The 141,929-nt window shown below is 47.0% G+C and overlaps 4 protein-coding genes and 2 long non-coding RNA genes across 20 annotated transcripts in view; 2 read left to right on the top strand and 4 right to left on the bottom strand.

The window, feature by feature from the left end:
- Positions 1-42,517, bottom strand: part of ADGRE3 (adhesion G protein-coupled receptor E3) — a 49,826-nt gene extending 7,309 nt beyond the window's left edge. For 3 of the 7 annotated variants that reach the window (XM_058727718.1, XM_058727716.1, XM_058727713.1), the window contains exons 1-15: positions 42,373-42,517; positions 36,692-36,742; positions 34,682-34,807; positions 30,245-30,400; positions 25,583-25,620; positions 18,679-18,862; positions 15,080-15,199; positions 9,066-9,250; positions 6,961-7,128; positions 4,934-5,131; positions 4,408-4,643; positions 3,815-3,881; positions 3,310-3,401; positions 2,297-2,465; positions 932-1,027 (exon numbers count right to left, since the gene is read on the bottom strand). In XM_058727718.1, coding sequence (XP_058583701.1) covers positions 932-1,027; positions 2,297-2,465; positions 3,310-3,401; positions 3,815-3,881; positions 4,408-4,643; positions 4,934-5,131; positions 6,961-7,128; positions 9,066-9,250; positions 15,080-15,199; positions 18,679-18,862; positions 25,583-25,620; positions 30,245-30,400; positions 34,682-34,807; positions 36,692-36,742; positions 42,373-42,397 — 1,911 coding nt within the window. In that variant the 5' untranslated portion in view covers positions 42,398-42,517. The other 4 variants (XM_058727717.1, XM_058727714.1, XM_058727715.1 and 1 more) reach the window with 3 other exon arrangements.
- LOC131510526 (uncharacterized) lies at positions 30,428-33,126 on the bottom strand. Its single transcript, XR_009261081.1, has 2 exons — positions 32,877-33,126; positions 30,428-30,645 (listed from the first exon to the last, which is right to left on the bottom strand). It is a non-coding gene; the product is annotated as an uncharacterized LOC131510526 (long non-coding RNA).
- Positions 42,518-49,938: 7,421 nt separating the features above from the next.
- LOC131510528 (uncharacterized) lies at positions 49,939-50,415 on the bottom strand. The gene is made up of 2 exons (XR_009261083.1): positions 50,314-50,415; positions 49,939-50,003 (listed from the first exon to the last, which is right to left on the bottom strand). It is a non-coding gene; the product is annotated as an uncharacterized LOC131510528 (long non-coding RNA).
- On the top strand, positions 50,079-74,147 carry ZNF333 (zinc finger protein 333). 9 transcript variants are annotated; one of them, XM_058727720.1, is made up of 10 exons: positions 50,082-50,538; positions 53,352-53,395; positions 54,673-54,796; positions 57,164-57,246; positions 61,113-61,200; positions 67,856-67,944; positions 68,559-68,685; positions 69,122-69,217; positions 69,705-69,778; positions 70,955-74,147. In XM_058727720.1, exons 2-10 carry the CDS (start codon positions 53,393-53,395, stop codon positions 72,050-72,052), a joined length of 1,782 nt encoding a protein of 593 aa, XP_058583703.1. In that variant the 5' UTR covers positions 50,082-50,538; positions 53,352-53,392; the 3' UTR covers positions 72,053-74,147. The 9 variants fall into 9 exon arrangements, with proteins under 9 accessions (XP_058583705.1, XP_058583703.1, XP_058583709.1 ...); XM_058727726.1 differs by lacking the exons at positions 53,352-53,395; positions 54,673-54,796 and adding exons at positions 58,455-58,964; positions 59,803-59,919 and having other exon boundaries at positions 50,083-50,538; XM_058727725.1 differs by lacking the exons at positions 53,352-53,395; positions 54,673-54,796 and adding exons at positions 57,436-58,025; positions 58,455-59,919 and having other exon boundaries at positions 50,083-50,538.
- Positions 74,148-86,359: 12,212 nt separating this feature from the next.
- Positions 86,360-115,013, top strand: ADGRE2 (adhesion G protein-coupled receptor E2). The gene is given in 20 exon segments (XM_058723592.1): positions 86,360-86,439; positions 90,013-90,066; positions 90,380-90,499; positions 92,900-93,055; positions 93,972-94,118; positions 94,575-94,721; positions 94,812-94,858; positions 95,004-95,081; positions 95,475-95,652; positions 98,832-98,939; positions 99,104-99,324; positions 99,516-99,695; positions 100,255-100,452; positions 100,734-100,969; positions 109,223-109,289; positions 109,567-109,658; positions 110,919-111,087; positions 111,173-111,283; positions 113,347-113,454; positions 114,966-115,013. Coding segments are annotated over 20 exon segments (2,496 nt in total). The 5' UTR covers positions 86,360-86,408.
- Positions 115,014-134,766: 19,753 nt separating this feature from the next.
- Positions 134,767-141,929, bottom strand: part of LOC131510505 (adhesion G protein-coupled receptor E2-like) — a 26,208-nt gene continuing 19,045 nt past the window's right edge. The window contains 10 exon segments of the mRNA XM_058727697.1: positions 134,767-136,803; positions 136,805-136,921; positions 137,007-137,175; positions 138,020-138,111; positions 138,524-138,590; positions 138,883-139,118; positions 139,407-139,604; positions 140,163-140,342; positions 140,534-140,754; positions 140,919-141,026. Coding sequence (XP_058583680.1) covers positions 136,630-136,803; positions 136,805-136,921; positions 137,007-137,175; positions 138,020-138,111; positions 138,524-138,590; positions 138,883-139,118; positions 139,407-139,604; positions 140,163-140,342; positions 140,534-140,754; positions 140,919-141,026 — 1,562 coding nt within the window. The 3' untranslated portion in view covers positions 134,767-136,629.

The following is a 141,929-nucleotide window of genomic DNA, read 5'->3' as shown; positions in this document are numbered from 1 at the left end:
TTTTCCTTTTAGCCCTTTTGGAGAGATTTTGAATGAATTTGCCTCCAGTTAGGGATAGATGCTTCTTTACTGACTCAATATTTCCGGTGCTGAGAGTATCACATATTAGCTCAAAGAATGTGGAAAACTATGTGTCTCAATTCTGTTTATTCTAAAAACAACACACTCGAAGGCTCCTTGGCTAGCAGATGTGGTGGGTGTATGGGAGCATACAAATGAGACTGGGAAAAATTTTTTGGATTACGAGTTTTGGAGCCCTTCTTGCCTATCTAGGGGCGTGCCTTCTTGGAGAAGTATGTTCTCTCATTTCTCCAAAGAGGCAAATAAGGGACAGCTACAGAGAGGTCCAAGGTAGTGCTGGAAACTCATTCCTTGGTGCATCGAGTCTGAGTTAAGTCAATGAAGGATCAGTTGAATACCAGCTATCAAGTTCCACGGAGGTCCTCTTTCTAACAAGACCATTTCCTCTCCCTGGAAGGTCCCATTATTCCATATGCTCCTCTCCTATAATTATGTAGAGCAGCTGGGGTGGGGTGCCTCTCCTGGAGCCCTTTCTGCCAACACCACTGGGCTTACGTCCGCCTCTCCAAGGGATAGCGGGATTTCAGAGGATGATGACCACTGCTCTATGTCTGTGATTCTAAGCCTCCCCCCAAGGATTCTACGTTAGATGACAGTTATGCTGGTGACACGTTTGACCCTTACTCATTTGTATGACCAGAATATATACACAAGCCAGCTTAAGCACTGTCAGTGATCAGGGAAGGGTCAACTGAGGAACGATACGGTAAGAATGAGAAATGCAAACCAGGTCATCAGGAAAAGAGATCTCCGTCATACCCCCCAGGGAAGGGACCTCATACTAAGACACGGAGAGGGGGCTTTGGGTGTCAAGGGAGGAAACATTAGAATAAATCACAAGTCCTCTTACCTCACTGGGTCTTGAGTTTGCGCCAAACCTGGTGGAAAGTGTGTAAGTCTCAGACTCAGGTTTAGATTTCATGATCTCTCTGAACCATTTTCGGACCTGGAATATCAAAGACAAGACTGGAATGGTTTCTGTTAACATTGGTGGGTGAAGAGAGAAACCAGTGAGTCAGGAATAGAACAAGTTTTAAAAAACTTCAACAACACGTGACATATGTGGACAATGAAATATTATTCATTGAGCCTTAAAAAGGAATGGTATTCTGGTACAGGCTGCAACATGGATGGACCTTGAAGGCATTACGCTCAGTGAAATAAGCCTGGAACAAAGGACAAATATCATCTGGTTCCACATACCTGAGATCCTTATAATAGTCTAAGTAATTGAGCCGCAAAGTAGAATAGGGGTTACCAGGGACTTAGTGGTGGAGAATGGGTAAAAGAATGGATATGTGGACAATGTGGCAAAACAAATATAGCACAAAGATAATTGAAGTGATTGGTATATATGTGTCCATTGCATAATTGTTTTAACCTTTTTGTGTGTTTGAAAATGTTCATAATAACATGTTGGAAAGATTAACTTATTATTTAATGCCGTCATAGAACTATTAAAACGTATTAGTATGGAAACTATCCCATCACATGGAAATGTGATTAAGAATTCATGTGTTTAAGTGGTGTGGTGGATTGCATTAGAGATTTCAATTATTCACTCCTCTGTCACAGTATTACACCCTGTCTTAGCCTCCTGGTGGCTAGAGGGTTCTTTCCCCTTGACTTTGGGCTTGGACATATGACTTTCTTTGGCCAAGGCAATATCAGTGGAAGTGATTCAAGCAGGACCACAAGGCTTGAAATGGCCCCTGTCCAACAGGACTTGTCTTCTTGTGATTTTGCCATTGTCATCAGAAGAACAGATCCTAGGGAGCTTCTCGGTTTCTGCTAAGCCTCAGGAGGAGTCTCAAGGAGAAGACCTGAACGTAATCTACATTCTAGAACCAAGCCAAGCTGAGCCCAGACAAGATTGGCTGAACCTCAATCAGACTTGAGAATGAGAAAAGCAAACGTTTGTGTTTCGGCTCTGGAGATTTTTGAGGTCGTTTGTTACACAGCAATAGCTGACTATTACAAATGGGAAAACTGAAGAAAAACATATTTCCTTGATGTAGCAACTATTTACTTTCTGAAAGCTGTTAATAAATTCATGTATCTTATAATCAAGAATATCTTGAAGTAGAGAGAACATAGTGTTTACACATGGCTCACAGCTTATATGAAAATTCAGAGAACATAGATTGAAACGATTCAAGGGTTCATTACACTATGTCCTAACTTTATGACAATAAAAAAAGGGGTTGGTGTTTACCTGCTGGCTGAGGAGGCAGTACACCAGGAAGATGAACGCTCCCTGCAGGCTGTTGATGATGGTGAAGAGGTAAGCCATGATGCGGGCAGCTGGCCCCACCTGCAGGATGCCCAGACACCACGTGCAGCCCAGGATGAGGAGCTGAGCCGTCGCTTTGAATGTCAGCATCCTGGGTAGGAGGAGAGAGGAGGCTCGTGATGCACCGGGAGCAACAGCCCCCTCCCCACCCCACCTGTTTTCAAGTCCACTCCACGGATGCTTCCTACTGAGTAGCGATCAACTTGGATCTTTATCGTCAATGATTCCATAAAAAGAAATGGTGTTTGGGTCAGGGATGGCAGTTTGACTAGGACTAGGGATGGTAGTGACACTCCAGAATGTGAGTTTCAAAAAGGTCACGATGTTTCAGGAAGACCCCTAATTTTGTTCAGCTGACATCGTCGAGAACATTCTGTGCCCCTGGCCCTAGGCTGGGGCTTGGGCATTCAGAACAACCAAGACAAGACTTCTGTTTCCACAGCCCTTAGAGTCTGGTGGCAAGACAAAAACAAATGATCACTTGTAACATTTGCAAAGTGAGGTACTTCTGCCCAGATCCCATCCAGGGCTGTTCCTGTCCCCACCTTCTCCATGACCTGACCCAGAATGTGTTTTGCCCAGAATAGAGGCCACTGATTCTGTGCAAAGTTGAGGAAAGGAAAGGGCATCCCCAAACTCCTAAGTGATGTGACATGTGGTTGATGAACCTGCGTTCACGTGGGGCAAGAGAAGGGGAAGGCAGGGGGCCTAAAACACATGAAGGCATGACCATGAAAGGGTGCGTTGGGTTCTGGGAACTGTTATGTGATGTTTTGAGTGTGTTGTAAGGATAGAAATGTTCTCAGGACCTACTAGGTAAGGCATGGAAGCAATCCCTGTGTATCAGGGCAAAGTCCATTCTCTCTGGACATCAGATCCTTGGAGCTCTGAGGATAATGCTCTGGATGGGGGACATTCCTCTGACTCCTCCTCACCTGGTGTTCTGGAGGGTGGACACATCTCTGTTGAGGGAGGAGAGCTTGTTTTTCACAATCCAGAAGGTCATCAGAAAGAAGGCCAGATTAATCTGCAGAAAGCCCACAGGTGTATTAAATTCACTCCACATCTGGTAAGCATCCTCCTAGCTCATCCAACACCTAACCCGGCAGGTAAGAAGCTTTTGCCTTTTGTAGAAGTCCTAGAAGACTAGACCAACCACCCTGTAACTCAGGCATGTGTTTGTCCTGTAACTTTGGCGAGCACTTCGATGCAGTTCGCATGGAAACTCCCAATTTTAGCACTGAAAGTCCCAGGTCTCAGGAAACATGTTAGTCCTGTTGTTGCAACGGAAATTCCTGCATCCTGGGGGGGGGGGTCTCTCATCAGTCCTGGGCCAACTGGAACGATTGCTCCCGCTGCCTGTAACCCTCCTGGTACACCTGGTCTTTGAATGACCATCACTTTGGCAGGCAGGATGCTCTGATGTCACGTGTTACTCACGGAGAAGATGGTGCAGACGGGGCCCAGGAAGGTCCATACAAATCCTTTGTCTGTGTGGAGCCAGCATCTAAGAGAGAGATGAGAAGTGAGTCAAGAGAACATTGGCCTTTGTGGATAGAGAATCACTAGAATGTGTAATATATAATGATTAAATACTTCATAATGAACATTTAAAATAATTAAATCTTTTTTTTTTAATTTTTTTTTATTTTTATTTTTGGGACAGAGAGAGACAGAGCATGAACGGGGGAGGGGCAGAGAGAGAGGGAGACACAGAATCGGAAACAGGCTCCAGGCTCCGAGCCGTCGGCCCAGAGCCTGACGCGGGGCTCGAACTCACGGACTGCGAGATCGTGACCTGGCTGAAGTCGGACGCTTAACCGACTGCGCCACCCAGGTGCCCCTTAAAATAATTAAATCTTAAGGACTTAAAAACAGTTCAAGGAACACAAAATTCCACCAGAGAGATGTCTTCGGAGTGGGCACTGACCTTTCCTCTGCCTATCACGTTCGGGGGAAATTAAATCGCTATTGGTTCTATGATGGCCACAGTTGTGCTGGAGAAGGTAGGGGCAGTGGGAATTTGCACTCACCTGGTGGGTGTTCCATAAAGGGAAGGTCTGGATGCAGCAGAAATGGCCACGATTAGAGCCGGGACTCCATAGCCCACAGGGAACATGAGCCACTTCATGAACCTACTCACACTGGTGTAGTTGACCACCGTCAGGTTGCGTGCCGTGAGGAAGAGGTGTAGACCGTCCAAGAGCATCCAGGTGAAGGAGGCCAGGTAGAGATAGTGTAAGGCCCCCGCGATGATGGCGCACAGCAGCTGGGGGAGGAGGAAGGAGTCACCAGGAGGGACTGTCAGGGAGGAGGGTGGCCCCAGGACCCCTCCCATACCTTGCCAGTGGGGAGAACTCGTATATATATATATATATAGGGTCGAGTTGTTGAGAGAGGATTGTCTTCTGCTTCATCAGTCAACGTGAAATAGGCTATTTACCCCTCCAGCCTCCCTGTCACCCAAGGCCATTTTATTAAGGTATCAGTGCAGCAGGGCTCCACGAACTGAGCATCCCGTGGCTCAGGGCAGGGGGTCCTCTGTGACAGTGTCAGTACCTTGATCTTGGTCTGGTCGATGGCCGTGAGGAAGAGCAGGTGGGCCAGGAAGAGGCAGATCGAGAGCTGCAGGTGGAGCGAGGTGCTGGTGTTCTGGATGGCTTTGCACAGGAGGAAGGTGAGGGCTGCCAGGAGGAGGCACAGCAGAGAGAGGCCCAGCCCCACGTAGGTGATGACAACCAGCACGGGATCCTCCTCCTGGGACCCACCAAGGAGGACATCACAGTCAGTCTCCAGGATTAATTTCCCCCCCTTTGGAATGCGGCATCCCAAACATAGGCATGAAGCCAGTTGATAAGAGTTTAAGAAGCGTCTGTCAGATTAAGTCGTCTTCTTCCCGGCTTTACTGAGGTATATGTAACATACAAAATATTGCACACGTTGAATGCACACATTTTGATGAGTTTGGGCATAGGCACAGACCTATGATGCCATCACCACAGTCAAGGTAATAAACTATCCATCACCTCCACGATCCTGTGTCCCCCTTGCTTTTTTCTTTCTGTGGTAAGAAACAACACGAGATCGACGCTCTTGACAAGTTTTTAAGTGCACAATACTGTGTTAACCATAGGCTCTATGTTGTACAGCAGATTCACGTGGAAATGAAAGAATGTGCTAGGCTAAGTCTTGCACTCCAGAGATAAAGGAAGCCCTGTGTCGCAGAGGCCCCTCACGCTCTCTGCTACCTGTCCTTTGGCCGTTTTCTGTGAAATCCAGTGACCCTGCCGGAGACTATTTCTCCTGCCACAGGAGCATGCCTGGACATGCCAGAGGGGTCACAAGTACCAGGATGTTAATACCCCTAGAAGCTTCCCTCAAACAATACAAGTTATGGCATTGGTGGATAAATATCCCAGCTCCCTCACCTTTATGTGGGAAGGCTCTGAAATGCATGTTCTAGGATATCTCCCAGGAGTACCCAATGGGATTGAGTCCCAGTTGTCTACGTTGGTAACTTTCTCTCTCCCCCTCCCTCTCCCCACCTCTCTCTTTTAGAGGGAAGGGAAGGGACACAGGGAGAGGGAGAGAGAGAGAATCCTAAGTAGGCTGCCTTCCTGATGGGGAGTGCGATGTGGGACTCGATCTCACGACTCTGAGATCATGACCTGAGCAGAAATCAAACTGACTGAGCCACCCAGGTGCCCCAGTAACTTCCTCTTTGACATACCGCTTACTGGCTGCCTTCTCTTCTCTGTCTCACCTCCCTACTGTCCTACTGATGTGTCTTGGGGTCGCCTCCCAGAGAAACTACTTGCCCTCAAATTTTTTGTCTCAGGATCTGCTTACAGGAGATCCCAAACTAAGGCATCTGTCTAATTCAGCTCTTGGGGCTCATCTCCTTAAAGACAGGAGCCACAAGTCTGATGAGCCACGCAGACTCAAGCGAGACTCACCGGTGGGAAATGACAGTTGCCGTCTCTTATAATCACATGGGGATTTTCACTTATTTCAATGTCACTTTATAGAATTTCTTAATCCTTTGTGTTTTTTTTAACCTTAAAACTTGTGAAATATAATGCACATATAGAAAAGAGCACACACACACGTATCACATGATCCATAATTACTAAATGGTTGGTAAGATCATTAGTCTGTAGACATTATCCCAGAAGCTCTTTCCAATTGCAAACCACCTTCTCCCCCAGAGGTAACCGTGATCCTTTTAGGATAAGCAATTCCTGATTATCTTCATAGTTTTACCACCTAAGTATGCAACCCCTGAGAACATGGTTTAGTTGTGTCTGTTTTTAGATTTTTTAAAGTTTATTTATTTTGAGAGAGAGAGAGAGTGCAGGCAGGGGAGGAGCAGAGAGAGAGGGAGAGAGACTCCCAAGCACTGCCAGCACAGAGCCCGATGTGGGGCTCGAACCCACCAACCTTGAGATCGTGACCTGAGCCGAAGTCGGACGCTCAACCGACTGAGCCACCCAGGCACCCCTCCCATTTTTTTTAAAGAGTATTTATCATCCCCCCAGAGGGGCTGACACAGGGCTGGCTGGAGGAATTAAATGTACACGTTGTACCTGGTTGGTTAGGGCCACGAGGACAGCAAAACTGGACAGGTGGGTGGAGTTGCATATGGTGTGACTTTTGTTCGCTTGTATCAGGAAACAGCCGTCGCTGGACCACTGGCCGCCCTCGTTCATGCTTTTCCAGTAGACGCAGATGGCCTTTTCACTGCTGGGCTTCATCTGAAAGTAGAAGGGCTCGTCACGTTCTTCCTTGGGACGGACAACTCTCAGCGTGTGGGTCTACACTGGGGTGGCAAGTGAACAGACACGTGGCCGCTTAGAAGTGACTCAGGAGATTTTTATTCTAACTGAAGAGGATGCCTGCCGGGACGCCTGTTCCCACAGTCGCAGTGCTGTTGGAGTTCCATGTAACACGAAACAAAATCAAGGCTCTCTGGGGGGCCAGAATTTTACAGGACGTCATTGGTTTCAGGACTTTATCTGCCACCAGGAAGTCAAGCAAACAAACAAACAAACAAACAAAAGTAAATGAAAGAGGGGCGCCTGGATGGCTCCGTTGGTTAAGCGTTTGACTCTTGATCCCGTCTCCGGTCTTGATCTCATGGTTGGTGAGTTTGAGCCCACGTCGGGCTCTGTGTTGACATCAGAGCCGGCTTGGGATTCTCTCTGTCCCTCTCTCTCTCTCTCTCTCTCTCTCTCTCAAAATTAATACATAAACTTTAAAATAAAATAAAATCAAGTATCTATGGCTCATAGAGTTTTCTCCTAAACACTCCCGAAGGCAAATTTCCATGATGCCTTCATACCAGTTCTGTCCCTGACCCCTTATAAAACAACTGCTCATGCAATGAGACGGGGAAGTTTAGGAAAGAAATGTCGCCAGGAGAGAGAGAACAGAATCAGCCTTCCACCTCTTCTTTTTCTCCCAGGGGTTTCCAGAGCATCACTTCATGGGGCCAAGGAGACGAGGAAAATGTTCTCCTGTTGGGAGGCTGTATCTCCTTTGATAATTCGCTAGACCATCTCTAGATGCCATATATCAAAAATTCCATACTTAGATTTTAGGCCTCGGGTAGGCGAAACCGACATGTCCCCACTTTCTCCCCCTCAATTCTTATTTTCTTTAAAATTAAAAAATAAGTTTATATATCTTTGCCAGCTTTCTTGAGATATAATTGACATATAAATTACGTAAGTGTAAGGTATTCAACATAATTATTTGATCTATGCATACGCTGCACAACAAAGTTAATTAACATCCATCATGACCTGAGCCGAAGTCGGACGCTTAACTGACTGTGCCACCCAGGTGCCCCATAAGAGACTCTTAAATACAAAGAATCAACTGAGGGTGGCTGGAGGGGTTGTGGGTGGGGGGTGGGCTAAATGGGTAAGGGGCATTAGGGAAGACACTTGTTGGGATGAGCACTGGGTGTTATACATGGGGGGTGAATCACTAGACTCTACTAAAATCATTACAGCACTCTATGCTAACTAACTTGCATGTAAATTCAAAAATAAAATAAAATTCCAAGTCCTATGCTTAACCAACCGAGCCACCCAGGCACCCCCAAATTATTATTATTATTTTTTCAGATTAAAAAAACAGTAGGGGTGCCTGGGTGGCTCAGCCGGTTAAGTGTCTGACTTCGGCTCAGGTCATGATCTCACGGTTCGTGGGTTCGAGCCCCGCATCGGGCTCTGTGCTGAACGCTTGCTCAGAGCCTGGAGCCTGTTTCGGATTCTGTGTCTCCTTCTCTCTCTGCCCCTCCTCCATTCTCACTCTGTCTCTCAAAAATAAATAAATGTAAAAAAAAAAGTAATCTCTACCCTGAACGTGGGGTTCAGACCCACAACCCCGAGATCAAGAGGCGTAGGTTACACCGACTGAGCCAGCCAGCAGCCCCCGAAAAATTATTAATGAGCTGCTTTGCATGGTGGTTTTCTTAGGACTGGTTCAAACTCTTGGAATACTGAGTCTAAATCCAGAAATACTACATCTTCTGAATCTCAATTCAGACCCACCACGTTTCACGAGGCTCCTGGCTACGGTATTCGACGGCACAGTCCAGAAGCCCAGACCGGGGAGGGAGTGCACATTGTTTGGTCCACCTCCAAGACCCCCTAAGCACGCTCAAAGAGCAGCTCTGACCCACCTTCACGTGCTGAAAAGTCAGAATCACAGACTTGGGGAGAGATGTATTCCTTTCGGGTCCAATAGCGGCACTCACTACCTGAGAGTTCAGGTAAACTCGGTCTTTGCCATTTGCCTCTTCAAAGAACGTTGCGTTTATGATGTTTCCAAGAGAAGAGTATGAAATAAAGGCAATTGCGGTGGGACCTGAGGAATCGGAGAAATGAGAGTCTGAAAAAAAATGCCACCATTCCTTCCCCACGCCTATGATACATGCGCACACACACACACACGTGCATATACACAGGTATACGTGTGCACACATAGTCACATACCTGAGCGCGAGTGCAATAGAGATTCTCACTGTCTCTCCCTTTTCCACCTCTGACACAGACTTCATGTTTTTGGCCCTGAACTCTTTTTCTGGACTGAATAGGGGAAAACTTGGGGGAAGAACTGGATGGACCGAGAGAGGTTAAGCTGATTTGTGTAAGAGAGGACACTGCTGGCCTTAGGAGAAAATGATATCAAAGTTGGGGGGAGGGCCAAGAAGAGGCTGATGGGATTTTGAGGGAAGAGGAGAGGAGAAAGGTGGGTCAGCCTCGAAGAGGAGGAAACTCAGAAAGTTGGGTGGGTCTTATGTGGTGTCATTCCACTTCTTCTGCTGCCTTCTGGAGACTTCCAGAAAGACTGGCTTATTTCTCAAGACTTGGAGCATTTGCTTTGCATTCCTTTTGGATGAAGAATAATGTTGAGACTGGACTTAAGGAAACCCGTTAATAGTTGGGTTACACGTATGTCTATCTCTTTGTATGTATGAATGTAATCATCTCCTTCCGTATATTATATACGTAAACCAGATCTAGAAATAGTGTATATAGAAATCATAATATGGGGAGCCTGGGAGGCTCAGTCGGTTGAGTGTCCGACATCGGCTCAGGTCATGATCTTGTGGTTCGTGGGCTCGAGCCCCACGTCGGGCTCTGTGCTGACAGCTCAGAGCCTGGAACCTCCTTCAGATTCTGTGTCTCCCTCTCTCTCTGCTCCTCCCCTGCTTGTCTCTGTCTTTGTCTCTCTCTCAAAAATAAATAAATATTGAAAAGAAAAGAGATCATAATATACCTATACCTCTACCTATTCACATATTCAGTTTTCTTTGATGGAATGCCTACTATGTTCCAGACACTATTCTGGAGATACAGTGGGGGACAGGATAAACCACTTCTTAGGGATCTTACTTTCTGGTCCAGGAGAGAAGCAAACAAACATAAACAAACCAATAAAAGCCTATGTCACAGGATGATCAGTCCTACGGAGAAAATTAAGTGAGGTGAGGGGACAGGCAGATCTGGCGGATGCTATTTCAGACAGTTTTCAGACAGCAGAGTGATGGCAGGGAGGGCCAGGTGGGCATCGACAGAAGAGAACGTGCCCAGCTGGTTCAGGGAACAGGGAGGAGGTCAGTGTGGCTGAAGAGGGGTGTGTAGGGTGGAGAGTGTGTAGGGGGGAGGGGAGAGGGCAGGGGTGATGGGGGCAGATCCTGCAGGGCCTTATAAGCCTTGAGGAGGGCTTTTGCTTTTATTTTAAGACAGTGGTTGGGGCGGCTGGGTGGAGAAGGAAGTGGCTGACTCTTGATTTCAGCTGAGGTCATGATCTCAGGGTTCATGGGTTCGAGCCCTGTGTGGGGCTCTGCACTGGCAGTGTGGAGCCTGCTTGGGATTCTCTCTATCTCTGCCCTTCCCCCCTCCCCCCCACCTCTCTCTCCTCTCTAAAAGAAAAAAAAGATCTTTTATTTTAAGCTAGTGGAAAGGCACTAAAGGATGTTAAGCAAAAGAATGCCATAATTTAACATACTTTAATAGGCTAAAAGTAAAAATGCACATGATATATTTATATCATGTATTTATAACTATGATACAGTGGAAGGACATGCATATGGCATATATCAATAGGATGGGCCAAATTGTGTCCCCCCTACCCCCCAAATTCATTAAGTTCAAGTCCTTCAGAATGTGACTGTTTGAAGACAGGGCCTTTATAAAGATGGGGCCAGAGGAGGGAGGACCTGACTTTGGTGCCGTGATGGAAATAGGCAATCCTGGGAGGCATCATGGAGGGGGTGAGAGCTGAGCTGCATTGAAGAGTAAAGAAGAAGAACTCTGGACACGCAAAGAGAGACCGGAGACGTGCACTCACAGGGAAAAGACCGTGTGAAGACAGAGAAGGTGGCCATCTGCCAAGGAGAGAGGCCTCAGAAGAAACCCACCCTGCCTGCGCCTTGATCTCAGACTTGTAGCCTCCAGAACTGTGAGAAAATAAGTTTCTCTTGTTTATATAAAAGGAGAAAACAAATGCATTTGTAGTTAGCTTGAATATAATGGATTACGGGCTATAGTATGGGTTATACAGAGTTACAGGATGCTATGACCATATTCCCATGTCCATAAGTTTTCTTTTTTCTTTGTAGCCACAGAGAAGTCCATGCCGCAGAGGCCATCTATGTGGATGAGTGAGGATTGTAGGGACCGGAAACAGGTTAACAGGTTTCTGGATAAAAGTCCCTTACTAGGGGCGCCTGGGTGGCGCAGTTGGTTAAGCGTCCGACTTCAGCCAGGTCACGATCTCGCGGTCCGTGAGTTCGAGCCCCGCGTCAGGCTCTGGGCTGATGGCTCAGAGCCTGGAGCCTGTTTCCCATTCTGTGTCTCCCTCTCTCTCTGCCCCTCCCCCGTTCATGCTGTCTCTCTCTGTCCCAAAAATAAATTAAAAAAAAAAAAAAAAAAAAAAGTCCCTTACTAGCTCTGCAGTAAAATAAATTCCTGTTCGAATAAATTCTTCACACGCTTCTCTACTCAGGCTTCTCTGGTCTTGCCTGAGGGAACAGAAGCGATTCATTTCTGTTTCTCTGAGTTCATGACAGTTTTGCATTTGTCAGAGTGAAACAGCGGTAGGTGGACGGAAAAGACGGGCAGGTGATCTGTCCACCTGCTCTTATGCTTAGAAACAGCTTAGTTTTGAGCAGAGGTATTCTGGTTACGAGCAAAATCACAAGCAGAAAAGAGAAGGGTGGCTGTACTTTTCCAAGGTCAGCCTCTGTGGCCTGGGTTTGTTCTCTGAGATGTTTTACAGGGGACGTGGTGTCATGTGACTGTCTGTCTCGAATTACCTGGGACAGTCCCAGCTCACCTCCGGTGGGTGTCTTCGGGGCGAGTTGGTAACACCTCCCTTCGATCTTAAAGTTGTTGCTCTTTGAAGGTCATTTATAAGGTCGCTCTAGATGAGCATTTCTCAGTTGGCGGGGGCGGGGGGGGGGAGTGGCAATTCTGCCCCCTCTTGGGACATTGGGCAATGTCTGGAGGCATTTTTGGTTGTCGCACTGGGTGACGGCTACTGACGTCTAGTGAATCAAGGTGGGGGAGAGGCTGCTGCTCAACATCCCTACTGGACGCAGGATGGCTGCCATGACAAAGAATAGACACAGCCTGAGGGACAGACAAATGTCCCTCTCTGAGCTTGTCACACATCTGTCAATGGGTTCTTTTCTCTCATTGGGAATGTTGAGGCATCGCCCTAAATGTGGATTTAATTCAGCGAACATTTGTCCCTGTTCTCCAGGTGATGTGCCCCTCGTGGTGACTATAGAAAGAAATCATTCATGATTTTGGTCCTTATGGGGATTCCAGCACAGTGGGGGAGACAAAGACGTGTCAATCAAGACACAGCACAACACGTTAGATGCCAGGATGGGGTAGGCTCGAGATGCTGGGGGAACGTAGAGGAGGGAGGGTCAGGTTTTGGTGCCGTGATGGAAGTGCGCAGTCCTGGGAGGCCTCATGGAGGAGGTGCGGGGTAGGCTGTGTTGAAGAGTAACAGTTCACCCAGTGGAGTGGTGGTTGGCATTCCTGGCAGAGGAACAGATAATGCAAATGTCCAGAGATGAGACTATGGGGCATCACTGGGGGAGGGTGAATAGTCCCGTACTGGGCACCTCTAGGCCAGGGGCTCCACATTACGATGTCTGTAATTTACTTAAACAATTCAGCATAGGCAGCTGTTGTGGGCTGAGCTGTGTCGTCTCTGAATTCCTATGTGAAATCCTGACCCCCCACGACCCCAGGATGCGATTAAAGAGCAAGCGGGGCCACAGATGTGTTTTTGTCTGGCTTGCACGGGGCAGTCGTGCACACTCTCCACAAATCGTGAGTTTCCGAAGAACCTGGGGACAATGCCGGTGTGAATCACGTGGCTGGAGGTTGGCTTCTATCCTCCGCCTGGCCCGTTCTCGAACAGGGCAGATTCACGCGCTTATCTTTTTGGGGGAGGAGAGGAAGTAACAGGAACTAATTGCCTCACTTCCTCAGTTCAGCATGTGGTTAGTTGTCCACGTTTCGTTGTCTTTCCTTTGGGACTTTTGCTGACATTACAGACCAGCTGTACCCACATTTACAGGATGGGATTTTAAGACCTCATTTATCACGTCACACCAGTTATAACGCCATGGCAGCTATCGTAAGACCAAATTTGAAAACCGAAGGTATTCGTGGCACCTGGGTGGCTCAGTTGGTTAAGCATCTCACTTGGGCTCAGGTCACGATCTCACGGTTTGTGAGTTCGAGCCCTGTGTCGGGTTCTGTGCTGACGGCTCAGAGCCCGGAGCCTGCTTCGGATTCTGGGTCTCTCTCTCTCTCTCTCTGCCCCTCCCCTGCTCATGCTGTCTCTCTCTCTCTCAAAAATAAATAAACATTTAAAAAAAATTGAAGGTATTCATGCAACCCACCTGATTTTTGGTTTCTCTTGAAACACCAGAAAGTCTGGCAGCACTGGGACAGTTAATAGTTTAACAATCCATTCCTTTGTACAGAGGATTAGCAGGTGCTGTAGGTGCCTTGACTATTCCCGGGGCCCTCTTGGGTTTGACAGAGAGAGAGCGAGCGCACACGAGCAGGGGAGAGGGCAGAGAGAGGGAAGGAGAGATTCCCAAGCAGGCTCCATACTCAGCAGAGGGCCTGATACAGGGCTTGATCCCATGACCCAGGGATGGTGACCTGAGCCGAATCAAGAGTCAGATGCTTAACTGACTGAGCCCCCCAGGCGCCCCGGGTTTCTTATCTGCTGATAGATTCTATTGCGAACAATTGTAACTCTCTGCCTGGGGGCATTCCCTGTAGGGAGTGTGTTTGATTTGTACACAGGGCAGAATGGGAGAGCTCGGTAGGGCGGGTCACAGTTACCACCTGCAGCAAATCTGCTCACTGACATACTGACACCTGTAGTGGCCGTCCCCTCTTCTCTGTCTCATTTCCTCTCTCCCCTACTGGGATGGTTAATTTTGTGTCAATGTGGCTAGGCCATGCTACCCAGCTGTTGGGTCAAATGTGAGTCCGGGTGTTGCCGTAAAGGTATTTTTCAGATGAGGGTAACATTTCCATCAGGAGACTTTGAATAAAGTAGATTACCCTCCATCACCCAATCAGTTGCAGGCCTTAAGAAAAAGACTGACTTCTCCCAAACAAGAGGGTATTCTGTCTCTCGGCTGTCTTTGGTCTGCAGCTACGACATTAACTCTTCCCTGGGTCTCCGGCCTGCTGGCTAGAGTTTAGACTTGCTACTTTCCACAATCACATGAGCTAATTTCTTAAGATCTCTGTTTCTCTTTCTGCCCACACACATATCCTATCGATTCTGTTTCTCTGGGGAACGGTGACTAATACGCCTACCGATGCCTCCTGGAATCACATCCCAAATACACTCCTTATGCTTCTCTCAGGGACTGCATTTGGGTGAACCCCGTCGGAGACCTGGACAGAAAAGCCTCCAAATTGCAAAGAAGTGTCTTCCACACTGAAGAATAGAAAGCCTCCACTTTGGGGAGTTGTTTTTTTTTTTTTTTTTTTTTTTTTTTAAGGAAAAGACTCAAATGACACAGTCTTCGGGTAACAAACCAATTAGGAAAGATCTTATTGGCGACTCTCTCAATGACTCACATAATGATGCTGATCTGTGTGTCTTAGAGGTTCTGAATGCAGCCACTACATGTACCTTTCACGTTTTCCTGCACGATGTCATTGCAACGGATGTCCACTGAGTTCATGTAGGTGTTCAAGCTGAAGACCTTTCCTTCTTCAGAGCAATTGTCTGTAACAACTAGAGTTTCAATAGCTGGTGAGAAAAACAACAGGCAAGTTTAAAAATGTGAATAGCAACATGAACAGGTCAACATTTACTGAATGTCTAGAATGTTCCAGGCACTGTACATTGTCATATAACCCCATGAGGGACCATTATCCAAATGAGGAAACTGAAGTTAAGAAGTTAACTCCTTAACTCCTGAAAAACAAGTTCTTTTTTTTTTTATGTTTATTTCTGAGAGAGAGAGAGAGAGAGAGAGAGAGAGAGAGAGAGAGAGAGAGAACATGAGTGGGGGAAGGGGAAGGGCAGAAAAAGAGGGAGACACAGAATTCGAAGCAGGCTCCTAGCACAGAGACTGGGGGCTTGAACTCACAAACCGTGAGATCATGACCTGAGCTGAAGTCGGACGCTTAACTGACTGAGCCACCGAGGCCCCCCCTGAAATACAAGTCTGTAACTAACGTTCTCTAGCGATCATCTTTGAAGCAACAATTCTGTTCCTAGGAATTTTATTCTCAGAAAACGACATGGACGGGAGGGAAGATTTAGTTATGAGAAAGTTCATAGCAGCATAGGTGATAGTGTGGAAAACAGGAAGTGATCTAAATGTTCAACAAAGAGAAACTGAGTCAATAATTGATGGCTTATCTCTATAATGGGGAACCATGCTTCCGATGAAAATGAGGTCACAGGAGAATTGCCACCAAGAAAAAAGCTCATGGAAATATTTAACTTAAACATTAGCAGATGGTTAAGGCTGGCTATGGGTTAGAAATTGTTGAAGCTGGGTGATGGATACAGTTGGGTTCTTCCTGTATCTCCCCATTCATGGTATTATCCCCATTCACAGATGAGGGAAATGAAACCCACTGAGGTCAGGGCACCAGTTTCCCATCAGTTAGGACCTGGCCAGGTCAGGAAAGGTGAGAGCTACTTGTAATCTGAAAAATGGTTTAATTTTGAATGAAATGAGTGAGTGAATGAATGAACAAACAAATTAATAAATGAATCCTGATTCCAGTTTCCCAAGAAGGTTAGGTTAGGGATTGGATTTTATTTTCTATTAAAAATTATTATTATTATTTTTATAGAGCATAAACTATCTCATCATGCAAATTGGTAAAACAGAATGTTTAGGTAGGCATACACAAATCCTTTGATATCCCTGAGCTGAATAAAAACACAGCAAACAGCATTTCTGGAGGCCAATGTGGTGATATGCATCAAACTCTATAAAATGTTTCTTTTCTCCTTGACCTAATGATTCTTCATCTATGAATTTATCCCAAGAAAATATCAAACAAATGTACACAGATAAATTTTCAATGGTCTTTTTCACGGGGTTCTTTGGCAACAACCCACAATTCGCAGAATAGGGAAATAAATATAGTACAAATAAATTATATACAGTGCAATTTGATAAACCGTTGAAGATAATAATGTAGGTAATGATGACGTATACCATTTACACGGAAATGTGTTAGTGATGTAATGCGTGAAAACTGCATGCACAAAATCACACACACGGGAACTATGTTTCTTCATCAGATGTGTACCTATGTGGCTATAGGATGGGAAGACCGGGCTGTGGGCAGATTTGGCTGGCCTAAATTTAGTTTGTTTGTGTGTGTTTTTTTTCTATGTTTTAAAAAATCTAATACTGGGTTTTGCTATGGTATTTTATAAAATAGTGAAATGATTGCTAAAGTCAAGCTATTTAACAATATCATCTCCTCACCTGGTTATAGCATACATATATATGACAAGGGTGATAAAAGTGTTTTTATTAAAAAAAATATGCAGTGAGGTGTTCCTTCTGGGATGCTTGACATACTGTCACTGTGACATGTGCCAGTAACTATTGGGCAAAAAAGCGCTACTTTTCCGTTGGTGGATGAAGCATGTGTCTCGTGATCTCAGAGTCGTGAGTCAGAGTCCCACACTGGGTATGGAGAATACTTAAAAATAAAATCTTAGGGGCGCCTGGGTGGCTCAGTAGGTTAAGCGTCTGACTTGGTTCCAGCTCAGGTCATGATCTCACAGGTTCACGAGTTCGAGCTTCCGTTGGGCTCCACACTGTTAGTGGGGAGCCTGCTTGGGATCCTTTCTCTCCCCCTTTATCTCTTCCCCGCCCCTGCTCATGCCTGTGAGTGCTCTCTCAAAATAAAGAAACACACTTAAAAAAACAACAACCAAACTACTTTTAAGCCAAAATCCTAGACTCAGGATTGGAAACCATTGATCATGTTTTCTTTTCTTTTCTTTTTTCTTTTCCTTTCCTTTCCTTTCTTTTTTCTTTTCCCTTCCCTTCCTTTCCTTTCTTTTCTTTTCCTTTCCTTTCTTTTTTCTCTCTTTTCTCTTTTCTTTCTCCCTTCCCTTCCCTTCCCTTTCCTTTCCTTTCCTTTCTTTTCCCCTTCCCTTTCCCCTTCCCTTCCCTTTCCTTTCTTTTCTTTCTTCCCTTCCTTTTCTTTTCTTTTCTCTCTTTTCTCTTTTCTTTCCTCCCTTTCCTTTCCTTTCCTTTCCTTTCCTTTCCCCTTCCCTTTCCCCTTCCCTTCCCTTTCCTTTCTTTTCTTTTCTTTCTTCCCTTCCTTTTCTTTTCTCTCTTTTCTTTCTTCCCTTCCCTTCCCTTTCCTTTCCTTTCTTTTTTCTTTTCCCTTCCCTTCCTTTCCTTTCTTTTCTTTTCCTTTCCTTTCTTTTTTCTCTCTTTTCTCTTTTCCTTCCTCCCTTCCCTTCCTTTTCCTTTCCTTTCCTTTCTTTTCCCCTTCCCTTTCCCCTTCCCTTCCCTTCCCTTTCTTTTCTTTTCTTTCTTCCCTTCCTTTTCTTTTCTCTCTTTTCTCTTTTCTTCCTTTCCTTTCCTTTCCTTTCCTTTCCTTTCCTTTCCTTTCCTTTCCTTTCCTTTCCTTTCCCCTTTCCTTTCCCCTTCCCTTCCCTTTCTTTTTTTCTTTCTTCCCTTCCTTTTCTTTTTTTTCTCTCTTTTCTCTTTTCTTCCTTTCCTTTCCTTTCTTTTCCCCTTCCCTTTCCCCTTCCCTTCCCTTTCTTTTCTTTTCTTTCTTCCCTTCCTTTTCTTTTCTTTTCTTTTCTTTTCTTTTCTTTTCTTTTCTTTTCTTTTCTTTTCTTTTCTCTCTTTTCTCTTTTCTTTCCTCCCTTCCCTTCCCTTTCCCTTCGTTTCCTAACAGCTCTATGGAGGTGTGATTAATGTGCAACAAATTGCATATAAAACAGTGTACAATTTGATGAGTTTCATAGAGTGTGTATACGGTATGCACCTGTGATACTAACACCACAATCAAGGTACTGAACGTGTCTCTCATTCCCAACAGTCTCCTTAAATTGTCTCATGCTCTTTTTCTCCTCTCTCCCCCTTCTCCTGTCACTATAGATTAGACTGTACTTTCTAGAATTCTATATAAATGGACTCAGGCAGCGTGTTTATTTACTTTTCTAACTGTGTAACCCAGACTCCAGCTTGTAATAGCCCCCGTGTGTATCAGGCCAGCTCCTCTTCTTACCCACAGTACTGTTGTGAATTTTCTGGATTTTTTGCTCTGGGGATTTCAAGGCAGTTTCTAGAGCGCTCGATTCTACAGTCTGGAGAAGAGTTGTGGCCCACGATGCGACTTCTCTCTTCTCTCCCATTGCCCATGGAGTGTCATTAGTGAGAAGTGACTCGAATTTCTCAACAACACGTTGCAGCTTTGGAGACACAAAGAATAAGAAAAAAAAAATCCAATCTGATAGATCCCACACCCTGAGGGAAAGTAGAAAGCACAAGAAAGCAGGTTCTGGAGCCAGAGGACCCGGCTTGAATCTTGTCTCTGCCACTGACCAGCTGCATGAACTTGGAAAAATAACTCGATTGCTCTGTGCCTTGGTCTCCTCTTATAAGGATGGGGACAGTAAAAGGACGCCCTAGAGTTTTGGGGAAGATTAAATGAATAAGAGATGCCATCTTCGAAGAACAGTGTCTGTGTCCAGATGAGGATAGTTATTATGAATGTCTTTTACCATCAGGGGAGTGGTAAGCTTGCGAGGAATAAAACAGTGGTGCTCCAATAGGGCGATTTTGGCCTCCCAGCGACATTTGGTGATGTCTAGAGACATCTGGATTGTCACCACCGAGGGATGCTCAGTGGGTGGGGTCCAGAGAAGCCGCTGAACAGCCTAGAAGGCACAGGACAGCCCTCCCCCACACCGTGGTAAAGAATGACTCAGGCCCAGATGTCAGTGGTGCCAAAGCTGAGGAAAAGTGAAGTTGTTATAGCTCAAAAGACGTCCTAGGGGCACCTGGGTTCCCAGTTGGTTATACTTCCCACTTCTGCTCAGGTCGTGATCTCAAGGTTTGTGGGTTCAAGCCCCCGCATCAGGCTCTGCACTGGCAGTGAGGAGCCTGCTTGGGATTCTCTCTCTCGGCTCCTTCCCCCCACCTTCTCAAAATAAATAAATAAATAAATAAGCTTTTTTTTTTTTAAAAAAAAAGCCCTATGGGAATATGTCTTCTAGCAGTTTCTTTCCTTGTGCAAAAACGAACAAACAAGGGGCGCCTGGGTGGCTCAGTCGGTTGAGCGTCTGACTTCGGCTCAGGTCATGATCTCGCGGTTCGTGAGTTCGAGCCCCGCGTTGGGCTCTGTGCTGACAGCTCAGAGCCTGGAGCCTGTTTCAGATTCTGTGTCTCCCTCTCTCTGACCCTCCCCTGTTCATGCTCTGTCTCTGTCTCAAAAATAAATAAAATGTTAAAAAAAAATTAAAAAAAAATGAACAAACAAAACAAAACAAAAACCAAAAAACAAAAAGAGAGGAAAAGAAAAGACATTCATTCTAACTGGCCTTTTTAAATCAAGAAATTCATCTACGAAGTGAAGCAAAGACATGAGACAGAAGGTGAAAAGAATGAAGGGCTGCGGTGGAATTTTATAAATATAGGTGTAACAAAATCGTAATATAGGCGGACTTGAAAGGCTATTTTTATGCGAATCCCCACATCCTTGTACTTAAAGCGTGGTCCTTGGACCAGTGGCATCAGCATCACCTGGCAGCCTGTTTGGAATGCAGACTCTTGGGGCATGAGTCCAAATCTGCATTTCACCCAGTTTCCCAGGGGATTTGTGGGTACGGACGCACCTCAGAGATTGCAGGTTTGGTTCCAGACCCTGGTAGTAAAGTGAATAGCACGGTAAAGCTATTCAAATGAACTTTTTGGTTTCCCAGTACCTATAAAAGTTTTGCTTACACTATACTGTAGTCTATGAAGTGTGCAATAGCAGCATGTCTAAAAAATGTACAAGCCTCACGTCACCCAGTGCTCACCGCAAGTGCACTCCTTAATCTCCATCACCTATTTAACCCATGACCACCGGCTGATGTGTGGAATTGTCGAATCACTATCGTGTCCACCTAAAACTAATATAACACTGTATGTTAACTAACTGGCATTAAAATAAAAACTTTAAGGGCGCCCGGGTGGCTCAGTCGGTTAAGCATCTGACTTCAGCTCAGGTCATGATCTCGCGGTCCGTGGGTTCGAGCCCCGTGTTGGGCTCTGTGCTGACAGCTCAGAGCCTGGAGCCTGCTTCAGGTTCTGTGTCTCCTTCTCTCTCTGTCCCTCCCCTGCTCACACTCTGACTCTCTCTCTCTCTCTCAAAAATAAATAAACATTAAAAAAAAAAAGCCAACCAATCAATCAACATAAAAAGTGTGCAAACCTTGGGGCGACTGAGTGGCTCAGTCAGTTGAGCGTCCGACTTCAGCTCAGGTCATGATCTCACAGTCTGTGAGTTCGAGCCCCGCGTCGGGCTCTGTGCTGATGGCTCAGAGCCTGGAGCCTGCTTCTGATTCTGTGTCTCCCTCTCTCTCTGCCCCTTCCCTGCTCATGCTCTGTCTTTCTCTGTCTCCAAAATAAATAAAAACATTAAGAAAAAAAAATTTAAAAAAAAGTGTGCAAACCTTAAGTAAAAAATACTTTATTGCTAAAAAATGCTAATCGTCCCCTGAGCTTTCAGCAGCTCATGATCACTGATCACAGATCAACATAACAGATGTAATAACAATGAAAAAGTTTGACATACTGTGAAAATGATCAAAATGTGACACAAAGACACGAAGTGAGCAAATGCTGTCGGAAAAATGACGCCAACAGGCTTGTTCCGTAGCTGGGGGGGGGGGACTCCCCAAACTTTCAATTTGTTAAAAACACGATACCTGCGAAGTGCAGTAAAATGAATCCCAACAACACGAGGTAGGCCTGCGTGTTCAGTTACTAGGCAGTAAAACCCATCAGGACAGGGACTTTGTCTTCTTCACGAAACAGCATCTAGAACAGTCCCTGGCGGACGTAGGTGCTCAGAGTTCATGGGCGGCGTGGATGCTCTTAGGAGGAAAATGTAACTGTACCGAAGAGTTATAAGCAGAGTGATATACAAAAAAGGGCTGCAGGAACATTCAGAACCAGGGTTCGAGTAAATCTTTTTAAGGTTTGGCTCCTTTGGTCTGAGCTTTGTGGAAATCCTGAGCTGAGTTTGCTAGTTTACAAGCAGCCTCCATAGAAAACATACCTCTGTCCACTAAATGACAGCTGAGATGTTCGTGGTTGAAACTCATTCGTACAGGGTAGGCCCTAGAGCATCTGCCCTTCAGAATTGCTATTGTAGTGTCTGATCCAGCGAGAGGAATTTGCACCTTTTTCTGGCAGCGCATTTTGTTAACTGGGATGTACTTTGGACAACACGAAATGCACCCTCTTAAAGTATACGGTGCGGGGCAACTTAGAATATGCACGAGGTGGTGCAACCAGCACCTCTGTGTAGTTCCAAAACATTTCCAGCATCCCAAGATAAAACCCATGAAGCGATCACTCCCCACGCCCCCTCCCCCCAGCCTCTGGACACTGCTAATCTGCTTTAGTGGATTTGCCTGTCCCGGACCTTTCATAGAAATGGAACCTTACACTACGTGACCTTTTGTGTCTGGCTTCCTTCACCCAGCATGATGGTTTCAAGGTCTACCCATGTTATAACGTGAATCAGAGCTTTACTCCTTTTTATGACTCAATAAGTTTCTACCCTGGGGATCTACTTTTTAAAAATCCATTCATCTATTGATGGACACTTGGGCTGTTTCTTCCTTTTGACCACTGTGAATAGTGTGGCTATGAACATAGGCGTGCAAGTGTCTGAGTCTCTGCCTTCAGTTCCCTTGGGTATATTCCTAGGAGTGGAATTGCTGGGTCATATGGTAATTCTATGTTTACCTTTTTTTTAAATTTTATTTTAGAGAGAAAGAGAGAGAGAGAGAGAGAGAGAGAGCAAGCAGGGGAGAGAGGGAGAGGGAGACAGAGAATCTCAATCAGGGTGGAGCCCCCCACATGGGGTTCAGTCCCACAAGCCCACGATCATGACCCGAGCTGAAATCAAGAGTTGGATATTCAACTGATTGAGCCATCTAGGTGCCCCGCTATGTTTCACTGTTTGAGGAAATGGGCAAGGAAACTTCATAACGAAATGTTCCTGTTACATGATAATTACACGATTATTTGTTCACTACTTCAGTGAACACTTGTTGCACTCCCAGTGCGGGCTTGGGCTGATTCCTGCCCTCAAGAAGCTCACTGTGTAGGTGGTGACAACACATGACTGTGACGGTTGTGGGCCCACCAGAGAGAACAATGGAGAACCTGGACGGAAGAAGGTATACTATGGACCAGGCACCCTGCTAAGTACTCCACATGTATTATTTCATTTAACCTTTCCATCCTTCCAAGGAGGTAGAGGCCATTATTACCCCATCTTACAGATGACTAAATCAGTCTTGGAGAGTGTGATGGTTAATTTTATGTGTCAACTTGGCTGGGTCAGAGAGTACCCAGCTATATTTGGTCAAGCATGACCCTTGGTGTGTCTGTGAGAGTGTTTCTGGATGAAATGAACATTTGGATGGGTAGATGGACTGATTGCCCTCCCCAACGTGAGTGGGCCTCGTCCAATTGGTTGAGGTACCTGAATAGAACAAGATGTCTGAGCAAGAGGGAACTTTCTTCTGCCTGACTGCCTGCTTGACTGCCTTGAGCTGGGACAGAGGCTTTGTTTCCTTCATGCTTGCCTGAAACGTCAGCTCTTCTGGGTCTCAGGCCTCTGGGTTTGAAGTGGAACAACACCATTGGATGTCCTGAATCTCTGGCTTGTTTACTGCGTATCTTGGGACATGTGGGGCTCCATAATCGCATGAGTCAGTTCCTTATAACATATCTCTTTCTTCTGGGTCCCCTGTTGGTTCTGTTTCTCTGGAGATCCCTGGCTAATACAGAAAGGTTGTGTCATTTTGCCCATGTCACTTGCCACTGAAGTGCTGAGATTTGAACCTCTGACTGTACTTCTGACCTCCGCATCCCTCCAGCAGAAGAACCTGGGGAAGGGGGTATTAACTCATATGGGAGGGCTTATGGAGGCCATCCAGGGGGATGTGATGCTTGAATTGAGTCTTGAGCAGAGAAGAGAGGAAGGAAGCCAGCCAGGTGAGGTACTGGGAACAGAGTTTCAGGTAGAGACAGCAGCATGTACCTGGAGGCTTGGAGCTTGGAGGTCAAGGTGTGAGCAGTCCCTCTGGAGTAGAGCAGGGTGAGGGTGGGGAGTGGGGAGAGGAAGGGACCAGCCCATTCTGCTAGACTATAGATTCTCAGAGACATGGGTCCTTCCTTTGTTAACATTCAGAGTCCATTTACAGATGCTAAGTGATTGCTACCTAAAAGGCACTTTCTTGGTCTGTCTCTTGTAATTGCCTACAGTATCCATTCCCCTCCCCCTTCCTTTTATTTAAAAAAAAAATTTTTAAGTTTATTTATTTATATTGAGATTGAAAGAGAGAGAGAGAGAATGAGCAGGGGAGAGGCAGAGAGAGAGAGAGAGAGAGAGAGAAAGAGAGAGAGAGAGAGAGAGAATCCCAAGCAGACTCCGCACTGTCATCACAGAGCCCTATGTGGACTGGAACTCACGAGGCATGAGATCGTGACCTGAGCTGAAACCAAGAGCCAGATACTTAACTGACTGAGCCACCCCGGCGCCCCTCCCCCTTCTTTTTAATAATTGAATGGGTTCCTCAGATTTTATATGGATCATGTTCTCCGTCTGAAGGCCACATTGTCCCAGCCTCCCTTGCAGCTAGTTTTTGGCCGGGCTACCTTCCGCTTCTGGACTGTTGCTTTCAGACAGCTCTCCAAGGAAATGATCACAACTTCATTAGCATATTATAGAGTGAGTAGAAGTATCCCTTTTCCCAACTCTTCCCTCTTCACCCTGTGCTCCAGACAAATTGCCCTGGACTCTATCTCCCCACCACCCACCAATACAAATGCAGCTTTGGAGCAACCTGTTTTAGGTCATATCATTGAGGACAAGGTGCTGGGGGATGGAGGAGCAGCAGTATGGGAAGAACGTGGGTACCCTGAAAGGCCTCACCAGCCTGGACTTAGTTAAGTCAGAAAGTAATAAAGACCGGGGCGCCCGGGTGGCTCAGTCAGTAAAGCGTCCGACTTCGGCTCAGGTCATGATTTCGCGGTGCGTGGGCTCGAGCCCTGCATCGGGCTCTGTGCTGAGAGCTCAGAGCCCAGAGCCTGTTTCCGATTCTGTGTCTCCCTCTCTCTCTACCCCTCCCCCACTCACCTCTGTGTCTCTCTCTCAAAAATAAATAAAAACATTTAAATAAAGAAAGTAATAAAGCCCCATCTTTTTATTTTTTATTTTATTTTTTATTTTTATTTTTTAACGTTTATTTATTTTTGAGACAGAGAGAGAGAGAGCATGAACGGGGGAGGAGCAGAGAGAGAGGGAGACACAGAATCGGAAGCAGGCTCCAGGCTCTGGGCCATCAGCCCAGAGCCCGACGCGGGGCTCGAACTCACCGACTGTGAGATCGTGAAATGAGCTGAAGTCGGACACTCAACCGACTGGGCCACCCAGGCGCCCCAAGCCCCATCTTTTTAAAGCTATTGGATATTTGGGTCTGTGTACAGTTTCATTTAGTCCACCTTTCTCGGCCTGGGATAGATCCTATCTTTCGGGGGCAGCATACACACACAGACACACACACATCCATATGGACATACACACTCTATCTAACTCTGCCATGAGATACATAGGAATGTACGTATAGTGATAAACACGGCAACCTGTATGCATATTTCAGTTATACATAATATAAATTACATATAATATCGTACTATTATATCATAATTAATTTCTATTATAATTAAAAACTATATTAAAATATATTATATACCTTAACATGTAATATGATATATATATGACACATATATGTATGATATACAATGTCTAGCACACATATAGTATACGGTATCCACACCCACATGCTAATTTTGGGCTTTGTGGATACTTGTTATCTGGGTTCCAGGACTCAACTTCTACTCACCTCTTCCGTGTCTCTGGTCGTCTTTGAGGAAGTGGTTTCTGCAAAAGATATAAAGGGAAGTTACTGCTGGAACTGAGAGTGAAAGGGCAGAGAGGTGGACAGGCAGGGTGAATAACTTTGCACTTAGAAGGTCTAAACCCATGCTGTTTATTTTTTTTTATTTAAAAACATTTTTTTTGTTTATTTATTTTTCAGAGAGACAGAGCGCCAGCAGAGGAGGGGCAGAGAGGGAGGGAGACACAGAATCCGAAGCAGGCTCCAGGCTCTGAGCCATCAGCACAGAACCCGATGCGGGGCTCAAACTCACAAACTGTGAGATCATGACCTCAGCCGAAGTCGGACGCTTAACCGACTGAGCCACCCAGGCGGCCCTTCTTTATTTTTAAAAAATTTTTATTATTACCTGTTAAATTCCAGTATTGTTAACATATAGCATTACATTAGTTTCAGGTGTGCAGTATACCAACTTAACAATTGTGTACATTACTCAGTGCTCATTAGGATAAGCGTACTTTTCATCCCCATCACTTATTTTACTCATCCCCCCACCCACCTCCCCTCTGGCAACCCCTGGTTTGTTCTCTACAGTTAAGAGTCTGGTTTTTGTTCTTTTTTTTTTTTTTTTTTTCTTTTGAACTCAATTTTTTTATGTTCACGGACAAGGTTGTGCTCTTTTGAGAGATCAGAGTCAAGTTCCTTATCCTGGTGGAAAGCAGTGTTTTTTGATGGGGGGGGGGAGGTGTGATTTTGCCCCCAGGGGATGTTGGCGATGGCTGGAGACATTTTGGCCGTCACAACTTGCGATGGGGAACGCTACTGGCACCTAGCGGTGGAGGCTTGGGGGTGCTGCTTCACAGCCTACGATGCACGCGGTGGCTCCCGACCACAGAGAATTATTGGACCCCAAATATCAATATTGCCGGGGTAGAGATACTCTGGCATTGAGGAAGCAGGAAAACGTAAACTCTAGATTCTTTAATTCAGTCTTGGCTGGACAAAAATAACCGTATTGGCCGAGGGGACAGGAAATTACATACTTCTGGTTTTAAAATTCAGGCTGGCTGCGAATGACAACTGAGACAAGAGTATCAGTTTTTGGTTATCAGCCCTTAATGAGACCTTGGTGCGTAGCTTCTTGGACTTTGTGAGGACCCCCATCTCTATTTGAGGAAAATGAGGAAAGGCCAACACATGCTGACATCCCAGTTAACCATTAGACTGAGGTTAAGTCTACCTAGTAGGATCAGAGAGTTTATATATATATTATATATATATATATATTATATATAATATATATATAAAATATATATATAAAATTTTATTATAAAATTTTATTATATAAAAATATATTATATATTTATTATATAATTATATTATATATTATATAATTATATTTACATATAATTATATGTTATATTATATATATGTGTGTATATATATATATATATATATATATATAAGAACCAGATGAAATGTGAAACACATTAGCAAACCTTTGTAGGCAGTGTCCTGAGTGCTCTGTACGGTAGTATTTCATTTAAACCTTACTTAATCCTTGCAACACCCTGTGAAATCTATACCCTGTGAGGTGTATCTACTGAGTCCCATGAATTAGTGAATTTCTTTTTTTCTCGATGAGCCTGCCTACAGGTTTATCACGTGTTTATCTTTTCAAAGAACCCTCTCTTAGTTTCACTGATTTTTTCTATTGTTTTTTTGAAGTCTTTATTTATTTCTGCTCTGATTGTTTTTTTTTTTGGTAGAATATCATTTTATTTATTTTTTTAAATTAAATTTATTTGTTTAAATTCAAATTAGTCAACATATAGTGTAATATTGGTTTCAGGAGTAGAATTTAGCGATTCATCACTTACGTACAACACCCAGTGCTCATCCCAACAAGTGCCCTCCTTAACGGCCTCACCCGTTTCACCCACCCCCCACCTCCCCTCCAGCAACCCTCAGTTTGTTGTCTGTATCTAAGGGTCTCTTATGGTTTGCCTCCCTCTCTGTTTTTATCTTATTTTTCCTCCCCTTCTCCTGTGTTCATCTGCTGTGTTTCTTAAATTCTACACATGAGTGAAAGCATATATTTGTCTTTCTCTGATTGGCTTATTTCGCTTAGCATAATACCATCCAGTTCCATCTACGGTTGTCACAAATGGCAAGGTTTCATTCTTTTTCATTGCTGAATAGTATTCCATTGTATATATACACCACATCTTCTTTATCCACTCATCAGTTGATAAACATTTGGGCGCTTTCCACAATTTGGCTATTGCTGATAGTGCTGCTACAAACATTGGGGTGCAGGTGCCTCTTTGAATCCACATTTTTGTATCCTTTGGATAAATACCTGTTAGTACATCTGCTCTGATCTTTATTATTTTCGTCCTTCTACTAACTTTGAGCTCTTTTCTTTTTTTCCCTAATTCCTTTAGGTATAAGGTTTAGTGTTTGAGATCTTTTCTCTTTTTTTTTTTTTGTCTCTTGGGGTAGACCTGTATTACTATAAACTTCCTTCTTAGAACTGCTTTTGCTGTGTCCCTAAGATTTTGGGTCAGGGGCGCCTGGCTGGCTCGGTGGGTGGAGCATGTGACTCTTGATCTTGATCTTGATCTTGAAATCTGGAAGATTTCAATCTTCTTAAATGCACTGAGAACTTGCATTGTGGCCTCTAACATAGAACTATCCGGAGACTGCTCTGTGTGCACTTGGAAAGAATGTGTATTCGGATGTTTTGGGAAGAAATGTTCTGAATATATCTGTTAAGTCCACCGGGTCTCACGTGTCATTCAAAGCCACTGTTCCATTACTGATTTTTGGTCTGGATGATCTATCCAGCGATGCAAGTGGGGTGTTAAAGCCCCCTACTATCGAGTATTACTGCCAGTTTTCCCCTTTATGTCTGTTAATATTTGCTTCATATATTTAGGTGCTTCTATGTTGGGTGCATACGTATTTGCCATTGTTATATCCTCTTATTGGATTGATCCCTTCATCATTTTATAATGGCAGTCCTTATTTTAAAGTTTATCTAGTCTAAGTATCACTACCTCAGCTTTTGGTTTGCTGGTTTATTTACGTTTGCTTGAATATCTTTGTCCATCCCTTCATGTTCAATCTGCACGTGTCTTCATATTTTATTTTATTTTATTTTATTATTTTATTCCATTCTATTTTATTTTATTTTATTTTGGGGAGGGAAGAGAGAAGGGGACAGAAGATCTGAAGTGGGCTGCATGCTGACAAGTTGATAGCAGCCAGCCTGATGTGGGGCTTGAACTCACGAACCACAAGATCATGACTTGAGCCGAAGTCAGTCACTCAACCGACTGAGCCACCCAGATGCCCCTGATCTGCATGTGTCTTTAGGTCTGAAGTGAGTCTCTTACAGGGAGCAGATAGATGCGTCTTGGTTTTTAAATCCATTCAGTCACCCTATGTCTTTTGATTGGAGCATTTACGTTTAAAGGAATTATTGATAGATATGCCCTATTGATTTTCAAAGCCAGACATTCTGGGGGCTTGCCTTCCTGGCGCAGGTCCCCAGATGGGTGTTGCATGATGTGGAGCCTGAACGCCCTGCTGCTCAGGGAGAACCTTTGTACTTGTGACATCCCTCCAGCCTGTGGGTCACCGCGATGGGGGTTTTGGTTCCTGACCTGACTGTGTTTTGCTGCTGTTACCCTCCTTGATGTGGCTTTATTTCCGTGTCTTTACCTGTGGAAGAGCTGTTCGGCTAGTCTTCGGGTCGCTCTCAGAGAGAGTTGCTCTAATGTAGTTGCAGCTTTGGTGTCTTCATGGGGGGAGGTAAGTTCAGGATGTTCCTACCCTACCGTCTACCCCTCGCTTCTTCTAGCTATCATCTCCCATATTTCTTGTGCAAAGGTTTCCCTGTCTGTGTGGTTTCCGTGAGAGTGCTCATGCTTATACAAGATGGTGCCTCTTCTGGACAGAGATCCAAAGGTGGGCATATGACTCAAACTGGACTAATTGGTACATTTCCAAACAATCTGCAGTTAGATCCAAAAGAGAGTCAACTGATTGATCTTTGGGTGCTTGGATCATTAACCACGGTAAGATTTGGACTTGGCGGCCATATTTCCTATCCTGCGGACTAAGAAGGCAGAGAAAGCCAGTTTGTGGTGAAAAAGAAGAAAGGGGCAGACCCAAAGAGTATCAGAGACTGAGGTGCCCTGATCGTGTGCACTAGAGTCCCCTGTTTCAGTTCATTCCAGAAGCCCAGCTGTATTTTTGTCCTCGAGTTGCAAGACACATCCAATAATTGTGTATCCAATATCATACAATCCAATTGTGTAATCCAATATCATATCCAATTGTGTAATCCAGTATCATAAATTCATCTTTTCTGCTTAAGTTAGCCTGAGTGAGTTCCTCTTTGCAATTCAAAGAATCCTGTCTTAGCACCTCATTACCCCCATTTCCAAAGGCCACTTGTCTTATTAACCCCATTATTTCTCTATACTTCCTTCTTTCCTTTTTTTCCTCCTCTTTCCATCATTGATTTACCTCCAGAAAATGGAAACATGTCCTAGCCTCACCACACACACACACACACACACACACACACACACACTTTCTGGCATTAGATTCAATGAAAAACAAAGAAGGGAGACAGGAAGACAAGACGTTTCTTACTTTGACAAGTGTTCTCATTGGAATTCTTGAATTGTGTGTCCCCAGAGAGGAGTTTGTACCCAGGATTACAGTGGCAGTGGAAACTTCCTTCGACATTCTGGCATGCAGCGTTAAGTCCACAATATACGCTAATGGGTGGTTTACATTCATCAATGTCTGGAACACAAAAGAGGAATTTAGACATTCATTTGACAAAGATTTATGGAGCATCTAATATGTGCCAGAGGCTATACCCGTTCCACCAGGGTCTGTCCTGGCTTTCCAGGACAACTCAGTCAAGGTAATGGGTTGTCTTTGTTCTTCCCTTTCCTCATTGACTTTGGTTGGGTTCTCTGAGAAGCAGGCATTGAGAGAAGAATTCATGGGCAAGTACTTCATGTGGGAGGTGATCTCAGAAAACACTGGAAGGGAGGTGGTGAAATGAGACAGGGAAAGGAAGGCAGAAAATAAAGAGCTAAGTTTCCATTGTGGGCGATAGGGACTCAATTCCCCTGTGAACCTCTGGGAGGTGGTGTAGAGCACACACTTCAGAGGCACTTTCCAAGGGGTGGGGGGCTGGGATATTTATCGGCGAAATCTTTTTCTCTTTTAAGTTTTAATTTAAATTGTAGTTAGTTAACATATAGCGTAATATTGGTTTCAGGAGTAGAATTTGGTGATTCGTCACTTCCACACATCACCCAGTGCTCATCGCAACGTTACTCGGTGCACATCCCTCCTTAATGCCCATCACCCATCTAGCTTACCCCCTCCCACCTCCCTCCATCAACCTTCGGTTTATTCTCTATAGCTAAGAATCTCTTATGGTTTGCCTCCCTCTCGCTCTCTTTTCCCCTTCCCCTATGCTCATCTGTTTTGCTTCTTAAATTCCACATATGAACAAAATCATGGTATCTATCTCCCCCTGACTTATTTTGTTTAGCACAATACACGCCAGTTTCATCCACATCATTGCAAGTGGCAAGATTTCCTTCTTTTTTATGGCGGAGTAACAGTCCACTGTATAGATATACCACATCTTCTTTATCCCCTCATCAAGTGATGGACGCTTGGGCTCTTTCCATGCTCTGGCTATGGTTGATAATGCTTTTGTCTGCCCAATCTTACCATTTATCGGGAAAGCAGTGCTTGCAGGGATAGCTTACTCTCTGATACTCCCACCTGTCCTGAGCATGGGCTGAGTGGTCTCCAGTGGCCAGAGAGCCTTAGACTTGGCAAAAGAGTGGCCAAGGCTGAGGGCATCTAAAGTGGAATACTGACCATGTCTGCTGTTATGAATGTTTGTAGGTCTCCTCAATTCAATATGTTGAAATCCTAACTCCCGGTGTGGCTGTGTTTGGAAATGGGGTGTCTAAGGATGGAACAGGCTAAATGCGATCATGAGAATGGGGCCCCGATCTGATAGGATTAGTGTCTGTAGAAGAAGAGACACGAGGGCTTCCTTCCCTGCCCGACCACTGTGTGTGTGCAGTGAGGAAAGGCCATGTGAAGAGACAGCAAGGAGACAGACACCTTCATGCCAGGAAGAGAGGTTTTCCCCAGAAAAGAGAACTGTCAGAACCTCGACCGTGGGCTTCCCAGCCTCCAGAATGGCGAGAAAATAAACTTCTGTTGTTTACGCCGCCCGGTCCGTGGTGTTTTGTTACAGCAACCCGGGCAGAGTAATACACCTGCTAGATTAACCGACTGAGGGAGAATGTCTTGATTAAGTCAACATGTCTCCAGTCCTGAGGGTCCCCGTAGCCCCTTTCCAAATGTCACGCGGGTGGTGAGGACGTCCCCATCCGATCTGGCAAACACGAAATGGGGAATTTTCAGACTGTGACATAGCGTCGCAGATGAGCTTTGCTGCCTGCTCCATAGCCATTCTCTTTTGAGGAAGCCAGACGTGACAGTCTCGTTCCCATCTCGCAGTCACTCTGTCCCCCAGCCTCCCCGTGTCAGCTTTCAGGTCGCACCCCTAAGCCAATGGAAAGTAAGGATGTTCTCCCTGGGGAGCCGGCGAGGAACCTCAGTGAGCGTGAGACAGAAGTGGCCACAGAGGAATGAGCCTCAGATGGTGCTGCGTTCCCTCTGCAGCCCCGCAAGCTTGAAGACAGTTCTGTGATCCGTGGGAGGGTCGCTGATGGATCACGCGGATAAGAGGACGGAACACTCCCCACCTGGGCAGGATAGAACTTTCTGGCGAAAGTGAACAGTGGAGAGAGTGCCCGGCGCGAAGCAAGCACAGGAGAAAGTGCCCCAAATAAAGGACAGATGGCAAGCGTGCAACCAGGAAGAAGAGAAACCTCAGCCTGTGGGCAAAGGCAGGGCAGGGGAAGCAGGGGCGAGCAGGGAACCCTGAGAAAATGTGAACTTCACGGGATGTGGCAGGGGAGCTAAGGAGGGGGGTGAAACAACAGCGTTCTCCTGATCTCACTTCTTTCCTGGGGGAGGGGAAGCAAGGGTGAAATGAAGCAGCTTTTTCTTTTTTTTTTTTTTAAATTTCTGTATCGTTAACACACAGTGTTGTATTAGTTTCAGGTGTATAGTGCGTGACCCTACGCTTGTTGCGTGCCCATCACGGTGGGTTCGTGCCCACCGTGGGCCTACTCGGTGCCCATCACGGTGAGTTCGCTCTTCATTCCTTTACCTGAAACGAAGCGTCTTGCTGGGGAAAACAGTGCATTTTGGCGGGGGGAGTAACTGCTGAGTTTGGAAGATGATGACACAGACACTCGTGTGTGATTATGAAATTAAGAGAAGGGGAGGTCACCGTGAAGGGGATGGAAAAGTCTATCAGAACCTCCAAATAAATGAAAGAAGATGCTGATTTCGTGAATTTCTTTTCTTTTCTTTCTTTCTTTCTTTCTTTCTTTCTTTCTTTCTTTCTTTCTTTCTTTCTTTTCCTCTTTTTCTTTTTTTTTTTAATTTTTTTTTCAACGTTTTTTTATTTTTGGGACAGAGAGAGACAGAGCATGAACGGGGGAGGGGCAGAGAGAGAGGGAGACACAGAATCGGAAACAGGCTCCAGGCTCCGAGCCATCAGCCCAGAGCCTGACGCGGGGCTCGAACTCACGGACCGCGAGATCGTGACCTGGCTGAAGTCGGACGCTTAACCGACTGCGCCACCCAGGCGCCCCTCTTTTCCTCTTTTTCTTTATTTCTTCCCTTTCTCCCTTCCCTCTCTCTTTTTCTTTCTTTCCTCCCTCCCTTCCTTCCTCCCTTCCCTCTTTTTCTCTTTCCTCCCTTTCTTTCTTTCCTCCCTTCCCTCTTTCTTTTTCTTTCTCTCTTTCCTCCCTCCCTTCATTCCTCCCTTCCCTCTCTCTTTCTTTCTTTCCTCCCTCCCTTCCTCTCTCTTTCTCTTTCCTCCCTCCCTTCCTTTCTCCATTCCCTTTTTCTTTCTTTTTCTCTTTCCTCCCTCCCTTTCTTTCCTTTCTTTCTTCATTTCTCTTTCCTCCCTCCCTCCCTTCCTTCCCTCTTTTTCTTTCTTTTCTTTCTTTCTTTCTTTCTTTCTTTCTTTCTTTCTTTCTTTCTTTCTTTCTTTCCTTTTTCTCTCTTTCATCCCTCCCTTCCTCCCTTCCCTTTTCTTTCTTTCTTTCCTTCTTTCTTTTCTTCCTTCCTTCCTTTCTTTTTTTCTCTTTCCTCCCTCCCTCCCTTCCCTCTTTCTCTTTCTCTTTCCTCTCTCCCTTCCTTCCTCTCTTCTCTCTTTCTTTTTCTTTCTTCCCTCCCTTCCTTCCTCCCTTTCCTCTTTCTTTCTCTCTTTCCTCCCTCCTTTCCTTCTTCCCTTTTCTTTCTTTTTCTTTCTTTTTCTCTTTCCTCCCTCACTTTTTGTCTTTTCTTTGTTTGTTTCTTTCTTCTCTTTCCTCCCTCCCTTCCTCCCCTCTTTCTTTCTTTCCCTTTCTTTCTTTTCTTTCCCTTTCTTTTCTTTCTTTCTTTCTTTCTTTCTTTCTTTCTTTCTTTCTTTCTTTCCTTTTTCTCTCTTTCATCCCTCCCTTCCTCCCTTCCTCTTTTTCTTTCTTTCTTTCTTTCTTTTTCTTTCTTTTCTTTTCTTTCTCCTTCCTCCTTTCCTTTCTCCCTCCTTTCCCCCATTCTTAAAGACGTTACTTTTAAGTTTATTTAATTTTTGAGAGAGGGAGAGAGAGAGAGAGAAGAAAGAAAACACCCACGCCTGTGGGGGGATGGGCAGAGAGTGAGGGAGACAGAGGATCCCAAGCAGGTTCTGCGCTGACAGCAGAGAGCCCAATGCGGGGCTCAAACTCAGGAACCATGAAATCATGACCGGAGCCCAAGTCAGACGCTTAACTGACTGAGCCACCGAGGTGCCCCGGAAGCATTTCTTTCTTGATGAGTCTTGAGCCAATAGGTTTTTCCGCGTGGCAGTCTCCACCCACAGCAGTCCCCGTGCTACCTCCCTTCCACTCCCGCCACCGGGTGGTTTGAAAATTACCCCTTTACCATTGCATGTCTCAAGGGGGAATGTGAAGAATTTCTTCCCAGAGTCGGAAGCGTATCCAGAGTCGCAGGTACAGTAAGTGCCGTGGACACAGTGAGCGTGTTGGGGGCACTGTGGACAGGTAGCTGCTGCAGGGAAAAGAGGGGGCAGGTCAGATGTCACCGGGGTTGAGAGATGTCTGTTACCATTTGGCTTTGCCTCTCTGACTGGGGCCTCTCCAGGATGAGGAAGGCTACACCCTTTTCCTCCTTTGAGATCTTAAGTACATTACAAAACGAGAGCTACGAAACCCAAGTTACAGAACAAAGTGAGGATTCGTTTGCATGACAGAGGTCTGGAGCTGGCGTTAATTTTCACACAAAAATTTCAATGCAATATAATGGTGCTATTCTCAAGATCGGCACAGGATTTTTATTTTTACTTATTTAGTTATTTAAGTTTTTATTTACTTATTTTGAGAGAGAGGGAGGGAGGGGCAGAGAGAGAGAGAGAGAGAGAGAGAGAGAGAGATAATCCCAAGCAGGTTCCGCACTGTCAGTGCAGAGCCCTCTGCAGGGCTCGGTCTCACCAAGGGTGAGATCATGATGTGAGCCGAAATCAGGAGTTGCACGCTTAACCCACTGAGCCACCCAGGCACCCCCATTGCAGAATCTTTAAAAGGGGGGAATGGATTGGTTAAAACCCTGGGGTCGATCCTGGCTCCACAACTTATCAGCCGTGTGTCTTTCCATCTCTCTGTGCCTTGTACCCTCATCTGTAAAATGGATTATTGTGAAGAGTAAGTGAATTAATACATGTAAAGTGTGTTGGGCAGTGCCTGGCACACAAGATGTATCAGCTAGGATTATAAAAACTTGAAAGTGTAGGGACCCACAGGAGGTATATTCGGATACGGGTTCATATTATCTTTGCAAGTCTATGTATGACTCCAAATAGATAGAGATACGCTAATGATCTTAAGGTGGGCCCTCTTGGGAATGATTGGAGCCGAGGAAGTATCTCGAACACTCCCTATGAGGTGTTCACAGGGAGAGGGGACTGGGAACCTGATGGGGGCCACAATGCAGTCTGGCTACTCAGAATGCATCCCCCAGCAGTTGGTTAGAAATGCAGAAGCTCAGGCCCCACCCTTACACCTGCTGAATCAGAATCTAGTGAGATCTCTAGGCGATTAAAGTTAGCCTTAAATCATCTTGTTTATTTTTTTTGTTTTTGTTTTGGTGCCTCGCTTATTATCAGAATAAAATGATTACCGTCCTGCTCTGTCTCTCCCCTCTGGAGTGCTCACTTCACTTCCTTTGTGTGTTTTAGCCTCTGTTCTATTTCGACACTGGGCACATTGTGGTGACTGAAAACAAATGAACAAAGGACACTAAAGTAAAAAGATACATTAAGGGGTGCCTGGCCGACTCCGTTGGAAGAGCGTGTGGGGTCATGAGTTCGAGCTTAATCCTAATCTTAATCTTTTTTTTTTTTTTTTAAATTTTTTTTTTCAACGTTTTTTATTTATTTTTGGGACAGAGAGAGACAGAGCATGAACGGGGGAGGGGCAGAGAGAGAGAGGGAGACACAGAATCGGAAACAGGCTCCAGGCTCCGAGCCATCAGCCCAGAGCCCGACGCGGGGCTCGAACTCACGGACCGCAAGATCGTGACCTGGCTGAAGTCGGACGCTTAACCGACTGCGCCACCCAGGCGCCCCAATCCTAATCTTAATCTTAATCCTGGGGTCGTGAGTTCCAGCTCCACATTGGGTGTAGAGATTACATAAATAAATAAAACCTGGGGCGCCTTGGTGGCTCTGTCGGTTAAAGGGTCTGACTTCGGCTCAGGTCATGATCTCACGGTCCGTGGGTTCGAGCCCCGCGTCGGAGCAAGCATCCCCAAGTTCTACTCCGAGAACAAGCCTCTTTGCTCTAGCCCACTGGAGGATGTGAGTGGTCCCAGATGTACCCTTGGTCTCCACCTTTCCTGGTTCTCGGACTGTGGAGAAGTCAGGCGTTGAGCACTTACCTTTGGTCATCCGAGCCATGACTTCTGACAAACTCAGCAGGAAACAGAGTCCTGGAACAGGGAAGCAGAAGGGAGACATGTGACATGGCTGTGGAAAGATTCCAGGAAATTCCCCAAGGGCTGTGTACCCGCTATCCACTGCTATGTAAAAACCATCACAAGATGTAGTGGCTTAAAACAGCAAGGTCCATTTATCATCTCTCATGATTTCTGTGCTTTGGGAAGGGCTCAGCTGGGTGATTCTGGCTTGGGGTTTCTTACACGGTTGCAGTTAGGCAGTGGCTGGGGCTGGAGCAGCTGGGAACGGACTGTGCATTGTCACCCCTTTATGTAGCCTTAGACTTGGGGAGTTTGGCTTTCCTCCCAACATGGCAACCTTGGGCAGGCAGCTTCCATGGCAGTTCAGAACTCTAAGAAGGAGTTTCCCCGCCAACGGGCTATGTGTCCTGTTAAGATCCAGCCCTGGAAGCCATGAAACTCCACTCCTATCACATTCTCCTGGTTACAAGCAAGTCGCCAATCCACTCAGATTTACGTGGATAAGAATCAGTCTTCCTCTTGAGGGAAGGTGGGCAAGGTTCTAGAAACACTTCTTAGAAGGGAAGTATTGTTTTTGCCTTCTTGGGAAATGTGGGCTGCCTCTACTGTGGCTGATCAAGTGCTCCTTCCTCTTCCCCAAACCTTCCCAGCGTCTGCTGGTATCATCAGCATGTTCCTGCTCGGGTAAAGACCTGAAGACAATGGATAGATGGGTGGCCTTCTCTTTCCCTTTCCTGAGAAATCCGACACCACTCTGATAGCTAGTTCTCCCCTCGCCTTCTTTTCATTCTTATTACATACCAATATCTAGAATTATTTTCCATTTGCAAGGATACTACTAACAGCTGGTATGGTGCAGGAATCGGCCAATCAGAATGGACTCTGGACCCCCTTCTCTACCCCAGCAGACGTTAACGTAGATGCCCAATTATGCGGAGGTGGGTTGGGTCCCGGGGCAGGATTTGGGCGGGCAGGAGTGTCGTGGGAGCTGGTCCTGGGCAATGATTGGTGTGGGCACAAATGGTGTGGGAATCTTTCAATATGAACAACCAACCAATGGCTCCTATAGTGCCCACTTGTTGAAGTTTAGCTCTGGTGACTAGTCACTTTATTTGCAACTTTGGTTACCCCTTGAGAAAGTGGCTTCTGCAGATGAATGGATACAGAAAATGTGATATACATAATGGAATATTAGTTGGCCTTAAAAAATAAGAAAGTCCTGTCACTTGTGGCAACATGGATAAACTACAGGGCATTATTCTGAGTGAAATAAGTCAAACACAGAAGGGGGTTTCTGTATGATTTCACTTAACGTGAAATATCTAAAGGAGTCACACTCATGGTAGCAGAGAACAGATTGGTGGTTAGCAGGGGCTTGGGGGAGAAGGAAATGGGAAATTGCTTTTCAATGGATATAAAGTTTTTGTTATATAAGGTTAGTTCTGGAGACCTGCTGTAAAACCTAGTACCTGTAGTTACCAATAGAGTGTTGTGCAGTCCAAGATGCATTAAAAGAATTGATCTCATTTTATGTGTTCTTACCAAACACACACACACACACACACACACACACACACACAAACAGGGAAATTTTTGTAGGTGAAATGTTTGGTATCTTCATTGTGGTGATGGTATTATGGGCGTAAGGTGTATATATACGTACAAACTTATCAAGATGTGTATATTAAATGTGTGCAACTTTTTGGTCTATCGATTATACCTCAATAAAGCTAAAATTAAAAAAGAAAGTGGGTCCTGGCAACGAAAGGGTCTCTGTTAACCAAGTTGGGCGACGGGTGTAGGTCAGGGTGGACCAGTTAGGTAGAGCTGGGGTGAACTTCAATTCCTGTACATAGAGGACTGAGATCAGGGGATTGAGAGAGTCTGAGGCCGACAGTCTGGAGAAGATGGGGGTGTGTGGCTTCCCTGGGGAGGTCCAGAACATGTATCAGCTGGTGGCTGTGAAACAACACTTACAGGGAATTTTTGGAGTAAAAGGCAGCATGCCCTGGGATGCAACCACTCCCTCCAGCCTGCCTGTAAACACGCCAGTGAAACCCCCTTGGAGAGAGATACCATGTCTTGGAGGGAGGATTTCTTTGGTGGGGGTGGGACAAAATTCTAAGGCCAGCCTCTACAACATCTAAGGGGAATTGAGTTCTCATTACATGCCAGGCATTGTTCTAAGCACCCCAGGCACATGCCCTTAATCTAGCTTTGCAATGACTTCAGGAAGTGAGTGCTGGTAGCATGATCCCAGTTGTGCAGATGAAGAAACAGAGACACAGAGGGGCGCCTGGGTGGCTCAGTTGGCTAAGCATCTGACTTCGGCTCAGGTCATGATCTCGTGGTTTGTGGGTTCGAGCTCCGCATCAGGCTCTGTGCTGACAGCTCGGAGCCTGGAGCCTGCTTCCGATTCTGTGTCTCCTTCTCTCCCTGCCCCTCCCCTGCTCACACTCTCTCTATGTCTCTCAAAAATGAATAAATACTAAAAAAAAAAAAAGAGAGAGAGAGGCACAGAGAGGCTAAGTAACTCGCTCCACTTCCCAGAGCTAGGCAGGGACAGAGCTGAGATTCAACTCAGGCTCTGGGCTCCTGCTGATAACCTATCAACCCACATGACCTCTCTTTCAGAAATCCCACACGTGCTGCATGCATGGAGGTGCCATTGACAGCGACAGGTTTACAGTGACAACGACTGGAGGAAAGGGTAGCTTTTCTTCCAGTAGATGCTGCTCCCCAGATATGACAGTCCAGTAGAAGGGGTGATATGTTACTTGGTCATTTGGGGGGCAATCTAGACCGACTGCAGGATTTGGGAGACAAAGCCCTATGGGCTAGTGGCAACCCTTTACGAATGGGAGGGAGGACAATGCTACCTCTTTTTGGGTTTCCCTTTATGAGTTTCTGGTGGTTGTGAAATTACCATGAATTCAGTGGCTTAAAAACAGAAATGTATTCTCATATGGTTCCGTAGGCCAGACGTCCAAAGTTAGCCTCACTGGGCTAATATTAAGGTTATCAGTGGGGCTGCTTCCTTTTGGAAGTTCTAGGGGAGAATCCATGCCCTTCCACTTCCGGCTGTCAGAGGTGACCCACATTCCGCGGCTGACGGTCTACCCTCAAAACGAGCAGTCGAGTATCTTCCTTCCCTTCTGGTCTCCTGCCACCCTCTTAAAAGGACGCCCATGGTTAGAAGAGGCTCGCTTGTATAATCCAGGATAATCTCCCCATCTCAAGATCCTTAGCATAATCCGTATCTGTAAAGTCCCTTTGAGCATGTGACGTTGCTTGGGACAGGACACCTCAAAACATGCCGCTGTGGCATGTTGCTTATTTTATAGAGTGGAAGGCACTTGAGAAACAGCACTTGCAGGAAGGGCTTTCTGACCTACCTTTTCCTGCTTAGAATCAGGCGGTAACATTTCCCCCGCGAGAGAGGTGCCCTCCCTGTGCCAGGAAGCGAGGGATGTCCTTACCACCAGACTGGGAATGCACGCTGAAATGGATCTGTATAAACACACTCATTGGAACGGCCCTTGGCTTCCCCCAGTTATCCCTCCAACAGACCTCCTAGTCACTTTCGCACCATTCACCATCCCTAGCCCCAACCCCTCCGTCTTGTCCCTTGACAAAGTCGTCATTTCTTTGTCGAAAAGGCACAAAAGCTTTGTGCTCTGGTGTCACTTTCCTGGGTCTTTGTTCTCTTGCGAAGGCACCCGTGTACATGTTGCAGGGTAATGAAACTTGTCTGCTTCTCTCCTGTTAATGTCTTATGTCAGCTTAATTCTTATTCTCGGCCAGAGACCCTAAGAGGGTAGAGGTGAAGTTTTTCCTCCCCTACGCTCATATGGTAACATATTCACAGGCTGCAGGGGATTAGGACGTTGACATCTTTGGGGGGCTGTCGTTCGTCCTTCCGTGCTGCCTGCATTAAAGAGGGTGCTAGTTGTGATCAGTTACTTACACAACCGCATTCATGGACCATTTTGAATAGTTTTGTTTGTCCAATGAATATATTCTCAGCTGGGCTGTGGACTGCTTAGCGGCAGGGTCCTGGCATATTTCCTAATACATTTAAATTTCCCTTCCCCCGACTTTGGTATAATAATTACTTTGCAGAAGTGGCCTAACACTACACCTGCCCAAATGATGAATGTAACTCACAGAGCCAAGTAGTAAAACATATAGGTTGAAAAGCGTTTCCTAGTTCCTGAGACTCAGGCAGCCGGGGCACCACCACATTTTCTTTTCTTTTTTTTTCTAAATCTTTTTAACATTTATTTATTATTGAGAGACAGAGAGACACAGAGCATGAGCAGGGGAGGGGCAGACAGGGAGGGAGACACAGAATCCGAAGCAGGCTCCAGGCTCTGAGCTGTCAGCACAGAGTTCAACCCAGGGTTCGAACCCACGAACTGCGAGGCCATGACCTGAGCCAAAGTCGGATGCTCAACTGACTGAGCCACCAAGGTGCCCCGAGAGCTTACCACCTGCCTCTGTAACTAAACAGCTGTGAGACTTGAACCAAGTCCCATAACCTCTCTGTGATGGTATTTTGTATCATTCACGTGAAGAATTTGGTACGATAATGCAGGTAAAACCATTTTAGCTTTATGTGAGGCTAGAGTAAATGTAAGCTTTGGTTGATATTATGGCTATTGGTATGATTGATATGATGGCTATTGGTATTGCTATTTGATCTGGAGCCGGAAGGCTGGACGGGACTTCAGAGTTGGGAAACCGTCTACACAGAGGTGGCGACTGAAGCCACAGGATCAAGAGATTCCGGGAGCGGGAGCAGAAAGACGAGTCCTTGAGCAGAATCCTGTGGGAGGAGGATAATGGCAAAGAACTGGAGCCAGGCGGCTTGGGTTGGAGTCCTGACTGCCATTTACAAGCTGTGTGACCTTGGGCAGGTAACACAATCTCTCTGTGCTCGTTATTCTCATCCCTAAGATGAGGAAAATACCGGTACCCACCTCATCGGCCCATTGTGAGGACTGAATGGGTTAATACATACAAGGTGCATAGTGAGTGCTCGAAAATGTTGCTTGTTATTCATATTCTTGGCACAGGACAAAGAAAATGGAGGGGGGGGGTAGAGAATGGCAAGAGAGGTAGAGAAAAAGTCGGATCAGTGCCAGGTCACGAAATTATCAAGGAGGAGAGGGTGTCAAACAGAAAATCTGTGAAGATGAAAATGAACAAGTCCTTGGATTGGACCATCAGGAACATTTTAGGGATATTTGACAATGCAGTCTGAACAGGGTGGTGAGGAAAGAAACCATAAGCCAAGGGGAAGAAGAGAATTTTTTTTTTTTGAATGTTTATTTATTTTTGAGAGAGACAGAGACAGAATGCGAGCGGGTTGGGGCAAGAGAGAGAGGGAGACACAGAATCTGAAACAGGCTCCGGGCTCCGAGCTGTCAGCACAGAGCCCGACGTGGGGCTTGAATTCATGAGCTGTGAGATCATGACCTGAGCCGAAGTTGGACGCTCAACTAACGGAGCCACCCAGGCGCCCCAGAAGAGAATGTTTAAAGCAGAGCAGAAGAAAGAGAAGGAAAAAACAGCTGATTGTTGAACCGACTAGCTTGGTTCAATCCCAAGGTCACAGTCAATCCCAAGGTCACACATACCTGGAAGGAGTGATGGCCCTTGCATTCCTGCATGTAGGTAACCTTTGCCAGCCAGCTCTTGAAGCTCCTCACTGTGCTTTTAAGCTGACCACCTCTCTGACTGCAAGGAAGTATTAGGAGACTTGATACACATACCTTAGGTTAGCTGACTAAGGAAATTTCTATAAAAGGGAACTTGTTTTTATCTTTCACCACCAGACCCATGGTTCTGCTTTTTTGTTTATTTTCTGTACGTTTTCTGCACTCATTTTCATATGCTCCTTTGGTGGTAGGTTTTCATAGCTATTGTTGATTGCCCTTGGGGTGACAGAATCAACTGACCCTAGGAGAGGAATGCCTTTTAGTTACAGAGCATTATCTGAGGAGTGGGAAGTGACTTTGGCGTCAAAATCAAGCTTAAATAACGCTGTGGTTTTGAGTTGGGTAAGCCAGAATTTAGGGTATCTCTGTTGGTATCTCAAGTTATGGAAGCAGTCATTTTCACAAATCTTGGTATTTTTACCTCCTTAGCAGATGGCACTCCACAGATCTGGCTGGAGTCTCAAAAATCCAGTCCAGGGTGATAACTTATTTGGTTATCTGGAGCAATCCAAACCAATTGCAGGATTTGGGAGAAAACCTTAAGTCCTTTCCTCCTCCGGCAAATATTTATCGAGACAAATATCACTAAGTGACAGGATCTGTGCTACTTTCTAGGGATACAGCAGTGAACAAAATTAACACAATCTTTTCTATTAAGAACTACAGAGGAAGGGAACTTGGAGGAAAAGCAGGTTTTTGGGGGGAGAGACAGGGTTAAGTTTTGGATAAGTTGATTTTGAGGTACTGTGATTTCAACATTCATTATACATACAGTCAATCTGGTTCACGTACAAAAGAGAGGGCTCTCCTCCTTGCTATCTATCAGACTGCTGTCTTTGCTACTGTTGACTTCATGACAGTTTGTTCATTTTCTTATGCTGATTCCTACCCCTGACACTCGATTCGGGTTGGAAAGTTTCTCTTTGCTTCCTCCTGGTCCATCTCAGCCTAGCTGTGATGTTTAATAAAGCTCTACTGGGGTCAAGAGTAATGTGATCCTATTAAATCTAAGTCAGATCCTGCTCCTCCTCTCCTGAGAGCCTTCGGGAGTCCCAGTTCACTTAGAATAAAAGCCAGGGTCCTCACCATGGCCCATAAGTCCCTGCACGATCTGTCTCAGTCATCTCCTCGCCCTCGTCTCCTCCCAATCTCCCCCACCCTGCACTCTGCTTTCTCTGCCTCAGCCACCCTGGCTCCTTGCCTTTCCTTGGACATGCCAGGCACACTCCTGCCTCTGGGCTTTTGTACTTCTTGTTTTCTAAACGCTTTCTGCCTAATGCTGTTCTACCTAAATGCTTTCGCCCAGATTCCTGCATGCGACCACTTGGCTCGCTGGCTCGCTTCAAGTCATTGCTTACGTGTCCCCTCTTTAGTGAGGTCTCCCCTGATCTCCCTGTCTAAATCTTTCTCTGTCTCTTCTTCCCTTCTTCTGTCTCTGTCTCTCTCTCTCACACACACCCTCCATCCACTTTCCCCACTTGTTTCTATCCAGTGCGCTCACCACCTTCTTTTTTTAAAAAATTATTTATGTATTTTGAGAGAGAGAGAGATAGAGACAGAGCATGAGAAGGGGGGGGGGGGCAGACAGAAGAGACACAGAAGCCGGCTCCAGACTCTGAGGGGTCACCACAGAGCCCGATGCAGGGCTCGAACTCATGAACTGTGAGATCATGACCTGAACTGAAGTTGGCTGCTTAACTGACTGAGCCACCCGGGCACCCCATCACCACCTCCTACAATACAAAACAATTTATTTCCTTTATTCTGTTTACTATCTCTCTGCCCTACTAGAATGCCAGCTCTATAGGGCAAGTAATTTTGTTTGGTTTATTCATCGCTGTATTTCCTGCACCTCACACATGGGTCTGGGGCATAATAGGTGCTCAATCAATACTGATTTAATGACACAGAGATCTGGCTGGAGGGCAGTTATCAGTTGCTCTCAGAGGTGGCTGCCCTTGGTGACTTCAAGTTCCTGACTATCCTGACTAGCCCTTGAGAGGTCTCTTGGTGGTGGCGGGGCTGGTAGCTTGGCTCTCAACAATGGGGAAGTCCAGGTGTCTACAGACCTCAGAGTCCAGGCTTGACCTCCACCCTAACCCCAGATTGCACCGCTCTATTCTAGACACAGGGGATAAAACAGTGAACAAAACAAAAATCCCCATTCTCATAAAGTCTTTTTTCTTTGCACATGCTGTTCCCTCTACTTGGAATTCATTCCTCTCTAATGCTAGGTGCACTTCCTGAAGACCCAGAAGCATTTCCTTCCCCCAAAACCTTCACAATTATCCCAAAGCTAGCCCATACTAACTGATAGAAAATTCCTCATAGTGTGGCTACCTCGGGCCAGTTGCCTGTAAGAACCCGAGGTAGGAATTGGGATCGACATGATGTGTTGGGGGACAGTAGGGGCTGGGGTGCCCATGAGTTTTTGGAGGAGAACTCTCTCAGGAGAAGGATATTAAGGAAGCATGATAGGCAGGGGAAGGAGCTAAATGAGGTGGTCTCAGTAGGAGTCTTAGCCTTGGTTTCATTCCCTGGGGGAGCTCTGGAGGGTGCACCATGGCTCTGATCCATCGGGAGGCAAGGCCTTTTATCCCCTGGGTCCATCAGTCACTGGCTGTGGGCTGCCCCTTGGGGTGGCGTGGGGGACAGAACCTGACAGGCACAGTGATGGATGGGACCCGGGCAGAGTGCCAGAAGCAACCACCCACAGCACCCAAACCTTTCTCTGTGTATACCCATTGTCTCAAATGTTGCTACTCTGCCGTAGCCTGCTTTCCTTATTCTCTCTCCTGAGCGCAGTCCCCAGTAAATCACAAGCCTAGGGAGCCTGACCTAGTAGAATCCCTCCCTTATTTGGTTGTCACCAAAAGAAAGTAGGAAAAAATAATTCAAGGTTCCTAACTCTTTAGGATTTTACCTGAAACAAGATTTAGAAATAATATTATGCCAAGGCACAAACAAGATCCGTCAGCAATCTAATTTTATTGACGACGACGACGGTTAAATCCTATTTGGACCTAGATAGAGTACTTAGTCCTTACACCATACTGCCACCTTCTGGGAAAACTAAGGAATAAGAAATTCAAAGTAGCTTCAAATGTTTGGTTTGTTAAGCAGGACTGAGGGTGAAGATTTAAACCTTTAGAGTGTAAGGAGCCGAGGCCAATCCTACAGAGTATTAACCAGTCCTTTTTTATGTTATCTTAAATATACTATTATATTCTTATTGCATTTGGAAATTGAGGTCCACAGATATTATTGAATTAATAAGCTAAATTTAGTAATAGGCATAGGAAATGGGGGTTAGGAACCTGGTCTTCATATTTATTCATCTATCCACCCTTCCATCCATCCATCCATCCATCCATCCATCCATCCTTCATTCATCATCCATCCATCCACCTATCCATCTTCCTTCTTTCCTTCTGTCCATCCATCCATCATCCATCTTCCTTCCCTCCTTCTGTCCATCCATCCACCCATCATCCATCATCCATCTATCCACCTATCCATCTTCTCTTTCCTTCCTTCCTCCTGTCCATCCATCCATCATCCATACATCCATCCACCTATCCAACTTCCTTCCTCCCTTCTTTCTTTCCTTCCTTCCCTCCTTCTGTCCATCCATCATCTATCATCCATCCATCCTTTCTTCCATCCATCCACCCATCCATCTTCCTTCCTCCCTTCTTTCATTCCTTCCTTCCTTTTCTCCATCCATCCACCCATCCATCTTCCTTCTTTCCTTCCTCCTGTCCACCCATCCATCATCCATACATCCATCCACCTATCCAACTTCCTTCCTCCCTTCTTTCTTTCCTTCCTTCCCTCCTTCTGTCCATCCATCCATCCATCATATCATCCATCCATCCTTTCTTCCATCCATCCACCCATCCATCTTCCTTCCTTCCTTCTCTCCTTCTGTCCGTCCGTCCATCCATCCATCCATCCATCCATCCATCCCACAAATGTTTAGGATATGCCTTCTCTGTGTTTGGTGATTTCATGTCAGATTGATAAATTTTACTCAATCTTAACTTTCTCACATTTAAAATGCTGCCAATCCATTTACTCTTCAGGAGAAAAAATACATCCATGGCATTAATAAAATTTGATTTTCTTCCCTTGGTTTTTAAAAAAAGTTTATTTGAAGAGAGACAGAGATAGCATGAGTAGGGGAAGGGCAGAGGGAGAGACATGGGAGGGGTGGAAAGAGGGAAGAGAGAGAATCCCAAGTAGGCTCCATGCTGCCAGCGCAGAGCCTGACTCAGGGCTTGAACTCACCACACCATGAGATCATGACCTGAGCCGGAACCAAGAGCAGGACACTCAACCAACTGAGCCACCCAGGCACCCCATTATTCCCTTTAATTGCTAAAAAAACATTCTTTTTTTTAAAAAAAGTTTATTTAGTATTTATTTCGAGAGATACAGAGACAGCATGAGTGGGGGAGGGGCAGAGAGTGAGGGAGACAGAGAATCCCAAGCAGGTTCCGCACCGTCAGCTTGGAGCCCGATTCAGGGCTTGAACTCACGAAACCATGAGATCATGACTGAAATCAAGAGTTGGACGCCCAACTGACTGAGCCACCCAGAGCCACCCAGGAGCCCTCCAAATACATTCTTATGTAAGTAGTTCTAGGGAATAAAAACAGAGTTGGTGCGAGGCAAGTTTGGGAATAGGTAAATGCCACGGGAGACAAATAAGGATGTTGCTGTGTAATTAACTCCTAATGCTGATGTATTTTGAGTAGTTGTTGTAAGATACACTGTGAAATTACTTCTCCGTCATTCAGTACTGTTTTACCACTGCACTTTTAATGACTTCACCATACACGGAATTACTCAGTCCTTTACAGATGCATGGGTAGGCTCATTCCAGTTACCTCGTAACCCAAAACGCTGCAATGAACAGCCTTATGTTTTTAACACAGATCCTGGGTCAATGTTTCTTTTTTCTTTGTTAAAAAATTTATTGAAGTGCTCTTTATACCCACTGAGGGGCTTGAACTCACAACCCCAAGATCAAGAGTCGCATGCTCTTCTGACAGAGCCGGCTGGGCGCCCGGATCCCGCGTAAATATTTCTACGGGAAAACTCACTGGAACTGGGTCAAAGGGTAAACACGCTGGAAATTCTGATTATTTCGTCCCAGTGGTGCTTTAAAAAGATTTGTGATTTACATTCCCTCCTGCTTTGATGGACTCTTCTTCACCTCTTTGGCGAGGGAGGGATTCCTGCCTGACAGTTGTGGGCATGACCTCCGATGCCAGACAGAGGAGAGTCACCGTAGTTTATGAGTCACATATACTCATAGTTCAGGGGAGGAGGAAGCCACACGCCACACAGGGCCCCAGAGGGCTGCACTCAGGAACACTGTGCACGGCTCCTAGGCAGGCTTTGTAGTAACAAGAGGGAGAGGGGTCTCCTGGTTCTGCTCCCCTCCACCGACGGGAGGATGTGATGGGCTCGTCTGAATCATTCTGCAGGCTGGCAGGGCGCTGAAGCCTGCTACTCAGGACCCAACAGCAACTGCGCCTGGTCCCCAAGATAAGGAGGATGGTTTCCACAGGGGATCTTTTCTGTGGGAGCAGACTGGGGAGGCAAACTTATGGTTGGGTCAATCCAGGCTATCCCAGTTTCCCCAGACACCAGGGCAGCACGTGATACCGGACCTTGGGGCACCTGGGTGGCTCCTGGGTCGAACATCCGAATTCGGCTCAGGTCGTGATCTCACAGGTCACGGATTCTAGCCCCGCGTCGGGCTCTCTGCTGTCAGCACAGAGCCTGCTTTGGATCCTCTGTCCCCTCTTCTCTCTCTGCCCCTCCCCCGCGCATCCTCTCCCAAAATAAGTAAATAAAAACCTTGAGAAAAAAAAATACTAGACTTTACTTTTAGGCCTTATACCAAACGTCCCAAATGCGTTCGTCTACCCTCACCTGTGGCTTTGGGTTTCACGGCCTCAGTTGCCCATGGTCCAGACGTGGTCACCAGCCTAGCGCTACGTCACTACGCCTACGCCATTCAACTCACTTCATCTTTGCCCACGGGGAGGGCCTCACAGAGGCATTTTGTCATCTCACGTCATCACAAGGAGAAAAGGGGTGCGTGCGGGGCAATCAGACATTTCGAGAGAGAGACTCTGATTCCGGGATACCGTTACAACTGCTCTGCTGTATTGTTGGTTGTTGTGCAAGTAGACGGGTCACGCCGCATCTGGGGGCACGGGACCTTCGCACGCCTGGTCTCCTTCCCTCTGCCACGTCGGCGTTCCCTGCCACTGATGTGACTGTGACGATGGAGCTGAGGTTTGGGCAAGCGGCCCCCAGACCGGAGGACCAAGGACATATTCTTGCCCTGTTGGAGAGATGCGGGGGACGGTATACCTCGCCACAACCGTTAGCTTGCCAAGCAGTCTGCTCAACGGTCATGGCGTCTTTTGGGCGCCGGACGCGTCGGTCCAGACTGGTGCCGCTGACGGGTGGCTGAATGATGACCTCACGAACACTGAATGCTTCGTACGCTTCGTATATATATATGCAACACATCAGAGTATCTCTCTCTCAACCTTCCCTTCTATGTTCAACACACACAGGCACGATCTACTTCCTTTTACCAACACGTCTTCTGAATTTTACCTACGTCTTGAACTTGTTTACTAGAAACCTATCTATACTTAACACATCTGATGAGTTTCATGTCTTCCATTTGTATTCTTGTTTTCTACGGCAGAGATTGTCTCAATCTCTGGGACATTCCCGATTTTGACAATGTTAGCGTTAGGGAGATACCATAGTGTCCTAACATAATTCTGGGAACAAAGAGACCTCTTTAAAAAAAAATTTTCATATGTATTTTTTATTTTGAGAGAGAGAAAGAGAGAGAGAGAGAGAGAATATGAATGGGGTAGAGGGATAGAGGGAGGGGAGAAAGAGAGAGAGAGAGAGGAAGAGAATGAATGGGGCAGACAGAGGTAGGGAGGGAGAGAATCCAAAACAGTCTCCATGCTCAGTGTGGAGCCCAACATGGGGCTCGATCCCACAGCCCTGGGATCATGACCTGAGCCAAAATCAAGAGTCTGACCCTCAACCCACTGGGCCACCCAGGTGCCCCTCATCAGTTCTTTTTTTTAATTCTTCAGACATGAGCACATGCTCTGCACGATGTGTTGAGTTAGTTTTACTGGAATGGATCAACCTCATCTCTCTCCACGTCTCCCCTCCAATTCTCCACTGGAACGCCCCTGCAGGAAGGCGCTTTGTAACCCTAGCACTTAGCATGTAGCAATCAACCGAAGCTGTCTCAGTATTTATTGAAAGGAAGAATACCCCTATGTGCCTGATATATAAAGAACATCAGGGAACTGGTTACAGTGGTTATTTCTGGAAAATTTTAGAGAGGGATTGAGACCCCCATTTGAACTTTCCCTGTGTGTGTATCATCTATACTATATAACACATCAGTTAAAAAAACAAAAAGAAGAGTCAGATCTTTTATTGTCTTGAACATTTTTTCACAAGTTATTTTCAGTGAGAAAGGTAAGCTGGAGGAGAAACAAAATATATAATCCTCATCTTAGAAGAAATTAGACTGAGAAAGAAATCCTACCTAGGGGTATGTTTTTGTAGGGGTGTGCGTTGACCCAAAGGATCAGAGCAGAGGTGGGAGAAGTTAACCACTGAGCGTCCCCACTAGCCGGCGAGATCCCTCCCGTTTCCCCGCCCACCAAGCCCGGGACCCGCCCAATCCCCGCCCATCAGCCGAAGCCACGCCCCCAGCCCTGTCGGTCCGTCAAAGGCCCCACCTCTGCGTCCCCTCTCCAGGTCCAGTCCGACCCCATCCCACAGCCTAACCTTCACCCCGCGGGGAAGGAAACGAGGACTTCTCCTCCGAGGCTGGATGAAAAAGGAGTCAACGCGTCTCTCACTGCCTGAAGCACCTCCGGCCCCGAGAGCCGCAGCGCCGGCCACTTCCGCTCCTGGCGTCCGGAAGCGGAAGTGCGCGGCTGCGGCCGACTGGGGCGGGTGTGCTGGGCCGCGCGGCGCGCCGCGGTGGGAGTGTCTCCGGCCGGTCTGCAGGTGCGGCCCGGCCCCTCGGGGAGGCGGGGAGGGCCCTGCGGGCGCGGGGAGGGGCCGAAGGGCCCAGGACAGCAGCCCCGGCCGCAGTGCCTGCCCCCAGCGGTCGCCCCGGGGGCCCGGATGGGGTCCCGCACAGCTCGGCCTCGCAGCCGTCGTCCCCGACCCCTCGGCTCGGGCCCCTTGCCCCGTGTCCCCGCGGGCGGGACTGTCGCCCCATCCATCGAAAGGGAAATCGCGGAGTACCGTCCAGGTCCCGCAGCTCAGGAAGGTGGTGCCACCAGGCGGCCCAGCCTTCTTCACCCGCCCTCCGGGATCTGTAGGGCCCTGCGGGATCTCCCCGGAGGCCAGGGAGCTGTTTATTAGTAATTCACGTTTCATTTCCTATGACGTTTCACGTCGTCTAGCTCTGCGACTGGAAAGTTAGGTCGGAGTCTGCACGTGCAGATTGGTGAGCGAGCGACTTGTCAAGCGAATGGAAAAGATGGATGATCCCTCTCAAGGGATGAATTAGATGACGGATTTTTGGTTTTGGTGATTGACGATTTGCAGTTCCTTAGCTTAGGGCTTGTTAGCTTTCCTTTCCTTTTTCCTTTCCTTTTCCTTTCCCTTCCCTTCCCCTTCCTCCCTTCCTCTCCCTCCCTTCCTTCCTTCCTTCCTAACTTCCTTCCTCCCTTCCTTTGAAAAGAGCTTTTAATTTGCCCGTGAGCATTCACTGCGAGGTGAGGGTATCTTAAGAAAAGCTATTTCCCAGTTATGTCGCAAGTCTTATTACCATCAAGGAAAAGTAAGATTACTCACTTCTTTTCACGGCACCTCCCACCCGAGTTACCCCAAGCCTATGAATGAAGGCTCGAAGACGCGGGATTCTTGGAAAGAGATGAGGTAGCTTTGTTAGTACTGAGAATTGAAATTAAGTTGGCCATAAATGGGGTGTCTTTTTGAAATTTTAGGGTTAAAACTAACGTTCGAGACGTGAGGAAAAAAATTAATTCTGGAAGAAAATTGGGACATCGGATTTCAATTTTACAGGAGAAGTGTTTGTTTTCAAAAAGAGCACAGGTTCTGCCTTGCCTTTCTGGAAAGACTTAACATTGTTTCTCAAAGACATCTGAAAACTAGTGTTGGTGTATGTTATGTGAACAGGCATCTGAAGTCATTTTTATGTTGGATTTTGTGGGGTTCTGTCGTTGTTCTGTGTGTCCGTGCAAGTGCGTGCCTTCTTAGGCTAGCCATGCCGCATTGTTCTCGGGGAGTGTGGATTGTTTGGCACCTTGCCATTGGGGTGCCCTCTGTGAACCGGGAGAAACAAAGTGACTCAAGTAGATACAGTCCTTGCCCCTGTGGGCAAGTTTCTACTGTAATTATCTGCTTTATTCTCCTTTAAATTAATCATGAGCTGGGTGCTGTGGAAACGTGGAACGGGAGAAATTGGGGAGGAGGTCAGGAAAAATATCTTACAAGGCACAAATGTTTGAATCCCCCCCCCCCCCCCCCCCCCCCGGCCCCCATGAGCTAGCTGCGTGTAGCTAGACAAGGGGTCGGCTGTGGGGTAGGAGTGGGGAGGAGATTTGAGAGAACATTCCAGATACACAGTTCCTTAGGCAGGACTCGGCCTGGTGTGTTCCAGGAGCTGAGAAAAGACAGGAAGTAGAGGAAACAAAGTGTGGAATGGTGGAGCCCGGTCAGAGAGGAGAGCAGGCCCTGAAGGCCATGGTCAAATCTGACCCAGTGCTGGTTTCCATAAAAAACGTTTTATTGGAACACATTTGTTGATGTGTGGTCTATGGCTGCTTTTGTGCTATGACCACAGCCCAGTAGCTGCTTTAGAGGCCATTTGGCCCACAGCTGCCTAGATATTTACTGCCTGGACTTTTTAAGAAAACGTTTGCCAGCCCCTAATACATAAAGGACTTAGTATGCATCAAGTGCTGTGGTGGTGGCAGGAGTTGGAGTCCCGAAAAAAATGGACCCGGGTTCGTACTTTGGGAATGTATGTGGTAGCTGGAGAGGGAGAGGCAGAGTCACCTAAACAAGTAAATTAAAAATCACAACTTGATCACAGCCGTGGAAGAAAAGTAGAGTCTGTTGGAGGTATTTTGAGGGAATGTAACGAGAGGGGAAATAATCCTTTTTTAAAAAATGTTTACCTATTTATCTTGAGAGAGACAGAGAATGAGCACAAGCAGGGGAGGAGCAGAGAGAGAGAGAGAGAGAGAGAGAGAGAGAGAGAGAGAATCCCAAGCAGGCTCCACACTGTCAGTGAAGAGCGCTGGACGTGGGGCTCAATCTCGCCCTGAGATCATGACCTGAGCCGAAGTCAAGGGTTGGATGTTTAACCGACTGAGCCACCGAGGTGCCCCGAATCCTTTTATTAATTTTTTTAAATGTTTATTCATTTTTGAAAGAGAGAGACAGAGCACAAGCAGGGGTGGGGTGGAGAGAGAGGGGGAGACAGAATCCGAAGCAGGCTCCAGGCTCAGAGCTGTCAACACAGAGCCCGATGCGGGGCTCAAACTCACGAACCGCGAGATCACAACCCAAGCCGAAGTCAGACGCTCAACCGACTGAGCCACCCAGGCACCCCTTTAATCCTTTTATTAGATGAGAGGAACCACCAGAAATGATCAGGGGCTGTGGTCTGGAAGGTGGGTCTGGGCCCAGTATGGTGCTTATTGGGGAAGATTCCGTGTAAGGGTTTTGCTGGGCCTCCTTGCTGGAGACCCACGGAAGTGGGAGCACCTGGGCCAAACCCCTGTTCACTGCCCTGCTTCCACCCTGACCCCTTTCTCTTACCCTGGTTTCTTTTATTGCAGGGAGGACACCTAATGAGACCTTAAATCCTGGCACTGGTGTCATGGTGAGGGGGCTGGGAGAGTTGGAATTGTTGAGGGGGGGATAATTCTGTCCTCTGGGCCCTGTCCCCTCTCTCCCCACCCCAAAATGAGGAAGAAACGGGAGGGGTAGTGTGGAGCACCTTCTGCCTTGCCCCTGGGGACCTGGTGGCCTCTTTCAGTGCCTGGCCTCTGGAGGGATCTGGCTCGGGAGGAGGGTCCCCACAGTGACCCCGGGGGCTCTGAGCTGAACTCCAGAGTCGGACTGCAGAATGCGGTTCATTTAAATTTTTAAAAAATGTTTATTCATTTTTTTTTGAGAGACAGAGCATGAGCAGGGGAGGGGCAGAGAGAGAGAGGGAGACACGGAATCCAAAGCAGGCTCCAGGCGCTGAGCCGTCAGCACGGAGCCCGATGCGGGGCTCGAACTCATGAACCACGAGATCACGACCTGAGCCGAAGCCAGATGCCTAACCGACTGAGCCACCCAGGCGCCCCTGAATGAGGCTCATTTAGAGTCGGTAGCAGCAGAGCTCCACTGGAGCCATCCCTTGTGAGGCCTCCCCAAACCACGCGTGTCTGTATACATTTAAATTAATTGAAATTCAGTAAAATTAAAGGTCAGTTTCTCAGGGGCCTGAGTCACATTTCTCAAGTGCTCAGTAGCTACGCATGCTGGGGGCTGCTCTTTGGGAAAGCACAGACAGAGAACATTCCCACCATCGCAGAGAGCTCGACCAGACCATGCTGAGCTAGAGGATTCTGAAATTAAAAGGCCGTTGGGTTTCTCAGGCGCAACGGAAGTCCTGTTTTAGCAACTCGTAAAAGGATTACAAAGTGCTTATGTGAGTCTTGGGAGGGGCTCTAGGGATTTCACGAAAATTATGTGATGGGCCCCAAACTTTTGATGCCTTAAATAAGAAATGTAGGAAGAACTCTCCCTAGAGCCCAGAGATCGTCTCTGCAGCCACTGGCGGCTGAAGTGGCGAAGAGAGCCAAAGCCCGCACTCTGGCATTTCTCCAAATGTTAGAAGCGAGGAAATGTCTGCTAGGGTGGCCATGTGATCCCTGTCCCGGTCACAGCAACGACTCACTGTTGTGGGTACGGCACAAAATGAGCCATGGAGATGGCCAAACAGATGGGGCATGGCGGCGTGCCAGTGAAACTTGAAAAGACAGGAAGCGGGTCGGGTTTGTGGAGCCCTGCTGTGGAGACAGTGTCCCGAACGTTCTCCCTTCCCCGGTGATAACCAGTTGTCCTGCAGGTGGGTTTTGCTGAGCCAGGATACGTGTGTTGTTGTAGGAGTCAGTCACCTTTGAGGATGTGGCGGTGGGGCTCCTCTGGGAGTGGGCATTACTGGACGGTGCGCGGATGAACCTGTGCCGATACGTGATACTGGACAAGTGCGGGACTCTGGCCCCCAAGGGTAAGGCTGGCATCGGGCTGGTCCTCCTTCCTCCTCCTCCTCCTCCTCCTCCTCCCCTTCTTCTTCTTCTTCTTCTTCTTCTTCTTCTTCTTCTTCTTCTTCTTCTCAAGTTTATTTTTTATTTATTTTGAGAGAGAGAGAGAGCAAGCAGGGGAAGGGCAGAGAGAGCGGGAGAAAGAATCCTAAGCAGGCTCTGAGCTGTCAGCACAGAGCCCGATGCAGGGCTCGAGCCCACAAACGGCGATACCATGACCCGAGCCAAAGGCAAGAGTCAGATGCTCAGCCGACTGAGCCATCCAGGTGCCCCATGGCTGGTCCTTATACGCAGGTGCCTAATGCTTCTTAAGGGTCGGCTACGCGACCAAGGAAGGTTTGTGGGTTTCTGCAGGATAACAGCCTCATCCATGGCAGTGCATCCATTCTCCCCATAGTCAGAACCGCATGGGTCTCACTGAGCTTGGACTTGGGCTTCAGGGCTTCATCCCCATGGCGCAGAGAGGAGGGTATTTGCGGTTTGGGGCCTTGTGAAAGAGCTTCTCTGAGTTCATTGGAAATGGGGCGTGATCACTTTGCTACCCGTGGTGGTCGCTCACTGCCAGGAGCTGAAGCCCACTGCCAACCCTTGCTCCCTCTCTGAGCACGGGCATCTTTGTCCAGGAGCGGGGACTCCACCACGCAAACCCAGTCTGGGCTCCCAGCTGGGGCCAGGGGCAGAGCTGAGGGCCCCGTGGGTGTGGGTGAGTGTGTGTGCGGTGCCTGCCGGGTTGGGGGGCGGCGGCGTGCTGGGAAGTGTCAGCTTGAGAGCGTTTCAGAGGCCCAAGGGGGAACGAGGCTCTTTGGGGTGACGTTTCTCTAGTGAGCTCCTTCAGTGTTCCTTCTCTTCTGCTGGCCTTCCTCTCCTACCTGTCTTTGGTCTCAGAAAAAGATCTGTTTGAATCTCTCTCTTTTAGTTTTTTAAGTGGAAATACTCACAAACCATAAAATTCACCCTTTTAAAGTGTATGCAGTTCAGTGGTTTTTAGTATACTCATAACGTGCAGCCATCACCAGTATCCGCCCCCCCCTCCCCGCCCCCCGCCACCTCCATCTGCTTTCTGTCTCTGGATTTGCCTGTTCTGGATGTTTTGTACAAAAAGGATCACGTAAATGTGGCCTTTGGTCTCTGTCTTCTTTCCCTAGTGTGATGTTTTCCATGTTCGTCCACACGTAGCATGTGTCACAGCCTTGTTCCTTTTTACTGCTGAGTCCTGTTCCGTTGTACGGGTAGACCACGTTTTGTTTGTCCTGTCATCTGCTGATGGGCATTTGGTTTGTTTTCACTTTTTTAGCTCTTGTGAGTAGTGTTGTGAACATTCACGTACCAGATTTTATGTTTCCAGTTCTGTTTGGTTGATACTTAGGAGTGGAGTGGCCGGGTCATTGACTTAACTTTCTTTTTTTTTAATCTTTTTAAAATGTTTACTTATTTTTGAGAGAGGGAGAGAGAGAGCACAAGCTGGGGAAGGACAGAGAGAGGGAGACACAGGATCCGAAGCAGGCTCCAGGCTCCGAGCTGTCAGCACAGAGCCCGACGCGGGGCTCGAACTCACAGACTGTGAGATCGTGACCTGAGCGGAAGTTGGACGCCTAACCGACTGAGCCATCCAAGCGCCCCGTATACTTAACTTTTTGAGGAACACCAAACTGCTCCCTCGGACAGGTGCACGCACCATTTTACATTCCCACCAGTGGTGGTGGAGAGTTCTGACTTCTCCACATTATACCCACACTTACTGTCCAATCCCTTTTTTTTTTTTTTGTTATTGTTTATTTATTTTGAGAGAGAGGGAGAGAGCATGAGCAGGGGAGGGGCAGAGAGAGGGAGAGAATCCCAAACAGGCTCCACACTGCCAGTGCAGAGCCAGATGCGGGGCTCGATCCCACGACTGTGAGATCACGATCTGAGCCCAAATCAAGAGCCGGACGCGTAACTGACTGAACCACCCAGGCGCCCCTCCGGTTCCTCTTTAAATTGAACATTTCTGGTGTGTTCTTTGTCTAATTGCTTGCTACTTGTTTCTGTGATAATATGCTGTCTTACTGGCGACATCTGTCTCCGTCTCCATGGGAAACAGCCTCTCATCCCGGCCCCCCGCCCTGGTCGCTGCCAAGTTCGTCACACGCCCATAGTCCTCAAGAGCCTCCCTTTGCTCACTGATGGCTTCTTCCCTTTCAGTATTGTCCCCAGTTGAGAGTCAATACTTCAAAAACAGTATTTTAAAACAGCGAATAAATAAATAAGTACACAAGTGTATATTTTGGTCAGTTTCATACCCCTATTTGTTTCTGAAAGAACTTAACTTTTTTTTACCCCCCAATTTATTTTAGACTGGGACTCTCGACTCAAATCCCAAGTGTCTCCTCCCGTGCAGGATATTTTGGAGGGAAATTCATCCCCGGGTTTGCACATGGTAAGATTCCCGGGGGCTTGTCCTTGTTCCCCCTCTCGGGAGAAGGTGAGGAGTATGTGGATTGCAGGGCCAGGGGGCCGTGGGGGGGCACTTCCTCAAGGACATTCCCGCGTGGTGTGAAACGGGTGCCCATGGCTCGTGAATTTGGACAAGCCCTGCCTGTCCCTCGAGACCCTTTCTTCCCGGAAGGTTCCCCTGAGTCAACACGTCCGTTAGAGGGAGTCAGACATCGGTCGTGTGCAGTGCGCTTTGCTCCTCAACAGTCACGGGAAACTTCTGCCTGCTGGAGAAGCCCCAAGAAGTCGGGAACGGGAGAGAGCCCGCACTGCCCTGGAGCCTGCAGCCACCTGAGCGAGGCGCACGTCTGAGCACGCTGCAAATGTGCCTCGGCGGGGAGGGGAGCAGCCCTGGGCGCTTCACGGGTGTCAGCAAGGTTGCCCTCATCGCTCACCCGCTGCCAGGAGCAGACTCTGCCCGGAGAGCGGATTCGGCCACAGCCTGAGCGCCTTCAGGAGGAACTCTAACCTGGACCTGACTGAGACAGCCCTGGGGGACAGCTACCCTGACTTATGTAAAGGATGTGAGAGCGCTCTCGTGGATCGCTCCCCACTTAGGGGACACGTCGAGATCCCACGCTGGAAATCAGCCCTTGTCAAAGCTTGGAAAAGCCTTCAGAGCCGGCTGGCGCGCCCCAGTGCACCAGGGAACACACATCGGGCCCCCTGACCCCCCACTTTGGCCCTGACTTCCTGCCTCTCCGAACTACAGGAATTTCCAAGGTTTGAGTCCCCAGACTTTTGGGGATTTCAAAGGTTAGGGTTCAGGTTTGGATAGAGGGACATGCAGAGCCCAGTCCCCCCCACCCCCACCCCCACCCCCACCCAAGCCTGGGCCCGTTTGTGCCAGAGTCAGTGAGATCTCTGGACTCCCTCAGTCTGAGCCCCTCCACCTCTGTCATGGCTGGTGTCAGTCTCACAGCGTCAGAGACGCTGGCTCAGTGGAGGGGGTGGCGTGGCCTGGGTGGTAGAGACCTGTTTCATTCCTTTGCTCTGAGCGTGCAGAGCCTCGACCCTGCACAGCCTGGTGTGGGCTGCAGGGCAGTGGAAACCCTCAGCCCTGCACGGTTCGCATCAGACCCCAGAGCAGCTGAGACCACCCCCCCTTCCCTGCCCAGGTCCTCCTCACCGTTGGTTCACCTTTTTGTTTAGGTGGAGAATGTCCTCCAGTAGCTGCTTGGGAAAGGGCGTGTTGCTTTTGAGGCCCTGAAAATATGCGAAAATATCTTACTGGAGCTGCCAGCTTGCAGGGGCCTCATCTGGCAGGATCGTTGTGGTAACCCCATGCAGAACATTCTGTGCATCGTTGCAGAGCCCTGGATTAATGCTTGTGCAGTGAAGGAATGAACACGGGTACCCCAGGCTTTCACTGCCCCCCTGCCCCGCCGAGCAGATGGACCCTGTGAGGGAGGGAGCGAGGATGGCCCACATCTGTCCTCTCCAGTTTCTGTGGGCTCTTTCCTCTTAGTACGGGGTTCCAGCACCTTCCGCAGAGCTCTACCTTCAGCTCAGAAGCGAGCACCGAGTGTGGGAGAGGAGGGGCTTCTGCTGCATCGAGCCCCAGGAAGCAGGCGGTCGCAGAACGTTCTGAGCGGGGAGAGGAGGGCCACTCGGACATGCACGTGCAGAAGTTGAGTGGTTCGTCATGAAGACACGTAGCCCGTAAGTGGTACGGCCACGTTTGGAGCTGGGAGTCCAATCCAGGCCTGCTGCAGAGGTGCAGAGGTAGCCACCGGGACCTGCTGCCCAGGGTCACACATCCTGCCACGCGGCTGAAGGCACTGACTATTGGGCTCGTCCTTCCGGGCTTCAGTGGGCCTTGTCCCGACGACTGAGGCCCACATGGCGGCCCTGAGGCCTCCCCGTCATGACTAGATGGGCCAGGGGAGGGCACGAGAGAGCTGGGGACTGCTTGCAGAAGAGTCCCAAGAGGAGGCTGCGGAAGGGGTGTCTCCGGGCTCAGCCCTTCTTCCGTCCCAGCCGCCCTCCCCCGTGCCGTGTCTCCTCCATGCTGTTTCAGGGCACGGGGATGTTAGCTTGTGTGAGCGCTGGAGAAGGGCAGCGTTCAGAGGACGGGCTCTGGATGGCAGGGCAGATGTAACCCAACTGTGGCCTGTAGGTAGGCCCCGCGACTGATGGATGTCAAATAGACAAACACAGGCTAAGAAAACACCGAACAACGTTCCTATTCAGAGCTAAGGGCTCCCAGCCTTCCTTGAGTGAAGCACGTTGCAGTGTCTCTGAGGGCCCGTGGCCTGACCTGCAGTCGGGTCCCCCACCCCAGAACCAGAAAGGGTCGGGTCCACCTCAGCGTCTGTGGCATGATTGTTCCTTGAGACCCTTGGTGGCTGGTGGAATAGGGGGAGTCACCGGATCTGAAGCTGCCAGACCTGCACGCCTGACTTCTCACAGCACTGCCCCCAAACTGAGGGTCCCTCGGGCCCAGAACACACTCAGTGCCGCCTTTGTCCTGCTCCGTCCCCTCCTTGCCTTCTCCTAGGGGCCGGGGCCAGACCTGAGGATGCACATCAGGCCCACAATTGGAGACAGAGAGACACCTTCGATTCCAGAGGACCAGCTATCTCTCTGGCTGTCACCTTGGTCTTCTGGATATGTAGTAAGCCTGGGAGGAGGTTTGCTGCGAGGGAGGGCCCAGCCCCAGCCAGAAAGGCCTGGGCCTTGAGACTTCTGCAGATGGGGTCGCGGGGGGAGAGGGAGGAATCTAGGACCAACTCTTGGAAACTGGGGACAGGCTGGGGGCCCAGGCTCAGCTCCCTGGTAGGAACTACCGAATGGGTCCTGGCGTTCCTGTGTCCCCAGGGTGGTGGTGGCCCAGAGCAGGCCTCCAGGAGGAGCAAGCACCCAGGGCCTTGGCCCTGCCTCCCCTGGCCCAGCCTTTCTTCCTCCATTCCTTCCACTTTCACTCCCACCCTGTCCATGACCGTGAAGCCTATAGGAATGAGTGATCGTGTGATCCCAGGGCTGGGTGGAGAGCCCAGGCTGGTGACCGAGCTCTTGGCCCAGGGTCCTGTGTTTCCAGCCTAAGGTGGAGAGAGGATCAGAGAAGGACACTTTAAGGCGTGCTTTGATTCTTCTCCCCGGGGAGAAGGGCTGCCCCCACCTGCCCAGGCCCCTCGCCTGTCCTGAGACACCTGCCACATTTTCTTTCCATCCACCAGTAAGTCCTGGGAGTCCCCTCCCTGCCAAACGTAACTTATCTCTAACTGCTCCTGCTGTCCCCACTGCCACCACCCTGCCCAGAGCCACTGTTAGTTCTCGGGGGCCCCTGGAACTGCTCCCTACAGGCCCCTGTTCCCACTGGGCCCCACCTTGGACACAGAGTCTAGAGACATCCCTTAGACATACAAGTCAGATGAGACACCTTTCCTGGGGAAGCAGCCACCAGTGGAGGAGAGTTCAGATCCTTTCTCTCACAACAGGGCTGCCTTCCGAGAATAACTTACTAACTATTCCTCGCGTGTCCAGGCCCACCTCCACATCATCCCCCCCCCCCCCCCCCCAGCCTGCTGGTCATCTACGCCCTTTGCTCCAGCGTTTCCCCTGCTGCTGGAGGCAACTCCCCCAAGGCGGCCCCCCCTCCATCCCATTTTGAAGTTGAAATTCTACCACAGGGTTGAGTGTTGTACTCATGAATTGGATTGGTCTGGACAGGCTAAATTGGGCATTGTCCCAATTTTACCATCGTGTGGCTTGGAGCAGGGTCAGTCTTGCAAATTCAGTCAGGGCGAGTGGCTGTGAGCAGATTCCATCGACCGTGTGACCCTAATCTGTCCCTGTCACTGTGTCTAGGGGCGGAAGGCGGCCGCGCAGATTCAGAGGGTGGCTGTGCCGGTGCCTGCACTGAGTCTCCCTGAGCTGAGAATGGCTGGGGCTTCTGGTGAGTGAGCACTGGCTGGAAATGGCAGCCCGATGGCCTCCCATGTGCTGTGCTGTGTCTGGGAACTTGGATCTCCCGCCTTCGTTTCCTGGGACAGCAGGCATTTCCTTGCCCCTTAAGGAGGATCCATAAAATCATGTCACCATTCTTTACGTATTCAAGGGGAAAGGCACTTTCTCAGGATCGTGAGCTGGGATTCTTTCTGTGTGTTGTTGTTTTTTGTTTTTTGTTTTTTGTTTTTTTTTGGTCTTTGGTCTTTTTGTTCAGAAAGAGTAGACTCCATTCACCTGTGGCTAAGTCCAGACCTCTTTCTGGGCAAGGTTGAATTCTTCACTCCACAATTATGTTGGTGCTGAATTGACAGTCAAATTTACTCTAAATTGAATATGTTTTAACTGAGCTTATAAAAAATGAGGTTGAAACAGGCCGCATGTCCTGAGGAGTGGGGGGGGAGGGGGGGTGGAATTAATTCCGGAGGACAAATGATATCTTAGCTTTAATTTCAAGGGATTTGCTTCCTTCCATCATGCCTTTTTAAAAAAAAATTTTTTTTTATACATTTATTTAATTTTGAGAGAGAGAGACAGAGCACTAGTCGGGGGAGGGATAGAGAGAGAGGGAGACACAGAATTTGAAGCAGGCTCCAAGCTCCGAGCTGTCAGCACAGAGCCCGACGTGGGGCTTGAACTCACAAACTGTGAGATCGTGACCTGAGCCGAAGTCGGACGCTTAACTGACTGAGCCACCCAGGCGCCCCTGCCTTGAAGTACTCTTAGATACTTAGAGTACCTCATGCCTTTGAAGTACTCTTAAAATTTTTTTTTTAATGTTTATTTTTGAGAGAGAGACAGAGACAGAGACAAGAGTGCGAGCAGGGGGCGGGCAGAGAGAGAGGGAGACCCAGAATCCGAAGCAGGCTCCAGGCTCCGAGCTGTCAGCACAGAGCCCGACACGGGGCTCGAACTCACAAGCTGTGAGATCATGATCAGAGCCGAAGTCAGACACTTAACTGACTGAGCCACCCAGGCGCCCCCTTGAAGTGCTCTTAAAGTGCTTAGATCACCCTGTACTTGAAGGACTCTTGAAACACTTGGAATACTCCATGCTCTTGAAGGACTCTTGAAGTGCTCTAGTTGGCCACCCTGTGGTGAGATGGGCCCTGCGAGAGAATCTCAAACAAGACATTGACCCCTCCCCTGTGGAGCTCACAGTCTGCCTGGGCAGTCAGATGTTTCAGTGAAGACCAGAATATGATGGAGGCATGTAACACAAGGACTTTATCTCGAAGGCAGAGAGGAGTTTCGGGAAATTTGAAGTCAGACCATGGGTTCTCACCTGCGGCACTGGCGACACGGGACCAGATCATTCTCCTTGGGGGGCGGGGGGCGCTTTCTATGTGTTGTGGGGCCTCCACCCACTAGATGCCAGTAGCATGTCCTGCGTTAGCCAGCCAGAGCCGCCATAACACAAAGGGCCACAGACTGAGCAGCTCAAAGAAGAGACATTTGTTTTTCTCACGGCTCTGGGGGCCAGAAGTCCGAGATCTAAGGGCTGTGATCTGTTCTGGGCATCTCTCCTTGGCTTGTAGATGGTTGTCTTGAGTTTTCTCTTTGTATGTGTCTGTGTTCAAGTTTTGTTCTTACAAGGACACCAGTCAGAGTGGATTAGGGCTCACCCAACTGGCCTCATTTTAGTTTGATTAGACCTCATGTCCGGATACGGTTATATTCTGAGGTGCTGGGTAGCTGAAGTTTTGGAGGGGCACAAGGCCATAACAGGTCCTAGTCGTGACAGCCGAAAATGTCTCCAGAAGCTGTGACTGGTCCCTGCCTCTGCCCCCCAAGATCATACGCTGAGGTCCTAACCTTCCATCTGACAGCGTTGGAGGCTGGGCCTTTAAGGAGGTGGCTAAGATTAGTTGAGGTCGTAAGGGTTAAGCTCCAATCCCATAGAACTGGTGTCCTTATAGGAAGAGGGAGAGACACCACATTCTCTGCTGTGTGAGGACACAGTGAGAAGGCAGTTGTGTACAAGCCAGAAAGAGCTCTCACCAGAACCTGACCATGCTGGCACCCAGCCTCCAGAACTGGGAGGAAGTATTTTTTTTTTAAATTTTTTAAATGTTTTTATTTATTTTTGAGAGAGAGAGAGAGAGACAGAGCACGAGCAGGGGAGGGGCAGAGAGAGAGAGGGAGACACAGAATCCCAAGCAGGCTCCAGGCTCTGAGCTGTCAGCACAGAGCCCGACGCGGGCTCAAACCCGTGAACTACAAGATCATGACCTGAGCTGAAGTCGGGCACTCAACCGACTGAGCCGCCCAGGCGCCCCAGTAATTTTTTTTTAAAGTTTATTTATTTTGAGAGAGTGCATAGGAGGGGCAGGAGAGAGAGAAAGAGACATAGAGAGGGAATCCCAAGCACTGTCATTGTAGAGTCCAATGCAGGGCTCAAACTCATGAACTTCAAGACCATGACCTAAGCCAAAATCAAGAGTCAGACACGTAAATGACTGAGCCACCGAGGTGCCCCGGAAATAAATTTCTACTGTTTCAGCCCCCCTGTCTGTGGTATCTTGTTATGTAGCAGATCTGACCAAGATACCAGACTGCCATGTGTCCCTTGGGGGACGAGTATTGGCTTAGACCGTGATGCACGATTACTGTATCATTTAGGTTGGCAAGATGTTGGGCTGTTTGGAGAAGGTTTGGGGGGGGGAGGATTTCAGGCCTAGAAATGGCATCTGGAAAATTCCTTGGGGGGCAGAGAGGCTGGAGTGCCCAGGGGCCCACGGAAGGCTGTGCAAAGGGAGCAGAGGGAAGGGGAGGGTTGGGCTCTGGAACATTCAGGCCTGGAAGCATGAATCCTGGCCTGTGTTCTTAGGCTGCTGGGAGCCAGGGATGTGTTTGGGTGAGCAGTGCTGTGCATCTGTGGTTTTAGCAGAACCCTTCAGCACCTGGGGGTTGGCAGGGCCTCAGGGAGGGTGGGGGGGGGTGCGTGGAGGCAGTGAGGAACAGAGTGGTCGTGGCCTAGGCCCCAGGTGAGTGCGGAGTGGGTGTGGCGGGGTTCCTGAGACCGTACCCGGTCGTGGCCATTCGCTAGGAAACCCAGGCCTCGGCCTGCAGTCGTGCTCAAGGTGGTGATTTATCACAGCGAAGGGACACAGAGCTGAGTCCTGTGGCGCATGAGGTGAAGTCTGGAGGAGTCCAGGCCCGAGCTTCCGGAATCCTCTCCCAGTGGAGTCACACAGGATGTGCTTAATACCCCCTGCAGCCAGCCGTGACAACACACGTGAGGTGATGTCTACCAGGGGAGCTCAGTAGAGGCTCAGAGCGCAGGTTTTCACTCGGGGCTGGTCACACAGGCACCCTTGACTCTGCCTTGAAGTACTCTTAAGCCAGGCGTGCACCTGACTCTGGTCAGCATGTCCCAGCCTCCTGGAAGGAAAGCAGGCGTTCGGCACAAACCCCAGTGTTCGTAGAAGGAATTTAAGCAGGGTGAGCCCCTCTTACCAGTTAAGGTGCTGGGAACCCTCTCAAGATCCATGTTCCCAGGGGCCGCCAGTCAGGCCTGTGGGGTTAGCTCTGGTCTACACGGTAGGGAATCGCGGAGTGATTTAAGGCCTGTGCGTGAGGTTGAGTTGAGATAATTTGCTGAGTCCCGTATACTTTCACTTACCAGACAATCTGGAGCATTCCTGTACCAAGTGGGGCGGGGGGCGGTGAAAGGAGAGGGGCCCAGGCTTGTTTTCGCGAAGCTTCCAATCTCACGAAGGTGGCAGAAAATACACACCTAAGGCAGCAGATAACCACGTGGTACAAATAGGTGAGGGCTATGAGGAAAGGGGGACGGTCCTTCTAGAGAAAGGAAGGACACTGGGGAGGGGGAGGTGCTCTGAGGGAGTGACCTTTCAGTGGACTCAGAAAGGAAAGGCCTGATGTGGCATTAGCCACAGTGAGGACAGGGGTAGGAGGAAGGGGAGGGCGGGGGGGGGGGTGCTCCCTGTAGAGATGGCGGCACGATTTTCTTTTTTTGGGTGACTTGTTGGGGTCTGGAGAGCGTCAGGGAGGGGTGAGAGGCGTGGATATCACTTCCTGAGATCAGGGGCACTGGAAAGAGAACAGGCTTTGAGAATCAGGCGATGAGCACATATTTTGGGGAGGGAGGGCACGAGACAACAGAAATTCACGTCTCGCGGTTCTGGAGGCCAGAAGTCTGAGATCAGGGTGCTGGTGGGGCCGTGCTGCCTGCGAGGCCTGGAGGGAGGCTCCTTCCTGGCATCCGGTGGTGGCTGGCAGTCCCTTGGCCTGAAGTTACATGGCTCCGGTCTCGGCCTGCATCGTCACGTGTCCTTCTCCCCTCGTGTGTCCCTGCTTCTGTCTTTCCTCCTCTTAGGACACCAGTCATCTTGGGTTTGGGGCCCCCCCGACTCCACTGTGACTTCGTCTTAGCTAATCACACCTGCCAAGACCCTCTTCCCAAGTAAGGTCACGTTTTGACGTGGGGAGGTTACGACAACATAGCTCGGGGCGGGGGCGCAATTCAACCCATGACGGTCTGCCCTCTGTACCCCCCCAACCAAATTCATGTCCTCCCCAGATACCAAGTACACTCAGATGATCTTGACACCCACTTCAGCATCGACTCCCAAGTCCCAAATCTCATCAGCTCAGAAGAGTCCTTGTGTCCTCGTATGAATCATCCAAATCAGGCATGGGTGAGATTCAGGGTGTGGTCCGTCCCGGGGGCAAAATTCTTCATCTGTGAACCTGTGAACCGAGGAAACAAGTCCTCTGCTCCCATAATGCAGTGGTGGGACAGGTACCGGGCGCTCGTTCCCTCTCCCAAAGGGAGAGAAAGAAGAGATCATGGGTCCCAAGCAAGCTCCAAACCCAGAAGGGCAAGTTCAAGGCTTGATGGCAATCCTCTGCTTGTGGTGGGGGGGAGGGGGGGAAGAGGGGGACAGTAGTCCCACCCCCCAGCTCACTGAGTCCCCAGGACAGATGAGTGGGGACATGAGCTGATGGTGTGGAGGTGGGTCTGGAGTTGAGGGGGGAGAGTCAGCCCGGGGTCTGGGCCTGGTCAGGTCGTGAGGCTGCCTGCTGAGGCAGAGGCTAAGGGGAGTGAGGACCGGGGTCACAGTCGCGTGAGGGACGGAGGAGGGTCTTGTATAGAGGAGGCTGGGGGCATGGTCACTGAAGCCCCCGGGGTGGTGGGCTTCAGTGTGGAAGGATGGAGGGCCGAACACCCGACTGGATCCCCACCGCAGATGGGGGTTGCTGGTGGTCCGAGTGCGGTGCCTGTCCTTGTGATCATGAGTGAGCGGGAGGTGAGGAAAGGGACACAGAGGATTGGTTGCCCACGGCGGGGAAGCAAAAACATTATGCATTATGTAGAGGGAAAAGCAGAGTATTGTGGCTTAAATTGCGGTGCCCCCCCAAAAGATCCACTGAAGTCCTTACCGCCGGTACCCGTGACCGGGACTGGGACCTTACTTGGAAATAGGGTCTGTGCAGCTGCAGGTTAAGATGAGGTCGTGATGCGGGGGCCCAGAGTGACTGGTGTCCTTTTAAGGAGAAAACACCAGGTGCAGACAGGGACACTCAGGAGAGGACGGCCATGTGATGACAGGTGCATAGATCGGAGGGACGCAGCTGCAGGCCAAGGAGCACCCAGGATTCTGGACAGTCGCCGCCAGAAGCCAGGAGGAGGCGAGGGGGGATTCTGTCCAGAGTCTCAGAGGGAGTGAAGCCCTGCCGACACCTTGGTCTTGGACTTGTGGCCTCCGGAGCTGAGACAGAAGATGTATCTGGGGTTTTGAGCCTCTCAGTTGGCAGTGCTTGGTTACAGCAGCCCCAGGAAAGGCATACATGGGGTCAGAGATTAGACGTGGGTCAGGGTTCTTTGTTTTGTTTTTTTTAATGATTAGATGCAATTAATTTTCTTTATTTGCATGATATGCTTTATTTTTCAGTTCAGGGTTAGTTCCCAGGGGGAAAGGTCCCGTGGCAGGGGGAGGTGAGCATGTAGGGAGACAAGGGATGGTGGGGGAGGTCACTCGCTCACCTGTCACGGGCCCCGGGCGGATGGAGGGGTGTGGTGGATTTGAAGGCAGGAAGGGGAGATCCTTCCTTCTCGCAGGCAGACCCCTGGGGTGGTGGCCACTTCTCTGGCCCCTGCTTGTGCTAAGTCCTGGGCTGCCCCTGGCCCTGCAGAGTGGGGCAGAGGAAGGAGCTGAGCAGCTTGGGAGGGAATGCTGACCCAGGGCCGAATCAAGGGGCAGTGGGGGTGCCCCAGAAACCCCAGGGTCTGTCGACTTGGGACTGTATAACTCCAGAGATTTGGAACGGAAGCAACATGTGCATATATGTGCGTGTTTGCACGTGTGTCCGTGTGTCTGTCTGTTTCTGTGCGTGTGTACTCGTCCGTGTGTGTCTGTGCATCCGTGTCTCCGTGCATGCGTGTGTGAATGCATGCACGTGTGTGTCCTCGTGTGTGTGCACGTGTGCCTAAGCACGCAAGTGTGTGTGTGTGTGTGTGTGTTGTACGTGCGTGTGCATACGTGTGTGCACCTGTGGTCACTTCACCGTTTTGGGGCAGGCAGCCCGGGGGTCCTGTGGGTGTGCTCACTGGGCCTCCTGGCTGCCCTCTCCTGTAGCTCTGCTTGCCCAGGACCCCGCCTGGCTCCGGAAGGAGAACACAGAGGGGGAGTCTGTGGCTCCTGGGATGCTGCTCAGCTGTCCGCAGGTGAGTAGGAAACCCCTGTTGCTCAGGCCCTGATTCTCCTCCCTTGGCCTGGAGCTTCTCGCCCCCACAGGGCTGGTGTCCAGGCTCCTAGGCCCTGGGCCTCTTAAAGTGGCAGAATGGGGGCGGGGAGGGATGTGGGGGCAGCCCAGGTGGCGATCCCGCCCCTTCGTTCAGACCTTCCCTAGCCGAGGAGTGCCTGGTTCTACTGGGCACCAGGAGGGAAAACAGCAAGGTTGTGAGCTGTCCTTGTTCGCTAGTCCTCACGGTTTCCCGGGACAGACAGCGGTCATTTACCACGTGTTTCTCTCTTGTCTGCCACGTGCTTGGGCCTGTGGGACCCTGGAGCCGGAGGGGAATAAAACTGCGGTGGCTTCCCAGCTGGTAGCTAAGTCCTTCGATGCCACACCTCTGGATGCTGTCCCTCGGGGACAAATGTGCAGGTGGAGGAGAGTTCTAGTTCTGGGGCCTGAGCCAAGGGGCAGCCTCCGAGAGACCTCAGGGCCCCGTGTGACAATCCTCTGCACGGTCTTCCTTCCCCAGGCCGGCCCCTCACCAGCCTCTTGGGTACTGGTGGGGGTGCCCCCTGGCTGAGCCGGGACGGGTGTGTGTTTCAGGAACCAGTCACCTTCGAGGATGTGGCTGTGTTGTTCACTCCGGAAGAATGGATGTTTCTAGACTCTGCCCAGAGAAGCCTGTACAGAGATGTGATGCTGGAGAACTATAGGAACCTGGCCTCTGTGGGTAAGGCCAGCCCCGTGGCTTCACCCACATACCCATGCAGCCCTTACGGGTTCCCGGAATTGTGCCGGTTTGGGAAATCGAGAGGTGAAAAAAGAGAAATCCTGCCCTCACGGTGCTTACGGTCTAGCAGCTTCCCTGTGGCAATGGAGGTCTCTCTGCTGCTTTCTGTTTCTCCACGGTTAAAAGTGTCTGGGCTTTTCTAGTGCCTCTCTGAGTCAGGCCCTGGGTTTTGGGGACTGGAGAATCCCATTATCCTTTGGGACCCAGTGAGAGCTTGTACTTTGGCCCCTTAGTGGAAGGGCCCGACTGTGCCCATCGGAATTTAGGGGTGCTCGTTTTGTTCTTCCCATCTCCGGTGCCCCCTAAAGACGTCAGGATACGGGCCCCAGTTTAATGGCAGGCACAGCTCACGCCCTGCGTATTTCCCCACGAGCAGGAGATCAGCTCAGCAAATTCAGTTCGTTTTCCCATTTGGAGCAAGGAGAAGAGTGGTGGCCGACGGAGAGAAGAGTCTTCCCGGGAAGCTGTCCAGGTGACGCTTTCAGTGACCTTGACGAAGCCGCTCTACTGGATGCCACCGCCTTTCCTTTTTATCCCGAATACTTTACTCTGGTTTCACAGGATGATTTGTCCCGCCTCCTCGTCACCTTGGTCACCTCCATGTGTCTGTTTTATCCTGTGTGTGTTTTCTGCGGACATAGCGTGTGCATGTGCCCCCCGTGTGTTCTTGCTAACACTTTCTCTCAATTTTGGCCTCAACCTTCACAGGCTCCTTTCTCAGTAACTTATCTACCATTTCTAATCCTTGTTGCTGTGGTTACATAGCTCCTTACAGAGCCAGATGCCTTAACATTTCCTGGACACTCTGATATATCCCTCCCCTTCCCAGTTTCTTCCCGTAGTTAGAATCAGTATTAAAAAAAAAAAACAAAACCCCACATGCCCTGCTTATTCTTTTGGTTGCCCTGTTTGTACAGTTTTCCCTGTGCACTTACCTTTTCCTTCCTTGTCCATTTCAGAACCTTCGCTTCCACCCCAAGGTTCAATTCCTAACCAAGATATTTTTGCAGAGATTTCCGTTGACATGGAAAGGGTAAGGCACCCAAGGAGCATTCTCGGTTCTGTTGTAGCACGAGTCTGGGGTTGCTGCAGGTTAGAAAAGCAGGGCTGCCTGGCTGGCTCATTCGGAGGAGCCTCCGACTCTTGACCTCGGGGCGGTGAGTTTGAGCCCCATGTTGGGTGTAGAGATTTCTTTTTTTTAAATTTTTTTTTTTCAACGTTTTTTATTTTTATTTTTGGGACAGAGAGAGACAGAGCATGAACGGGGGAGGGGCAGAGAGAGAGGGAGACACAGAATCGGAAACAGGCTCCAGGCTCCGAGCCATCAGCCCAGAGCCCGACGCGGGGCTCAAACTCACGGACCGCGAGATCGTGACCTGGCTGAAGTCGGACGCTTAACCGACTGCGCCACCCAGGCGCCCCGCGGGTGTAGAGATTTCTTAAATAAATCAATCTTTTTTTAAAAAAAATTTTTTTAAAAATGTTTATTTATTATTGAGAGACAGAGCACGAGCAGGGAAGGGACAGAGAGAGAGGGAGACACAGAATCTGAAGCAGGCTCCAGGCTCTGAGCCGTCAGCACAGAGCCTGATGCGGGTCTTGAACTCCCAAACTGGGAGATCATGACCGGAGCCGAAGTCGGACGCTTAACTGACTGAACCCCCTGGGCACCCCAAATAAATCAATCTTAAGAAAGAAAGAAAGGAAAGAAAGAAAGAAAGAAAGAAAGAAAGAAAGAAAGAAAGAAAAGAAAACAGCACGAGGCCAGAGAGAGAGAGAGAGAGAGATTGATTCAAGGTGAGTGGTGCTCACCCAGGAGAACACGGTGTCCTGGGAGAGAGTCTGTGAAAGTCACGAATTGGGGAAAACTCTACGTGTAGATTAAGGCATGTGTCTTCGCAGAGTTCCCACAGGCAACCGCTTGCACCAGTGAACAGGTACCAAGTGTTTAAGGCTCCGTGTGGCTTTAACTCGGCAAAACTCTGCATCTGAGAGGCCTCATGAAAGTAAAGACAGTGACAGTGCTTTGTGGGCAGCATCCCCTTGAAGGGGCTCGGGGCGGAAATGGTCCAGACTCACTAAGACAGTAGATACTAAAAGGCATCTACGCCTCGGCTGTCGATACCTTTCCCCTACGCCCAGTTGCCCCCCCGGGGGAGAATGTGAACGTAATAAAGCCTCAGGTCTTCATATTTTCCTCCATTGACAGGGGCGGCCTCAGACGGGAGAAAACCTCTACGAACGTAGTGAACTCGGAAAACCCTCGCCCGGCGTCCGACCGCTTTTCCAGTACCAGAGCGTTCGTGCTGGAGGCGACCCCTGCGAATGCCCAGAGAGCGGAGGATCCTTCTTCCAGCCCGCTCGGCTCCTCGCGCCTGAGAAGATCCGCCGTGGGGACAGAACCTTCGCGTGTCGCCAGTGTGAGAAGTCCTTCAGATACAGCTCCGACCTGATCAGGCACGAGAAGACCCACACCGCGGAGAAGTGCTTTGAGTGTCAGGAGTGTCGGCAGACCTTCAAGTACTCCTCGAATCTGCGGCGTCACCTGAGGACTCACACCGGAGAGAAGCCCTTCGAATGTGCCCAGTGTGGGAAAACCTTCACCAGGAACTTCAACCTGATTTTGCACCAGAGAAACCACACGGGCGAGAAGCCCTACGCATGTAAGGACTGTGGGAAGGCCTTCAACCAGCCATCCTCCCTGCGGAGCCACGTGAGGACTCACACCGGCGAGAAGCCCTTCGGGTGCAGTCAGTGTGGGAAAGCCTTCAGGGAGCACTCGTCGCTGAAGACGCACCTGCGAACGCACACCCGGGAGAAGCCGTACGAATGCAGCCAGTGCGGGAAGCCCTTCCGGACGAGCACGCACCTGAACGTGCACAAGAGGATACACACCGGGGAGAAGCTGTACGAGTGCGCTACGTGCGGCCAGGTGCTGAGTCGCCTCTCGACCCTCAAGAGTCACATGCGAACCCACACCGGAGAGAAGCCCTACGCGTGCCCGGAGTGCGGGCGTGCCTTCAGCGAACCTTCGTCCCTCCGGAAACACGCGAGGACCCACACGGGCAAGAAGCCCTACGCGTGCCAGGAGTGCGGGCGCGCCTTTGGTCAGTCTTCACACCTCATCGTGCACGTGAGGACCCACACCGCAGGGAGGCCCTACGCGTGCAGTCAGTGTGAGAAGGCCTTCAGGCACAGCTCTTCGCTCGCCGTGCATAAAAGGGTTCATGCCGGGAGAGAAAGCGCTCAGAGCGCTGGCCTGCCTCTATCAGTGTCCCAGCCGTATGTCGGGCCCCTTGCTGATTAATGTTTGACTTTTATTTTTTTTAATTTAATTTTTAAATTATCAGAGAGAGAGAGAGAGAGAATGCACGTGCGTGGGGGACGAGCAGAGAGAGAGAATCTTTTTTTTTTTTTTTTTTAGTATTTATTTATTTTTGAGAGAGAGAGAGAGGGAGGGATTGTGAGCGGAGGAGGGGCAGAGAGAGAGGGAGACACAGAATCCGAAGCAGGCTCCAGGCTCTGAGCCGTCAGCACAGAGCTCTACACGGGGCTCGAACCCACGAGACGTGAGATCACCACCTGAGCCGAAATCGGTCGCTTAACCGACTGAGCCACCCAGGCGCTCTGGGAGAGAGAGAATCTCACGCGGGTGTGGAGCCCGATGCGGGACTCGATCCCACAACCCTGGGATCATGACCTGAGCCGAAACCAAGAGTCGGACGCTCAACCCATTGAGCCACCCAGGCACCCTCCAAGTTTTCTAAAAGTATAAACGTTCCAGGCTGTCATCCTCTCTCGTGGCACTCGTTTGGCCACATTCCATGTTTTGATGTGTAATATTTTCATTTTGGTTGAAATCTAAGTATTGTCTTAGTTTCTGTTATCACTTATTCTTTGGCCCGTGAGTGATCTGTAATTAGATTTTAAAACCATGGGATGTGGATATATTTTTCCAGAGGTATAATTACTCCTAGCGAAATGCATAAACCTTAATTGTACAGCTGGAGGAGTCTGACAGGTTCGTACGTATGTTCATGTCACCAACCCGCCATTCAAGGTATACAACATTTCTATCATTCCAGAAAGTTCCTGCATGTGTATGGGTGTTTTTTTTTGTTTTTTTAGTTGCCTTTTTGTTGTTGGTTTTTAATTTAATTACATTGTGAGCAGAAAATGTGGTCTTTATGTTATCGAATATTGGGTATCTGTTTTTAACGTGGCATATCCTGCTAGTTGCCTATCAAAATTGCCCCTTGTTCCTTAAAAAACCACTTAGGTTTTTCTTGTTCGGGTTGGTACGATGCGCTCTTGAAAAACCCCGTACCTCCCAGCCTCCTCCTTGCAGCTAGGGGACGCCACGGCCCCCCCCCCCCCCCCCCCCCCAGTCCCGGCCATTCTAAGTATGAGAAGTCATTGGGTGTGATTCCGGGGAAGGATGTTGCAAAGGAACATTTAGCCAGATCCCTCCACTTCTTGCCCTTTGTACAAACAGACATGATGCCCAGTGCTCGAGAAGCCATCCCACGGCCATGAGGGTAAAGGCTGCAGCTGAAGAGAGTGTAGCCAGACCTCACGACCATCCTGGCTCCCCAGCTGGTATCTTTGTGTGGCTGCCCCGGACTGTTTGTTTCTGGATATCTTGTTACATGGAAAAGGTGCACTTCTTACTGGCACAGGACATTGCTGTTTTGGGGAGGGGGCCGGGGAGGGTAGGGGTGGGTTTATTACGGCCAAGTGCTGTATCCAGCTGGTGCACTTAGTGTGTGGTCGGTTGTCATAAATGCTTCCTGTGTCGTTGAAGCCAATGTATTGTATTCTGCATATAGAATACAATCCACTAGATCATATTATTTGTGTTTCAAAATCTTCTCCACATTTATAGGTATTGGTATAGGTCTCTATCTTAGTCTGTTCGGGCCGCATAACAAAAATAGCATAGACTGGATGGCTTATAAACAGCAGAACTTTCTTCTCAGAGTTCTGGAGGCTGGAGTCTGAGATCAGGATGCTGGCAGGTTTGATGTCTGGTGAGGCCTGCTTCATGGTTCGTAGATGGCTGTCTTCTTGCCTGTGTCCTCACATGGCAGAAAGAGAGCAAGGGAGCTCGTGGGGGTGTCCTTTATAAAGGCACCAGTCCCATTCCTGAGGGCTGCACCCTTTTGATCTCATCACCTCCCTCCTTATACCATCACAGGGTGGGAATCAGGCTTCAGAATGTGAGTGAAGCGTGGGGCACAGACATGAATCATTCAGTCCGTATCCGTATCCGTCTTTGATCTGTTTACCAGAAGAGCTATGTTAAACTCTCCCACCATGGTTGCTGAATAAATCTTGTAATGCTGTCAGTTTTGAAATTTATATATTTTGAAGCAGTCAAATTAAATGAGAAGGTTTTTATATTTTATGTGTCAGCAAATTGTTCCTGTTATTCTTACAGTGACCATCCTTCTCCCTAGTGATGAATATTCAACTCTTCATTTTCATATTAGCAAGTCATTATTTGGAGCTTACTGGTAATAGATAGTAGATACTACCCTAAACTTTGAATCTTATTTAAAAAAAAATTTTTTTTTTAATGCTTATTTATTTTTGAGAGAGACAGAGACAGAATGCGAGTGGGTTAGGGGCAGAGAGAGGGGGAGACACAGAATCGGAAACGGGCTCCAGGCTCTGAGCTGTCAGCTCAGAGCCCAGTGAGGGGCTCGAACTCACGAGCTGTGAGATCATGACCTGAGCTGAAGTTGGACGCTCAACCGACTGAGACCCCCAGGCGCCCCTGAATCTTATTTTAAGTTAACGTGTCACAAGGACGCTTTGAGGTAGATGCTATTATCATCCCCAATTTACAGGACCAGTGGAGGTGAGTTAACCGAGAGGAGACACGTGGTAAGCAGTGGAGTCCGGCTCCAAAATCCATGGGCTGTCCACAGTACTTTACCCCAGCGGACTTTTAAAAAATTTTTTGCCTGTTCTTACAGGGATATGTTTTTGTATTTTAAAATTCTTTTTTTCCAAGTTTTTAAACATTTATTTTTAAGGTAATCTCTACACCCAACAGGGGGCTTGGACTCACGACCCCGAGATAAAGAGCCACACGCTCTTCCGACTGAGCCAGCCAGGTGCCCCTTGTGGTTTAAAATCCTGACGTATAACTTAGGTAAAAGTTCATAAATCTCGGCGCACACCTTGGTGAAATCTATGTATGTCTATACCACCATAACAGCATGTGAACTATTTTATCTCCCCAGGAGGTACCCTTGGGCCCTACTCCAGTCCTAGTCAATAAGCCCCATCCAGAGGTAACAAGTATTTTGACTTACCACCATAGATTTGTTTTTCTGTTCATAGAAACAGAACCACACAGAGGTGCCTGGGTGGCTCAGTCAGTTGAGTGGCTGACTTTGGCTCAGGTCGTGATCTCACAGCTCGAGGGCTTGTGAGTTCGAGCCCTGTGTCGAGCTCTGTGCTAACAGCTTAGAGCCTGGAGCCTGCTTCCAATTCTGTGTCTCCCTCTCTCTCTGCTCCTCCCCTGCTCGCTCGCGTTCTGTCTCTCTCTCTCTCTCTCAAAAATAAGTAAACATTAAAAAAAAAAAAACGAAAAAAAAAAAAAATAGAACCACACACTATTGCCCCCTTGTGGCTGGCGTTTCCCTTAATAGAGCGCCTGCGAAATTTATGTTTAACCATTGCTGTGTAGTATTCCGTTGTCTGAATATCCCACAGCCCCGACATTCCATTCTGTTTATGGACATTTGGGTCCTTTCCAGGTTTTGCTGTCGGGAATAAAGCTTCTGTGGATGTTCTTGTGCAAGTCTTACGGTGAACCAGTGTTCTAACTTCTCTTGGGTGCAAGCCTGGAGTGGAATCGCTGGGTCATCATGTAGGCAGACCTTGAGCTTTGGCGGATGCTGCCAAGAGGTTTCCAAAGTGGCCGAAACAGTTTATGCCTCCGTCATCAGGAAAGTTTCGTTCGCTTCACGTCCTGATAATGCATGCTCCTGTTAGTTTGATTTTAGCTACGTCAGTGGATGTGTAAGTGGTTTCTTGTGTTTTACTTTGCACTGGGTGTGCGCGCGCGTGTGCGTAGATAACGATGTAGTAGATGGTGGCCACGATAATTCCTCCTATCTCTCAGCGTGCATCTCTTTTCAGGGTGGGTTTTGTTGTTCCCTCGCATCAAGAGGTGGAGTTTATTTCTCTAGCCCTTGAAGATGCGCTTGATGGCACGACTTTCTTTGGCCGATGGAACGTTATCAAACATGGCAGGAGCAGACGCTTGAAAAACACACGCCAGGGTTTGCCCACTTGTCGTTATGGTTCGAGTCGTAAGAGCAAAGTGTGAAGATACCTGGGCCAACCTCTCCCCTAGGACGCGAGGGTCCTTGCTGACAGCTGGCACCACCCACAGGCAGGCGAGTGAGGCCATCTTGGACCATCCAGCCCCAGGCAAGCCATCAGGTGACCTCAGCTGCACGAGTGACCCTAGGTGAGGCCATCAGAAGAACTAACTGCCCAGCTGAGTTCAGCTCAGATTGCTGACTCACAGAATTAGGACAGAATTATGAGCACATAAGGTAACGGACACCAGGAGTGAGCGATGGGGACAGGGCACTGCTGTAGCAAACATTTAAAATGTGGCATTGACTTTGCAACCTGGCAGTAAGGCAGCAGCTGTAAAGGGGTGAAGAAATTTCAGCCGGAAACGTGAGGAAACTGCCAGACGTTAGGAAAAGGCTATGTGGTTATGTGGTACGAGAACGACTGGCAAAAGTGTTGTTGTGGTAACTTGGGGAAGATAGGCCGTGAACTTATGGGTCTGGTTGAGGAGTGTGGTGGGGGGAGCTTCCCCCCATCTCTGGCCCTCCCCCCAGCCTTCCTCATGACCTCCTGAGCCCACGTTGGACGCCTAACCGACTGAGCCACCCAGGCGCCCTATCGAGGTTTATATTTTTATAACGGTATTACACGAGCGGCCGTGAAACTGGAGACAGACCGTACGACCAGGGGAGCTAAGCAGGGTAGGATTAAGTCACCTCCCAGGATTAGGAGGATTATTTTATTTTATTTTATTTTATTTATTTTATTTTATTTTATTTTTTATTTTTTTATTTTTTCAATATATGAAGTTTATTGTCAAATCGGTTTCCATACAACACTCAGTGCTTATCCCAAAAGGTGCCCTCCTCAATACCCATCACCCACCCTCCCCTAGGAGGATCATTTTAATGAGAGTTCTGAATCCCCTGAAAGTTGAAAACCATCCTCCGGATAACTCCCTCCGGGGTTTTAACCGTTCCAGGTCTGGATGGGGGCAGGAGCAATCCTTGTCATTTGATTTGTGATCTCTTGCATGATTTTTTTTTTTTTCTCATTATCTATTTGTAGGCAGCAGTTGCTAAGGTTAAATCTTCCACAAACACCTCTCTCGGAAGCAAGCAGGTAATCTAAGGCCATGTGATTTTGATAATGGCGTTGTGCATTTTGGTTTGTTGCTTAGCTAGTAAGTTAAGAGCTCTGGCAGTTTCATTGGTTATAACTTTTATAACTGCTTGTAGTCTGATTATGCGGTTTAGCATGTAAATGGGAGCACAGTGGCCCCAGGACCCGTCCTCTGTCCAGGTGGCAGGTCCATCATATTGGATTTATGCTCGGGGGGCCATTCATCATCTTTTTAGTTGCCAATTTGTAAGGCACACCGCTTTCTTTGAGTCTCCCGGTCCCCATACACTTGAACTCCCAAATGTTTCCTTCTGGCAAGTGGGAGCAGGAAGAAAGATGGACGAAGAGTTCCCACCGTGTATGACCCTGACCAGACTGAGGGAAGTACTATATAGGCTTTCCTTCCACATATCCAGGCTAGTCTACCTGGGACCCGCCATTTGATGGCTGTATGGACCTTGTCCCAGGCCTCTCGGAGATGAGAGAAGTTAGACAAGGGGTGGGGATCTGGCTCAAGGTGATCTGGGGTCCCCCACCATTGGGTTTTCCGGACAGTTGAGTTATAAAATCTTTGGCTTATGCATGTAAAGTTTTATTTATTTATTTTTTTAATTTTGTTTTTTAACGTTTATTCATTTAAAAAAAAATTTTTTTTTTTAACATTTATTTATTTTTGAGACAGAGAGAGAGCATGAACAGGGGAGGGTCAGAGAAAGAGGGAGACACAGAATCCGAAACAGGCTCCAGGCTCTGAGCTGTCAGCACAGAGCCCGACGCGGGGCTCGAACCCACAGATGGCGAGATCATGAACTGAGCCGAAGTCAGACGCCCAACCGACTGAGCCACCCAGGCACCCCAACGTTTATTCATTTTTGAGAGACAGAGAGAAACAGAGCATGAGCGGGGAAGGGGCAGAGAGAGAGGGAGACACAGAATCTGAAGCAGGCTCTAGGCTTTGAGCTGTCAGCACAGAGCCCGACGCGGGGCTCAAACTCACAAACCGCGAGATCATGACCTGAGCCGAAGTCAGATGCTCAACTGACTGAGCCACCCAGGCACCCTTCGCATGTTAAGTTTTCAACAGAGACGACAATGAACTTCTTCCCCACCAGGCAAGACAGTTTTTCCCAATAACTGAACTTTTGACAAACCAAACCCTGGTAATAGGACTGGGGTATTTTGTTTTACTATAAGGTTTGTGGGGATCCAATTTTCTAGTCTCTATGGCCATTGTTTCCCCGTGTTGGTACCAGCGAAGTATCCGATCCACAAAGGGAGGGTGAGTGTTCAGAGAAACCTCTCACCACGTTTCCAGCTGGCCGGGGTGGCCTCGGCCAATCCTATGGCAAAGAGCAGAGCAAGAATCATGATAATAGCGAGAAACGAGGCGTGACAGTGCATCACAGCAAGGAAACATACAGAAAATAACGACGGTCTTTTGTTTCTCCAGACTGCCGATTCCTCAAGCTTCTGCCGTGTGTAGGTCAGCTTCTGGAGTGACTAAAGCAGGGCTGCAGTCTCCTGGAGCCTCTGGAGTTGCAGAATCTTCCGTATGGTCAGTCTGCACAGCATTGATGGGTCAGGAATGCACTCCCAGTTTTGAGATGCCGGCTTCACTCTGCTGTAGCGAATCCAGGGACCCACGTTGGCCACCTTTCCTGCGGTAGGGGTGGACAAAATGACAGTGAACGGGCCCCTCCCGAGGGGTTTTAGCGGTTGGACATTTCACTCCTTTATCCCTATTGCATCTCCTGGTTTAAAGGGATGAGCGTCTGTGGTCAGATTCAGATAATCGCTCCCTGACCCAGGGGTGTAAGGTGGTTAGGATAGAGCCAAGGCCTCGCATCTGTTGTCTCAGGGCTAGTTGGTCTATCTCATTTAGATCCCTCCCCCATGCCCTTGATAATGGGGGAGGGGCACCCATAAAGGATTTCATAAGGGGAGAACCCCATCCGCTTCTTCAGCCTCCCACCTGCAGCTGCCGTCTGCCTCCCTGAAGGTCCCTTCTCTCTCCCTGCCTAATGTTAACCCTTTCCCTATTTATTTCTCTGCTGGAACAGGGCCTGGAACCGCTGTTAGGGAACAGGGTCAACGACTGTTCTGGCTTCTTCAGGCTGATAAGGGACGGTGTGGGGGGTACAGCAGTTGGAGTCTACCCAAGGGGTCGGTCGAGTGGCCCATAGTATGGTTCTGCAGGAAGGCTGGCAGGCATTAGCAGACACAGAGAAAAACACAAAGGAAAAATTATACTGACCAACAAGATGGCATCTTAAGATCATGTCTATGGTTTCCAAACCTGTCAGACAACCTTTGTAAACAACACATGTCAGGGAATCTCTCATGACCCAGGTGATGGAGAAGCAGGAGCGGTAAGTAATCAACGGTGGCTCTATTTCCAAGAGTTTGGCCTTAACTGAATCACGAAAAATTTTTAAATCCTCTATTGCTTGTGAAGTGTTATCTAGAGTTTTTCTGAGTATAAGCAGACAGTCTCCTTTATTTTGAGGTGTAAAACTTTTCCACGAGCCAGGACTGCTACCAGAGAAAGAGTCAAGGCAGCCATTGACCATTATTAATTTGAAAAATTTTTAGGTAAGCCGAACCTGGTATTATTTGATAAAGCAGAACTTTCATTACTTTCTGTGCCTTTTTTGTCTTGCAGGAGAAGGCCTTTACTCAATTAGTAAAAGTATCACCCCATACCAACAGATGCTAGAATTCCTTCGACCTTGGTATACGAGTGAACCTAATTGTCAGTCTTTTCTGGACAGCCTCCAGGTTTTGATTGCCTGGGAGAGCAAGTTTGTGGCTGAAAGGATTGTTTCTAAGACATACTTCACAGGCTGATCCTGCTGGCAGAACTGTCCTTGACAAATTTTTTTTCCCAGTAAACATCCTTTGGGCCATTTGAGAAGTTTTGTCCCTCCCCAAATGAAAGGCCTGATGCTGTGTTTTTATGCTCTCTTACCTCTGAGAGCTTGGTAAGAGTCATTGCCCTGCTCTGTTTGTAACCATTCCAAGGGCTGGAGACAATGTCTAGGTGTCAGAGCCCAGTTTATTAACTTTTTGGGGGAGAGTAGGTCGGCTTGAGTCTCCTTTAATAATTGATATAGCAGCAAACTATTTTCCTGAACCCTGGTATCTACAGCCTACAATATCCAGTAATTTTCCAAAACTCATACAATTGTTTACCTGCCCTGGAGTTGGTAGCACCATAATCTCTAATTTAGTTATAATGTCCCTTTCTAGGAAGGGAGTAAGGCTCTCTGGCATTATCAGGAAAGAACGAGAAAAAATTAGGTTTCCCCATAGACATCCCAGGGGCTGAGGGAAACATTTAGTTAGAAGTTTTCCAGAGATGGCCCTAATCGTCCTGCTGCATTTGGATAGTTGGCCTGGAGTGGAAAGGAGGACAGAGAAGGTCGCTCTGGTGTCGAGAAGGAAATCAACCAGTTTTGCTTCCCTTCTATGTTTAGGGTTACTCAAGGTTCTGGGTTTCTGATAGACAGTTGGGTTAGGGGGGGCCACTGTGAAGAGCCCCAGGCCCCGGTTAATCCCTTCCAGGGACATTGTTATCTGAGCCCTCACAGATAGAGATCCCCGTAGGGCATTCAGATCTCCAGTGACTGGCTCCACATAAGGGGCATGGCTTATGGGGTTTTCATTTTGGTTGTCCCCTCTGAGGACATTCTCATTTTAGTGCTCTCAGTGGCCGTATAAATGGCACTTGGTGCCAGGACCTTGGGAAGCCCGATCTCACATAGTACCTAAGGCCACAACTAAAGCCTCAGATTTTTTTTAAGCCTCCTTTTCTGTTTTTTTATTTTTTATTATTTTATTCTTCTTTTGATCTTGGTTGTAATATACCCAATTGGCAGCTCGTAACAGCTCCTCCAGGGTCCCTTCAAGGCCAACAGCCAATTTTTGTATTTTCTCTGAATATGTAGGGCTGAGTGAGTGACAAATTTGTCCTTTAAATCATCTCAGCCTTAGGGTGTCAGGGGAGATAGCCATATATTTAATGAGAGCCTCCCTCAACCTCTCCAGGAAGGCCACTGGGTTCCCATTTTGTGTTTGTAAAATAGTGGCTAATTTGGCATAATTTAAAGGCCAAATCTAGATTTCCTTAGGTTTTTTTTTTTTTTTTTTTTTTTTATAAAGCATCTCTCACTAAGAGTCTGGTTTAACAAAAGCATTGTGTCTTTCCAGGTCAAGTCAAAAACATACGTAATATTCTGAAAAGGCTTTATATACTTATTCAATCAGAAAATGTACCTAGATCTCCTTTTATCTGTCTTAAACCTTGTAATGTAAAGGTTTTTTTCTTCTGGCATTCTAGCTTCTTGTAAGGGAAACATGCCTGTTACATTATGGGGAGGGCCTGGATAAGGTGGGTAGCAGGGAGCAGAATTGCATTATTATTATTATATGTAGATTAAAGACCTGTGGGGGAGGAAGAGGAGGGGGAGGAGGAGGAGGAGGAGGAGGAGGAGGGAGTTTTCCCTTCCTCCTTCTCTAGGTCTGTTTTTGTTACAGGTGAGGGGCCCTTAATTGTGTCCCCTCCTGATTGCTGGGCTCTAGAAAGGGTTGCCATTAAATGACAATCCACCTTACGTTGCTTACATATATCTCGATTTTTTCCTTAAGGCCCAGGAACAATGAACATAGGGGAATTCTCCCCATTTCCCTTCACATTTGCAAAACATGTCCAATTGTAGGATAGTATTGTCATTGATATTTTTCTCTGGCGTTGACTGAGGCCAGGTTCCCTCTTCCAATTTGTATTGGGGCCAAACCTTTGTGCAAAAGAAAATGAACCATAATGCATTCCAAAGGGGTAATGGCCTTGGTTGGGGAATTAGCCATCTATAGGAAAAAGGAGGAAAGTTGTCCCTTGTCTCAATTTCCTATAGCTGGCCAGGAGAAACCTCATCTCCTGGCCCCGCGTTTTGGCTGGCCCTGTAACTGGCAGCCCAAAGCCCTGTTAGTCCTGCAAGGTGCTGGGAGTAGTCATTCTTACCCAGGCTTGACTCTACCTCCAAGAGCTGGCCTGGTCTTTCCTGTTCTTTCTCACCCTTTCGTTTCCTGCCTGTAGGACCTTTGGGTGTGGACTGTGACCAAGCAAGACTTTCCTGGTTGTCGTAGGACGCACTAATTTCATTTTGGCCCAATAGTAACTTACATATTGATCACTGGCTGTTGAGGGCGGGGGTTAAAGGGCCAAAGTCAAGGTCTATTCCCCTGCCCTTTCTCAACAAAGCCCACATAAATAGGTTTCAGCTGTGTGGACATCCATTTTTGGCATACCATGGGCTAAGTTTGGTAAAACGGCTCCCGTGTATCTTAGTAGAAGCCCTTTATATATCACCCATCCCTCATATGGCAGAGGCATCCAGTCCTCTGCTGAACAGGAACAACACAAATGTGGAGGATTTGGAGGCTGGCACCAAGGGTATTGCTATCATTTTCTCGGCCTTTGGGTCAAAAGAGGAGGAAGTTTAATCTTAACCCTGAGTACTTTCAAAATCCATTATTTGAACCTTAGTCCGTCCTGACCACACATAAAATTTCTTTTTAAAGACTTTCCTTCGCGAACCTTCTACAACTTTTCTTTGCATTTAGGTTTTGTCCCAAGCCATTTTTCTCCAAATAACCAGTCTCATTTAGGACAAAATTATTATTTTTTTTTATTACCCTCAACAAAAATGTATTTCCATTTCTTGTATCTTTCTTTCGTATCTCCTGCTTATCTATATACAGAGTTGCTTTTGTTATTTTTATTAGTTTTAATTACAGCTGGCAGAAGTTTAACTCTTAGAAACTTTAGCCTCCAGTGAAAACTAAGTGGTAACCAATTGTGAACTGCTACATTAGAATTTTTTCAGATGGCAAACTTATGAATCAATTAAGCACAAAGCATGTTTTTCAACAGATCCAAATATCCTTGGTTTTTCTCTGACACGTCAAAAAGCACAGACCTACATCTAGTCATCAGTGCTTTAGCCTCTTACCTTGTTAGATATCCAATGAATTTAATCCCGATTTATTATGCAAGCAAAATCTTTCACGTTTTAGTTTACCAAAGACTTTCAAAGCTGTCTTAACAATTACCCATGAAAACTATGAGACAAAGTTAACCATTACTTTAAATCACCCTTTTGTTAACAAATTGGAACAGAGATAGCATGAGTTTATTTGACCTTCAGCAAATCTAGGTAGAATAAAAGTGGGTTGTTTTTGTTTTTGTTTTTGTTTTTTTTTAATGCTGATAAACATTGTCTCTCTCAAACCAACAAATTCGCTTAAACACTGAATACATTTTACTTGGGTCCTCGTAAGACAATTTGTTCCCCATGGTGAATTTTTACCTAGGACATTGATGGGGAAATCTGACTTCGGTGGTCTTTGCTCCTTGACATGGGGGCGGGGGGAGTAGAGGCTGATTGTGCCTGAGGCATTGAGGAGCCAGTTATGCAGGCTGCCCCCCTCCCCACCCTGGGGGTGCAGAAAAGGAGGGGGGGGGAAGGGAAGGCAGAAGAGGAGAGGTGCCAGCAGAAGGCAGAGAAAGAGAATTCCCAGTTTTAAATCTTGTCGGCTCAGACGGAGGGGCAGACTCCAGATTTCTTTTGTTTTGTTTTGTTCTCCACCAGTGGAATTAGGCAGTTCATGTCGGTCCAGAGAGGACAGGGAATTTCCCCCAAACAAAAGGAATTTCGGCAGCTGCTTGGGAATATTTCTTAAAGTCCCTGTTCTGAGGGAGACTAACCAGACTCCAACCTGCCGCCCAGCGCCTTAGAGTTGCAGCTTCGTTCCCTGTCCCTTGTGGAACTTCTAGGGCAACTCTGGGAGGTGATCGGGCTCCCCTTCTGCTTCTTAGGGGCAGGTGGTGTGCCCAAACGAACCCAGGTTCTTACCAGTCTGTCGGGCCGTGCTCCCTGAGTTGGCTCCTGGGCCCCATGGGTTCCGTTGGTGCACCGGAGGGCTAGTCTCCTGCGGATCAAGTGGTCTGCTGGTACCAGGCAAGGCCCCTCTCCCGGCGCCCTGAGGTTCGAGGTTCGTATCCCTGGTGGAAAAGAGGGTGGAAATGCACTGTCTCCTGGAGGATCCCCCCAGGTAATGTAGCGGGAATCTCGCACAGAGAGTCGTGACACTGAGGCTTTTCTTTCCAGGAAGCGACTTCATTCCTGCCGGCACTGCTCTGTTGCATTCGTACCCAAAGAACTAAGCCCCGAACGCCATGTGGCATAGTTTTAAATGTATTTTTTACTTCCTTGTCTCCCATATATGGTAACATACATAAACATGTAGTCTGATTAGGTAGTCTCAGTTTACAAGGTCATGAGGAATGTTGTCACGCAGGTGCATAGCCAGGTACCTTGAAGTTTTGTTTTTTCTTTTCTCTCCCTTTCTTTTTTTTTTCCCTCTCCTTAGGGAGAGGATCCTACCACAGTGCTGCTGCTGTTGCCTTTGAGGGCTCAGCCCTGATCCCTGGAGGTGCACCTGCACAGCTAGCCCCATCAGTGATGGAGTGCATGCCAGCCCCCGGGGGACTGGGTTCCTTCACTGACAAGGGGGGGCTGGGGAGACGGGGCTTATTCTGTGAATGAGCCTCAGAAACGGACTTCCTCTGGACATAAGAGAAACTGTTTCCTCCTCCTCAACTGCCTAAAATCTCCCTCCTCCAACAGCAGCCAACCCTCCCCTCCTCTACTCTCTGGTCCCCAGCTGGCAGCAGGCGTCGTCCATTCCCTGGGGCTTCTGACCACCGTCTCCACCCCCACGGTGTCGTGGCTGGAGGTGCCCTTCGTCCTCCAGATCTTTCAGTGGCTCCCCTTGTTGCCGTTATCCTGATTCCTATTTCCATCAGGGGAGGCCTTCGGCAATCCCACGATGGGTTGTTAAGGTCCAGAGGCCTGAAGACAGTGGAGGGGCACATCCAAGACTGTGGGGCATCTGGAGCTCTCAGATCTGAGAGCAGCACAGAAGCCCTTTGTGAAGGGCATACAGGCTGAAAGAAAAGTGAAGGGGAACAAGGCAGGGCTGGCATCGTGGCCAAGAGACGCAGAGAGAGAAGTGTTCTGGCTTTGGAACTAGAAGGCACCAGGGATCTCTCTCCCTCCCCTCCCCTCTCTATCTCCACACACAAAGAAAGGTCCTATGTGGACACAGGGGGCAGGTGGCCGTTTACAAGCCAAGAGAGAGCTCTCACTAGAAACCAACCCTCCCGGCACCTTCAGCTTGGAATCCAGCCTCCAGAACTGAGAAAATAGATTTCTGTGGTTTAAACCGCCCAGCTGATACTATGTTATTACGGCAGGGCTAGCAGACTAATAATACGCATGGCCAGGTAGAAAACAAAGGAAATGTAACATTTGGGGATGTTTTTCTCATCTTTTAAAACCTATCAGGAATATTTTCCTTCATCAATACATAGGAGTCTAAGGCTGCGTTGAGTGTTGCCGAAGAATAAAAACACCTTAGTTCTAGACCAGCCAGGGATTAGGGATGTTGGGGTCATATGAGGGTGATGGGATATTTATGTATCTTTATTGTAGTGATAGTTACAGGAACCTGTCTACGTAACACGGTGTCACAGAACTATACATGCACATTGTACTGAAGCAATTTCTTGGTTTAGATATTTGATGATTGTTAAACACATAAAAATACTTAAATACATAAAAATGTATCTTTGGCAGGAAACCGGGTGAAGGACCTCTCTATATTAATTTTGAAACTTCCCGTCAATCTCCATTTGTTTCAGAATAAGAACTTAAAAATAAAGAAGTACACAAGTAGATAATAAATAGATTACAAAGTCTGTTCACTCTCAACCACAGTCCTCAGAGGGGCCAAAAAAGCCAGGAGAATGATTCTTCATAATTGGGAGGTCTTCTTAGATCAAAAAGATATAAAAACCGTCAAAGAGGCTTTCAGCACAAATACTGGAAATGCTAAGCAAATACTTAAAAATGGAAGTGTGAGTTTCAGAGATGGTCATCACAGGGAAATATGAGGGGCGGGGTGTGGGAAACAGCAGACTGCTGTTTCATCTAAGTTCATCCAATGATGAGCTTTCTATCTGAAGTCAGACTTAAAACAGGAAGTCTTTTTAGCGTGCGTACACACACACACACACACACACACACACACACACACACACACACACACACCAAGACTGGGCAGCATCCTCCGTGGTTGGGCTTGCTGATATCTTCACCATGAGAAACGGGCATCTAAGTTTGCTGCCGGGTAGGTAGAATTATAACAGTGGGGACAGGCCACGAAAGCTATCAGAGAACTCTATCCAGGCCGAGAATTTTCTCTGTTCCTTGCTTTATTCCTGGGTTTTGCTCTGTTTCTGATTTTTGCACTATCTTTGTAGGGGAGAGCGGGCAAGAAATTTTAAGAATGGTACTAGCTCAATTATATTAATGTCTCAAAGAAGAAATTTGGTGAAACTTACTTCTAGGCCAGACTGGGGGACTTATCAGAGCTTTCTCATTTTACAGCCTGTATTACACCAGGTTCTCTAGATAGGGGTGCCTGGGTGGCTCAGTCGGTTGAGTGTCCGACTTCGGCTCAGGTCATGACCTCACAGTATGTGAGTTCGAGCCCCACGTCGGGCTCTGGGCTGACAGCTCAGAGCCCGGAGCCTGCTTCGGATTCTGTGTCTCCCTCTCTCTCTGCCCCTCCCCCGTTCATGCTCTGTCTCTCTCTGTCTCAAAAATATATAAACGTTAAAAAATAATTAAAAAATAAAAGAAATTAGTTTATGAGATTTTTGAGGTTGGAAAGTCCAAAGTCTGTAGGGCAGGTGGGAAACCTAGGGATGTTTCCAGAGATGTTGATGTTATATCTCAACTCCAAAGTCAGTCTGGAAAAAGAATTCGCTCTTCCTGGTGGGGGGTGGTCAGCCTTTTTTTCTCGTAAGGTCTTCAACCGATGAGGCCCACCCAGATTATGAAGAGTAATCTGCTTTATTTTTATTTTATTTTATTTTTAAATATAATTTATTGTCAAGTTAGCTAACATACAGGGTATACAGTGTGCTCTTGGCTTCAGGAGTAGATTCCTATGATTCATCGCTTACATACAACACCCAGTGCTCATCCCAAGTGCCCTCCTCGATGCCCATCACCCATTTTCCTTCCCTCCCACCCCCCATCAACCCTCAGTTTGTTCTCTGTATTTAAGAGTCTCTTATGTTTGCCTCCTTCTCTGTTTGTAACTATTTTTCCCCTTCCCTTCTCCCTCTTAAGTTTCTCAAGATCCACATGAGTGAAAACATATGATATCTGTCTTTCTCTGACTGATTTCATTCAGCATAATACCCTCCAGTTCCATCCACATTGCTGCAAATGGCCAGATTTCACTCTTTCTCATTGCCAAGTAGGATTCCATCGTAGATATAAACCACAACTTCTTTATCCATTCACCAGTTGGTGGACATTTAGGCTCTTGCCATAGTTTGGCGATTGTTGAAAGTGCTGCTATAAACATTGGGTACATGTGCTCCTATGAATCAGCACTCCTGTATCCTTTGGGTAAATTCTAGTTGTGCTATGGCTGGGTTGTAGGGTGATTCTATTTTTAATTTTTTGAGGAACCTCCAGAATGGCTGCACCAGTTTGCATTCCCACCAACAGTGCAAGAGGGTTCCCGTTTCTCCACATCCTCACCAACACCTGTTGTTGCCTGAGTTGTTAATTTTAGCCACTGCAACCCATGTGAGGTGGTATCTCAGTGTGGTTTTGATTTGTATTTCCCTGATGAGGGGTGACGTTGAGCATTTTTTTGTGTGTCGATTGGCCATCTGGATGTCTTCTTTGGAAAAGTGTCTATTCATGTCTTCTGCCCATTTCTTCACTGGATTATTTGTTTTTTGGGTGTGGAGTTCAGTGAGTTCTTTATAGATTCTGGATACTAGCCCTTTATCCAATATGTCATTTGCAAATATCTTCTCCCATTTTGTTGGTTGCCTTTTAGTTTTGCTGATTGTTTCTTCATTGTGGTGAAGCTTTTTTTTTTTTTTTTTTTTTTTTTATCTTGATGAGGTCCCAATAGTTCATTTTTCTTTTATTTCCCTTTCCTTCTGAGACGTGTTGAGTAAGAAGTTGCTGTGGCTGAGGTCCAAGAGGTTGTTGCCTGTTTTCTCCTCTAGGGTTTTGATGGTTTTCAGTCTCACATTTAGGTCTTTCATCCATTTTGAGTATATTTTTGTGTCTGGTGTGAGAAAGTGGTCCAGGTTCGTTTTTCAGCATGTCGCTGTCCGGTTTTCCCAGCACCACTTGCTGAAGAGACTGTCTTTTTTCCATTGGATACTCTTTCCTGTGTCGTCAAAGATTAGTTGGCCATACATTTGTGGGTTCAGTTCTGGGTTCTCTATTCAATTCCATTGGTCTATGTGTCTGTTTTTGTGCCAGGACCATACTGTCTTGATGATTACAGCTTTGTAGTACAGGCTAAAGTCCTGGATTGTGATGCCTCCAGCTTTGGTTTTCTTTTTTCAACATTACTTTGGCTCTTTGGGGTCTTTTGTGGTCCCATACAAATTTTAGGATTGTTTGTTCTAGCTCTGAGAAGAATGCTGGTGCAATTTTGATTGGGATTGCATTGAATGTGTAGATTGTTTTGGGTAATATTGACATTTTAACAATATTTGTTCTTCCAACCCATGAGCATGGAATGTTTTTCCATTTCTTTGTGTCTTCAATTTCTTTCATAAGTATCCAGCATACAGATCTTTTACCTTTTTGGCTAGGTTTATTCCTAGGTATTTTATGGTTCTTGGTGCAATTGTAAATGGGATTGATTCCTTGATTTCCCTTTCTGTTGCTTCATTATTGGTGTATAGGAATGCAACCGATTTCCGTACATTGATTTTATGTCCCTCGACTTTGTGGAATTCCTGTATCAGCTCTAGCAGGTTTTTTTTGGTGGAATCTTTCGAGTTTTCCATGTAGAGTATCATGTCATCTGCGAAAAGTGAGAGTTTGACTTCTTCTTTGCCAAGAGAGTAATCCTCTTTAATCAGAGTCTACTGATTTCACTGTTAATCTCATTAAAAACAAAACAAAACACCATCATAGCAGCATCATGCCTCCCGTGAATGGAAGGACAGACTCTAACAGGTGACCCAGTGATTGCCCGTAGGGTAGATTCCTTCGCACCTGCAGCCGTTTTCATTCCACAAAGCCTGTCCAGTGACCCATCGCTCCTGGTACTGCACCTGGAGAGGCCTCTTAACCAGGAGATGGTGGCTCTACCTGACGGTGCCCTTAGTTGTCACTCCTCACCTGTCATCAGCTCCCCCCCTCTCTTGACTCCAGGGCTCCCTGCCCTGCTGATACTACTGTGAGCTAGGGCTCAGACTTGGGGCTGTCTGATGCCCAAACCCACGTTCTTCTCGTGTGCCCCAAAACATGTATGTCAAAGAGGGGACAGTGACCCTGGGAGAGAAATCCTCAGGGTAGATTTCTGCCATTGCCAGAGAACTAAGAACCTGGCCAATCTGAGGACGTTGTGCTTCAAGATTCACTCCCTCCACCGGGAAAGGTTGGAATTTCTACCTTGTGTCCCTGACATCACCTGTGTATATTCTGTCCCCTTACCTATAGCACTGAGGCTCCACAAGGTCTATGTCTGTTAGTGATGGACTCCTTGGGGAGTCCAGGGAGATGGAAGGAAAGGGACTGGTCCTCAAAACTTCGTAAGTTACAAGAGCCTTGGGAGAGCCATGGACTGTAGCATCAGAACCACCTCCCGGGAACAATGACCATGTGGACAAGGGTTGAAACTGCATCTCTGTTTTTTCTGCCCCAGGTCTCTTGACACAGCTGCTGTTGCCATTGGGAGCTGCTGCCCAGAAGACTAGTGGTGAGTCTGCCCAGCCAGCCCCATGGGTAACATACACGGGGGAGTGCATGCTGGGGTCTGGGTCCCCTCACCGACAAGCGGGCAAAGGGGGCATATTCTTCAAGTGAGGCTCTGGTCTTCTGGAGATAAGAGAAACCATTTCTACCTCCACAAATGTCCAGAGTTTCCTGTGTTTTCTTCTTCCAATGGCAGCCATCCCTCTTGCTCCTTCGCCTCTCTTCCTCTGCTCCTCACCCCCAGCTGGCGGCTGGCTCCCTCCATTCCTTGAAGCTTCTGACTGTGGTCTCTGTCCTCTCACCCTTTGCACCCACAGACTGTGCACGGTGGTGCCCTCTGAACTCCAGATGTGTCAACACCATGGCCTGTCGCTGCTCTCCGGGGTTCACTTCTTCATCCGGGGACATCTTCACCAACCGCTTGGAGAATTGTGATGGTACAGGGGCCTGGGGGGGTGGTGGTGGGCGCATGGAGATGTTGGGGGAAGTGGTAGGGGGAAGATGTTCTCCTCTCTATGCCTCAGTTTGCTTGTCTGTAAATTGGGGATCATCGTTGTACCCACCCCACACGGATGGAGTGAGATTTAAAATCTGCCCGTGTGGAGAACCGATAAAGACAAGTATGGAGCGGACGGTCCAACACAAGCTCTTATCATGGCTACTGCCGTTATTACTGTGATCGTGCTCGTTGCACAAGGAAAGGGGAGAAAGAATGGAAGCAACGGGAGGAAAGAAACACAGGACTTGAAAGCCCAGGCTCTCCTCCTGGCGTGAGCTCACCGGGAACTCCCGACCCCTCAAGGTCATGGTTTCCCCTCTCACTGTTCACAGCAGACCCATGAGGAAGCAGAGCTACTTGGTTTTTCAAATGATCAAATTTGGGGGGTGCTTGGTTAGCTTAGTCGGTTAAGCACCTGACTCTTGATCTCAGCTCCGGTCATGATCTCACAGTTTTTGAGGTTGAGCCCCTCGTCAGGCACTGCACAGACAGCACAGAGTCCGTTTGGAATTCTCTCTTTCTCCCTCTTTCTCTGCCCCTCCCTCCGTCACGTGCCTGCCCGCTCTCTCTCTCAAAAATATGTAAACTTTAAATGATCAAATTTGGGCTTAGGGAGATTGAGGAACTTGTCCCAAAGTCCCACAATTAGTAATATTATGTGAATGTTACGATAAAAATGAAGAGAAAGGAAATTATCCCCGTTTTACACCGAGAAATACTCTTCATGTACCGAAATAGACTTAGATGCGTATTTTTTAAAAACGAAGGAAAATATTCCTAGCATGTTTGAAAAGGTAAAAGAAAAAAAAAAAAAAACTCTAATATTTCCCAGTAGTCCGTGTAGTACCCTTATGGGCGATTCTCTTGGTTTTCGTTGTTTGACATTTTCTTTGTCTTCCAAACGTCCGTGTGTCATTTAATATTTGGGGGAAAGTGAATTTCATCACGGAAAAAAAAAGGTGGTATGACTCCTGCCCAGCCGCCCTCTCCCGATGCCCTGAGACGCGCCCCTCGCGGACCCCCTGCACGTCTGTGCGCGCGTCTCACGGAGACTCCGGCCCCGGTGAGCGCGGCCAGGGGGCCTGTGGCTGGTGCGGCTGGACCCCCGCTCCCTTCTGGGAGCACGTTTGCGGCTTGAGAGTTTCTCCTCGTCATGTCTTCCCCTCCCGCGCGCCTCATTACCACCCGCTGGACCCCACCCCATCCCACGACCCCGGAGACGGGTGTCCAGCCATCGCCCCCATCTGAGAAGACAGGAGGGCGGTCCCATGGCCCAGACGGGGCGTGCCTCCTCCCGCCTGCTGTCCCGTCCCGGGGCTGACGCCCACAGCCTGGGCCCGGGGCCTCGGAAGGAAGTCCTCGAGTTCGGGAAGGAGACTCTGCTCTGGGGGAGACCAGCTGCCTGCCCCCACTCAGCACGAGGTCATGAGCCCTTGCAGGCTCTGAAAGTCTCTGGTCCCCCGATGGGAGCGTCCGGGACCCAACGTTCTGTCCCTGCCCTTTGATTCACCTGATCAAGTTGTTGAGGTCGTCGATAGCTGGCGGTGTCCAGCCTTGCTCTGTGGGCCCCCGAGCTACTCCGAGGGGCCAGGGTCGTGGCCATCTTTCCCCTCACGTTTAGAGAACAGGAAGAGCTAGGAGGCCAGGAACCCACCTTGCAATAACTCAGCTGTGAGCAACTTCTTGGTGCTTCCTCATTTCGTATCTGCGATAGGCTCTGATAAGGGTCACTTCCTCCAGGGTTGGCGGTAGTAAGACTCTTCCAGAGACACCCTGGGGCATCTTGAAAACTGACACCAGAGATGGGGGAGTGGGGGATGGGCCCTGTGAGGTGTACTTGGGCCACTGTGAGTAATGGGAGGAGAAAGCTGTCAAAAGCAGGGGCCTTTAGCCTCAGGTGTGAGTGGTGAGTGTCACCCAGCCACGACTCCCCCCACTGTCAGCATTGAGAGTGGCCTCCAGTGCCACTGTCCCTCTGACCGGAGCCCACCCCCAGCCTCCTGATGGTGCGAACGGTCTCAGAGGGGAGGGTCTGGAGCCCAAGTCAGGGCCTCCATCTGGCCCACGAGGCCTGCAGAGGGGGATGCAGACCTCCTTCTAGCCCCTGTCATGACACAGCAGAGTGTATGGATCTAGGTGCCGTCAGGCCCGGCCGGAGAGCAGAGGTGAGCAGATCAGTCTGCAGGCTTTCTGGAGTGGCTGGCTCCAGCTCGGTCCGACGAACTGTGAACTGAGTTCTCTCTGGGCCCCCACGGCAGAGGAGGGCTGGAGGCCAGGGCCTCTGCCCTGTGGGAACTCACTCTTTTGGCTGGTGACCCTTTGTCCTCTTGTGTTCCAGACATCGATGAGTGTAGGCCACCCTTGGCAGTGTCCTGTGGAAAATTTGCAGACTGCCAGAACACAGAGGGGAGCTTCTACTGCGAATGCAGCCCCGGATACCAGCTTGCTTCTGGGGCAAAAGCGTTCAGGAATGAGAGTGAGAACACGTGTCAAGGCAAGAACCACCCCGCACCTTCCGTCTCCCCGTCTACGAGGTTTGGGGTCACTAGTCTCACTTTCTCCACAGAACGTCCTACCTGGTCTCCTATGCCTTTCCAAACTCCAGGGCTCAAGGTACATCACACGCTCACAGCATGTGTGTTACATCACAATATCCACCTTCTTCACCGTCATCAAAGGCTGCCGGGAAGAGTCCTTCCCCCCCTGGAGCCCACATGCGCTTGGCCACACTGGGAGCCCTCCCAGACCCCCGGGTCATGAGAAACATGGGGGAGGGAGGTTTGAGGAGGGAGGAGCCCATCTTCCCCAGCTGGCCCTCACCTTGGCCAGCAGCCCTGCATGGAGAAGACACCTCCTGGCTTCCTGGCTTGGGTTTTTGTCCGCTCAGCCTCCATCTGTTTTCCCGTGCAAGGCTCTGTCTGATTCTCCCCAAGAATTTCAATGTATGGATAAACACCTGGGCCACCATGCTTCGCCCAGAGGATGCCTCAGAAGGCCCACCACAGAGCAGGGAGGTAGCAGGGCCTTCCGGGCCTGGGGTTCCCTTGTGGAGCCCCTGGCCTCTGTGAGCATCCCCTGGTCTCGCCCCTTCTTCACCTGCCTCTTGGGAGCAGGGGGAGGGTGTCGCTTCCAGTTCCTGGAAAGGGAGCCTGGGCCAGAGCTGGGGAGGGAGTAGCTGAGAGTCCTTGGAAAGAAAGTCCGGTCCCCATGACTCAGTTTCCCCCCTGGTTTCGCAGCCTGTAAGCCGGGGACCATGGTCCCTGCCTCGCCCATCTTGCAGGGAGGCCATCATAAGGTGCACTGAGATTGAGGTTGAAGGTCACCAGGGGGCAGCATGTGCAATGATGCCGGGCAGTGAGAGGTGGGTGCAGCCAGTGGAGGGGACCCTGACCCTCTGGCTTTGTCCTCAGATGTGAATGAATGTACCTCGGGGCAAAACCCGTGCCACAACACCACTCACTGCCTCAACAACATTGGGAGCTACGAGTGCCGCTGCCGGCCTGGCTGGAAGCCCATTCCTGGGTCCCCCGACGGCCCAAACAACACCGTCTGTGAAGGTCCAGAGCTCAGATGCCACATCTTAGAGACCCACACTCAGAACAGCTGATTGCACGCGTATTCAGTGGCACCCACACCACCCAAGCAGAATGAATGCTGGCGGTGCCCTGCTGTGCCAAGCGTTAATTCTCTTGAGGCTCGATGGGAAAAGATCTGGGGGGGGCGGGGATCCTGGGGAAGGAGCCGGGGTACTGAGGAGCAGGCTCCTTGGAGACCCCAGGCGACAGCTAATTACCAACTGGGACAAAGGTGTTTCAATAGTTCACAACCTGCACATCTGTACAGGGCTCACGTGCTGTGTGTCAGGCCTCCCCACACTTCCCATAACTCCTGCATCACCAGGATGTGGGGTCGGCAGGGGATGTCACCTCCAGCCAAGGTGGGAGGTACTAATATGGGGAAAGGGGGCGGGACACAGAAGGAGAAGGGCCTGAGTCCCATCTTTGTGTTCCCAGATGTGGACGAGTGCAGCTTCCGGCCGCCTGTGTGCCACAACTCCACCGTCTGCGTCAACACCGTGGGCTCATACAGGTGCCGCTGCCGCCGTGGCTGGGAGCTCAAACCCGGATTCCAGAATAAGCAAACGAACACCACCTGTCAAGGTACCTGGTCTGACCTGACCCCAGCCGCCATCCCGACACACACACACAGACACTCTCACACCTAATAAATGGCTGTTTTATCGCCTGCAGAGATGTCCTTCCCTGCCTGGACCGAACCCCCTGGAATCAAGAGCCAGGTGGGTGGCCCCAGCAGGGACCAGGAGGCAGGAATCCCCCTGTGCCGCCCGCCTAATTCCCCCAATTTCCCCAAGCTCCCCCCACCCCCCACCCCAACACACATACGCGAGGCTCTCTGACCCGCCCCTTCTCCTCTCTTCCCAGAGACTCTCCGACTTCTTTAAAAGAGTCCAAGTTCTGCGCAGAGACTTCAAGCCGGCCTTGGCTCAGGGCACCATCCAGGTAAGAGCACAACTCAGGAGAAGAAAGAGAACCTGGGCATCCCATAGAGGCCTGGGAGGAGGCCGCCCCATCACCATGACAGCTTCTCTGAGATCCCACCCCTCCCACGGAGGGTGGGAGAGCAGACACGCCAGTATTCACACTGCTGGGCACCCACCTGCACCCACAAATGACTTTTCTTCTTGCTGTTTCTGGACATTGGGCTTTATGTCATTCTTGGCATTTGTGAACAGGGTTGACCATGAGCGCTGGATTCCAGGGGCAAAGACCCAGGGAATCAGCCCCAGTACCACATTTATGTACCAATCAGTTTGTAGGGGCTGTTCTCCGGGGCTGAGTGGGCAGGGTCTTCGTGGCTCACTGGCTCCATTCACTTATCCCCCCCACCCCCAGGAACTCATACAGGGGGTGGATGAGTTGTTGCAGACCCCGCAAGACCTGGAGGCGCTGCCCCGCTCAGAGCAGCACCGTGTGGCCACGAACCTGCTCGCTGGCCTGGAGGACGTCCTGAGAAACATAAGCCAGGCCCTGCCCAATGGGACATTGACCTTCAGTGCATTTGCAGGCACAGGCAAGTACTGGGGTCTGCCCCCGGCTCCCGCCCTGCCCTGCCCCACCTGTTTATCCCCCAACCTCACTGGAGCCAGTGACCATGCTTGTATCTCAGTGTTACCCTCCCTAAACCAATTAAAAGGTTGAAAAGAAACGAATAAAACTGTAAATCGTATACATTTTCATTGTAATATACATTATCAGCAGAGGAAATCATTGTAATGAAGAATTTAAGATACAAAATGGAAACATCTTCAAAAGAAGACAATTTATTAAATTTTTCAGAATGTAAATTTTGTATTATTTGATATTTAAGTTCATCACCATTTTATTACTTAATTTTAGTTTTTAAAAAAACATTTTTTTTTTCAACGTTTTTTATTTATTTTTGGGACAGAGAGAGACAGAGCATGAACGGGGGAGGGGCAGAGAGAGAGGGAGACACAGAATCGGGAACAGGCTCCAGGCTCCGGGCCATCAGCACAGAGCCCGACGCGGGGCTCGAACTCACGGACCGCGAGATCGTGACCTGGCTGAAGTCGGACGCTTAACCGACTGCGCCACCCCGGCGCCCCGACTTAATTTTAGTTTTTAAGGTTTATTTACTTTTGGGAGCGAGAGAGACAGAGCTTGAGCGGGGGAGGGGCAGAGAGAGAGGGAGACACAGAATCTGAAGCAGGCTCCAGGCTCTGAGCTGTCAGCACAGAGCCTGACATGGGGCTCGAACTCACTGACCACCTTTTGTGTAGCCATTCATTCCCTGTTGGACATTTGGGGTGACACCTTTTGACTATTTTGAATAGCGTTACTATGAATATTTCTGGATGAGTTTTTGCTTGAATAACTGTTTTCGGCTCAATGTATATAGACGTAGGGGTGGAATTTCTCAGCAATATGGTAACTCTGTGTTCCATTTTTTGAGGAATGACCAAACTAGTCTTCCAAAATGGCAGTGCCATTTTACATCCCCATTGGTAACACACAATGGTTCCAATATCCATATTCTCAGCCACACTTGGTGCTTACATTTTGTTTTCTAATAGCAACTTCAGTGTATGTCAGGGAATATCTCATTGTGGGTTTGATTTGCATTTCCCAAATGACTAATGATATTTAATACCTTTTCACATGATTGTTGAATATTTGTATATTTTTTATATATATATATATATATATATATATATATATATATATATATGAACTTACATACTTTTTTTTTGGAGACATCTATGCAAGTCCTTTGCCTATTTTTAAATCAGGTTGTTTGGCTTTTGGTTGTTGAGTTGGGAGAGTTCTTTATGTGCTCTAATGGTAGACTCTATGAGACATGTGATTTGCTAATTTTTTCTCCCATTCCACAGATTGTCTTTTTACTTTTTTTTTTTTTTACTTTTTTTTTTTTTTTTAACATTTATTTATTTTTGAGACAGAGAGAGACAGAGCGTGAACAGGGGAGGGGCAGAGAGAGAGGGAGACACAGAATCGGAAACAGGCTCCAGGCTCCGAGCCGTCAGCCCAGAGCCTGACGCGGGGCTCGAACTCACGGACCGCGAGATCGTGAGGTGAGCCGAAGTCGGCCGCTTAACCGACCGAGCCACCCAGGCGCCCCAATTGTCTTTTTACTTTAATGAACAGATGCTTCTGTCGGATGAAATCCGACAGAATGGATGAAAATGGATGAAATCCATTTTCTCTACTTTCTCTTGGTGTCTTATCTGAGACTCCATTGCCAAATCCAAGGTTGTGAAGATTTACACCTGTGTTTCCTTCTGACGGTTCTAGTTTTAGCTCACAAATGTAGGTCTTTGTCCCATTTTGAGCTAATTTTTGTGTGTTGTGTGAGGTAGGGTCCCTTCTAACTGCGAGTGGAGATCCAGATGTGCAAGCACCATTTGCTGAAGAGACTTGACTTTTTCCATTGACTAGTCTTGGCATCCCTTGTTGAAGCAAATCAATTGACCACAGATGTATGGGTTTATTTCTGGACTTTCAATTTTATTTTATAGGTCTGTATGTCTATCTTTGTGCTAGTACCCTACTGTTCTGATTACTATAGATTAGTAGTAAGTTTTGAAATCAGGAGGTGTAAGTACTCCAATTTTTTTTTTCATTTTCAAGATTATTTTGGGTATTAGGGCTCCTTACAATGTCCTATAAATGTTAGGATGCACTGTTCCATTTCTGAAAAAAAAAAGGTGGAATTTTGGTATGGGTTGCATTGAATCTGTAGCTCTCTTGGGAAATATTGCCATCTTAACAATATTATGCCTTTTATTTTTTTATTATTTTAAAAGATATTTATTTATTTTGAGAGAGAGAGAATGAGAGAAAGAAAGAGATGATGAGACAGAGAGAGACAGAGAGAGAGGGAGAGAGAGAAAGGGAGAGAAAGAGAGAGAATCACAAGCAGGCTCCACAACTCAGCACAGAGCCCAATGTGGGTTTCAACCTCACAAACTGTGAGATCACCATCTGAGCTAATATCAAGATGTTCAACTGACTGAGCCACTAAGGTGCCCCAATATTAAGCCTTTTAATCCACTAACATAGAATGTTTTCCTAGTTATTCAGGGTCTTCCATTTACTTCAAAAAATATTTTTGTACTTTTCCCTGATAAAAGTCTTGAACCTCCTTGGGTAAATTTATTCCTAATATTTTGTTGAAGATTCTTTTACATCCATGTTCATAAGAAATATTGGTCTATTGTTTTCTTTAATGGCTTTATCTGTTTGTTTGTTTTTAAATCAGAGTGATGTTGGCTTCATAACATTATTTAAGTAGTATTCCTTCCTCTTCCATTTTTGGATGAGTTCATAAAGGATTCTTGTTAATTCTTACTTAAATGGTTGGCAGAATTCACCGGTAAAGCCATCTGGTTGAGGCTTTTCATTTTGGGGAATTTTTGATTACTGATTTGTTCTTTTTGCCTGTTATAGGTCTGTTTGGACTTTAGTTATTTTTCAGTTACTTTTGTAGTTTGTGTGTCTCTAGGAATTTGTTAATTTCATCGAGGTTATCCAATTTGTTCGTGTATAGTTGCTCATAGAATTTTCTTACAATCCTTTATAAATTCAGTGTGTGTGTGTGTGTGTGTGTGTGTATGTATGTATGTAAACACATATAAATGATAGTATTATTACAACCTCTACAGCCACAAATACTATCCTAACTCCCTTAATAACTCTGACATCTCATAGACCTGTCCCTGAAGGTGCAAGAACAAGGAGACAGAAATGTCACCTTGAGTCTGAACCAGGCAAAGATGCTGCTGAGCTTGGATGAGGTGCATGAATCTAGTGACTCAGGTAACGGCCGAGATGGGAGGTCGCAAGACGCCCAAGGACGTGACAAACGGGGACCTGAAGCTTACGGGGTGGTAGGGGGCAGAGTGGGGCCACAAAGGGTCCATCTGAGGAAGAAGGGGCCCTGGTGGGCACCCCGAGGTATCCACATTGGCCTTGTCCTGCAGGTCCTTCTGTGGTGGGCCTCGTCTCCACTCCAGGGATGGGCAAGTTACTGGCCAAGGCGCCCCTGGTCCTGGACCCTAAGCAGCAGGCAGTTCTGCGTGAACGCAAGGAATGGCTGGGAGAGGTCTCCCCTGTCCTGCTCTCAGATGTCGTCTCTGCCTTTGTGAGCAACAAGGACACCCAGAACCTCAGCTCCCCCGTCACCTTCATCATCTCCCACCGCGTGAGTCCTGGTGGAATGGGGCTGTGGCTGGGCAAGGAACTGGTCTGGGTCCGGGGCTCAGCCTCACTGTCGAGATCACCCTTTGTGTCCTGGGGGCCTCCTCCGTGGGCGCCTCCTTCCCCCAGGAAAGCCCTTTGCAAACCAGCTTTGGATAAGAGTCTCCAGCTCCCACCGACGCTCTCTTCCTACAGTCGGTGACGCCCGGGCCAACGCAGAAGGTGTTCTGTGTCTTCTGGGAGCACAGTCAGGATGGAGGCGGTCATTGGTCCACCACGGGCTGCGAGATGGTGGTCACCGGAGACGCCAGCACCACCTGCCAGTGCTCCCACCTCAGCAGCTTTGCCGTCCTCATGGCCCACAGCCACGTGCAGGTGAGATCCCTGAGAGAGGCTGCTTTCCACGTCTATCGCTCTCGAACATGTTTCCCCACATGTAGGAGCGTAAAGAAACATAAATTTATGTCTCTGTGGTTTCTGTGGGACGAGAATCGGGCGTAGCGTAGCTGAGTTGCCTGCTCTGGGTCTTACAAGGTTGAGACCATTGAGTCAGCCAAAGCTGCATTCTTGTCGGAGGCCTGGGGTCCTCCTGTGAGCTCCCTGGTTGCTGGCAGAATTCCGTTCCTTGCAGTTGTAGGACTGGGGTTCCACTTTCTTTCCGGCTGCGAGCAGGGGACCCTGCTCAGCTCCTAGGGGCTACCTGCATTCCTTCTCTCTAGGCCCTCACACAGTGTATCAACATTTCTGTCCAGAGGCCAGCAGGAGAAGCTCCCTCACCTCAAACGCCATCAAACTTTGAATCCTTTTCTCTAGGAAGAGCCTAGAGCTTTGAGAGCTCACTGATTAGGCCAGGCCCACCCAGGGTGATGAAATTCCTCTTAAAGTCAACTGATATAGGACCTGTGACTGTGATATCCTTTTTGCTGGGTCCCAGGAGGAGGATCTCGTGCTGGTTGTCATCACCTACGTGGGGCTGGGCCTCTCTCTGCTGTGCCTCCTCCTGGCAGCCCTCACCTTCCTCCTGTGCAAAGCCATCCAGAACACCAGCACCTCGCTCCACCTGCAGCTCTCGATCTGCCTCTTCCTGGCCCACCTGCTCTTCCTCACGGCCATCAACCAGACCAAGATCAAGGTACTGACACTGTCACAGAGGACCCCCTGCCCTGAGCCACGGGACGCTCAGTTCGTGGAGCCCTGCTGCACTGATACCTTAACACAATATCGTTGGGTGACAGGGAGGCTGGAGGGGTAAATAGCCTATTTCACGTTGACTGATGAAGCAGAAGACAATCCTCTCTCAACAACTCGACCCTATATATATATGAGTTCTCCCCGCTGGAAGGTATGGGAGGGGTCCTGGGGCCACCCTCCTCCCTGACAGTCCCTCCTGGTGACTCCTTCCTCCTTCCCCAGCTGCTGTGCGCCATCATCGCGGGGGCCTTACACTATCTCTACCTGGCCTCCTTCACCTGGATGCTGTTGGAGGGTCTACACCTCTTCCTCACGGCACGCAACCTGACGGTGGTCAACTACTCCAGCGTGAGCAGGTTCATGAAGAGATTCATGCTCCCTGTGGGCTATGGAGTCCCGGCTCTAATCGTGGCCATTTCTGCTGCATCCAGACCTTCCCTTTATGGAACACCCACCAGGTAAGTGCAAATTCCCACTGCTCCTATCTTCTCCAGCAGGATCATGGCCACCACCAGAACGAGAGGAGTATTTTTTATTATGCCCAAGCAGAACACAGAGAAGACATGCTAAGTAATCATCCTTAGGACATCTTTCTGGTGGGAAGTTATAAGTTAAGCAGAATGTCTTTAAATTTCTGTCCTTTGAATAGCAAGACTGAAATCAAGAGACGCGCTTAGGGCACCATTAAAAAAATAGAATCTACCTCTCTCTCCAAATCCTTTAAGATGTTCCAGTTTTTTAAAAATTTGGAGTTACAGAGCTGATTTATGTAATCCAGTCATAGATTTTTATATCACGGTTAAGATATACAAGGTACTTACTTTATGCCATGAATTTTTCTAGCCATTTTTGTATGCATTAACTCGGTGAATACTCACACTAAAACTATGAAGTAGGCAGAGCCATTTGCCCCGTATTACAGGTGAGTAAACCGAGCCACACGTAATCTCCTCGAATGGCTAATAAGTGGCAGAACTAGGATTCAAATCCAGCGAGTCAAGCTTTAGAGTTTGTACTCTGACATTTCCACCATTAATGCTTGGTTTCACGTTTTTACATTTTTCTGGAAGTATATTTCACACACCCTAAAACTGACTCTTGGAAAGTGTACAGATTAGTGTTCTTTAGAATGATCATAGAGTTATGTATGCGTCACCAGAACATGCAGACGTGACTGGAACACCTTCAACCCCCTAGAAGAAACCTCGCACACAATAACATTCCCTCCTCAGTCCTGTTACCCTCTTCTACCCCAGCCCCCTGGGCCACCACTAATCTACCTTCTGTCTCTAGGGATCTGCCTTTTCTGGAAATTTGACTTAAGTGAAATCATGCCTGTGGTCTCTTGCGACTGGATTCTTTCACTTCGTAGGATGCTTTCAAGGCTCATCCATGTTGTAGCAAGTATCATGACTTCATTCCTTGTGGTTCCTTGCTGCTGCTGGTGGTGTTTTGTAAATAATATTCCATTATACAGATATAGTGCATTTTTTCAATCTATCATTTGAGAGGCTCTTGGATTGTTTCCATTTTTTTTTTTTTAAAAGGAGGCTTCATGCCCAGAGCAGGGCTTGAACTCACGACCCTGAAATCAAGACCTGAGCTGAGGTCAAGAGTCGGACGCTTAGCCAACTGAGCCACTCAGGCGCCCCAGGTTGTTTCCATTTTTGCCATTATGAGTGATGCTGCTATAAATATACATGTGTAAGTTTTGGTGTCAACATATGTTTTCTTTTGTTTTGGATATATATCCATTTGTGGAACTGCAGGATCACCTTGCAGATCTATGTTTAGCACTTTGACAAACTGTCATCTGTTTCTCCAAGTGTCTGCCTCAGTTTCTGTTCACACAAGCCACGTGTGAGGGTTCTAACTGCTCTGCATTGTCATAGACCCTGGGTCTGGAGTTCTCGCTTGTCCAGCAAGAGAGTGGATGCAGGATTAAAATGCGAGAGAGGCTAATGTCTGGGAGGAGACAAGAGCCCCAAGCAAGGATCCTTGCTCTGTTTTTATTAGGATCAGAAGGCTTACAGGCATGATGGACGTGCACAAAGAAATGAAACTGTGAACATTACCTCATGGGCGTGAGGAAAAGGGGGTTTTGAAGATATGCGGTGGTAGGGGTTGGGTCAATACAACACAAAGTCCTGGAACCAAGCAGGTGGTTGTTTACAGCATACATGAAACGCCACATCTGTTTACCTAAACTTGCCTAGGGCACAAGAAAGAAAGAACTTGCTACCTCAGGGTCAACGAGGCATGTTTCTTTTGCTAATTAGCTCCATTCTGGGCAACTTCACCTTACTGAGGTCTATAGCCCTGTTTACCTGTTTACCTATTTGGGTCCTTCCTTTCTTGGAAAGCAGCTTTCTGCTATTGTACTAAGTTGGGAGGCATTTCCACCCTGAATACCTAATCTTGTTTACCTAATCTTGGATGCATTCATCCTCTGGCTTTCTATTTCCTTATGCCTTGTTAACCCATCGGTGCAAGCTCAGGGATTCTTAAGCTTATTCCCCACACTCTGCCTCATCAACACTTATTTTCTGCATTTTTAATATTAGCCTTCTGCATGAGTTTTAAGTGTTCTTTCATTGTGGTTCAGACTTGCGATTCCCCAATAACTAGTGATGCTGAGTGGCTTTTCACGTGTTTATTGACCATTTGCATATCTTCTTTGGAGGAACGCCTTTTCAAACCTTTTGTCTATTTAAAAAAACATTTTTTTAAAGCTTATTTTTATTTTTGAGACAGAGAAAGACAGAGCATGAATGGGGGAGGGTCAGAGAGAGGGAGACACAGAATCTGAAGCAGGCTCCAGGCTCTGAGCTGTCAACACAGAGCCCGACGCGGGGCTCGAACTCACGGACTGTGAGATCATGACCTGAGCCGAAGTCGGATGCTTAACCGACTGAGCCACCCAGGTGCCCCACCTTTTGTCCATTTTTAAATTCGGTTATTTGTCATCTTGCTGAGTTTTTGAGTTCTTAGTATATTCCGGATGGTAGTGCCTCATCAATTTGTGATTTGCAGATATTTTCTACCTCTCCATGTCTTTTCACTTTCTTGCAAAGTGAAAAGTTTAAAGCAGAGAAGTTTTTTAATTTTGATGAAGTCCACTTAGTTTTTCTTTTGTTGTTTGTGCTTAGGATTTTGTATCTAAAAAACCATTGTGCAACCTAATATCCCTACCTTCCTTTCCTCCTCCTTTTTATTATTGCTGTCATAAAAATTATATCTTTGTACCTTACAAGCCCATTGACACAGTTTTAAAAGTATTGCTTTGCGTGGTTATCTTTTAACACAGGAGAAGAAAAGGATTACAAACAAAAATATACTTCAGTGTCTTTCGTAATACCCACATAGTTACTTTTATTGGTGCTCTTTATTTCTTTGTTTGGATTGAAGTTACTCTCTAGTCTCCTTTCATATCAGCCTGACTTATTTAGGGTTTCTTGTGACCAATTAGCAAACAAGAATGATCTTATTTTTATCTTGAAATGCCTTCATTTCTTCATTTCTCAAGAATTTAGCTGGATACAGAAGTCTTGGTTGACCATCATTTTTTTTTTTTTTTTGATACCTTGAAGATGATATTCCACTGCCTTCTCCATGATCTCAGGCAAGAAGTCACTTGTTAATCTTATTGAGGGTCCCTTGTACATGAAAAATCAACTTTCTCCTGCCACTTTAAAGATTTTGTCTTTGCCTTTTTTCAATAGGTCTATGATGCGTTTCAGTGTGGATCTCTTTGAATTTATTCCACTTGTAGTTCCTTGAGCTTCACCTTTGGGAAGTTTTTAGCCATTCATTCTTTAAGTATTTTTCTGCCCTTTTTGCTTTGTCTTCTGGGATTCCAACTGTGTATGTGTTGGAGCACTTGTCCTATGCCATAAATCTCTTGAGGTTCTGTTCATTTTTCTTCATCCTATTTTCTTTCTGTTCCTCAGACTGCGTAGTTTCTGTTGATGTATATTCAAATTTATTTATTTTTTTTTCTTTTACCAGCTCAAATCTGTTGTTGAGCCCTTCTGGTGAATTTCTCACTTCAGTTTTTGTATTTCTCAACTCTAGAGTTTCTATTTGGTTCCATACAGAATATCTATTGCTTTATTCATATCCCTTATTTGGTGAAACATTGTTGTCCTACTTTTCTTTCATTTTTCAGAAATGGTTTTGTGTTTTTAATATATTTGTAATAACTGATGTAAAGACTTTACCTACAAGATTTGAAGTCTGTGCCTTCTCAGAGATGCTTTCTTTTGACTGATTTTTTTCCTCTGTGTATGTTGCACATTTTCCTGTTTCTTTGGGTATATTATACTTTTTTGTGAAAACTCAATATTTTAGATAATATATTGTAATCCTGCTGTTTCAGTTTCCTCCACCCTTCAAGATATGTTGTTATTTCTGGTTTGTTGGTGTCTTTGTTTGTTTGTTTAGTGACTTTCCTGGATTAATTCTGTAGATTGGCCATTCCTTGCAGTGTGTGTTCCCTGAGTTCTCTGCTAGCTTTTTTAAAGTTCTTATTTTTGTTTTTAATCATGGGTTCCTAGGGTGTTGGTCGCACCTGGGTCAGTTTATTTAGTGGCCACCAACTGTTTGTTCCGGAAGATTTCCTTAAATGCTTTGCCTATATACTTTGCATTCTTCTAAAAAGGTATCTGTGTGAGAAGACCGCACCTTCAAACTTCAGGAAGTTTACATAACAGTCTTAGCTTTCACTTTCTGATTGCACAAAGCCTCAAGGTCAGACAGAGGTCAGAGACTAGTGCTTTCTTTTCTCCCCATGCCTTTTTTGAGTGGAGCCATACCCTTATGCATCCTCAGATTTGCAGGAATATTTCAGAGATTTTCAAAAATTTTCATCGTCCTTGAGTGGTCCAGTATTTCCTTTTAAATTCCCGGACAAGTTCTTTTTTTTTTTTTTTTTTTTTTAATGTTTATTTATTTTTGAGACAGAGAGAGACAGAGCATGAACGGGGGAGGGTCAGAGAGAGAGGGAGACACAGAATCCGAAACAGGCTCCAGGCTCTGAGCCGTCAGCACAGAGCCTGACGCGGGGCTCGAACTCACGGACCGCGAGATCATGACCTGAGCTGAAGTCGACCACCTAACCGACTGAGCCACCCAGGCGCCCCCCGGACAAGTTCTTTTGATCCCACCTGAAATCACAGCCTTAGGCAGCTGGGAATGGGGCCATAATTTGTTATTGTATTGATAATGCCCCAGAGTCAGCTCTCCTCTCCCCCATGATTTCTCAGTCGAATCAAATAGGCACCATATTTAGAGAATAAAGAGTTAGGAAACTACAGAGTTAGAAAAAAACTTGGTTGTGTTCTGGGGGTGATGATGATGTGTTTCACGGAGCTTCCAAAATAGTCAGATCTCTCTGCTGTCTTCAACGTTGTCAACTTCTGGCTGCTGCACCACTAAGCTGGGGAGAGACAGAACTGAGATAGCTCTGAGTTAAAACATCCCAGACTCCTTTCTCCCCACAATCTTATTGAGGTTCAGTAGTGTCTCTTGGTTAGACTATTTTTCAACTTGTTCTGTGGTGCTGGGTAATTGCCACAGTTCCGAAGTGGTTGGTTTTAGTTGTTTTGCTTGTATCTTTGCTGTTTTAGAAGGAGAGCAAGTTCATCAAGGTCCTTACTCCTCCACTCAGGAGGTCAGTTCCCAGAACATTCACTATTAACCACAACGTGCTGCTAAAACGTGTGCTCACCTGATTCACCTGAGCTGTCTCCAGGTGTCTTTCTTGGACACTGTAGTTCTTTCTTGCTTACATTCTTTTTCGTCTATACTTCAGTTGTCCTGAAATGGCCTAGCAAACTGTCCATTGCTCTTTTCATTTTTTAAATTTTTTTTTCATGCTTTTTAAAGTTTATTTTTGAGACAGAGAGGGACAGAGCACGAGTGGGGAAGGGACAGAGAAAGAGGGAGACGTGGAATCCGAAGCAGGCTCCGGGCTCTGAGCTGTCAGCACAGAGCCCAATGTGGGGCTCGAACTCATGGACCATGAGATCAAGACCTGAGCCGGAGTTGGTTGCTTACCCAACTGAGCCACCCAGGTGCACCTGTCCACTGTTCTGAAATGCCCTGCTCACTCGCTACTTTACCCTAATGTAGGATCAAAAGTGAATTCTGTCACTATCAGTAAAATCTTCAGCAATAGGCCTAAGCTCTCTATGCATTAATTACCAATGTGTGGTCATAAGAGAATATCTGTTTTGTGCTGGGGTTAAAATTAAATCAAATAACTCACCAACAAAAGACAAATAGCTCAAGTTAAAAATGGACAAAATAGGGGCCCTTGGCTGGCTCCGTTGGAAAAGCATGCGACTCTTGATCTTGAGGTCATGAATTCAAGCCCCCATGGTGGGCTATAGAGATTATTTGAATAAACAAATGAACTCAAAAGTGGACAAAATATTTTAATAGACATTTCTCCAAAGATAGGTAAATGGCCAATAAGTACACGAAAAGATGCTCACTAGCCTTAGTCATCAGGAAAATGCAAGTCAGAAACTGTAAATGAGATATTACTTTATACCTATTAGTTGAAATGGTTAAAAAAAAAGACAATAAACACTACTTGCAAGGATGTGGAAAATTCGGAACACTCCTGCATTGCTGGTTGGAATGTAAATGGTGCGGTCACTTTGGAACACAGTTTGACAGTTTCTCACAGGGTTAAATATAGAGCTACCACGACCAACCAACACCATTCCTGGGTACATACCCCAAACAAATGAAAACATATGTTCACACACGGGGTGTCTCAGTGGCTCATTTGGTTAAGCAGGTCAGGTCGTCATCTCCCGCTTTGTGAGGTTGAGCCTTGGGTTGGGCTCTGTGCTGACAGCAGAGGGCCTGCTTGGGATTCTTTCTCTCTCTCTCTCTCAAAAGAAATAAACTTAAAAAAATCAACCTTGTACGAGACGCCTGGGTGGCTCAGTCGGTTAAACCTCCGACTTCAGCTCAGGTCATGATCTCACGGCTCGTGAGTTCAAGCCCCGCGTCGGGCTCTGTGCTGACGGCTCAGAGCCTGGAGCCTGCTTCCGATTCTGTGTCTCCCTCTCTCTCTCTGCCCCTCCCCCGCTCGTGCTCCGTCTCTCTCTCTCTCTGTCTCTCAAAAGCAAATAAATGTAAAAAACCCCACCAAACCCTTGTACACGAATGCTCATAACAGCAGTATTCAAAATTGGAGACAACTGAAAACAACCGAATGCCCCTCAACTGACGAATGGATAGGCCACGTATGATCTGGCCACACACAGAATATCATTTAGCCGTGAGAAAAAGAATGAGACATATTGTTTTCAGCCATAAATATGTGCTGTGATGTGAACGGACTTTGAAAACACGGCGCTGAATGAAAGAATTCAGTCACGAAAGGCCACATATCGCATGATACTATTTATGTAAAGTGTTCACAGTAGGCAAATCCATTAGGTGAGAAGGCAGATTAACAGTGCCCTGGGGCTCCGGTGGGAGTGGAGTACGAACACAGTGACTGCTTCTGTGCATGAAATGTCTTTTTTTTTAAACGATTTTGGCTGAAGTCCTCACGCTTTATTTTTTACTTATTTTTAAAAAAAATGTGTATTTATTTTTGACAGAGAGAGAGAGAGAGAGAGCAAAAGCAGGGCGGAGGGCGGAGAGAGAGGGGGACAGAGGATCTGAAGCCGGGGCTCAGCCTCACAAGCCTGGAGGTCACGACCTGAGCCGAAGTCAGACGCTCAGCCCATTGAGCCACCCAGGCGCCCCGGGAACGAAATTTCTCTTAAGGAGTCGCAAATGTCCTCGAGTTAGATTTTGGTGCTGGTCGCACAACTCTGCGAGTATTCTAAGGATCACTGAACTGTGTGGTTTAAATGGGTGAATTTTATGGTATGTAAAAGATATCTCCATAAAGCCATGAAAAACAAAATTAAAATAAGTTGATGGGTTTTGCAGCAGGATGAAAAAAAATTAGATTGAACAGTGCAAGAAAGGCCCCTAAAACCATGTTAGGGATGGCTCACACGACTCTCCGGAACTGTTAACATGTTTGTGGGCCTCTTCCTTGCTCCAACACTGTTTATCTCAGTAACATCATTCACCATTAATATCTCAGCTAAGGGGTGCCTCGATGGCTCAGTTGAGTGTCTGACTCCTGGTTTCGTCTTAGGTCACGACCCTGGGGTGGTGGGATTGAGCCCCAAATCGGGCTCTGTGCTGAGTGCAGAACCTGCTTAAGATTCTCTCTCTCTCTCTCTCTCTCTCTCTCTCTCTCTCTGTCTCTCCTTCCACACCTCTCCCTTGCTTGTGCTCTATCTAAAACAAAACAAAACAAAACAAAACAAAACAAAACAAAACAAACAAAACAACAGAAAAAAAAACCAACTCAGCTAAACATATAATTTCCTTAGGGAATCTTCCTTCACCATCCAAATCCCTCAGATTCCAAACTAAGCATTGACATCCAATGATACATTCTTATAGCTGCACATTTTTATTGTTACAGTATGTTTAATTATGTGTCTCCTACTCCTCGTGAGATTTGTGGGTCTTAAGACTGTTTACTTTCTTTGCCAATGACAGAGCCTGTCACGGAAGAGTCAGTATTTGTTGATGAATGAATGAATGAATGAATGAATGAATTTATATAATTGTTCTACATTCCTCAGGATGAATGTATTTTTTACTCTCTCTCTCTTGCTCAGCTGCTGGCTCCATCCAGCAAAGATGTTTATATGGAGCTTCCTGGGACCAGTCTGTGTCGTTATCTCTGTGAGTGATGATGTCAGAGCATCCTTAATGCTCAGCTGAGGGTCATTAGAAGAGCAGAATTATAAGGGGGGGGGCGGTGACAGGGGCAGGAATGTCCCTGGATTGTCATTTTTTTTTGGGGGGGGTTTTGGTTTTCTAAGACTGCTCCTAAAACTATGAGCTCTAACACGGTTACTTAATATGAAAACGACTTAAATGTGGGATTGATGTGGGGCAGGCTGGGAGACAGATAACTGATTGAAATTGTACTCAATAAACCTTCTGTGGTTTCCCGAAGGTCAATTTAGTGTTGTTTTTCATGACCCTCTGGATTTTGCAAAGCAAGCTGTCTTCCCTCAACAGCGACATATCCACCCTCCAGAACACAAGGTAAGGTGGAGGAGAGAGTGACAACCCCACGGGCATAGGTGGTCCAAAGGGCAAAGCCGTGTGCCTCGGTGGTCCTTAGTGTTTCTTCTGAGGGGACCCAGAGTAAAGAGGTGTAGTTGACCTTCTCAGTCAGAAGAGCTGGCACTCTGGCCGAAATGTTCTGTCCATTTCTAGCCCCAGCTTGTTGCTTCCCTCAGCGACAGGAAGAATTGACCTTGGTCACTAAACATTCTTTGGACTTTTGCCAGGGAATCCTAGGACGAAGGTGCAGGGAACATTTATATTCCCACGAAGCACTTAGAAAAACCTGTGGCTGTTTCCACAGCCCAGCCTCCACTTGCTGCCCCGCTCAGTGCAGGCTCCTTCTCACCCCTATTCCCGTCCTTTCTCTGGAGAAAATCCTAGCCAGTGTCGAATCTTCTGGGAGGCGAGGGCAATCCTTTGTTCCAGCGACCTTTGTGCAGATTTAATGCTATTTCTTCCACGTTCCTACCGTTATCCTTTCCAAATGAAAAGAGAAATCTTGCCTTTTTAAAAAAAAAAATTTTTTTTTTAACGTTTTATTTATTTTTGAGACAGGGAGAGACAGAGCATGAACAGGGGAGGGTCAGAGAGAGGGAGACACAGAATCGGAAACAGGCTCCAGGCTCCGAGCTGTCAGCACAGAGCCCGACACGGGGCTCAAACTCACGGACCGTGAGATCATGACCTGAGCCGAAGTCGGCCGCTTAACCGACTGAGCCACCCAGGCGCCCCTGTTGTTTTTTTTTAAGTTTATTTATTTTGAGAGAGAGAGAGAGAGAGAGAGAGAGAGAGAAAGAATCCCAAGCAGGCTCCACACTCACAGTGTGGGGCTCGAACTCACAAACCACGAGATCACGACCTGAGCTTAAGTCAGCCACTCAATGGGGTCACCCAGGTGCCCCTTGCCTTTGTTATTTTTAATGCTCAGGTCCCAGCACAGAGCCTCCTCGGTGGTGTTGGTTGAATGAATTTCAGGATCTCCAGGGAGCACCGTAAAACTTTTGAAACTTACATTGTGAGGTATCCCTATCCTCCTCAATGCAAATCAAGACACTCTCCTGGTCCCAAGTGGCATTTTGGCTGTGGGGAATCACTGACAGTAAAGATCAGAGCCGATCACAAGTCAGTCTGAGAACTCGTCACCGACAGGGGGTGACGCAGCCTCCGTGGGGCGGGGAGGAGAATGGCTTCTGTTGTTCCCGGTGCGTCACGAGCCTCGTCTCTCCTCCTACCCAGGATGCTGACATTTAAAACGACGGCTCAGCTCCTCATCCTGGGCTGCACGTGGTGTCTGGGCGTCCTGCAGGTGGGGCCAGCTGCCCGCGTCATGGCTTACCTCTTCACCATCATCAACAGCCTGCAGGGAGCGTTCATCTTCCTGGTGTACTGCCTCCTCAGCCAGCAGGTACCACGGTCCGGCCCCCATCCAGGACTCTTCCTGTCCCCGCCCCGCCCAGTGAGCTGACCCAGAGCGTGCTTCGCCCCTGCAGGTCCGGGAGCAGTACGGGAAATGGTTTAGAAGGGTCAGGAAAGCCAAAGCCGAGCCTGAGAATTACACACTGTCCAGCAGGGCCGTGTCTGATGCCTCCACCCCCAACACGGTAGGATCGCCTTCTGCTCCCACAGCCCTTCCCTAACTGATCCGCTTGAGTGCTGTCCTTGTCCAAGTACAGTGCTGGTCACACTGAACAACTTTATACGCAGCGGATAGATGACGCTCTAGGGTGGTTCCCCCTTGGTTTGCGTTTGACTCATGGACTATTACCCACGGTCTCGTTGGAAAGGTTTGTTTAAGACTATATGTTGTTCTTAGTCCTCAGGGAACTGTGTTCCTCTTAACTCTTACACACCAACACTCTTATTACACACCTGCCGTGTGGCAGGCATGGCTACCCAAGCAAACAAGAATCAATGATCTGAAGGGGTGATGCGCGTTCTCGTCAGAGCCGCATTATCCTTATCCTTTTTCTCTACACCCACCCGTATCGCACAGTCACTGAGCAGAAAAGGCAAAGGCCCAGAAAGGCAACCATGGGGAAGGTTGGTGTGCGTATTTATGAATTAAACAGAAAGAAGTGTTGGCTGGCATTTTGGACTTTCTCACCAGACCGCCTGGTATTTTCCGCACCCTCTACCCACTGCGGAGCCAGGAAGGAACAACAGCAATGGTGTAGGATAATTCGTGGCGATGGCTACCAAGAGCCAACACCTACTGGTTTAGACTTAACCAAGTTCTTTTAAAAAAGTTTTTAGGGGCGCCTGGGTGGCTCGGTCGGTTAAGCGTCTGACTTCGGCTCAGGTCATGATCTCACGGTCCGTGAGTTCGAGCCCCGCGTCGGGCTCTGTGCTGACGGCTCAGAGCCTGGAGCCTGTTTCAGATTCTGTGTCTCCCTCTCTCTCTGCTCCTCCCCTGTTCACGCTCTGTCTCTCTCTGTCTCAAAAATAAACGTTAAAAAATTAAAAAAAAAAAAAAGTTTTTAAGTGCTTATTTACTTTTGAGAGAGAGACAGAGACAGAGTGTGAGCAGGGCAGGGACAGAGAGGGAGACGCAGGATCCGAAGCAGGCTCCAGGCTCCGAGCCGTCAGCACAGAGCCCGACGCGGGGCTCGAACCCACGGACCGCGAGATCGTGACCTGAGCTGAAGTCGGCCGCTTAACCGACTGAGCCACCCAGGCGCCCCTTAACCAAGTTCTTTTCCTACGTTTTCTCACCTCTTCCACTTTCTGTGAAATCCCTTGGGTCTTCCTTCCCATCTAAAGGAGCCCCCTATGCTGCCGGGAAGTTCTTCTGTGTTTCTCTCTTTACCTTGTTCACCCAACCTCCACTACCCCTGGTTCTGCCCCTGAATCTTCTGTCTCTTCCCTCTTTTGCAGGAAATGTTCTCACCACCTGTTTCACAGAGAAAATCAGAGCCCTCACGATGACACCTTGTGAACTCCATGCCGTTGGCTATTCCAACCAAACATCCTCGTGCATCCTTTTCACATCCCCGTATCATGGATGCAGTCTCTCTCCTGCTCAGTAGAGATTGCTTCCACCTGCTCTTTGGATCCCATCGTCATGCCTTATCAGTTATCTTTAAGTTACTGTTCACACGTTCTCCCTCTCTCCTTCCCCTTCCCTCTGTTGCCATCTGGGAATATTCCTCCCATAGTCAAGGAAACATGTTTGGTTCTCTTCTATCTTAAAAAACAGGTACCACTGGGGCTCCTGGGTGGCACAGTCGGTTGAGCGTCCGACTTCAGCTCAGGTCATGATCTCACAGTTTGTGGGTTCGAGCCCCGCGTCGGGCTCTGTGCTGACAGCTCGGAGCCCGGAGCCTGCCTCGGATTCTGTGTCTCCCTCGCTCTCTGTCCCTCCCCCGCTCGTGCCCTGCCTCTCTCTGTCTCTCAAAAATAAATAAAAATGTTAAAACAAATTAAAAGCATGTACTACTTACCTTTTTTTAGCCACAGATTAAGAGCTGACTTTTCTCTCTGTCTCCATTTCCTTGCCTTAAACTCACTCCCTCAACCTAGCAAATATGGTTTCTTTTCCCCGTCATGCCCTGAAACAAACATCTTTTAGACCCACAATGATCTCCGTGGCCCTACGTTTCTCAGAAACTTGTGACACTGATTCTCAGTCCTTTCTCATGAAACACTCCATCTTTATCCCCTCTAGATTCTACTCACATGCCCTTCTCTCTCTAGGAGAGAGAGACAGAGCGCGAGCAGAGGAGGGACAGAGAGACAGGGAGACACAGAATCGGAAACAGGCTCCAGGCTCTGAAACATCAGCACAGAGCCTGATGCGGGGCTCGAACTTGTGAACCGTGAGATCATGACCTGAGCTGAAGTCATTCGCCTAACCAACTGAGCCACCCAGGCACCCCTTCACTGTGCCTCTTTGGAACAAAGGCTTTGCATATATTTCCTCTCCTTGAAACACTCTTTTGTTTTCCTTGACACAAAACTATGGAAGCCCTGAGATCTTAGCTCTTGTGTCTATTCCTCTGAGAAGCCTTCTCTTCTCGCTCAGAATAGGTCAGATTTTCTTGTTTTCCACTCTCATAGCCCCTAGGCTTTTCCTGCCGAGCATTTGTCAGAGTCATTTTACTCTTGGTGTTTGCTCTTTGATTAGTGTCTGTCCTCCCTCTAGATTTCAGCCCCAGCAGGCACCGTGTTGGTTTTCTTCCTAATGTATCCCCAACATTTCACACAGCGTCAGGCATACAGAAATGCTCCGCACATAATTGCTGTGTGGCTGATTAAATTAAATTAAATGAACACACCACAGCTGCAGAAGGGGCAGGAACTTGCTTGTTTGTCAATCTCTTCCCAACTTTCCAAGTGCTCAATAATTATCCAATGACAAACAAATGAATGAATAAATGAATGAATGAACTGCCTGACCAGGAGGGGAGTAAAATATTAGAACAAACTACTGATTAGTTTATGACGCCTCTTTCTCTCGGGAATTTCAAGACAATTCTCTGCCCTGTTTTTTTTTTTTTTTTTTTTAACGTTTATTGATTTTTGAGACAGAGAGAGAGCATGAACAGGGGAGGGTCAGAGAGAGAGAGAGGGAGACACAGAATCCGAAACAGGCTCCAGGCTCTGAGCTGTCAGCACAGAGCCTGATGTGGGGCTCGAACCCACGAACCGCGAGATCATGACCTGAGCTGAAGTCAGATGCTTAACCAACTGAGCCACCCAGGCGCCCCTCTGCCCTGTTGTTTTATTATTGACCATCATGTCTCCTTATTGACACCCAAGTATTTCCTTATGACCCAAGAGCATCGTGTAGATCTTAGTTCTCCAACTGAAACAGGTCTGGAATGAAATACCAGCTCTATCAAGGGCTTGCTATGTGAACTTGGTCAAATCGGTAAACATCTAAAATCTTTCACTGCCTCCTTCCTCTCTTCCATACACATGAGACAGTTTTCTTGGGTTCACTCAACTGGAACGAATTACTTGCTTCCACTTGCAGGCTTTCAGGTGCCTCATGCTTTGGTGGAAGGGGGCTGAACATCCCCCCCCCCCCCCCACACACACTGTGAACGCTTTTTCAGCCAAGGATGTGGAGTGTAACTAGGCAGGACCAATGCAGCATCCTTCAGTGCAGATGTCATCTGTACAAGGGAAGGGTCCCAAAGATCTGAGATGCTCCCTTCTGGCCGTATCACAGCCCTGTCCCACTCGGGGCTTGAGCTTACTCAGGAAGAATGTGACACTCAGCCCACACCTTTCTGTTTAGGGCATGCTAACAGTACTTAACCCTTCATGTTCTTGAATTAGCTCAGCGTCAGCAAGGCCATGTTCCCATCCCTGGGAGCTAGCTCCTAGGATCCCCTGACTAGGACCTGAGCTTCCCTTGCTCCAGAGCCCCAGAAGATGGATATTTCCATTCCTATACTTTGATTGTATTAGTTTCTTACTGCTGTCGTAAACAAGCTATCACAGACGTACTGCTAAAAACCACACAAAAATTTATCTTACAGATTTAGAAGTTCAAAGTTTTAAATGGGTCTTAGGGGACTAAAATCAAGGTGTCAGCCGAGCTGAATTCCTTCTGGAGACTATGGGGGAGTTTTGTTTTCTCATCTTTTCCAGCATCTAGAGGCTGCTGGTATTCTTTAGCTAGTGGCCCATTGTTCCATTCACTTTTCTTTCTTTCTTTCTTTCTTTCTTTCTTTCTTTCTTTCTTTCTTTCTTTCTTTCTTTCTTTCTTCTTTCTCTTACTTTCTTTTTGAAAGAGAGAGAGAGAGAGAGAGAGAGAGAGAGAGAGAGAGAAACAGAGCACAAGCAGGGGAGGGGCAGAGAGAGAGGGAGACACAGAATCTGAAGCAGGCTCCAGGCTCTGAGCTGTCAGCACCAGGGCCCGACGTGGGGCTCGAACTCATGAACTGTGACATCATGACCTGAGCCGAAGTCGGATGCTTAACAGACTGAGCCACCCAGGCACCCCACCTATTGTATGTAGGTGAGGTTTGCCTATGGTAGAACCTCCAAAAATCTGCCTTATATTATAGTTTTTGAGTAAATATCTACCCCCTACCCTGAGATGATATGCCCAGCGAAGGAAAGAAACATACTTTCTGTGAGAAAACTAGCATCAGATAGCCAATGAAGGTGTCTAAAATGTAAGTAATCTGATCAGCTGTTTCTACTATCTGTGGGCAAAGAACCAAGCAAATCCATTGCTTAATGTGACTTTATCTTCGGCTGTCTCCTAAAACTTGGTGCCTCTGGTGTTTGAAGATACAGGAGGGCCTCATCCTGGCATCTCTTCTGTGGCTTCCTGAAGCCTCGTTCAAGAAAAACAAAATATTTGCTCTTGTGTTCAGTTCTGAATAATTTCATGAAGCACAATTTTTATCAACTTATTGTATAGAGATTAGCATGGGAGCCTGCCCCACTCAAACACCAGAAATTACAGTGATCTTCCTGTAGACCTGGGAAGAAGTAACTTATATTGGGAATGGAAAGGATAAGGGGGAACAAGACGAAATCCATGTTTTTTACTTTACATCTTAGGTGATTGACGACACACAGTATTCCAGCCTTGCATTAATTTCCCTCCCCACTCTCCTTTATTTCTCCATGTGTAAAGCAACATTTTACAAACTCAGAAGCAGAGAGACCAGGACATATATCTTGAAACAGATCATTTTTTTTTTCTGTAGCGCATTTCATTGTTCTTGTCTTCTATACCTTGGGGGTTAGGAAATGCAGGGAGATGGGACTTTTGAGGAAGACCAGTGTTTCTCAAAGTACATTGTGATATGGCCTTTATGATGTTCCTCTGACATAACCATCTGGCAAGAAAATTTGATGATTGAAACTCACAAAAAAATTGAAGCCTTCTTAAATTTATTTATTTTTTCAATGGAAACTTTAAAATTATCTTTCTGTGGTCTTAGACATAATTTGTAAAATATTATTTTTTCTAGGTTAATTAAAACAACCTTTTGAATTATATATTCTTAAATCCGTGGAAAACTGGAACTGTTATTCTCTGAGCCCGTGCCAGAGGACAAGTAAGACTTTGTTGTGTGTGTTTCAAGAAATTCATCGTGTCGGCAATGTGAAAGACGTCAACCATGCTTGACATTCAGTTCCTGCAAAATCTGGAATTTTTATGTGCCTTTAAGTGTGCTTAGAAAACTTCCAACATAGAAAGGGCCAGCTGTGGCTCAATTTCTTGGTCACTCTGGGTTAAGCCCTTCACCGAAGCCTCTCCTTCCTACAAAGACGCGTCCAGATGTTGACAATCTATGAGCCAGAAAACTCACCTCAACGGATTTTCCTACGTACAACATTCATGGGGGGGTGGGGGGCGACTAGGGAATTTACATATGAATTGGGTAGGAGGGCACAAACATTCAGTCCACAACAATCTGTAAGATGGAAAACCAGAAGAAAGGGGTACTGTGGTCTAGGGGATCCTGTGCCTGTGGGGACATGGTAGGCATGGGACAAACCCTCGTTGGGGAGGGCAGGTGGGAGAGAGCTCGAGGGTTATCTGATAGCAGCATCCCTAGATGGTTACGGTTTGGGAGGAAGATCTCAGCATTTGTCCCTTTATCTTCACTTTTAAAGCCTATCAAATCTTGTCTCCTTATTTATAATGGGAATAACAATGTTAATTTCCTGATGGGTCATTTTTGAATGTTAAGTGAGAAAATAAAGACTAAGTTCTGGTAGGAAACCCAAAGACAAGAGTTAACCAGGGCAAGTGGACATGGCTGTTTTCTAGCTCATTTCCCCAGAATTCTGTCCTCAAGTTAGACACTGCCATGAGGCAAGTCTCTGAAGTGAGATTCCACTTCTCACACTAGAGCTCCAGTACAAGACCCATCCATCAAAGGTGGCAGCAAGGGACGAAGAGACAAGGTTGAAGAGGTCTTTCCCTTCAGCTCTCTGCTTTGGGGGGCGGCTGTGAGCAGCTTACATTACCACTTGCCCCCATTCCTTGATCTGATGGCTATTGTGTGGACGAGGAAGCAGGGACTCAATCAGGACTTAACACCTTGGTAGAGAACATAGCATCTGGACACCAGAAGTATGTTACAAGAAGTTTTCAGAAGCTGAAAGTTAAGGAGCCCATGTGTCATGGAACCAGGAAGTTTAAAAGTCAGGGACCACAAAACCACAAACAGCAGAACATGCAGACTTAGAGTTGTCAAGTCCCAGGGACGACTTTGATATCCAGAGGTTGGGCACTTGGGTCCTAGCCATGTAAGATTGCAAGAGAGAGCATCTGGGATATGGAAGTTCCCAGGGATTCAGAGGGGGGCTTTAAAAAATGTTTATTTATTTATTTTTGAGAGAGAGAGAGAGAGAGAGAGAGAGAGAGAGAGAGAGAGAGAGAGAGAGAGAACAAGCAGGGAAGGGGCAAAGAGAGAGGCAGTCTCCAGGCTCTGAGCTGTAGCACAGAGCCTGATGTGGGGCTTGAACCCATGAACCACGAGATCATGACCTGAGCTGACGTAGGCTGCTTAACTGACTGAGACACCCAGGTGCCCCAGAAAGGTGGGCTTAAGAAGTGAAATAGAAGCCAGGGCATTGGGGGAAGGAGTAGTAAAATAGAATGCATGGAGGGGACCGACCACTGGGGAATGCTAGGGGCTGAGCTAGATCAGTCATCCTTCCTTCGGGACATTCTGGGCTAGGAGTTCCAAAGACTGATAGGTAGGGATAGGGGCCTGGGAAGAACTAAGTGAGATATTTTGTGAGTGAAGATGGGAAGATCAGGGATGGTGAGGGGGCTTGATAGGAATTGGGTTGTTTTGAGAGAAGCTGGTGTTAGGGGAACTGGGGAGACACTAGGTGGTGTGTAGGGGCTGGGGGGAAGTGGGAGCGACAGGGATTTGGAGAGAGACTGCATCAGGGGTGAGTACGGCCGTAGACAGGGGGTAGGGGATGGATGGGAGAGACTAGGAGGGACAGGGGATAGATAGAGGGAGACATGGAGGAATGGTGGCTGGAGGGTGCAGGAAGGTGCAGGAGTGGAGCCCCTTAGAGGGCTTGCGGGGATTCAGGATGGTGGGCTGAATATAACAACTGGGGGAACAGGAAGGGAGGGGGTGGGAAAATGGGGGAGGTTTGTGCACCCGAGGAAAAATGAGGTGAGCTGGTGGGACTGGAGCACCCAGGACACTCTGGGGATTATTGATCTGGCGATATGGGATGGACAGAAGTCCAATGGTTCTCAGGTGGCTGGAACCATTGAGTACAAGCAGGGTGGATGGAGGGGAGAACAAGGGGAAACAAGAATGTGTGGTTGTAAAAGAAGGCAGTGAAGCACAGGAGCCCTGGAGGCATGGGAAGGAGTGAGAACTTGGGGAGAAATTATAATAAATTTAATATGGGGCCAAGTATTTGGTAGAGACAGAGGAAGGCTAGAAGTGTTTGCATCCCTGATAGGGCTCAGGGTGCCAGGTGAGGGGCTGAAAGGCTGCTGTTGAAATAGGGATATAGGAAAAGTGTGAGAAGAATGGGAAGGGTTGGGCAGATATATGAGACCAGGGAAGGAAATAGGTGATGTGTGTTTGAATGGAATCAGAATGTTCTTGGTGTTCTTTGCCATTGGGTGCAGGGTGACTCTGGACTTGGTGGAGGTTACTGGACTAGGGAGATTGGAATGGGAGAGAAAATGGGATGATGAAGGGGTGGGAAATGGTTTGTAGAAGGTGGGGGCAGGGTTTGCATACTTAGGGAAGACTAGGTGGATAGAGGTAGGGGAATATAGTGATGCCGGCAGACCAAGATGGGAAGGGAGGTGGAGAAATGGACTAGAAGTAGTGAGGAAAGGGGAGAGCCTGGGGGAGCCTGGTGAAGAGACCTGTCTGAGGAGTTTCTTCAAGAGAAGAAAAAGGAGCAGCTGTGCCCACACCTCTCTTCTCTGCCCCTTCATCCATGGGCAGGTGTGCCATACAATGTCCTCGAGCAATAATAGCTCAGACTTTGAGTCCGGAGTTCTCGTCCAGCAAGAGAGCAGATGCAGAAATGAAAACGAGAGAGGCTAATGTCTGGGAGGAGACAAGGGCCCCGAATAGGGGTTGTGTCTCCATAGGTATTGAGCTCTCAAGATTCTACATACGCGGCGAACATGCAGAAGAAAACAATCAGATAGTAGCCATTAACTTGTGTGCGTAAGAAGCAAAGGGTTTGGGGGGGCAGGTGGCATTTGAAGTTGTGATCAAAGCACAATGATATACTGGCGCCAGATGGAAAGTGTTTTCCTGTAGGCGATATAACTAATTAGCTGCTATCTTTAAAGTTTAAGATTGATGGAGCATGCAGCTTTAAGGATAACAATTTACTTGTCTCGCTAACTAACCTTGGGTGCTTTCGCCCTGCGGGGGGCTTTCCACCCTATGCTTTGTTAACCCTTAAGTTTAAGTTAGAGAATTCTTAAACTTATTTCCCACACAACTATTGTTAAGGTTATGAGTACAGCACTGACTTCCTATTCAGAGAGAAAATTACATGGTTTTCTGATTTCCAAAGGAATGCGAGAAAAATGCAGAACATTTGGAAAGTTTTGAAAAGCATGATGGAAAACTAAATGTTAGGGACCCCACGCTGAGAAAAAGTTCATGGTTGACCTGATGGGCATTTTTCTCTCTGTCTCCATCTCTCATTCTTTGACTTTCTGTCATCCACACTCAGGTGGGTGATCCATTCCTTTGGGGCACACTTGACTTTTTTCTTTTGTTTTGTTTTGACCTCCTCCATGTTGGTCTAAAGCCAAAGACCATGACTTGGAGCTGGTCCAGGGGGCTCCCACTCATGACAACCACCATTCGGAACTAACCACTGGGAACGGGAAACCCTTTAGACCAGTGTCCCCCAACTTCAGACACTCGTCTGACACCACCCTGATTTTTGCTATATGTGGTGTCCACTGTCACGTTTATTTTTACCTTGACTCTAGGTTTTCAGCATCCTAACTAATCATAAGTTTTTCTCCCATTATGCCTTCAAATAAGCCAAATTAAATAAAGACTTGGAAAAAACATTCATTGTTTTTTCAATCAACAATTGATCAGTCAACATCTCAAGAGTTATATTTTGGAAAGAAGTTTCAGGGTGCTCATTTTATTCATAGCATTTGCCTTAATTTGCGCGGAGGTCCGTTCATTTGTGCACTTGCCTGTTAGATATCCAGCGCTAAGCACATAGCGTATTGCCAGACACACAAAACATGTTATTAGTTAAGTGACCAAATAGATTATTTCATACATCTTTTTTTATACCCATTCTAGGGATGAAGAAATTAAGACTTATGGACACGAACTAATTGGTCCATGGTCACACGGTTAGCAAGCAGCTGAGCTAGGACATGTTCCCAGTTGGAGATAAACTTAAAAAATCAATGTTTGGGGTGCCTGGGTGGCTCAGTCGGTTAAGCGTCCGACTTTGGCTCAGGTCACCATCTCACGGTCCGTGGGTTCGAGCCCCGCATCGGGCTCTGGGCTGATGGCTCAGAGCCTGGAGCCTGCTTCCGAGTCTGTGTTTCCTCTCTCTCTGCCCCTCCCCTGTTCATGCTGTGTCTCTCTCTGTCTGAAAAAAAAAAAAAAATCAATGTTCGCACATGGGACTATCTTGACACAGTGCCTGAAAGGGGTCGGTAAGAGGTGGACTTGGAAAGTCTCTTTGAAGTGGTATTTGGAAGGAATCTGCATTTTGGGAAGAGAATGAGAGGAGAAGGAATTATGCCATGTGCCTTGTAAAGCAATTGGAAGCTTTCAGACAAGCAAGTGACTTCTCTCCCTTCCAAAAATGTTTATGCGTTTGGAATATTGTTGTATTTGTGAAGAGAGAGATTTGAGTAAAATAGAGTCCGGAAAATATGAAAATATTTTTCTATTCCCCAAATCCAGAGATGAAGCCATTTTGTAGGGGTGAGAATCGTGAAAGTCAGGTGTGAATCTCATAATCTGCTTACCTGGGTTTTTCTTTTCTTTTTTCTTTTTGTAATAAATTAAGATTTTAATGGTTCTACTTTTATTTTTTTCTGATGTAAACAAGGATTTATTTCATACTGAAACATTAAGAAACGTCTATTAATTACGTAGGAATTGGTAGTTCAGTTTACTCTAGCAATATTCATCTTCAAAATTCTTTGGGGGAATTAATATTCTATTTCTTGTGATTAATGCAGGTTCATTCTCTTCTTGAATACGCAATATGTTATATTATTTACATTACTGTACCTCATAACTTATTACCACTTTTAGGCACATTAGCAATGGAATTTAGAAACATCTATGAAGACTCGTTTTCTGGATCTCTTCAGCTGTTTCAATTTTAACAGAATTGTTTGGTAATGTCTGGAGCTGCAAATAGAAACTTTATGAATAATTATGTCTGAGACTATGGTGATAGCTTACAAAGTACTATTTAGATACCAACTTTTCTTCTCCATCACCTAATAGTCTAAATTCCTCTGTCCGCAGACCAAACCCATCCATATCTTCTATCCATATGGATATAACCATAGCCTTCCACAATTGAAGCTTTCTCTCTAGTACAATACATGTGCTACTTTTCACTCCCATCAGCCTCCAGTTTTCTCCTTCCATTTTATATTATGTAAGATGGATTGCTTTTCCTCAACTCCTCTTTTTTTCTCAGGTCAAAGTCCCATGGATCTTTTAAGATAAGACTTAGTTTCTAGATTCATCTCTCCTCTGTGGCATTTTGTAAGACTTCCCCAAAGAGTAAATTTCTCACTTAAACACCAGTTTTCAGAAGGGTTAATGTACATATTTTTTATTCATAAAGAAATTGTCAATACCCTTACAGAAGTAAAAGAAAGTAGCAAAAATGTGTCCGAAAGACCATAAAAACTCCTGTAATCCTACCTACCTAGAAATCATTTCCTTTCTTATGCATCCTCACATATGTACATAATGGTTCTACTTTTCATCGCACAAGAAATCTATATTTTTTCTTGTTGTATTTCCTTTAAATGCTGTAGGAATCTATACATTGAAAGTTTCCCCTTACATCACATTTACACCCCCTTACATCACAGACACATGCCCACAATCATTCTTTCTATAGGCGTCTACTGTTTATAGTTTTGTTAAAAAATTTTTTCCTTCCAACTAAAACTTTTATTTTATTTTATTGATATAATTTATTGTCAAATTGGCTAACACAGAGTGTGTAAAGTGTGCTAATTTTTCTTAAATTTTATTTATTTTTGAGAGAGAGACAGAGGGAGTGAGCAGGGGAAGGGCAGAGAGAGAAGGAGAGAGAGAATGTCAAGCAGGTTCTGTGCTGTCAGCATGGAGCCTGATGTGGAGCTCAACTCACAAGCCATGAGGTCATGACCTGAGCTGAAACTAAGAGTCAGATGCTTAACGGACTGAGCCACCCGGGGGCCCCTACTGTGTATAGTTTTGTATGCATCTTTCTTATCATTATTTCTATGCATGTACATATATATTTATATATCTCCATGCATGTTATAGAAATGGGTTCATATTATGTGTACCATCGTGGAATTCATTTTTCACATATAGCTTTTACACAGTTGTAGAGTATTCCCTAGTATGGCTGTATCATGTTTAACTACTTCTTGTGAGTGAACATTTGGGTTACCTCCTAGCAGTGAAATACTTTCTGCTTTGTGAGCTATGTGGGCTCGGTCACAACGACACAAACCTTCTGTAAAGGCTCAGACAGGAAATATTTCGGCTTTGTGAGCCATATGGTCTCTGTTACGATGACTCAACTCCATGGTTGTCCCCGCCAAACTCAGGCACAGACAAAACATCAACGAATGGGCACGACTGTGCCAATAAAACTTCATTTACAAACACAAGCAGCCAGCCCACGAGCTGTAGTTTGCCATACCAGATTATGAGCAGACGTAAGTCTTGGGGTCAAAGTCAGAATTCAGGGACCTGCATATCTGAGAGGACAGAGGAGAAATTGAATGGGATAAGGACAGAATGCTCATATGTAAGTGGCCCTCCTTGCAGCCCTGTCTACATCAGCACAACCCTACCCCTGAAGCAGGGCCGGCTGGATATGATGGCACACCTGATCCAGTGAGTCCTTGTGTTCCAACTGCTACTGCCATTCATTCATTCATTCATGTAATTTTTAAGTAGGCTTCACACCCAGTGTGGAGCCCAACGCAAGACTTGAACTCACGACCCAGAGACCAAGACCTGAGCTGAGATCCAAGAGTCGGGTGCTTAACCGACTGAGCCACCCAGGCATCCCTGCTTCGGCCCCTTAACATTACACTGTCCTCTGCCTGCAGGTGTTCCTTTTTTTTTTTTTTTTTAAATGTTTATTTATTTTTGAGAGAGAGACACAGTGTGAGTTGGGGAAGGGCAGAGAGAGAGAGGGAGACACAGAATCCAAGGCAGGCTCCAGGCTCTGAGTTGTCAGCACAGAGCCTGATGCGGGGCTTGAACTCAAGAGCTGTGAGATCATGACCTGAGCGGAAGTCAGACGCTTAACCCCCGGAGCCTCCTAGGCGCCCCAGCCTGCAGTTGTTTCTGATACGAAATCAAGGGAAATTTATGTTGCTGTTTCCCTTTTATGTAAGGTGTCATTTCTCTTTGGCTGCATTTAGGATTGTCTTTTTATCTTTGGTTTTTAGCAGTTTGATTACGATATGCCTAGGTGTGCTTTTCTTTGTATTTGTTCTACTTAGAATTTGCAGAACTACTTGAATCAAGAAATTACGTCTTTCAACAAATTTGGGGAGTTTTGGGCCATTATTTAAATATCTTCCTGCTCCAGGAGTGCCTGGGTGGCTCAGTGAGTTAAGCATCTGACTTTTGATTTCGGCTCAGGTTGTGATCTCAGTTTGTGAGACTGAGCCCCGCATCGGGCTCTGTACTGGCAGCACGGACCTACTTGGAATTCTCTTTCCCTCTCTCTCTCTCTCTGCCTCTCCCTTGCTTGCATCTGTCCTCTCTCAAAATGAATCAATAAACATAAAAAATATTTTCCGGCTCCATTTCTCTCCTATCCTTCTTGAATTCCAGATACTGAGAGTCCTCAGAAAATTCTAACAAACAAAGCAGGTTTCACACCCAGTGCAGAGCCCAATTTGGGGCTTGATCTTACCACCATGAGGTCATGACCTGAGCTGAAATTAAGAGTTGGACGCTTAACCGACTGAGCCGCCCAGGTGCCCTGAAATTGCTCTGCTTATTTTCTTAAAAGATGTTTTTTTGAAGTTTATTTATTTTGAGATGGAGCTTTCACGCACATGTGCCTGTGTGAGCAGGGGAGAGGCAGAGAGAGGGAGAGAGAATCCCAAGCAGGCTCAGCATGTCAGTGCAGAGCCCAATGAGGGGCTCAAACTCACCAACCGTGAGATCATGACCTGAGCGAAAATCAAGAGTCAGACGCTTAACTGGCTGAACCACCCCGGTGCCCTTGCTCTATGTTTTTAAAGACCAAATTTTTTAGGGGCGCCTGGGTGGCTCAGTCGGTTAAGCAACTTTGGCTTAGGTCACGATCTCGCAGTCTGTGAGTTCAAGCCCCGCGTCGAGCTCTGCGATGACAGCTCAGAGCCTGGAGCCTGTTTCAGATTCTGTGTCTCCCTGTCTCCGACCCTCCCCCATTCATGCTCTGTGTCTCTCTGTCTCAAAAATAAACATTAAAAAAAAGAGACTAATTTTTAAAAGAGCAATTATAGGTACATGGCAACATTAACAGGAAAGAGCAGTGATTTCCCCATATAGCCCTTGTCCAAACACGCATACCCCACGTGTACCCCAGCAGGGACATCAACATCACTCACCAGAAGGTACGTTTGTTACAATTGATGTATCTACACTGACACATCATCATCGTGCAAAGTCCATAGTTCAAGTTAGGGTTCACTCTTGGTGTTGTGCATTCTGTTGCTGGCACATTTTTCAATATTTCATTCTTGCAAATGTAATCCAAACAACCTTCTTGTAAATATCGTCCTATGAATACGGTAGTGTTTTTCGGAGAAACACTGGAAAGATGTGGGATTGCTGGGGCCTAGGGGTATGTTCAATTTTCATAGCTATTAACAAATTGCTGAATGAAGTGTTTATATCAGTTTATGCTAATGCCATATGGGAATGTCTCTTTCACTCTGGTCTAACCGATATTGAATACTGTCCAACTTTGAGGATTTTTTTTCAATCTAATGCTTGACAGTATTAGCTCCTTGTTGTATTAACTTCAATATCCTTGATTACTATGCGTTTTTTTCCTCTTTAAGTATTTTATTGACAAAATGTAGACTCATATCGTGCATTTCTTCTTTTACTTTGCTATTTGTTCAGATAGTGCACACAGTTAGGTTAGATTTTTTTTCTTTTTTTTTTTCAGGTAAAAGTAATTTAACTTTATTTTTTATTTTTTAAAAATTTACATCCAAATTAGTTAGTATATAGTGAAGCAATGATTTCAAGAGTAGATTCCTTAGTGCCCCTAACCCATTTAGCCCATCCTCCTCCCACAACTCCTCCAGCAACCTTCAGTTTGTTCTCCATATTTATGAGTCTCTTCTGTTTTTCCCCCTCCCTGTTTTTATATCCTTTTTGTTTCCCTTCCCTTATGTTCATCTGTTTTGTCTCTTAAAGTCCTCATATGAGTGAAGTCATATGATTTTTGTCTTTTTCTGACTGACTAATTTCACTCAGCATAATACCCTCCAGTTCCATCCATGTAGTTGCTAATGGCAAGATTTCATTCTTTTTGATTGCCGAGTAAGACTCCATTGTGTATATATACCACATTTTCTTTATCCATTCATCCATTAATGGACATTTAGGCTCTTTCCATACTTTGGCTATTGTTGATAGTACTCCTATAAACATGGGGGTGCATGTGTCCCTTCAAAACAGCACACCTGTATCCCTAGAAGATAAATGCCTAGTAGTGAAATTCCTGGGTCATAGGGTAGTTCTATTTTTAGTTTTTTGAGAAACCTCCATACTGTTTTCCAGAGTGGCTGCACTAGTTTGCATTCCCACCAACAGTGCAAAAGAGATCCTCTTTCTCTGCATCCTCGCCAACATCCGTTGTTGCCTGAGTTGTTAATGTTAGCCATTCTGACAGGTGTAAGGTGGTATCTCATTGTGTTTTGATTTGTATTTCCCTGATGATGAGTGATGTGGAGCATTTTTTCATGTGTCGGTTGGCCATCTGGATGTCTTCTTTGGAGAAGTGTCTATTCATGTCTTTTGCCCATTTCTTCACTGGATTATTTGTTTTTTGGGTGTTGAGTTTAATAAGTTCTTTGTAGATTTTGGATACTAACCCTTTATCTGATATGTCATTTGCAAATATCTTCTCCCATTCTGTCGGTTGCCTTTTAGTTTTGCTGATTGTTTCCTTCGCTGTGCAGAAGCTTTTCATTTTGATGAGGTCCTAGTAGCTCATTTTTGCTTTTGTTTCCCTTGCCTCTGGAGACATGTTGAGTAAGAAGTTGCTGAGGGCAAGATCAAAGACATTTTTGCCTGCTTTCTCCTCGAGGATTTTGATGGCTTCCTGTCTTACATTGAGGTCTTTCATCCACTTTGAATTTATTTTTGTGTATGGTGTAAGAAAGTGGTCCAGGTTCATTCTTCTGCATGTCGCTGTCCAGTTTTCCCAGCACCACTTGCTGAAGAGACTGTCTTTGTTCCATTGGATATTCTTTCCTGCTTTGTCAAAGATTAGTTGGCCATACATTTGTGGATCCATTTCTGGGGTCTCTATTCTGTTCCATTGATCTGAGTGTCTGTTCTTGTGCCAGTACCATACTGTCTTGATGATTACAGCTTTGTAGTATAGCTTGAAGTCTGGGATTGTGATACCTCCTGCTTTGGTTTTCTTTTTCAAGACTGCTTTGGCTATTCAGGGTCTTTTCTGGTTCCATACAAATTTTAGGATTATTTGTTCTAGCTCTGTGAAGAATGCTGGTGTTACTTTGATAGGGATTGCACTGAATATGTACATTGCTTTGGGTAGTATCAACATTTTAACAATATTTGTTCTTCCTATCCAGGAGCATAGAATCTTTTTCCATTTTTTTGGTGTCTTCTTCAATTTCTTTCATAAGATTTCTATACATTTCAGTGTATAGATTTTTCACCTCTTTGGTTAGATTTATTCCTAGGTATTTTATGGTTTTTTGTGCAGCTGTAAATGGGATCAATTCCTTGGTTTCTCTTTCTGTTGCTTCATTGTTGGTGTATAGGAATGCAACCGATTTCTGTGCATTGATTTTATATCCTGCAACTTTGCTGAATTCATGAATCAGTTCTAGCAGTTTTTGGTGGAATTTTTTGGGTTTTTCATATAGAGTATCATGTCATCTGCGAAGAGTGAAAGCTTGACTTCCTCCTGGCCGATTTGGATGACTTTTATTTATTTGTGTTGTCTGATTGCAGAGGCTAAGACTTCCAATACTATGTTGAATAGCAGTGGCGAGAGTGGACATCCCTGTCTTGTTCCTGACCTTAGGGGGAAAGCTCTCAGTTTTTCCCCATTGAGGATGATATTAGTGTTGGGCTGTTCATATGTGGCTTTTATGATCTAGAGGTATGCTCCTTCTATCCCTACTTTCTTGAGGGTTTTTATCAAGAAAGGATGCTGTATTTTGTCAAATGCTTTCTCTGCATCTATTGAGAGGATCATATGGTTCTTGTCCTTTCTTTTATTGATGTGATGAATCATGTTAATTGTTTTGTAGATATTGAACCAGCCCTGCATCCCAGGTACAAACCCCACTTGGTCGTGGTGAATAATTTTTTTAAATGTATTGTTGGATCCAGTTGGCTAATATCTTGTTGAGGATTTTGCATGTATGTTCATCAGGGAAATTGGTGTATAGTTCTCCTTTTTAGTGGGGTCTCTGTCTGCTTTTGGAATCAAGGTAATGCTGGCTTCATAGAAAGAGTTTGGAAGTTTTCCTTCCATTTCTATTTTTTGGAACAGTTTCAAGAAAATAGGTGTTAACTCTTCCTTAAATGTTTGGTAGAATTCCCCTGGAAAGCCATCTGGCCCTGACTCTTGTTTTTTGGCAGATTTTTTATTACTAAGTCTATTTCCCTACTGGTTATGGGTCTGTTTAAATTTTCTATTTCTTCCTGTTTCATTTTTGGTAGTGTATATGTTTCTAGGAATTTGTCCATTTCTCCCAGATTGCCCATTTTATTGGCATTGCTCATAATATTCTCTTATTATTGTTTTTATTTTTGGTGTGTTCGTTGTGATCTCTCCTCTTTCATTCTTGATTTTACTTTTTTGGGTTCTTTCCTTTTTCTTCTTGATCAAACTGGCTAGGGGTTTATCAGTTTTGTTAATTATTTCACAGAACCAGCTTCCGGTTTCATTGATCTGTTCTACTGTTTTTTTTATTTTTTATTTTTTATTTATTTTTGGGACAGAGAGAGACAGAGCATGAACGGGGGAGGGGCAGAGAGAGAGGGAGACACAGAATCGGAAACAGGCTCCAGGCTCCGAGCCATCAGCCCAGAGCCCGATGCGGGGCTCGAACTCACGGACTGCGAGATCGTGACCTGGCTGAAGTCGGACGCTTAACTGCGCCACCCAGGCGCCCCTGTCTTTTTGGTTTTGATAGCATTAATTTCTGTTGTAATCTTTATTATTTCCTGTCTTCTGCTGGCTTTGGGTTTTATTTGCTGTTCTTTTTCCAGCTCTTTAAGGCGTAAGGTTAGGTTGCGTATCTGAGGTCTTTCTTCCTTCTTTAGGAAGGCCTGGATTGCTATATACTTTCCTCTTATGACCGCCTTTGCCGCGTCCCAGAGGTTTTGAGCTGTGGTGCTATCATTTTCATTGACTTCCATATACTTTTTAATTTCTTCTTTAACTGCTTGGTTAGCCCATTCATTCTTTAGTAGGATGTTCTTCAGTCTCCAAGTATTTGTTTACTCTCCAAATTTTTTCTTGTGGTTGATTTCGAGTTTCATAGCATTGTGGTCTGAGAATATGCACGATATGATCTTGATCTTTTTGTACTTACTCAGGGCTGATTTGTGTCTCAGTATATGGTCTATTCTGGAGAACGTTCCATGTGCATTGGAGAAGAATGTATATTCTGCTGCTTTAGGATGAAATGTTCTGAATATATCTGTGAAGTCCATCTGGTCCAATGTGTCATTCAAAGCCATTGTTTCCTTGTTGATATTTTGGTTAGATGATCTGTCCATTGTTGTGAGTGGGGTGTTGAAGTCTCCTACTACTATGGTATTACTATCGATGAGTTTCTTTATGTTTGTGATTAATTGATTTATATATTTGGGTACTTTCACATTTGGTGCATAAATGTTTACAATTGTTAGGTCTTCTTGGTGGATAGACCCCTTGATTATGATATAATGCCTTTCTGCATCTCTTGATACAGTCTTTATTTTAAAGTCTATATTGTCTGATATAAGTATGACTACTCCAGCTTTCTTTTGTTGACCATTAACATGATAGATGGTTCTCCATCCCCTTATTTTCAATCTGAAGGTGTCTTTAGGTCTAAAGTGGGTCTCTTGTAAACAGCATATAGATGGATCTTGTTTTCTTATCCATTCTGTTATCCTGTGTCTTTTGATTGGAACATTGAGTCCACTGATGTTTAGAGTGAGTACTGAAAGATATGAATTTATTACCATTATGATGCTTGTAGAGTTGGAGTTTCTGGTGGTGTTCTCTGGTCCTTTCTAATCTTTTGTTGCTTTTGGTATATATATATATATATATATATATATATATACACACATATATATGTATATGTATATGTATATATATACACACATATGTATGTATGTATATATATACATATGTATACATATACACATGTGTGTGTGTATATATATATATATATATATATTTTTTTTTTTTCATCTTTTCTCCCCTCAGAGAGTCCCCCTTAAAATTTCTTGCAGGGCTGGTTTAGTGGTCACAAACTCCTTTAACTTTTGTTTGTCTGGGAAACTTTTTATCTCTCCTTCTATTTTGAATGACCTTGCTGGATAAAGAATTCTTGGCTGCATATTTTTCTGATTCAGCACACTGAATATATCCTGCCACTCCTTTCTGGCCTGCCAAGGTTCTGTGGATAGTTCTGCTGCAAACCTGACCTGTCTTTTCTTGTAGGTTGGGACTTATTTTCCCTTGCTGCTTTCATGATTCTCTCCTTGCCTGAGTATTTTGTGAATTTGAGTATGATATGCCTTGTTGATGGTCGGTTTTTGTTGAATCTAATGGGAGTCCTCTGTGCTTCCTGGATTTTGATGTCTGTGTCTTTCCCCAGGTTAGGAAAGTTTTCTGCTAAGATTTGCTCACATAACCCTTCTACCCCTATTTCTCTCTCTTCCTCCTCTGGGACCCTATGATTCTGATGTTGTTCCTTTTGAATGAGTCACTGATTTCTGTAAGTCTTAAACCATGCTCTTTTGCCTTAATCTCCCTCTTTTTTTCTGCTTCGTTATTCTCTATAAGTTTGTCCTCTATATTGCTGATTCTCTGTTCTGCCTCATCCATCCTTGCTGTCGCTGCATCCATCCATGATTGCAGCTCAGTTATAGCATTTTTAATTTCATTCTGGCTATTTTTTACTTCCTTTATCTCTGCAGAAAGGGATTCTAATCTATTTTCGACTCCAGCTAGTATTCTTATTATCATGATTCTAAATTCTGGTTCAGACATCTTGCTTGTGTCTGTGTTGGTTAAATCCCTGGCTGTCTTCTTTGTGCTCTTTCTTTTGGGGTGAATTCCTTTGTTTTGTCATTTTGAAGGGAGAAAAGGAATTAATGAGGTAGAAAAATTGAAATTAAAAAAATTAAAATTAAAAAAATAATTAAAATTAAAAATGAAAAACACACCTACACCAAAATATAATAGATGATGCTAGATCCTACGTGTGTTTTGGTCTGGGTGTAGAAAGTGGTTTGATAGATTAGAGAAACAAACAAACAAAAAAAAAGGGGGGAGAGAGAAAAAAAATCATTTGAGAATTTGAAAAAATGAATACACTAAAGTAGATAAAATACACAAATGTAGAGAATATAGTAGGAAAAAATTATAGAAAAATATTTTTAATAAAAATTAAAAAGAAATATGAATTTTTCACTTTCTGTATTTAAGAAAAAAGAAAAGAAATGAAAGAGAAAAAAGATAAAAAAAGAAAAAAGAAGAAAAAAAGAAATCGTTTGAAAATTTGAAAAAGTGAATACACTGTAGTATATGATGGGAGTGAGATAGAATTTGAAAAAATATACACAAAAGCAAAAAATATAGTAATAAAAATTAAATGAAAATATTTTTAAGAGAAACTGAAAATAAAAATGAAGTTTTTCTCTTTCTGCATTCAAGAAAAAGAATAGGAATGAAAAAGAGAAAAAAAGAAGAAAGAAAAAAAGGCAATTGTTTGAAAATTTGAAAAGGCGAGTACACTGAAGTAGACTAAAATAAAATGATGGGAGTAAAGTAGAAGTTGAAAAAATTTACACCAAAGTAAAAAATATAGTAATAAAAATTAAAGACAGATATTTTTAAGAAAAATTGAAAATAAAAATAGTTGTTTCTCTTTCTGTATTCAAGAAAATGAAAAGAATTGTAAAAGAGAAAAAGGAAAAAAAAAGAGAGAGAGAAAAAATTGAATAGATGAACCTGCTAACAGATTGAAGTAGGACTGAAATTGCTTCGTTTTCCCCTAGAATCAGTCCATGTAGCTCTTTATAGTCCAGAAATGAAGCCGGCGGTGAGGTTTGTGTTCTTGAAGAGCGAAGTTGGCCCAGTTGGGCAGGGCTCGTTGTAACGGCTCCGCTCTCCACTAGATGGCGCTGCTAGCCTCCTGGGGTGGATTGCTGCAGGGCTTGTCGGCGCGCAGGCGCATGCGCAGGAGCGGTGAAAAATGGCGCCACCCAGCCACCCAGTCTGTTCTCCCGGATTGGCAATCGCGCACCGGTCCTCCGTTTTCAGCTCTCGTCCACTCCCTGCTTTTCCACTCTCCGTGACCAGGCCCCAGGCAGTACCTCTCTCCCAAGTTTTGTCTCAGATGCGGCTGTTTTCCCCGGCCCCTTACTTCCTAAGGACTGCGGCTTTGACCCGCTCCGCCCCTCTGGGGGAGGGTCTCACCGAGCAGTGGCCGAATGAGCAATGGCCGAATGGCGGCTGCACCCAGGAACGCTTGCCGGACCCTGCTGGTGCCGGTGCCCCGAGACTGCGGCCAGGTGTCAGCCCGCCCCCCAAAAAGATCGCGAGACGGTGTAGCCTCAGCGTTTCAGGGACCGTGGAAAATCACAACACACATCTGGCACCAGGCTTCACCCTCGACGACCTCGTCCCAGCACCAGCGAATGTGGCCGCCTTCCGGGGTCTGCTGGGACCAGGTGGCGTCAACAGTCTCTACCGAATGTCCTTCCGGCAGTGGAACTGCTTTTCCCTGTGTGGCCCGAGAACCCCCCGGACCCCACTCTGTTCCTGGGGATTCGCCCTTCCCACCAGAGCACCGCCAGGTAGGGAGCTGCGGAGTTGCAGCCTTTGCGCTCCCCTTGTTTACAGTCTGAATGGAATTTAAACCCTCTCCTTTCTCCTTTCTCCCTTTGTAGTTTCGTCCCTGCGGCTGTTTCCAGTTTTCCACTTTCTCTCCAGCTGCTTTTGGGGAGCGGTGCTTTTCCCGTATGCTCCCTCCGTCCCCAGTGTCCGTCGTCCTCTCTCCGCCTGCAAAAGGGGTTCCCTACCTTCGGGGCTTCTTGCTCCCCAAGTTCAGTTCTCCATGCCGCGTACCTGCTGAATTCTGTGGTTCAGGTTGTGCAGATTGTTGTGTTAATCTTCCAATCGGTTTTCTAGGTGTGTAGGATGGTTTAGTGTGGGTCTGGCTGTACTTCATGGACGTGAGACACACAAAAAGCTTCCAGGCTGTTCCGCCATCTTGGCTCCTCCCCGATTAACTATGCGTTTGTTAGCAATTTGCTTTCCTTTTTCTGTTAATTACCTATCAATTTCTCTTTCTAATATTTCATTAACCTTTTTATTATTGAATTTTACAAGTTCTTTGCACATATTTTTGCCACTCCTTCAGAGTTTCTACACTCTCATGACTGCCCATACTTGGCCCTGAGCAATTCATTCAGAAATGTAGGTTCTCTTTTAAGCATTTCTATGGCACCCGGATCTCTTCCTTTTGTGCTTCCCATAGGTCTGCCTATGTGTGGATAATCCTGTCTTTCCTTAGACTTTAGGCCACTTTGTTGTCCTTACCTACCTTCTGTTATAGGTAAGAGAGTTTGAGAAACCGAATGATTTTGTAGTTTATGTGGATTTTTTCTATTGTTATGTTGAAAACAATACTCGTTTCCGTTTTTTATTTTGTAGGCAGAAGTGGAGATCCCCCCTATTTTCTCGTAATATTTTAATGATTTTGTTTTATTTAAAATTTTTGATTTCAAACCCATCACCATTAGCTGTGCATAGTTTTAGAAAAGATCCATTCACAGAATTAGTTTTGTGCGGAGGAAAAGACATTTTTATTGGACGTCTAGAAATCTATGATGGTATATAATTTTTAATGAATTAATAACTAGTATATGTATTTACTTTTCTGACACCTTTTTATTATTTTTTCTGACAGCTTTGATTGACCATTTTTAAATTTAGAATTTGGAAGAATGATACAATGAATGAACGCTCACATACTCCTTATCTAGAGTCAACAATTGTTAACATAGTGCCACACTGAAAGATCTTTCTCAATTCATTTCCACACATGGATACATTTTGCTAAAACATGTGATAGTCAGTGGCAGACATTATGACACTTCATTCTTCAACAAATATTTCGGAACTCAAGGAAGATTCTCTGCATAACCACAATACTATTATTATGCCCAAGAAAATGAACAATATCATAATAACTTTTAATGTCTGATACATATTCAAATTATCCTCATTGTCTCCAAAATGTCATCTAGAGCTGTATATCTGAAGCAGAGGCTCCCTAAGATTGATGCCGAATTTGTGATGTCACTTTTGTCTCTTTTAATTTACAGCAGCCTCTAGCCACTTTTAAAAATGATACTGATTTCTCAACTCTGACATTGTAGCCTGAAAGCAGCCATAGACAATACGCCAATGTTCCAATAAAACTTTATTAACAAAAACAGGCAGTTCCCTGGATTTGGCCTGCATGCTATAGTTTGGTTACCCTCTCTCTAAAGACTGGGTTAGATTTCAATTTTTTATGTACTAAAAATGGGATGTTGTAACTTCAACAATGGGATGTACGTATCTCCTGATATTCCTAATGTCAGTTTGCCCACCATCGATGATATTAAGTATGGGCATTAATTCAGATGGTGGCTGTCAGATCTCCATGTTGCAAATGTGCACTTTGGCCCTTGTAATTAATCGGTGATCCAAGAGGTGATTCTTTGGTGCTCTGGTCCCAGCCTGTTCTCCAACACCCTTTCACTCAATGCTTTTAGTGACTATTTATGGGATATTGAAAGAATCATGCTCTTCTAATTCTGTCGTATTTTCTGCATCTATTAACTGAGCCTCTAAGTATCACTATGGACTCATGAATATGTTTATCTAAAATATTATACTCATGTACGGTCATTTATGTTCAAATTGTTATAAAATTGGTCAGTGGGAGCCTCCAGGGAATGTCTTGGAGGGGGAACAACTCTGGGTTTAGATCTTGCCTAGATGCGTGGTAAGGATGAAATATTATGTTACGTATAAATGTGCTGTAGCAATATACACCTTTCCCCACAGCTCAACTTATAAAATGTAAAGATGCAGAGACTTGAGTCTCATAGTTCTGATTTTACTCCATTGGATGAAACTTTTTTTTCCCCACATTTAAACTCTGTGAACTCGGGAACTGGATCTCCTTGATCCAGCGCACATTTTTGGAAGGAATTAATCAGTAGGGCTTCAGGAATGGAGAGTGAGTAAGTTGAGGCATGTATGTATGAATGGAGACCAACTGGTCTACTTTGCCTGTAACCAAAATGTTTCCTGGGGAGAAATACTGTCAGCTCTAAAATCAGGAAAGTCTTGGGCAACTGGCATTAGTTGTTTACTCTACAGGCAGGTATTTGAATATTACTTTCCTCTCCTGTGTTATTTTAGGGAAGTCCTTTGAGGCTGGTTTTCCTTGTTATGTATCATCAACCTGAGGAAGAATCTTTTTGGAAAAAGAGGTTTCTACTGGGGTATTGGGTTAGAGCTCCTGATTATACTGGGAAAGAGATGATGAGAATGCTTGTATGTACCAGAAAACCCAAATTTGCCAGCAGCTGAATGACAAACGTTTCCCGCATACTTTTCTCCCACAGTGGTGCCAAGGAGAGTTATTTTTAATACTCTTTGCCCCAAAGAGGACAGTTCAGTGTTTTCTTCACTTTCTAAGAGACAAGTTCACCAGGGTTAGCTCTTCATTATAATTCTCCTAAAAAAGAAGGTGTAAAAACGATTCTGTGTTAGAAAGTGCAAGGTTTGTGTATAGAAAACTATAAAATATTGTCAAAAGAAGTCTAAGAAGAGAAAAAGTTTTGTGGACCCGAACGTACAAATGCTTGGGACAATTCACATTGCCAGAATCTCTCCCCTTGCCCTCTGTGATTCTCTAATGAGGTTTTACAGTGTCTGTATCTTTGGAAATACTAGGAATGATTGCAGACTTTTATGGGAGGTTTCAATGCAACTTAATCCTTATTTCACTTTTATGACTATATACACAACAGGTGTTTATTGTTCATTATATACAGGGACAGCATGGAATGATTTGGGATACAGGATATGCAGTGACCCTGTACAGCTGGGGCATCTCTGCTCCAGATTATTACTTCCCAATTACTTAGCTGACCACAGCATCTTTCTCTGCTTCTGAGTGTTTTCTATCTTGTTGATTTTAAGTATAGTTAAAAAGTGGTTGCACCATATCATGCAAAGAGGACAGTCATGTGCAAGAGGGCACAGAAGCTCAGCGAGTGAAAGTATAGTGAAGAGCTCGTTTCAAGACAGGGAAGTGCCTTGAAGGGAGTCCAGGCATGAGCCTTCCTAGGGCATCCCCTGCTATCTGCCCAGGTTGTCCAGTGAGGCAGGCATGAGACGCCCAAGTGGATCGGCTAGGGAAGTGCTCTGGGAACACTGCATAATCTTACCGCACTGTGCTTGGAGGCATCAGACACGGTCCCGCTTGACAGCGTGTAATTCTCATGCTCGGCTTTGGCTTTCCTGACCCCTCTGAACCATTTCCCGTACTGCTCCCGGACCTGCAGGGGCGAAGCACGCTCTGGGTCAGCTCACTGGGCGGGGCGGGGACAGGAAGAGTCCTGGATGGGGGCCGGACCGTGGTACCTGCTGGCTGAGGAGGCAGTACACCAGGAAGATGAACGCTCCCTGCAAGCTGTTGATGATGGTGAAGAGGTAAGCCATGACGCGGGCAGCTGGCCCCACCTGCAGGACGCCCAGACACCACGTGCAGCCCAGGATGAGGAGCTGAGCCGTCGCTTTGAATGTCAGCATCCTGGGTAGGAGGAGAGAGGAGGCTCGTGATGCACCGGGAGCAACAGCCCCCTCCCCACCCCACCTGTTTTCAAGTCCGCTCCACGGATGCTTCCTACTGAGTAGCGATCAGCTTGGATCTTTATCGTCAATGATTCCATAAAAAGAAATGGTGTTTGGGTCAGGGATGGCAGTTTGACTAGGACTAGGGATGGTAGTGACACTCCAGAATGTGAGTTTCAAAAAGGTCACGATGTTTCAGGAAGACCCCTAATTTTGTTCAGCTGACATCGTCGAGAACATTTTGTGCCCCTGGCCCTAGGCTGGGGCTTGGGCATTCAGAACAACCAAGACAAGACTTCTGTTTCCACAGCCCTTAGAGTCTGGTGGCAAGACAAAAACAAATGATCACTTGTAACATTTGCAAAGTGAGGTACTTCTGCCCAGATCCCATCCAGGGCTGTTCCTGTCCCCACCTTCTCCATGACCTGACCCAGAATGTGCTTTGCCCAGAATAGAGGCCACTGATTCTGTGCAAAGTTGAGGAAAGGAAAGGACATTCCCAAACTCTTAGACGAAGTGACATGTGGTTGATGAACCTGCGTTCACGTGGGGCAAGAGAAGGGGAAGGCAGGGGGCCTAAAACGCATGAAGGCATGACCATGAAAGGGTGCGCTGGGTTCTGGGAACTGTTATGTGATGTTTTGAGTGTGTTGTAAGGATAGAAATGTTCTCAGGACCTGCTAGGTAAGGCATGGAAGCAATCCCTGTGTATCAGGGCAAAGTCCATTCTCTCTGGACATCAGATCCTTGGAGCTCTGAGGATAATGCTCTGGATGGGGGACATTCCTCTGACTCCTCCTCACCTGGTGTTCTGGAGGGTGGACACATCTCTGTTGAGGGAGGAGAGCTTGTTTTTCACTATCCAGAAGGTCATCAGAAAGAAGGCCAGATTAATCTGCAGAAAGCCCACAGGTGTATTAAATTCACTCCACATCTGGTAAGCATCCTCCTAGCTCATCCAGCACCTAACCCGGCAGGTAAGAAGCTTTTGCCTTTTGTAGAAGTCCTAGAAGACTAGACCAACCACCCTGTAACTCAGGCATGTGTTTGTCCTGTAACTTTGGCGAGCACTTCGATGCAGTTCGCATGGAAACTCCCAATTTTAGCACTGAAAGTCCCAGGTCTCAGGAAACATGTTAGTCCTGTTGTTGCAACGGAAATCCCTGCATCCTGGGGGGGGGGTCTCTCATCAGTCCTGGGCCAACTGGAATGATTGCTCCCGCTGCCTGTAACCCTCCTGGTACACCTGGTCTTTGAATGACCATCACTTTGGCAGGCAGGATGCTCTGATGTCACGTGTTACTCACGGAGAAGACGGTGCAGACGGGGCCCAGGAAGGTCCATACAAATCCTTTGTCTGTGTGGAGCCAGCATCTAAGAGAGAGATGAGAAGTGAGTCAAGAGAACATTGGCCTTTGTGGATAAAGAATCACTAGAATGTGTAATATATAATGATTAAATACTTCATAATGAACATTTAAAATAATTAAATCTTAAGGACTTAAAAACAGTTCAAGGAACACAAAATTCCACCAGAGAGATGTCTTCGGAGTGGCCACTGACCTTTCCTCTGCCTATCACGTTCGGGGGAAATTAAATCGCTATTGGTTCTATGATGGCCACAGTTGTGCTGGAGAAGATAGGGGCAGTGGGAATTTGCACTTACCTGGTGGGTGTTCCATAAAGGGAAGGTCTGGATGCAGCAGAAATGGCCACGATTAGAGCCGGGACTCCATAGCCCACAGGGAGCATGAGTCTCTTCATGAACCTGCTCACGCTGGAGTAGTTGACCACCGTCAGGTTGCGTGCCGTAAGGAAGAGGTGTAGACCCTCCAACAGCATCCAGGTGAAGGAGGCCAGGTAGAGATAGTGTAAGGCCCCCGCGATGATGGCGCACAGCAGCTGGGGGAGGAGGAAGGAGTCACCAGGAGGGACTGTCAGGGAGGAGGGTGGCCCCAGGACCCCTCCCATACCTTGCCAGTGGGGAGAACTCGTATATATATATATATAGGGTCGAGTTGTTGAGAGAGGATTGTCTTCTGCTTCATCAGTCAACGTGAAATAGGCTATTTACCCCTCCAGCCTCCCTGTCACCCAAGGCCATTTTATTAAGGTATCAGTGCAGCAGGGCTCCACGAACTGAGCATCCCGTGGCTCAGGGCAGGGGGTCCTCTGTGACAGTGTCAGTACCTTGATCTTGGTCTGGTCGATGGCCGTGAGGAAGAGCAGGTGGGCCAGGAAGAGGCAGATCGAGAGCTGCAGGTGGAGTGAGGTGCTGGTGTTCTGGATGGCTTTGCACAGGAGGAAGGTGAGGGCTGCCAGGAGGAGGCACAGCAGAGAGAGGCCCAGCCCCACGTAGGTGATGACAACCAGCACGGGATCCTCCTCCTGGGACCCAGCAAAAAGGACATCACAGTCACAGGTCCTATATCAGTTGACTTTAAGTGGAATTTCATCACCCTGGGTGGGCCTGGTCTAATCAGTGAGCTCTCAAAGCTCTAGGCTCTTCCTAGAGAAAAGGATTCAAAGTTTGATGGCGTTTGAGGTGAGGGAGCTTCTCCTGCTGGCCTCTGGACAGAAATGTTGATACACTGTGTGAGGGCCTAGAGAGAAGGAATGCAGGTAGCCCCTAGGAGCTGAGCAGGGTCCCCTGCTCGCAGCCGGGAAGAAAGTGGAACCCCAGTCCTACAACTGCAAGGAACGGAATTCTGCCAGCAACCAGGGAGCTCACAGGAGGACCCCAGGCCTCCGACAAGAATGCAGCTTTGGCTGACTCAATGGTCTCAACCATGTAAGACCCAGAGCAGGCAACTCAGCTACGCTACGCCCGATTCTCGTCCCACAGAAACCACAGAGACATAAATTTATGTTTCTTTAAGCTCCTACATGTGGGGAAAATGTTCGAGAGCAATAGACGTGGAAAGCAGCCTCTCTCAGGGATCTCACCTGCACGTGGCTGTGGGCCATGAGGACGGCAAAGCTGCTGAGGTGGGAGCACTGGCAGGTGGTGCTGGCGTCTCCGGTGACCACCATCTCGCAGCCCGTGGTGGACCAATGACCGCCTCCATCCTGACTGTGCTCCCAGAAGACACAGAACACCTTCTGCGTTGGCCCGGGCGTCACCGACTGTGGGAAGAGAGCGTCGGTGGGAGCTGGAGACTCTTATCCAAAGCTGGTTTGCAAAGGGCTTTCCTGGGGGAAGGAGGCGCCCACGGAGGAGGCCCCCAGGACACAAAGGGTGATCTCGACAGTGAGGCTGAGCCCCGGACCCAGACCAGTTCCTTGCCCAGCCACAGCCCCATTCCACCAGGACTCACGCGGTGGGAGATGATGAAGGTGACGGGGGAGCTGAGGTTCTGGGTGTCCTTGTTGCTCACAAAGGCAGAGACGACATCTGAGAGCAGGACAGGGGAGACCTCTCCCAGCCATTCCTTGCGTTCACGCAGAACTGTCTGCTGCTTAGGGTCCAGGACCAGGGGCGCCTTGGCCAGTAACTTGCCCATCCCTGGAGTGGAGACGAGGCCCACCACAGAAGGACCTGCAGGACGAGGCCAATGTGGATACCTCGGGGTGCCCACCAGGGCCCCTTCTTCCTCAGATGGACCCTTTGTGGCCCCACTCTGCCCCCTACCACCCCGTAAGCTTCAGGTCCCCGTTTGTCACGTCCTTGGGCGTCTTGTGACCTCCCATCTCGGCCGTTACCTGAGTCACTAGATTCATGCACCTCATCCAAGCTCAGCAGCATCTTTGCCTGGTTCAGACTCAAGGTGACATTTCTGTCTCCTTGTTCTTGCACCTTCAGGGACAGGTCTATGAGATGTCAGAGTTATTAAGGGAGTTAGGATAGTATTTGTGGCTGTAGTGGTTACAATAATACTATCCTTTATATGTGTGTTTACATACATCTGGCTATCCACACACGAAAGAATAACAGTAACTCTACTTCATACAACACACAAAAATTAACTCAAAGTGGCATGCCAAATTTAAGGCATGCCTTGGTGGCTCAGTTAGTTGAGCATCTGACTTTTGATTTCAGCTCAGGTAATGACCCCAAGGGTGTGGGATCAAAGCCTGTGTTGGGCTCCATGCTAAGCTTGGAGCCCGTTTGGATTCTCTCTCTCTCTCTCTCTCTCAGTCTGCCCCTCCCCATCTCTCTCTTTCTCTCTCTAAAACAGACAAAGAAACAAACAAACAATCCTAAACTTAAGGGCTAAAAGTACAACAGTTGGAAGAAAACACAGATGTAAGTCTTCACAGCCTTGGATTTGACAATGGATTCTTAGATATAGCTCCAAATGCACATGCAACTAAAGAAAAAATGAATTTCAAAACAGAAGCACCTGTTCATTAAAGCAAAAAAAAAAAATTCACTCTTATATGGATCCTGAGAAACTTAACAGAAACCCATGGGGGAGGGGAAGGAAAAAAAAAAGAGTTTAGAGTGGGAGAGAGCCAAAGCATAAGAGACTCTTAAAAACTGAGCACAAACTGAGGGTTGATGGGGGGGTGGGAGGGAGGGGAGGGTGGGTGATGGGTATTGAGGAGGGCACCTTTTGGGATGAGCACTGGGTGTTGTATGGAAACCAATTTGACAATAAACTTCATATATTGAAAAAAATAAAATAAAAAGTAAAAAAAAATAATCTGTGGAATGGGAGAAAAAAATTAGCAAGTCACATGTCTCACAGAGTGTACTATTAGAACATATAA

Source organism: Neofelis nebulosa, chromosome 4 (assembly GCF_028018385.1).
Source record: "Neofelis nebulosa isolate mNeoNeb1 chromosome 4, mNeoNeb1.pri, whole genome shotgun sequence".
Classification (NCBI taxonomy): Eukaryota; Metazoa; Chordata; class Mammalia; order Carnivora; family Felidae; genus Neofelis; species Neofelis nebulosa.
This window is presented reverse-complemented; position numbering and strand designations above follow the sequence as displayed.

Coding starts and splice junctions, on each gene's coding strand:
- ZNF333 (XM_058727720.1), top strand. Junction 61,201..67,855: donor GAGAATGGCTGGGGCTTCTG/GTGAGTGAGCAC, acceptor CCTCTCCTGTAG/CTCTGCTTGCCCAGGACCCC. Junction 69,779..70,954: donor TTTCCGTTGACATGGAAAGG/GTAAGGCACCCA, acceptor CTCCATTGACAG/GGGCGGCCTCAGACGGGAGA.